Source organism: Diabrotica virgifera, chromosome 10, assembly GCF_917563875.1.
Source record: "Diabrotica virgifera virgifera chromosome 10, PGI_DIABVI_V3a".
In the NCBI taxonomy this organism is placed as follows: domain Eukaryota; kingdom Metazoa; phylum Arthropoda; class Insecta; order Coleoptera; family Chrysomelidae; genus Diabrotica; species Diabrotica virgifera.
The window spans coordinates 61,017,802-61,161,980 of NC_065452.1; the positions used below are offsets into that span (position 1 = coordinate 61,017,802).

At 33.7% G+C, this 144,179-nt stretch overlaps 1 protein-coding gene across 1 annotated transcript; it reads right to left on the reverse strand.

The window, feature by feature from the left end:
- Nucleotides 1-33,342: 33,342 nt before the first annotated feature.
- On the reverse strand, nt 33,343-114,351 carry LOC114343814 (uncharacterized). Its single transcript, XM_050641252.1, has 9 exons — nt 114,231-114,351; nt 110,055-110,123; nt 109,374-109,442; nt 99,126-99,170; nt 96,067-96,108; nt 88,797-88,871; nt 42,197-42,238; nt 41,433-41,480; nt 33,343-34,377 (listed from the first exon to the last, which is right to left on the reverse strand). The coding sequence occupies exons 1-9, from the start codon at nt 114,262-114,264 to the stop codon at nt 34,223-34,225; spliced, it is 579 nt and encodes a 192-aa protein (XP_050497209.1). The 5' UTR covers nt 114,265-114,351; the 3' UTR covers nt 33,343-34,222.
- Between the last annotated feature and the right edge of the window lie 29,828 nt (nt 114,352-144,179).

Sequence of the window (144,179 nt, forward strand, 5' to 3'; positions counted from 1 at the left end):
ATGGAGTCTAGACAAGAGGGTATGAATGATCAAAATGCACATAAAGTTTTTTGTAACAGGTATGTACATACATATCAGTATTTGGAACTGTTCTACAGCCAAAGATATTTACGGAAGTCACCAGCCCCATCAAAAAGCAGACTAGTTTAATTTTTGAATCTTGTGTTGCAAATGATGGATCTTTTTGTAGCTATATGATAGGTACATAGTACATAGTAAAGGTTTAAAATGTGTCTGAAGTAATAATGTATTTTAAATGGGATTTACTTTTCGCACTGTTTTTTAGCACACTTTCATATAATCAAATAGCATTATCTTTCGCCTTGTCATGGTGATGACATGTGAGCAATAAATTATAAAAAAGTTTTGACAGTTTTGTGGTTTGACAGAAGTTTGAATTTTTAAATGTCAAAGTTCTAAAAAATTGTAAAATAGGAATGCATTCCAGTGACGAAGAATTGCAGTTTTTTTATTTGTTTTTTGGTAGATAAAATATTGTATGAAACTGTGCGTGAAGTACTTTTTGCGCACTTAGGCGATGTATAGCACTCGGCCCGCTCGTGCTCTAAACATCGCGTGCGTGCGCAAAAAGCATACTTCACGAACTGTTTTATAAATAACTAAGTATTTCAATCCGGACAATTTTTTAGATTATTTTGGTCATTCGGAGCAAAAAAGGTATATTGTTATTTTTCTCTAAAATTGATAGTTTTCGAGTTATACGCGATTTAAAATTTGAAAAATGCGAAATGACCATTTTTAAGGCTTAATAACTTGATTAAAAACTATTATTATGAAAGTCAGAAAGTCGCTTTATCAAAGTTTAAAGCCCCCCCCTACAAGCTCCTGAAGAAATTTTTGTCATTATTTTATTACTAAGCTGTTATTTTTAATTATCAACAATGAGCGCTAAAAGCGTATTGAGGCGGCCGTCAATGTGAGTGCGAGTAAGATCCTCCATTCCGACCGTCCAATGGTACATCTAAGTCGCACTCACATTGACAGCCGCCTCAATACGCTCCTAGCGCTCATTGTTAATAATTAAAAATAACAGCTTAGTAATACAATAATGACAAATATTTCTTCAGTACCTTGTAGGGGGGTCGTTAAAATTTGATTTCATGACTTTCTGACTTTCATAATAATAATTTTTAACTGAGTTATTAAGCCTTGAAAATGGTCATTTTCGCATTTTTCAAATTTTAAATCGAGAATAACTCGAGAACAATAAATTTTACAGAAAAATCACAAAATAACTCTTTTGCTCCGAATGACCCAAATAATGTAAAAAATGTCCGAACTGAATTTTTTTTTGTGAATTTGTTTAAAAATATTGTTTAAACAATTTTTCGATTACGGTACCACCTGTCACCCTGTGGATTCGTTATAAGGACCTCTTTTTGAGTAAGTTTGTACAAAATAATCGAACTGGAATAATTTACCTAACGGGGGCGACGATACAGCCTGGACTATAAATATCACGATTTGAGCATAATATACAGTAACATTTAATTTCTAGAATCGGTTGTTTGTGTGAATCAACTTTTACTAAATGGCATTGGGAAGAGTATACTTTAACTAGTTGGAGTCTACTTTTACTAGTAAATGTTAAATAAAAATTTTCATTTTATATTTATAATCAACTTTAACTAAAACCAGCCGTTTGACTCGACTCGAACTAGGAAATGTCAACTCCAACTGGATAATCAACTTGAACTGTAACATACAGGGTGTTTCATTAATAATTGTCCATATAGTAACTGGAGCAACCGTAGCACAAAATACGAAGATTTAACCTAAAACACTTAAATAAAATGTGGTTCCTTACTGAGTTACAGGGTATTTTATCTAAAAATTTAAAAATTATTTTTGCTCAGCATTTTAAAACTATTCGACGTATCCTTTTCGTACTTGGCAGGAAGTATAGGTATTATACAGACTACTAAATTATGTTAAACAAACGTTTCTGTCTATTACCAGAGGCGTACGACGTGGGAATGTGAATGGTTGACCCTTTCCAAATTCTACGCCACTGGCGGAATTCCTATTTTACTTCAATTTTTGGATTCTCCAATACTTTCTATTAAAATAATATACTCTTTATTCGTAGCGATAAAGTCATTAGTTTTGGAGATCTTTGAAGTTAAAAATGAAACGACACGGTTATTTTGATTAATGTATTTTGTCGCTTCATTTTTAATTTCAAATATCTCGAAAACTCATTTTATCGTTAAGAATAAAGAGTATATTATTTACATAACAAGTATTTAAAAATAAAAAAATTATACTGAAATAGCCATTTCGTCAGTGGCGTAAAAATTGGGAAGGGTCAACCAGCCACTACCCCCTGTCGTACGCCTCTGGTAGTAGCTAGAAACGTTTATTTATCTTAATTTAGTAGGGTGTACAGTACCTAAACTTTCTGCCAAGTATGATAAGGATACGCCAAATAGTTTTAAAGTACTGGGTACAAATAAATTTTAAATTTTAATCATATGAATCATATCATAAATTAATCAAAATAACTCTGCCGTTTCATATTTAACTTCAAATATCTTGAAAACTAATGACTTTATCGTTACCAATGAAGAGTATATTATTTACGTAGAAAGTATTGGAAAATCTAGAAATGGTACTAAAATAGTAATTCCTCCAGTGGCGTAGAATTTGAGAAGGGTCAACCATTCACTATCCCCTGTCGTACGCCTCTGGTAGTATAGAAACGTTTGTTTATCATAATTTAGTAGGGTGTATAGTAGTCGCACTTTCTGCCAAATAGTTTTAAAATGCTGAGCAAAAATAGTTTTTAAATTTTTAGATAAAACACCCTGTAACTCAGTAAGGAACCACATTTTATTTAAGTGTTTTAGGTTAAATCTTCGTATTTTGTGCTACGGTTGCTCCAGTTACTATATGGACAATTATTAATGAAACACCCTGTATATAATTATTAACAAGCTTGTTGACACAGCGGTGACATAGTGATTCCTACCTCCTGCAGTTAAATAAGATCCAGCCATGAGATCCAGCTAGAAAAATCGAATTAATTTAATACATGGCGAATACCCTTTCATACATTACTATACGAGGGTAGGAGTGGCAAACTTTTTTGCATCTTTTTTGGGGTTCCAAACTTGACATTCTCATCAAAATTCAGCTTGTTCGTATGATTTTCCAAGGGTAGGGTGGCATTTTCATCCCTACTAACTGGAGTATAACAGTAAAATGAAAATATTTTGCCAGTTTACTTTTTGACGTTCGTTAAAAATGAAAAATATTTTAGAGTAATTATTTTAATACCGTTTCATAAAGCTTTTAAAAATTAAACACCCAAGATTTTCGTTAAGAGAGCTATACGTCTATTTAACGGTAGAGTTGCTCCATTCCTTTGAGAAGGGTTAAGGAAAGCAGAGACGAAAATCATTAGTTTTCTGGCACAATCTGGACTTCATTAAATATTAGAAGCTGTTTACATACCGAGCGAGCCACTCACGCCCACTAATCCCTTTTCTAAATAACATACCCTTAATCTCTAGTAAACGGTTATGTGACTTTCTTTCATATTTACACCACTTGTGGTAACTAGCTGGTTAATACAATGTTATATGAGTAGTAAGCCAGAAACGTTTTCGGCAAAACTGTGAGTGTTTAGGATTACCGTATCTAACCAAGTTAGTATAATTTGATGCACAAATTAATACAACAAACTTCTGGCGTCAAAACACAACAGACTTAAGTTTAAGACTAGACATTTATACTGAGAAATAATAAATTAATAAACGTACTAGATGACCTACAACCAGAGATTAGCAAATCAGAAATAAAGAAAGCCCTTAGAGAAATGAAAAATAATAAATCACCAGGAAGAGACGGCATTACAGTGGAGATGATTAAAATTGGCGGCAAAATTACAAGAAAAGTCTTATATATGTATATTATTGAACAAAATACTAGGCGTATGTTCGTGGAATAGGGTATATACGAAACATACCCAGTAATTGGAATGAAGCAATCACCCTGTTATTGTTTAAAAAAGGAGACAAAAAAGATCATAAAAATTATAGACCGATTACTTTCCTTAATGTTATGTATAAATTGTTAACTAAAATATTAACCAACAGACTAACTCTTAAATTCGACAATTATCAGACCAAAGAACAGGCAGGATTCAGAAAAGGCTACAGTACATGTGATCACCTACTGACAATAAAGTTACTTATTGAGAAAATAAATCAATACCAAATACCCATATCTATGGCATTTATAGATTTTAAAAAGGCATTCGACTCCATAGAACACTGGGGAGTAAAACAATCACTACACAACAGCAGAGTAGATGACAGATATACAGAACTAATCTCTAATATATACAGTAAGGCCACAACTTCGATCCAACCTGAACAAAATACTGGTGGCGCCCAAAATTCCGACAGCCAAAATCTCGACAGCCAAAATCCCGACGGCCAAAACACCGACACGCCAGAATCCCGACACGCCAGAATCCCAACAGGCCAAATTCCCGACATGCAACAATCCTCTCATGAGCAAAAATCCCGACCACTACCTACATTTTGAATATTTATTGTTTCTTTTTCAAATGCAATACCAAATCATATTATACAGTATTGAAATTGAAAAATTAATTACTTACTAATAAGTACGGGTACTAATTATTATGTATTTTAAAAGAATAAATCATTAAACACCTCATTTTATAATATAAAAGCTATACTTACTGAAATGGAAGGTTGTAAGTGACATGATAATATATATTATATGAAAGTAAACTTGAATTCAGGATTTGATTATACATATATTATTGGACTATATATTGGCAAATGATGAGGAAGACATGGATTATATGATTCGAAAGTTAACCGAAGAATACGAAAATTGGGGACTCACAATCAATATAAACAAAACAGAATACCTTAGAATTAAAGACGAAGAAAGAGACCCAGAACTCTCGATTAGAGATATAAAACAATGCGAAGAATTTAAATACTTAGGGACAGTCATAGCGAAGGAAGGAACATCGAAACGGGACATCCAGCAGAAAATACAACAGGGTCGAAATGTGGTACAAACACTAAACTCATTACTTTGGTCTCCTAAAATTAGTTTACAAACCAAAATGACAATCTACAAGTCGGTTGTAGAACCAATTTTGACGTACGGATCTGAGTGTTGGCAAATGACAATGAATGAAAAGAAAAAACTGGAAGTAGTAGAAATGGACTATCTGAGAAGAGCGTACAAAAAATAAAAAACAGACGGCCATAAACAAAAAACCAGAAATAATGTAATTATATGTTCCTGTCTTGTATCAAACCTGTCGGGATTCTGGCATGTCGGGATTTTGGCCTGTCGGGATTTTGGGGTAAACCCACAAAATACACACCCCATACCTATCAAAAGAGGCGTTAGACAGGGAGATACAATTTCTCCGAAACTCTTCAACCAAGCACTAAAAGACATTTTCAAGAGATTACAATGGGAAGAATATGGAATCATTATTAACGGCCAATACTTAAATCACCTAAAATACGCTGACGAAAACAAAAGTGATAGTGATAACAAATCAAGAAGATGAGTTAAGAATCGTAGTTAAACAAAACCAAATAGAAGAAGTGAATTAATACATATACTTGGGACAAATAATAAAATTGAATAGAGACAAACAAACAGCAGAAATAACGAGACGAACGAAGTTAGCGTGGGCCTCGTTTGGTAAGCTCAGCTTCACATTGAAGAATAAAAAATACCCTCAATATCTGAAAACGAAACTCTACGACCAATGTATTCTTCCGGTCTTTACATATGGATGTCAGACATGGACGTCCACAAAAGCGAATTTGGACAGAATTGCAAAAACACAAAGAGCAATGGAAAGACAAATGATCAACATAAGACTGTCAGATAGAAAAAGGAATTCCTGGGTAAGAAATGTCACAAAAGTTAAGATGCTACTCGTTAAACAGCTAAACTAAAATGGAAATTCGCCGGCCATACGACTAGACAAAAAGACGACAGATGGAATAAAATTATTACAGAGTGGAGACCATGGACATATAAACGAAAGAGAGGGAGACCACATATGAGATGGGTAGATGACCTAAAACACCAAGCCGGCTCAAAATGGATGCACATGGCTCAGAATAGAGAAAGATGGAGGAGCGAAGCGGAGGCCTATGTACAATATTGGATGTCGCAAGGCTGATAGATAGAAACGTACTAGATATAAAAACATAAAAACCCCTAAACAGATAAACATTTTTTTTATTAAGTCCCACTCTTTGGCAATCAAAACACAAGTAACGTTCTATAAGTTAATTTGCTGACTGCGGAGCAAATTGCTCCTATTGGCCAGGTGAGGTCTTGCTCAGTGACAAGACTAGTTTATAACCGTTTTTCAGGTCAGCTGGCCAGATCCTTTTGAATCTCCCATTGTCATGATGATGTTATATTAGAGGTTGAAGTAGGCGTTACCGTTTGATTCCAGTTCTTTATGGTACTTCGTGCAATATTTAGTGATTACATAAAAGAGTGATACAGCGAAAAATATAAGATTATTTTTTGCATATGAAAAAATGAACACACGTTTATGCTCCGACTGATGATGAACGTTTAGTCAAGAAATAAACTATGCTGGTTTTATGTTACTTATGTGTTTACGTTATTCTTTTTTACACAACAGACAGCAAGTACACAGCAGGAGACAGTAACAGCAATGGTCACCAAAATAACTAACGAGGAAGTGGCTCAAGCGCTTCAAAAAATAAAGAAAAGAAAAGCAGTCGGTCCAGATGATATTCCTGTGGAAGTATGGAGAGCATTGGGAGAGACAGGAACAAGTTGGTTAGCAGGTATATTTAATAGAATTATGGAAGTGGACATATGACAGACGAATGGAGAAGCAGTATATTAGTACCTGTCTACAAAAACAAGGGAGATATACAACAATGTACAAACTACAGGGCTTTAAAACTACTTAGTCACACAATGAAAATATGGGAGAGAGTAATTGATAGACGGATACGTGAAGAAACCGAAATATCCGACAATTAATTGAGGCGCTCAGAGCAACAGTGGCCTAACCCACAAATTAAGCATTTTTAGATTAATATATCAATAAAAGCAGCAACATTAAGTCTTCCTATTAACAAGGGTCTACACAACCTACCTGCATATTTGGCTAAATGGCGATACATAATCTGTAGAATATGTAAAGATTGTGGGAGACTTGTATGAGGGAGTAACAACTAGTGTTAGGACAGGTGTGGGAGAGACTGATAAATGTCATGTGAAAGTAGGATTGCACCAGAGCTCGGTGCTTAGTCCTTATTAATTCTCATTAGTTTTGGACCAGATAACAGCGAAACTACAGGGTAACATTCCATGGTGTTTAATGTATGCTGATGTCGTGTTATTAGGAAATAGTGAGAGAGACTTAGAAAAAAAAACTGGAACAGTGGAGACAAGCTCTGGAGAAAAAAGTTTTAAAACTTAGTAGGATAAAAAGAGAGTATTTGGAATGCTCATTTAAAGATGAAGTTACTACAAATAAAATGGTATCTTTGGATGGTGAAATAGTTGTGAATGCAATAGTTTTAAGTACTTGGGATCGGTATTACAGAGTAATGGAGAAGTAGATGGAGATGCTTGCGGTAGAATTAGGGCTGGTGAAAGGAAGCGAGTGGTGTATTATGTGACAGAAAGGTTCCAATGAAATTTAAAGGAAAATTCTATAAAACATCCATAAGACCGGCTATGATGTACGGAACTGAACGTTAAGCAGTGAAAAAGAAAGAGGAACAACGAATGCATGTGGCGGAGATGAGAATGCTTATATAGATGAGTGAAGTGACAAGAAAGGATAAAATTAAAAATGAGTATATTAGGGGAAGTCTAGGTGTGGCACCAATTGGTGCCAATGTGTGGCACCAATTGATGCCAAAATGAGAGAGCATAGGTTGAGATGGTTTGGTCATGTTCAACGTCGAAGCGTTAATCACCCAATACAAAGAGTTGCTGAAGTGCACGTTCCTGGAAGGAGTAGGAGAGGAAGACCAAAAAGACCTGGGGGGAGACGATTAGGCAGGACATGTTTGTAAAAGTGGTTAATATTGATATGACCCAAGATAGAATTGTGTAGAGAAATGCAATTAAGGAAGCCGACCCTGCATAGGGATAAGGCAAAGAGAATGATGACTAATCGCATAATAATAGAAATAAAGGTACTTTAGAAAGTACATACAGTCAGGAGGAGTAGTAGTTGTGGAAAAATATTTGTGCGCGGGCTAACATTCTGCGCGCATCAGCTGAAAGATATCGATTTCTCAGAAACTAAAAATTTTCCACAAAAAAAAGTTATATTCCGAGTCATACTAGACTGCATTAAGGCCAATTTGTATTCTCTTTTGTTTCAGGGGCTGTAGACTATAATTTAGTAAATTGTAATTGAAGATCTCCAAACTAACTAATAATTTCTGCTAAATACTCTTAAAAACACTTTTTTATCAAGATCGGTTGCGCTATGATTAACTCATTAAATAAAGATACGTATATAATTGTGTTATACTGATACAGACGTCCCAGGAGATATGCTTTCCAGTTTGTTTCGTTTCCTGTGGGGTGGTAGAAAATGGCATGAGAATTTAGAATTATGCGTAGGGAGAAGCACATATCAAATATCCAGTGATTTAGAGCGAGTATTAAAAAAAGATAAAGGGGAAACTAAATTATTATGAGTCAAAATTAATAGACGGGATATACAAGAAAACTGGAGCTTTCATTTATATTATGCGGTTTTCATAAAGATATTTTTGTTATCAACGAGGACAGAAAAACAAAGGGTGTTAGTATATTTTTATGACACTTCTAAAAAATTGTTTTCTCCAGATGACATTTTTACAAATAGCACACTGTATTTTGCTTCACATCTTTCGTTGGAGACATGATTCAGATTCATATGTCAGGATTGTTAGGGTTAGTGTCTTATAGAGGGTATCCGTAAATTCTTCACAAAAGAAAACTACAAAATTTGGAACTAATTTTAGGTCGATTTGACGTAAATAACTTTATCAAAAAAGTTTCCTATGTGATCTACAGCTCTTTAAAGATGGCGCCTCAACATTGGTTTAATTCAACTTTCCTCGAAATGGTTGGCTTTTAAGTGATAGTAGTGTATTTATTTTTAGTGGACTATACCCAATCGGTTGATCTTCAAATGCTGAGGATCTAGAAATGGCAAGGGAGATAGTACAGGAACTGGTTGTGGCTACAGAAAGTAAATATCTCGAAGACAAAAATAATGACAAATTTGGTACCCAACCAGAACATCAGTATTGGTGGGAAAGAAATAGAACTCGCAGAAAGATATAAAAACCTGGGATATGGAATTATGATTAGCAGGGATAATCAGATCCATGAACTGAAAAGAAGAATCAGTCTTAGGTGAGCAGCAGATCGAAAACTAAGAGAAACTTTTAAAAGTCCCATGCCTAAGCCCACATGCTTAAAGAGAAATGTATTTGATCAGTGCATCTTTCCAGTCATAACATACGGAGCAGAAGCACTTACCTTAATAAAAGCGTTGGCTAGACTCACACAGAGAAGAATAGAGCGGTCCATGTTAGGAATAACTCTGCGAGACAAAGTAAAAAAAGAAGAGATCAGGAGAAGGACCAAGATGACTGATGTTATCGAAAGGGTCTTCTTCTTCATTTTCTCTACGTGCCGTGTCTGTATTCAGACTTTGTCCGTCATCATGTTTACAATTTCCTGAAACCTTTCTCTATTGGCTGCTGTGCGAAATAATTCTTCTACTGTAGAGCCGCACCATTGTGTAATATTGCGCAGCCATGAGAGTTTCTTTCGAACAACCCATCTCTTTCCCTCCACTTTTCCTTATATTTTAAGACGAATCAGATTGTATTTGGGTCCTCGAATTATATGGCCGAAGTATTCTGTTTTTCTCCTCTTTATGATGCTTAAAACAGGATCGGAGAGATACGAAAGGATAGCTTGACTGAAATGGAGATGGGTAGGATACACAGACAGAATGACAGATGGGCGATGGACAAAGAGTTTATTCAAATGGAGACCAAGGGAAGACAATAGAAACGTCGATCGGCCAGCTACAAGAAGTGTTAAATGATAATAGCAATTTGCCGAAACGTTTGAACAACAGTTCTTCTTTCTTCTTCTTCCTGCTTCCTTAATAGGATCGTGCCTGTTCCATCTTCGGATGCGTCCTTATCAGATATTCAGGTTGTCACTCCATCTCTTCCTTGGCCTTCCTATACTCCTTCGGCCGTTTGGTGAGCTATCTCGTGCTAGTCTTCCTTCTCCCATCCTGCTTATATGGCTATACCATTCTTTTTTTCTTTTCGGTGTCAAGTCATTTATATTCTCTATATTACAGCTTTGTCTGAGGTCTGTGCTACGTTGTCTATCCCATAATGATTTTCCTGTGATATCTCGGACTATTTTCATTTCACACGTTGCCATCAGTCTTTTTGTCCTTGTGGTGTTTCTTGTGGTGTTTCCTTGTGGTCTTGTTTCCGCAGTGTAAGTCATAATTGGCCTAACTACTGTCCTATAGATCTTGGCCTTTGTTTCTGTCCATAGATGTGTGTTGCGCCAGATGTGTTTAAGACATCCTGCTATTCTGTTGGCTCTGTTTATTTGTTGGGCAACTTCCGCTTCTGTGTTCACTTCCAGCTTGCAACTTATTGGATTTTTAAACAACAGTAAAGTGCTATAATTTATTAATTTCAGATAAATAAATCAAGGAAGTTATTAAAAATATATTATGAGCCTCTTCATTATTTAACAATTAAAAATACAAGTACAAAATACAAATACACATTTCTCGCACTAGGTTTTTATTCAAATGATACATTCATTTAGATTTAGCCCAGCTAAACTAAAACAACACTAAAAGGATAAACACGCACGACCGAATCCAAAGTTCAAGTTGTTTTTCACGAACTAGATACTTGCTGTTATACACACAATTTACTTTCCTCTGACTGCTTCCCTTAAAATTTTAAGTGTTTCTTTATTGGCTTTGGACGATTTCAAAATACAATTCAACGCTTTACTTTTGATCGTCAACAAACAAGCTCAAAGTGATATAAATAGAATAGTCAAAGAGTAGCAATCGATATATAAAATACTATTACGTTTTTTATGGATTCAGAGATTAACTTTAACTTAGAAACTCACTTAATTAAAAATATTGTAATTACTAATTATATCAACAATTATCACTTAAAAGAATACGCCCTGATGCGCAGAATTGCACACACTAGCTTCAGAGCCTGCCCCTGCTAGCTTATATCTTCTTTAAGTGCCATCTCCGCGACGAAGGCTGTAAATCATCATGGCTATTTTGACCTTCGAGGCAGCTGCTCTGAACAGTTGCCTTGAGCTACAACCAAACAATTCTCTCAGGCTATTCCACCAGGAAACGCGTCTCCTTCCTACGCTTCTCCTACGCTCTATTTGTCATTAAATCATGAGTTTCAAGATGTTATATTTTTCGCCTCTCGTCACATGTCCGAGATATTTCAATTTCCTTTCTTTTATTGTGTTTACAATTTGCCTCTCTCTGCCTATTCTCCTTAACACTTCCATACTCGTGACTCTATCTACCCATGCAATCCTGAACACTCTTTTAAATTTCCACATTTCAAAGACGTGAAGTCGATTTATTCCATTTGGGTTTAATATCCAAGCTGCAACTTGAGATTCAGACCTCTGCTTCTCGTATTTTGGTAGAGCCAGAAGACTGCAAATCTTCCTTGAAGCTAACTGGAGTTGATTTCTGAGCAAACCTAACCTTCATCGGGTCACTTGTGATTTGCAACTTTTTCCTGGCTAAATCGTGGACCTTAATCAATCGACTATTTAGGCTGCTGACACACTTGTCAAGTATCTCTTGATCCGCCTCTCTGTCTGGTAGGTTGCCACGTAGGAAGCTTCATTTTTTGACCAGTCAATAGCATTGGTGTTACCAGTTGCTTCATGTTGGCAGCTTGGGTAGTCTAGCAGAATCAGAGGCACCAATTTGTCCAGCCATTCTGATTTTCATGTACATACAGGGACAGGTAGCTGTTGATGGTCCGGTTATGTCTTTCGACCATGACGTCGGATTGAGGATGAAGAGGTGTCGTTCTGTTCTTTTTAATTTCAAGCAAATCCATCATGGTCTTAAAAACCTCCAATTGAAAGTTGAGCCACTGGTTGAAATAGAGTAAAAGTGGAACCTCATATCGACAAACGAGTAGACTCTTCTCAAGCAGAGTCTCACCAACTATGATTGCTTCTTCGTTGGGTAGTGCAACTACTTGAAATATTAGAACGGACGCCAGCTGGCAAAAGAAGACGTGAAAAACCAAGATCTACATGGGTACAAGAAGTAAGATGTGCTTAATGTTGGTGAGATTGATCTCTAATATCGTACGTTGCCAACAAGAACATATGGATTGAAAGTGTCCTGGAAGAAAATCTGCAAAGCAACTGATTATAATTTTTCTGTGCAAATATGGAAGGTAAAAGTAAGTAACTAAAAATTATAGGCAAAAGCTAAAGCCTCAAAAAACAGTTACCTCTTGACGACAGTCGATATTATGACGACCTGGTTCCACAAATTTGACACCAAAATGAAAAAGCAAGATAGAACATTGCTTTTTTCCAGATTTTGCTACATTTTATTTCAAGATCACACTGGATAATGTTAAACTTATTTTTATTTCATCCAATGCTACCTCACATTGCCAAACCTTAGACCAAAGCGCTATCCAGAATCTTAACCTTCGGATGACCAAGCGGGGGAGATTGTGACCCCAGCGTATGTTTTTCTTTAATAAATTCAAAAGTATTTTCAATTTTTAACTCATTATTTTTTTTATTTGACTTTAATATCATTCTAGATATCCTCATATTTTGAAATAAAAAAATTCCCTATATTTTACGAATAAAGAATATATTCTCAAGTTGATGTTTAGTAAAATACCGTCTATTATGTGTAATTCCGAGTAGTTTTAAGCTAATGACGTCGACTTTGCAAATTAACAAGACACTTACTCAACATACACACTACACATGACACTAATATTCATGTTGTGACTGGCTGAATGACATAAAGTCCATACCATAAAAAAACATTAAAAAAAAATAATAAAAAAAAACTTAATTTTTTTGTTAATTGTCATTTTTGACATTTTTGACCTGGGGTCATTTTTTCGCCCCCTTGGTCATCCGTGTAACAAAAAAAGGTTGGTCATTGGAAGGTTAAATGATCTGCAGATGCTACTTCATCCAAAGGGTTTTAACTGGTACAGATAGTGATTGTCCTTGATAAGTTACAGTAGCTTGGAGTACTTTGTCGACGATAATGATAAAAATGCTTTATAAAGCCGAATTTATGTATAATCTAGAGGCAAATGGTTCGGAAGGAAAGGATAAAAGTCCACTTTCACAACTATTCCCTGACCCCACCTTAGGAAGAAAGATCTAAAGTTTTTCCAGTATCGAATATATCAAGCATATCTTAAATCTGTGTAAGCCTTAAAGAAAAAGGCAAAGAAATTATTCTGTAACAGTTTAAGTGGTGACATAGAATCCGACTTATTAAAGCAAGAGATTATCGAGGCAATAAAATTGACGAACCAAAATATGGTCCAGCCCAAATACTGAGCCAGTTAATCAAAAATTGCTTTGACAAGTTCAAAATTAATATAGCAGGCAGGGAAGACTGGAAGGAAGGTGTACCCATACAAGCTGCTGCTACCTGGTACACTGATCGCTCAAAAACATCGGAAAGTGTGGGAGCTGGCATAGTAGGGACAAATCAAGGGGTACACTTCCTGGTAAGTCTAAGGATGTGACACAGGCAGAAATAACAGCAATCCATCACTGCGTAGAAGTAATAGAAAGGCAAGAAAGAACGCTCCGTTTATTTATTTATTTTTATTTATTTATTTTTTTATTTATTTATTTATTTATTTATTTATTTAACGGGACGAACCCTTTTTCCTTACAAAAAATTACAATATATACATATAATTAACAAGTAAACTGTAGTCATACATTACATATTTCAAAAGTAGGTATCTATTATTAACATCAATGTCTCAATTTCTTTAAAGTATTATTGAATGAGGATAAAGATGGATTAAACAAATCAACACTATCTTGCAAATGATTGGCAGTTTTCATCATCCTTGTAATTGTCTCATTTTTACCATAATTAGTGTGATGAAACTTTATTCTAAATAGGTCAGAAGAACGTGTTCTTCTAGAATTTACATTAAAAACAATTAATTCTAGCAGTTCCGGACAATCAACAAAACCATTAAGAATTTTATGCAAAAAACGCAATTCACACTCAGATTCTCTATTTACCAAAGTTTTCATATTAAGTTGACAAAGAATATAATTATAATCACAGTTAGTTCTATTAAAACCCATTTTATACCTGCAAATTCTTAGGAATTTATTCTGAACTCGTTCTAACTGATCAATGTACATATTATAATGAGGATACCAAATAATATTACAATATTCCAAAATGGACCGAACTAGAGAACAATACAAAATTTTAAAAGTAAATATTGAAAATTCCTGCGAGTTCCTCGGAATAAAGCCGAGCATCCTATAAGCCCGCGACGTAATATCATTAATATGCCTATCAAACATTAGTCTCTGATCAAATGTAATTCCGAGGTCTCTAATTTGATTAACTTCCGTAACTGATACGCCCTTAAGTATGTATGTTCTTTCTAACTGATGTTTAGTATTTCTAGAAAATGTAATTTTATAGCACTTTTTAAGATTCAAATACAAGGCATTGATGTCACACCAACGAGAAAAATTATTTATGTCAGACTGAAGAGCATTCATATCCGAGGTATTTTTAATCGCTTTAAAGATTTTTATGTCACCAGCAAACAACAGAAATTCACTATTATTAATTACTGATGATATATCATTCACAAAAAGATTAAATAGAAGTGGGCCTAAGTGAGAACCTTGAGGAACACCCGAGGTAACACTAATGGCTTCAGAAACAAAATCACCATATTTCACTATTTGTGAACGATCTGTTAAATAACTCCTGATCCAACCCAATAAATCATCTCCAATTCCATATCCACGAAGTGTAGCAATTAATATTTCATGATTCACCCTGTCAAATGCTTTGGCAAAATCAGCATATATGGAGTCAACTTGGTTACCCGATTCCAAAGAATCAACGATGAAGTTTGAATACGAAATAAGATTTGTACAAGTAGACTTTTTCTGACTGAAACCATGTTGTTGACCGACAATCAAATTTTTACAGTCGTAGGTTAACATCTGATTAACAAAAAAATCAAGCAACTTTGGTAGTTCAGACTGCAAACAAACCGCCCTGTAATTTTCAACATTATTATTTTTACCAGATTTAAAAATGGGCCTTAAAAAACTTACTTTCCAAAAATCAGGAAATGTAGAAGAAGTTAATGACATATTGAATAATAACTGAATAGGTTTTGCAAGAGTGAATAAACATTTTTTAATAAAATACATTGGTATGCCATCCGGACCCGCTGTCTGTTTCCACGGATTATTCTGTATCTTATCAATAATATCCTTAACACTACTTAAATAAGTATTAACATCAACATTATTTTCGTACTTAAAATCAGGAACCTGATTTATTTTTTCTTTGTTATAGACAGTCGAAAAGAACCCAGCAAATAAATTAACAATATCTAAACCATTTTCACTAGTTTCATTACCATAGCACATACTCGATGGTAGAACATGAGAATTGCGTTTATTATTGATGTATTTCCAGAAAGAACAAGAATTTTGAAAAATGTTAGCTTCAATTCCTATTACATAACGCCTTTGTAAATACTTGCTAAGCTCTTTACACTGTTCCCTGAGACCGGAAAAAAGAAGATAGCTCTCATCATCGCCAGTCAGCTTAAATTTTTTATGTGCTTTTTTCTTCTCATATATTAAATGTTTTAACTCTGATGTAAACCATTTGGGATAAGTGGATGTTTTAAATTTTTTTTGTGGTATAAACAACTCGATTAAATAAAATAAAATATCATAAAAATCTTTAACCATGTCATTAATGCTTCTGTTAAGAAATAATAAATTCCAGTCACCTTCTGCTATATAATAATTTAAAGCAACATAATCCCCATTTTTAAAGTCAAAAAAGTATTCTTCATAATTAAGAACAGATTCATTTAAATCAACAATTACGTCAAAATTGACAGGTGTATGATGAAATCCCTCCTCAAACAACGGATCCAGAGGTACAGAAACAAATATATCAGGAATGCTAGAAAAAATTAAATCAAGAAAAACATTTCGCCGGTTAGATATCGTATTAACCTGGTATAAGTCACAAAGATTAATGGTATTACATAAGTCGTTAGCTGGGGAGTTTTGATTAGCCTGTACCGTGGTACCATAAAGACTGTTACCCCAAATTACATCAGGAAAATTATAATCCCCACAAATTATTAATTTACAACCCGGAATTTTATTATATATATATATATATATTCAATGCTGTCACAGTGATCCATATATACATTCCTGCCAGATGCAGGAGGTAAATAAACACCACCAAATACGACAATTTGGCCCTGGCACTTAAGTGAAACAAACTTTTGCTCAACACTATTTTGAGGAACAAACACTTCACACACTTCCTAATGTTTAGCAATTGCTAGTAATACTCCCCCACCACGTTGTTTAACACTAGTATTGTCATTTCTATCACTTCTAAAAATATTGAAGTCATCTAACCCCAATTCAGCATCATGGAATTCAAAATTTAACCAAGTTTCGACTAAAATAATCACAGTGTAATCGGAGCATGACACAGCCTGGCTTAAATCCTTAAGCTTTGTTCTTAAACCACCCACATTTTGAAAATACACATTTAGTATAGTTCTACCACCATTCCGACCACTTACACTACTTTTTGATTGCTATTTTTGATAATTTATCTTTTCTTTGCTCTTATTAATTTGTCGGAGATAGCTAGGACAGTTTGTATCAAATACATGATGACCTGGATCAACACCATCTATTTTCATTACATCCTTCGCATAATTACAGTTAGAACAAGAATAATTAGTACTGTTGCACTGATTTTTTTTATGTTTACCTGCACATAAAGGACATGTATCCTGTTTAGCTTGACATTTATCCAGAAAATGTCCAAATTTCCAGCACCGGAAACATCTCATAACACTTACAAATTCGAAAAATTTGTAGCTGTTCCAACCAATATGAACTCGATCTTTGTTCGAAATTAAGTAGTGAAATTCAGTAGAGGACAATTCAACAATTACATTCATACAATCATTGGTATTTTTGTAGATTTAAATTTATGAATTATTTTAGCTTCAGAACTAATAAAATCTTTAGGTAAATTCTGAGATGTAAATTTATTAATAAAAACGTTAAAGTCAACTAGATCGTCGGAGGATACATTAATTATTTTAATTTTAGGATTAGCTAATTTTCCAATTTTAATGTCATAATCATCACCAAGTTGTTGTTCCACCGTATTCTTTAGATTTACCAAGGATTGTTTATCTTGACAGTGAATCATCAATTTGCCTTGGGTGCCTTGTTTTATCTACTTCAGTTAATGCGACATTAATGTTATTAGGATCCACTTTTTGCGAAAGAACACTTTTTGTAACAGAACTGTTTTGATTAAGGTTTTTAGGTTTAATTATCAATGGTTCAGTTTTATTCTTTTTAACTACATCAGACCATGAAGCATAACTAGGTTTATTGGATGGTAATGAATCCGAAGATTCTAATAAATTAATTAACTTACTAGTTCTTTCGATCAACTCTTCATGTTTGCTATTAGATAAATCACCTCTGCCACTAGTAAAATCCCGAACTTTGGGCAAACAATTATTGCAGAACCACATAAAATTATCAGCATCCTCTTTTAACTTAAGAAACTGATCCTTGACTTTGGCACAGTTCGTGTGATAACATTCACAAAAGAAATCACATTTAACAAGCTTGGTATTAACTATAAAATTATCCGAGCATACGGCACACGACCGGCCGCCACCAGACATGACTACTGACTGCCATCTTCACTGTAGAGGTCAATTCTAAGTTAGTATGGGATTATGTGGCTGCCCTAAATAAACTAGGAGACGGTAGCCTAGCTACCGTGGCATGAGGGTTATAAAAGCAATGTAAAAACAGATGAAAGGGCCAAACAAAGCTCATCAATTTCATTCGTTGGACCGGAATCTTTCTGCGGCGTGGCAAAGACATTAACAAGAATGGCTACAAGAAGTCCGGTCCTGAACATGGTAACACAAACTGTGTTTACATTTCAGTCCCAAAAAATCATCTTTTTTCAAGTAGTTTATATCCAAATAAACTTGAAAATAAGCAAAAAGTAATAGTATATAGTGCAGTTACCTTACGGAATAAACCAGTGAGTTTTTATTATTTATTTATTCAAAACATTACAAAGCATACCGTTTGTAAGGTTAAGTGACGGCCGAAAGGCCAGTTCTCGGAACTAGTTCTGGTTCTGAAACTGGTTCATAATTACTAATGAGTATACCAAATGATACCAGATCCGACCTAACTAATTTGTCAACAATCATGACTGAAGATCATCAACAACCTCAAAACAAAACCTCATATTCAACTGTGCTTAACAATGCTTCTTCAATTCAATTTCCTTCAAAGCTGCAAGAAATTTTATTTAATTCGCTACCTGATACTAAAATAGAAGAGTACTTAATAGCACTTGGTGAAGTTGTTCATCCACGGAATATTTTATTTTCATCAAGGCTATCAAATAACAGAATATGTATTTATCTCTCCAGCGAATCCCTGGTCGAAAAATTTATGTCCGGTCCAGCAGAAATAACAATTAAAGGCGAAAATCTAAAAGCACGAAAATTGATAACTCCAAACGAAAGACTGTTACTATCGGGTGTTTGCCCTTCTATTCCACATATTCTAATAGAGAATGAGTTAACCAAATTCGGTCTTAAATTAATGTCACCTTTAACCTTCCTTAGAATCGGTAGTCAACTTCCAGAATTTCAACACGTCCTCAGTTTTAGAAGACAAACTTATATTCAACCACTTGCAGATATAGATCTTCCCTCTTCTTTCTTAATGACATATGATCAAACTTCGTATCGCATATATTTAAGTTTAGATAAACCTTCATGTTTTATCTGTAAGAACACAGGTCACATTGCAGCAAATTGTTCAAATCATAATCAACAAAACGATTCCTCTCATATCCAACACCAACCGCAACAACCAATACAACAACAACCAATACAACAACAACCAATGCAACAACAACCAATACAACAACAACCAATACAACAACAACAACCAATACAACAACAACCAATACAACAACAACCAATACAACAACAACCACAAGAATCCCCCAAGTCTGTTCCATCAACCCTAGAAATGGAACCAAATCATCCAGTCAGTAATTCTAATGCCGAACCTTCACTTAACCAACAAACAGATACTAATTTAATGCCCCCCGTATTAATTAAGGAAACTAATTGTATATCTAAGGATCAGTCAACGACCAATAAGAGAACAATTTCGGAAATTAATACTACTCCATCTCCCACTGAAGAATTAAATAAAGAATTTAAAGTACCAACACAAACCAAAAAGAAACAAAAAAAGCAAAATGAATCTTCCAGATCAATTCAGGAAATAATGATGCCAACAAAAACAGTATTTCACGATACGTCAAATAATTTTAACTTAACATATGAACAAACACTTGACTTTTTTGAAAATTATACTAGCTCGACTGATCCCATTAGTTTATTACAAACATACACAACGGATATACCCAACTTTATTTACATGTTAACAACAATTAAGCCATATTTTACAGAAAAAAGCATGAAAACCAAATGCACTAAATTAATAAACAAAATCGAAAAAATGCTAGACGATCCCGCTTATCAAGATAGTGATTGTTCGACAAATTCAGCTCCAGAAATAAACTAAAATCTTCGAACCGATACTACAATGGAATGTTAACGGGTTTTATCCCCGTTTAGAAATGCTTAAACATTTATGTTCAATAATCTCACCATCAATAATATGTTTACAAGAAACAAACTTTAAAGGATATCATAGTTATGACATGAAGAATTATTCTTGTTTCCATAAAAACCGAGACAACGCAAATATCGCTAGTGGAGGAGTTGTTACGTATGTTAACAAAAAATATGAATCAGAAGCATTAGTAATCAATAGTAATTTAGAAGTAGTAGGAGTATCAGTGTCCTTTCCACAAAAAATGAATATCTGTAATATTTATATTCCACCTGACTTACCTATCACAGAAGCAGATATTTCAGATGTATTAGATCAGATTCCCACTCCCAGAATAATCGTTGGTGATTTTAACAGCCATAATCCAATATGGGGATCTCTTGGAATAAATTCCAAGGGCAAAATTTTAGAAAACATAATTACCTCAAAAAACCTAAACGTACTGAATGATGGACAATCAACAAGATATAATATTCATACAGGTACTTCATCAGCTATCGACCTGTCATTATGTGATCCTCTACTGTCAGCAAAATTTTCATGGGATGTAATTCCGTTTTTATTTGGAAGTGATCATTATCCTATTAAAGTCTCTTTTAACAGTAATTATGAAGATACTAATACAACCCCAATTCCAAAATGGAATCTAAAGAATGCCGATTGGTATTTATTCAAAAAGTATATTGAACAGAACTGCCATAGCTTAAAAGAAGTCACCGAAAATCATCATATAGATGAACTTTTGAATTCGTTTATATCATTAATCCATCTTGTCGGTGAAAATCATATAGGTAAAACACAAACTCTACATAAAAGAAATTCATTACCATGGTGGAACGCAGAGTGCACTGATATAATAAAGAAATATAAAAAATCCTTTAACAAATTGAAACGTCACAAAACACTTGAAAATACTATAGAATATAAGAAGTTACGGGCTCAAGCTAGATATATAACTAAAAAGAACAGAAAAAAATCTTGGCAAGAATTTATGTCCTCTATTAATTCCACTATGCCTATAAGCACCGTAGGGGAAAAAGTTAGAAAAATATCTGGAAGTAATACCTATAAAAAGATTCCATTTCTATGCAATAACAAACAGATAGTAACATCTAATAACGAAATAGCAGATTTATTAGCAAAACAATTTGAAATGAACTCCAGCAATAACAACTTTTCTAAAGAATTTATCAATACCAAGATGATTTCGGAAAATAAATTAATAGATTTTAATTGCATTGAAGATAATCCTCTTAATATAGCATTTACCATGGAAGAGCTTAATCACTCTTTAAGTACCAGCAAAAAATCGGCGCCAGGACCAGACGATATTCCTGTTAGTTTCTTACAAAATCTACCAGATAATGGAAAACAATATCTTCTTAACCTATACAACAGAATTTGGACTAATAATGAGTTTCCCACAAAATGGACGCAGGCGATAATAGTTCCATTACTAAAACCAAATAAACCACGAACTGATCCCGAATCCTATAGGCTAATTTCGCTTACCAACACAATGTGTAAAGTCTTGGAAAAAATGGTGAATAATAGACTAAGGTGGTTTTTGGAAAATAATAAATTAATAATCAATGAACAAAGCGGCTTTCGCAGGAACAGATCCACTATAGATAATTTAATTGACCTAGAATCCGAGATAAATGAATCGTTTGCAATTGGACAGGAATGTCTTGCGGTTTTTTTCGATATAACAAAAGCGTTTGACATGGCTTGGAGATACGACATTCTTAACACACTAAGTCAGTGGGGCGTCAAAGGTAACATGCTATATTTCATTCAAAATTTTCTTAGTAAGAGACAATTTAAGGTTAAGATAAATGGTACACTATCCAGCACTAAAGACCAAACAAATGGAACACCTCAAGGATCTGTTATTAGTTCAACACTATTCTTAGTAGCAATAAACAAAATCTTAGAAAACTTTCCACAACTTGTTAAAGCGAGATTATACGCTGACGATTTAGTCATATATTCAAGAGGAAAAAATATTCTTTCTACACAGAAAAATTTACAATGTGCATTAAATCACCTTGAAAACTGGTCGAAAGCTGTAGGATTGCAATTCTCTACAACCAAAACTAAATGTATTTTATTTTCAAAAAAACGGCAGTCTACAACTCCAGATCTTCAGTTATATGGAAACAACTTAACTTATGTGGAACACTTAAAATTTCTAGGAATGATCTTTGATAAAAAACTATCTTGGAAGTACCACATTATGCACATTAAACAATCTTGTCAATCTGGTCTCAATTTAATGCGTACACTGTGCAATCGTAATTGGGGTTCAGATTGTAAAAGTTTGATTCTTATTTACAAATCTCTAGTACGATCCAAACTCGATTATGGATCAATTGTATACTCATCTGCAAAGAAGACACTTCTTGCTCAACTAGAAGTCATACAAAATACAGCATTAAGAATAGCTACAGGAGCATTCTGTACTAGCCCCATTAATAGTTTACAATGTTTAACCGGAGAACCACCTTTAAATTTCCGAAGAATGTACTTGTCATTAGTCTACGCATCATCCATATATGCAATAGAATCGCATCCCACTTTCCACCACACTATTGCAGAACGTTTCAAAGAAACTTATGTAAATAAAAAAAGAACTAACCCTCCCTTTTACGAGAGAATCAGAAAATATCTCTCTCTCAATAATATTCAATTCCCAAAATTTTTTAATCAGACAAATACAGTTACTCCTCCGCCCTGGACCTTTCCTCCTGCAATATGTGATCTAACTCTCTCTAAATACAATAAGCTTGATACCCCCCATGCAACAATTAATCAATCTTTTCTCAACATACTTGCTTCTTTCCCAGATCATTGTTATATTTATACAGATTCATCTAAGACTGCTGATGGTGTGGGATCGGCAGTTGTAGATTCAAACACTATATTACAATTTAAATTATCTTCCACTTGCAGTATTTACTCTGGAGAACTATATTCAATTCTGCAAGCCCTCATTCACATTCGTACTCAAAAAATTCCAAAATCTGTCATAATTACCGACTCTCTCAGTGCATTACATACGATAGAACAGTTATATACAAGTAATCCTATAAGTATTTTAATAAAAGAACAATTACATTTACTGAAGAACACGATGCAGCAAGTAAGCTTTATATGGGTTCCATCACACATTGGACTTCAAGGAAACGAAAAAGCAGATTTCCATGCCAGAGAAGCAATACACAGTGCGTCTTCAGTGTTAGTGAACTTAGTGCCTGTTTCCGATTACAAACCATTCCTTAAAGAAAAAGTGTTAAACAAATGGGAAAACGAATGGAATCTTTCACAATCATCTCTACACACAATAAAGCCCTCAATTGAACCTTGGTGTGAGATAGACCTAAATCGCCAGCTGTTTGTGAAGCTAAATCGTTTACGCATAGGGCATAGCAGACTTACTCACAGCTACCTAATCTCCAAGTCAAATCGCCCTATTTGTGACCTGTGTAATTGCGACATCAATGTAACACATATATTAATAGAGTGTCCTAAATATCTTAATGAAAGACAAAAACAATCCATACCTCTCAATATAAAAGCAGCCTTAGGATCACACTGTAAGCTTACGCATTTGTTTAATTATTTGAAAGAAATTAATGTTTTAAACAAACTATAACCACTGTTAACATTTTATAAACCCCATTCTTAATTTGTAAATTATGATATTGTTACCTAAATGTGAACTTATGTAATACCTAATCAAAATGCTATTAGATTTAAGTAACCATGTATCAATGACAGTACAGCTAATAACCCAAAGTGGTTGATGCTGATAACAATAAAAAAAAAAAAAAAAAAAATGGCTACAAGAAAGTGGGTAGCTCACAAATTTTTGGAAGGTGGAGGAATTAAGCAGTCGAAAGACAGGCGAAGAAATTCATTACAGAACATTCGCCAAAATTTACGGTAGACCTAAAAAGCAAAGACAGGAAAACAATCAAAGCCATAGTAGGTCTGCTAACAGGGTACTGTAAGCTGAATAACCACTTGAAGCTGATGGCAATGTCAGATGATGTTCCGTGCAGATTCTGTTACCTGGAAGAAGAAACAGCAGAGCACATTCTATGTCAGTGTGACAGTCTGGCAAATGTGCGGTTCTTTGCATTAGGAGAAGAAAATAAAAGGGCAAATATCTACATGGAAGGATTAGTCTCAAAGCTATTAGACCTTTTAAAAAGGGTTATGCTAGAGAATGTAATCTAGGACTAAAGGACCACAATAGATCTAAAAAAGTTACAGTGGAATAGGTCAAAAGGCCATCTCTCTAAATCTATCTATCTAATCAAAACCTCCATAACGGAATGGCATCTAAAGAAGAAGAAAAAGTAGTATATTTTTAATAGAGAATTTTTCTGTGTATATGCTCCTCATCTAGTACAATTTGTCTATACATAAAGTTTTAAGAATAAAAATATGAATCACGGTTCTGAAACTGTTATCTTATGTGAAAACACTTTCTGTATAAAAATTATGAATGAATGGATATTTCTGCCACCGGTAAATTTTGGAACGTTTTAGTACTTTTAAATGCAACATTGTTTTCCAATGCAACCGAGTTACATTTTCTGAAATTAAATTTTGAACTTAATGTACTAAAATCAAAATTACGACTTTAACTAGATTTTACGAGGGTATAAAAATCAGTGAAGGAAGTTTACCTCACCGATTAACATAACTGAGATTGTTAAATAGTTTCTCAAATCTGTTAAAACTTTCTCAAATAAACTATTTAAAAAGTATTTACGGAGAATAATAAAACTGTCAACTAGAATGTTTTCTTAATAATTCTAAATGTCAGATGTTCACTTTAGGAAAAATAACTTGGTACAGAAAGGGATGCTGAGATAAAAAATATTGTGTTTTGTGCCGAACTATACAGCGTCACGAAATTCTGGGGATTTGGGGCACGAAATTCGTTTAAGTAGAGACAACCAGACCAATGAATTAATACGTAGAATAGGGTTGACTTGGGCGGCTCTTGGTCTAAATCAACTCTTCCCATCTGCTTAAAGAGAAAATTCTTTGATCAATACCTATGTGCTGCCGGTTCTAATCTATGGTGTGGAAACACTAACGCCCACTAAGACGTCCGCAAACAAAATTCAAATTACACAGAGGGCAATGGAACGGTCCATGTTAGGATTAACCCTGAGAGACGGAATAACCAACACAGAATTCCACCGTAGATCGGGAGTGACCTACGCAATTAAAAGAATATCGACCTTGAAATGGAACTGGGCAGGGCATATCGCGCGAACGAAGGACGACAGATGGACTAAACGTATTCTCGAGTGGAGACCCATAGGCCCTTTTCATACTTTACGACTTCGGTCGTCACGACAAACGGTCGTAACGACAGTATGTCGTACATTCCATTAGTCCAATACAGCAATATACGGAGCCATTCACACAGGACGACCACGACTAACTGTCGTGCCGTTGCTCTTCGGCTGTCGTCCAATGTCACTGAGATGGACGAGCTATCAGCGTGTCGTGCCGTGCTATCAGCTTAACCACGGGCATAAATCAGTGCTTCCATACTTAACGACAGTTAGTTGTGTAGTACAAGTGAATCCAGTGAATGCCAGACAATATAGATGGGGAATTTTTACCTGCATAGATACAATACATAGGTAAGCATCTGGTTGGAATTATTTTATTGTGAGGACAAACATTTTTAAGATTCAACAATGTTTATGACTTTGACAAACTGCCGAGGAATAGACCCTATTATAAAATGCATTATTATCAATGTACCCTATTATAAAAATTAAATCATAAATGCTTAATCGGGAATATCTAAGATTTCTTGTTAATAATTTAAAGATTCTTTTATAGCAGAGTTTAGTGTACATTGACATAAACGTAGGTATATATTCGTGTTTTTTTAAAGATTATTTAAATATGTATAGATATTGGTATGTATTAAATATGTATAAATATATATAATCGGTATATATTGTATATTTTCGTTATTAAGGCACCAAGGGTTTTATAAGGATAATAACGCTTGAGGTCAATGGTGTATATACCAAGGGCCTTTGGTCCGAGGGATATACGTTGAGCGAAAGCGATATTATCTATAATACCCGTGGTGCATTCAACGTTTAATGTCCGACTAAGTTATTCTTTATATGCAAAAAATTTGAATGAATTTTGAATTCATTAGTTTTCAAATAAGTACATTTACCAGCAATATTCGTAATGTAATAATTGTGGTAACCATAGTTTTACTTAAGTTGTTATTTGTCAACTTGACAGTATTTAACTAGTTAATTAAGTTTAATACCCTAGGGCGTTATTTTTCAAAATAAGGCCCTAGGGCATTATATCATATCTAAATAATATAATAATCTAAAATCAGTTTTTTAGATGGATCTTTTAAATATTTATAGATGAAAATTGAGCCCTATAACAATAATGATTCTTCACTAATTAAATTGTATTTATTAACAAAATAGGTATATATTTTTTTGTACAACATATTCGTACTGAATTGGGATAACAAAAATGGGACAACAACGCTTAAAGCAAGTATTTAATTTAATAAGCTGGGATAACCAAAAATGATCAGGGCGAACAAGAACAAAATTTATGTAATTTAATGTTTTGTATTTTGATAACTTGTATGAAGAAAAATTTGGAATTACACCACAAGAAAGGCTAAGAGAAACAAATGACATGGGGGAACATTTAAGAGAGATTTCAAGAGAAGAACTGGTAGAAGTGATACGAAAATTAAAGATAGGTAAAGCTCCAGGGGAGAATGAAATTGCACCAGAAATGATCAAATACGTAGGAGAGAAAGGGAAAGACTGGCTGTGGAAAAGATGCATGGAAGGAGAAAAGGATCCCAAAAGATCGGGAAAATAATTTAATACTACCAATATATAAGAAGGGTGAGGAAACTCTTTGTCACTGACATGCGGAAACAATTAAAAAATTTATTTTGGTCATTTCTTAAATCTCCAAAAAGTGTATGATATAAACCTACTTCTTCTCTTCTTCCAGGGATTGGATGCACCCAATGTAGGCGATTACGTCTCTGTCTTTTTTTACTGCGATAAATTAACCATAAGGCCTAAATTTTTGCCCAATTCATTCTACGCCTTGTGCTCTACGACAATAAGATGAATACTGTCGTAAAGTGTGAAAGTCCGACGAGCACGACAAACGGTCGTACGACCGTTTGTCGTGACGATCAAAGTCGTAAAGTATGAAATAGGCCATATACACCTTTCGAACCAGAGGACGACCATCAACAAGATGGATAGATGACCTGAAGCGAATATGCCAAAATTGGATGCAAGCGCCTCAGGACTGACAGGAATTTGTGGGGTGAACTACAAGAGGCCTACGTTCAGCAGTGGACAAGTATAGGCTGAATGATGATGCTTGTCACGTGAGATATTAGATAGTCAGGATTAAATTAATCTATATATTGCGAAACATTTCATGAATGTAGAAAAATACAAATCAAAAACCTACCACATGCTGACCACACGGATATATTGGCATCTTCAGCAGAAGAATTGAAACAAATTATGATTAAACTCCGCACGGGAGTACCTACGGAATATGTTTTGAAAGTAAATATACAAAAAACCAATGTAATGATCATCGATGGAAACAGAAACAACCAATCAGAGATAAGAAACATAACAGGAACGAAGTGATAAGACCATTTAGTTACTTTTACTTACTGTTTATTTTACTTTACTTAATTTTAGTTACTGTTTATTAACAGTGGAGGGTGCGAAGACAAGATCTATCAATGCATCACAATGGCCAGATTTGCAATAGTCAGACTTCAAATATATGGAAGAACACTGGCAGTACAAAAAACATAAAATTAGGCCTTGTTCAAGCAGTAAGATTTCGTATCACTATCTACCCTTCAGAAACATGGATCAACAAAAGAAAATTAGTTCGAAGCGTCTAATCTTCTTCTAGTGCATGACCATTATGGATTGTTGGATATCATGTTGAGTAACGATGTAGTCAATTTTCCATACCATGGCCACAGATTTTTGAGCCATGATGTTCTTCTTCTACTAGGACACGTTTACCTTGGATCTTTCCATCCATTTGGATGATGAAGCCGATTTATCTAGGATTGGGGTACAACAATGAAAAAGCACATCGAGTTGTAAAGCTGGTCAAAAAGAAAAATGCGTATATAGGTTTTGCGAGCCCTGCAAATGAAAGTTATAAAACGAACGAACGAAGAATAAGCAGGGATTTTTCTGTTATTTTTGCGTTCGAATTTGTCACGTATTTATTTATAACTTTTCTGGAGATCATCATCTTCAATGGCGTTACAACTCTTCGAAAGCCTTTGCTACGTTTACTATTGCGTTCCATGTTTGTCGGTCCTGTGCCACTAATTCCGATTATCTCACTCCCATTTTCTCCAGATCTTCTTTGACTGCATCTTTCCACCTTTTTCTAGGCCGCCCTACAGACCTTCTTCCATCTGGCCTTTCCCAGAACACATTGTTTATAAGGCGGTTGTCGTTACTGCGTATCACAAGCCCTGCCTATCTGAGTCTATTGGCCTTTATATATCTGACTAGCACTTCCTTTCCGAATAGAGACTCTACCTCGTTATTGTATTTGCGCCTCAATTTTTTTGTCATGCTGTGTTTGCAAGGACCATATATCACACGAAGTGTTTTACGTTCCCACACCAGCAATTTATTTACTTCTCTTTTTGTTAGCGTCCATGTTTCGCTTCCATACGCGACTGCTGGTCGTATTATGGTCTGATATATCTGGATTTTTGCACTTCCTGCAAGAAGTTTTGACTTCGTTAGATGTTGCATTGCAAAAAAATCTATTTCCTGCCATTATTCGCGTTTCAACTTTTTTTGTCATTTGTGATTATTGCTCCTAGATATTTAAATTCTTTAACCACTTCGAAGTTATGATCGTTCATAATTATGTTTTGCCTTATTCGCTCTCGTTCTTGTTTTGAGACGACCGTGTATTTTGTTTTGCCTTCATTTATTTTTAGACCGATGTTTAAAAAATATCCCTAACTTATAATGTTGATTGTGCCACTGCATCTACGTCATCGGCAAAGGCGAGTATGCTTTTTGCTCCCCAAGCAGTTATGTCTGGTTGATGGATACATGAAATGCATCTCGATAATATAGTTCCCTGATTCTGCTTGATAGGTACATTCCAGTAGAATTCCATATGTTTTGTAAAAATATACAAACCCTCTACTAGTTTTATGGATCTCGACTCGACTAGTAGTGGAATCAAAAATATTCATCGTTAATCAGCTATTTCAGATTGAAAATAAATAGGAGTTAGATCTTCACAATATTCGATAAAAATATCGATATTGTATTGATATAGTATCGAAAATCAATACGATACCGATACAATACATATCTTAGCAATATTAATGTCGATACGATACAATACAATACTCTTGTATTTTCGATACGATTACCTCGATATTATTGAGAATATCGATATCGAGATTAAAAAATAAAACGCCACGTGAGTGCTGCATAAGGCCTATTATACAGTTAAAATATTATAAGAGCTATAAGACAACAAGCACGTATGCTCTCCATTAGTGCGAGAGAGAAGGACGATGAACCCAATAAGTCAATCAATTCCGATATTTTATTTTTAAAATCATCAGATAATATCGCTGTTTTTGAAAAGAAAATTGAAAACTACTTGTAATCTCTAAGACAGACCAGAGACAAATATTTTGTTATGGTGGAAATCATATATGGAGTAGTGTTTTTCCCGTTTTGTCTCGGTTGGCTAGGAATATTTTGTGTGTCCAAGCGACGTTCGTACCAGTCGAGCGGCTTTTTTCTGAAGCAGCACTGGTAGTAATGAATAAAAGATGCTCTTTAAAAGATAGAAGTCTCAAAGACCTCATTTGTGTGAACAGATGGATGAAGAGCTCTTTACAGGATAAAATTTGTGAGGTTACCTTGTAATTTATCCTATTTCTTTTATATTAAGAGATTTTTTAATAAAGATATAAATGAATAAAGAATTGTGTTTTTTTATTAATTCAATCCTTTTTATGTCGATATTTTTGATCGAGTATTGTATCGATATCGTATCGAAATCAATATCAATAAGATATTTTTTATAAGAAAGTAATGCCGATATCGATACACGATACGATACATCATTGACATAACCAATACAATACTCAATACTTAAAAAGTATCGATATTGTGTCGTATCGTGAAGCTCTAATAGGAGATGAAATTCCACACCGTCTCCAGCTGAAAATAAACAAACTCATTACCCAAATCGTTAACAGCCAGACAAAATGTCGGAAAAGGTGAAAATCCGCTTTATGAATGAACATAAAAGCCACAGCCTACGATACGGCCACGGCGGGTTACAGGAGCAAAAATCATAATTTATTAACGTCAGGTACGCTAGGACACGGTTATCTCTTGAATGATAGCACTGGTTAAAAATCCCGGACCCGGCTCTATTAGCTACAGCGTCACGACGCTACGGCGTCGGGATACGGTTAAAGGCTCTGCGGAAAGTGCCCTTCCACCAGGAAAACTATTCAGATGTTTTGCCTGTTTGCCTGTTTTCTCACTGATATGCATTTAATAAAACAAAACTTTTTGTGATAGATTGTGGATGAAGCGGAAGAAAAATATAAAGCATTTGGACAACGTTTTCACTTTTTCTTTTATTACGTATTTCATTTTAAATATCTAAACTGAACACTACTTTTCATCTTTTATCAAGACCTCAAAATATTAACATTTAACCCAAATCACTTAAATAAAATGTGGCTCCTTACTGAATCACAGGGTGTTTTATTTAAAAATTCTTGAAAAACTCTTGAACTGTTCTAGTGTCTCTGGGACCCTTTCTAGCCTCAAAAACCATGTATAACTAACTCATAGTCAATTTCTAAAGTATTTTTACCATTCTTCTGAACCCTTAGGGTAAAATTACGTTTTCACTGCCCCTTTCAGTTGTACTATGATATTATCCTGTTTCATCATCATTATGTTCCGTTATACTTATACAATCTTCACCATTTTGTTCCTCATTAATTTGTATCTGTGCCTTGTTTTTCTTGCAACAAGAATCGTTTTCATTAAAAACAATACCTTTAGCAATTACTACTTTTTGTTCATTTACAGTATTTGTTGGTAAACTTAAACACTCATATCAACAAGTATGGTCTAAAACTGAACGTCAAAAAGACTAAATTTATGATTGTATCAAAGAAGCTATACACCAATTTGAATTTAACCATAAATAATAAGTAAGTTGAAAGAGTTACGTCCTACAAATATGTAAGGGTTTGGTTCACTGATACTAATGACCTGACAACAGAAATTAAAAGGGGAATAGAAATAGCAAGACAATAATTTATCAAAATGAAAAAGTTCCTATGCTGCAGGGACATAAATCTAAACTTAAGAACGAGAATGTTAAAGTGCTATGTTTTCTCCGTTCTGCTGTACGGCATGGAAGCTTGGACACTGAAAATGATAAACATAAAAAAATTGAAGCATTCGAGATGTGGTGCTACAGGAGAATGTGGAAAATACCACGGACACAGAGAATAATAAATCAATAACTTTTGCTGAAAATAGGGAAGAAATGCGAAGTCATAAAAACCATACAAACGAGAGAACTGGAATATCTAGGCCACGTAATGAGCGGGGAAAAGTACTCCTTACTAAGACTCATGATCCAAGGAAATATCTCGGGAAAGAGAAATGTGGGACGTAGAAAATCCGAGGATTTTCTGGTTGCGAAACTTAAGGGAGTAGTACGGGTGCAGTTCAATACAATTGTTCAGAGCTGCAGCCAACAAAGTTAAGATTGCTGTGATGGTAGCCAAACTCCGATAGGAGACGGTACTGCCAGAAGAAGAAGTTCATTTACATTCCACAATTAATACCCTGTATTTGTATATGATATCATTTTCTTTTGATTTAGAATAAAACTTTTCTCTGAATTGTTTAGATACATGTACATTTAGGAGAAAGACATCGATAGGAGAAGAACAGCTGGGTTTATGCCAGGAAGATGAATGAATCTATGGAGATGTATTAGAAAGAAATGGGTTCCTCAGTCAGAAGTACGTACGACTCGTGAAGGATATGTATTAGGAACCAGTGCATCAAATATGTGCACCAAATAGGGATATGTATTAGCGTGCACCAAAGTAAGGACTTGTGTAGGATTGAGCGAAAGTTTTCCAGTGATGGTTGGTTTGTATCCAGACTCTTCACTGTGTCCGTACCTGTTTAATCTTGTTATGGATATATTGACAGATACGGTCAAGGAGGAGGCTCATTGGTAAATGCTCTTTGCTGATGCTATCCTGTTAGTAGAGGAGAGCAATGAACTGTAGGAGAAGTAATAGGGTTGAAGAAGGGATATTGAAGAGGTAGGAGAATTTAAATATCTTGGCTCCTACAGAACGAAGATGGGACACTAGATCCAGAAATTGCTCACAGGGTATAGGCTGGTTTGTTTAACTGGACGAGAATGAGCGGGATACTCCGTGATTAAAAATTAGTGATAGGGTAGACAGGAAAGATATATTATATAAGTTTGTGATGAGACCTTCGTTGGTGCATGGCCAATAAAAAAGATTTAGGATTAGAAAATAGAGGCAGCTAAAATGAAAATGTTACGGTGATTGCTGGGTAATTCTAGAAGGGACCGGACCAGGAAAGACTTGATTAAAGATAGAGCCATTGTAATTACAATCTCCAAAAGATTCAAGAACAAATACTGGAATGGCTTGATCGATTTAGACATAGGAATAAGAAATATATAGAACGAATAATAGAGCTATAGGAGTTGATGAAAGGAGAGGCAGGGGAAAACCGAGGAGAAGATGGAAGAGGTAAGTGTATGGCAGGGTACTGGAGAGAGAAATGTTAAGATAAAGAAGAGATATTGGGCAGACATGAGTGGCGAGGAAGAGTTAAGGTTATGAACAGCGACACCTGGAAAGGGAAAATCTGAGGAAGAAAGAGAAAAAAAAATACTCTACTATATTCAGTTTTGGTTATAGTCTTTTTGGGAGCGACGGTAGTTATGTTAGCTTCATGTTTAAGAAAGGACCACAAAAGCATATTGAATAATTGATAAGTATAAAAGAATATTAGGGAAAAAACTCAGATCTATCTATCAAAACTTTTTATTACAAAAATACAAAAGTATAAAAATATAAAAGTATATCGTCGGTCCGGAAGGAGAATGACGTAACTGCAAAAATTCATATTTCTCAGAAGAGCAAAAAACAATTTTTAAATATTTAAAATAGATATTAAATGAGGACTAATCGTCCAGGAGAATCGGTATGGCGTTTATTCTTACAATGATGGCTTTTACTTTTATCACTATTGGTTCCAATTTATTTATCTTAATTTAATCCCCCCATTTTCAACCATATCTACAGTTGCGTCATTGTTCAGTTAAAATTTTTTAAATAATTAAAATTGTGATTAAATAAAGAGTAACCGTCCAGAAGCATCGGTATGGCGTTTATTCTTATAACGATGGCTTCTAGTTTCTTCCTTATTGGTTTGAATTTCATTACCTTAATTTAATCCCCCCATTTTCAACCCTATCTACAGTTGAGTCATTCTTGATCTTAAAATTTTTCTGTACAAAAAAAACTATTTTTAAATATTTAGTATGCCGTTTATTCTTACAGCGATGGCTATTTACAGTTGCGTCATTATCCATCTGAAACAAGGTCTAAAATGGTGCGTATTTCAATAACGACGCAACTACCCTGTAGTGGCTCAGCACATAGTTACAGTTCTGTCGCTTTTGTATCATCTGTACACAGTATTTTAGAAGTTTATTACGCAATAAATAGGAATTGACAAAATTTGCAGTTACTTCATTGTTCTTCCGGACCGGCGATATATAGTTACAAAAATAGAATAATTAAAAAAAACATTACATTTTATCTAACATATCAGTTTCACAAAAAATAGGAAACAGTATAAAAAATATAAAATAGATAGGGAGAATTGGTAACTATACTCGACCAATACTCTCAATAATGTCTAAACATATCCTCTAACCAAGCTTCGTAGACAGCATAGACTGTAAGAATAACCGTCACGATGAAAACGGTAAGTTCAGAAACCAAATAGATAACGGCGAAAGTAAGTACCACATACCACGATATGACGTAGACTCGAATTTGGTCTGAAAATATTATACAGTAATTATTAATTTATTTATACCTTGGACCCACAGTTAAAAAATACACACACCCAAACTTATGGAATCACCATGTATTTTAAAGTAATATTTATTTCTTTTGAAAAAACTGTTATTGTTGCGAAGAATAAAGGTTTTTATTGAAAATAAATAAAAATATAAGACAATCGGATAGTACAGCTCGGTACGGTATAGGTTATTTGGTTGGGTTGCAAATTGAATTAAAATAAATAAACTAACTTTTGCGTCCAAAAACGAAAATGTGCCTGATGTGGGGTTATAGAACTTACAACGAGGAAATATTATTGGTCTTGTGGAGATAGTAATGCTCTCAGAGGGACATAGCTGTAGAGCTAGGCGTAATACAGGACGTTTTGTCCAAAACCTATGCTTGGTAACAGGAACTAGGAAAGCTCAAAAATAAAGCAAGGGAAAGTCGCCAAAAGTAATAACGGCTCTCCAAGATCGTTTAGTTGTCCAATCAGCTGGAAGGCACCCAACCATTTCTCACCTGCAGCTCCAAAGGCAGCTTTTGGAAGCTACAGGTGTAACTGTTTCAGTTGAAACGATAAAAAGAAGAGTTCGTACAAAGAAGTATACAGCAGGAGACAGTTATGGGTTCCCGAGTTATCCAGGCAATACAAGATTGATCGCCTAAATTGGTGTCTTCACCACCAAAACTGGAACATTGGGAATTGACAAAATGTGCTATTTTCAAAAAAGTCAGGATTTGTGTAAAATCAGATGACCCATAAAATCGTGTACTTAGAGGTCAAGGAAGACAAGCAAGAACGAAAACTGTCAGATCTGTTCACAAATATACCAGGGGAAGTGTAATGTTCTGGAGAGGAATTGTGATCCGTAAAAAGACCCCTTTAATTTTCATCCAATGAACTTTAACTGCTCACAGCTCTGGAGAGGTACAAAAGGAGAAAATTTAATTTTATTGCATGATAATGGACCTCTATATACCATTAGAGTGACTACAGACATAATTGAAGCAGAAGGTATCCCTTGTTTGGAGTGGCCTGCTTGCTCACCCGAGCTTAATCCTATAGAGTATTTGTGGGATATGCTTAAAAGAAAAATTAGAGCTCGCCGGGATAATCCACAAAACACCGCACGGCTAGTACAAGATGCTCTTAAAGGATGGAGCAAACTACCAAAACAAAATGTTGACAATTTTATTAGGAGCGTGCCCACGCAAACTGAAGCTTGCATAAGGACTAGATGTGATAACACTGACTACCACAAAATACAAAATAAATAAATAAAAACAATTTAAACATTATTCGTTTTATATTGAAATTTTGTTTGCTATTGACTTTAAAACAACTACTTTCAATTTGTTTGTTAAATACTTTATTGTTTTATTTAATTGTTATGTATTTGTTATTGAATTGCGTTAAAATAAATAATGTTTGACTTCGTGTGTTCGTTTGCACGAAATAGTAAGAAATATCAGAAGATTCCATATAAGTTTGGGTGTGTATATATTACCTCCATCACGAGCCTTTTTTATGCAGTTATTCATGTCGAGTCGGACAACTTTTCTAATAGTTAATTTTCGCGAGGGGGCGTTTCGTAAATATAGAGGTTTCTAAACTTTGGTACGTCCGATAACTGGAGTACCCTTAAAATTTGTCGGACAATATCGACAAGACGGATCTTAACAAATTTTTTGCAATCGATTCGTGAATGCGCCAGGAAACTCATGAGATAATATTGAAAAACTGCATTTGTGCATATAAAAAATGCATTCTTGAAGTGTATCTTAAACAGACAATAAAAAAAATTCAGAACTCGTCAATTATCGGCTGAAATGAGTTCAATTATGTTACTCGGGGGTTTTTGGGGTCTCTGAAAACGAATATGATGTCGTAAGTGATCGCCGGAGTATCTGGTGCCCAAAGTACGCTGTTTACTTCGCCTTATGGAGTTTTCGGCAAATCCATTAAAAAATTAGTCAAAAATCATTACTCGTGGGTTTTTGGGGTCGCTGAAGAGCAATATGACATCGGAAGTGATCTCTGGAATACCTGGAGCCCAGGGTATATACGCCAGTAACTTCCTTCTTCTTCTTTAGGTGCCGTGTCTGTATTCACACGTTGGCCGTCATCATGTTTACAATTTCCTGAAATCTCTCTCTATCGGCTGCTACGCGAAATAATTCTTCTACTATGCAGCCACACCATTGTCTAATATTACGCAGCCATGAAAGTTTCTTTCGACCAATCCATCTCTTTCCCTCCACTTTTCCTTGTATTATAAGGTGAAGCAGATGGTATTTAGGTCCTCTAATTATATGGCCGAAGTATTCTGTTTTTCTCCTCTTTATGATGCTTATGAGCAGACGTTCCGAATTCATCATTTGAAGAACATCTTCATTGGAAGTGTGCGAAACCCACGATATCTTTAGGATTCGTCGATAGCACCACAATTCGAATGCTTCTATTTTGTTTAGCATTGTGGTTTTTAACGTCCATGTCTCACAACCATACAATATGATAGACCACAGATAACATTTCAGCACCTTCTTTCGAATATTCATCGACAGGTTTCTATTACATAAAACTGGTTTTCAGGTCATAAAAGCCTTCCGTGATATTTCGATCCTAGTTATTATCTCTTCATCAGAGTCACAATTTACATTTAACCAGCTGCCAAGGTACTTGAAATGATTTACCCGCTTTAACTCCTCTCCATCAAGAGAAAGCTGACCTTGATCTATATTAATCTTTCCAACTGCCATCCACTTTGTTTTTGAAATGTTGATTTTAAGGCCTCTCCGATAGCTTACTTCACTGACTAGATTTAGTAGTGTCTGAAGATCTTGTAAATTTTCAGCAAGAATGGCTGTATCGGCAGCGTATCTAATATTGTTGATTACTTCTCCGCCTAGCCTTACTCCCTCTTGTCTGTCATCCAAAGCCTCCCTAAAGATTTCTTCAGAGTAAAGATTAAAAGGGTGGGTGATAAAACACAACCTTGTCGTACTCCACGTTTTATCAGCAGTTTTTCAGTACGACTGTCTCCAATTTGGATAGAGGCTACTTGATTGTAATATAAGTATTTCAGCAGTCTTATATCGTAGTGGTCAAGTCCTGCTGCCTGCAGGCAATCGAAAAGTGTATCATGTTGTACTCGGTCGAATGCCTTCTCGAAGTCGATGAAACAAACATAAACGTTCTTTCGGAATTCACAACTTTTTTGTAACAGAACGCGCATACAAAATAGTGCTTCTCTAGTTCCTAGACCATTTCTAAATCCAAATTGCTTATTACCCATTCTAGTTTCGCACAGAAGGAATACTCGGTTTTGTATAATACGTAAAAGTATCTTAAGTGTGTGACTCATCAAACTGATTAGTCTAAAATCGCTGCATTTGGTGGGCCTGCTTTTCTTTGGTAATGTTATAAACAGTGACTCCAACCAATCATCTGGTATTTTTCCTTCGTTGTAAATTTTGTTAAAGAAAGTAGTCAAGTAGGTAATGTTTTCCTCATCCAAAAGTCTAAGTAACTCAACAGGGATTTGATCTGGTCCAGGTACTTTATTGTTTTTGGCTTGTTTTATTGCTTTTATGACTTCTGACTTCAGTATACTGGGACCTCTGTCTAATTGGTTGTCACAGGTAGTATTTGGAGCGTTTTCTCGAGAAGCATCGTCAAAAAGGTCACTGATGTGTCTCTCCCATTCTTTGCACTGTTGTTCGTGATCACAAATTTTTCCGTCTGCGGTTTTAAGTACGTGAGCATTTTTCTGTTTTCTAATTCCGGAGGTATATTTAAGTTTCTTGTGAAGGTTGAAATTGTCATGCTTTTTTTGGAGGTCTTCTATTTCTTTACATGAATTCTCGAGCCAGGATTCTTTGGCCTGTTTAATTTTTCTTTTTATGAGTTTGTTAATTTCACGGTATTTGATAATATTTCTATTTTTGTATTTTCATCGAACTTCCATCAAGTCTAGAATTTCTTGGTTCATCCATTAATTTTTTGCCAACATTGTAGGTGTTTTTAAAGATTCCCTTACGTCCTCTAAAATCGAGTTTTGAATATCGTACCAACATTCGTTAATAGTTCTGTTTTCGTTTGGTATATTTGATATTTTGTGCATTTTACTATTTATCTGCTGTGCTATGTGTTCGCGCGTTTGGGTGTTTTTAAGGGGGTCGAGATATATCTTACTAGACTTAGTTGGCTTTGTTAGTTTCTTTAATTTAATTTGTATCTTGGAGCAGAGTAAATTATGATTTGAGTTTATGTCGGCGCCGGGGTAAGTTCTTACATCTTTAATATTGTTCCGAAGTCGATGGTTTATTAGGATTTAGTCTATTTGATTCCGTACTATTTTACCTTGATGTCCATCTTGAGGGGATTTCCACGTGTAGAGACGCCTTTCTGGAAGTTATTGGAAGTAACTTCCAATAACTTCCAAGTTTAGAGATTTGACTGATTGTATAACGAAAATTTCAGAAGTTGATGTAAAAAGAAGGTATTCTAGGCACCTGGCACTCTGGAGATAATTTTAAATGTCGTCTTCTTTTTCCAGCGACCCCAAAAACCCCCCGAGTAATCATTTTTGACTAATTTTTTAAAGAATTTTCCGAAAACTCCAAAAGACGAGGTAAACAGTAGGTATCTATGGCACCAAGTACTCCGGAGATCACTTTCAATGTCATATTTGTTTTCAGACTCCAAAAACCCCCGAGTAACAAAATGAAACTCATTTCCGCCGATAATTGACGAGTTCTGATTTTTTTTATTGTCTGTTTGAGATGCACTTTAAGAATACATTTTTGTATGCACTTTTTCCATATTCCCTCATGGCTCCGGTTCACAAAGTTTTCTGGCGCATTCACGAATCGAATGCAAAAGGATTATGAAGATTCGTCTTGTCGTTATTTTTTGGAGGTTTTATTGCTTTATTGCTTCGACTAGTAGTATTTTCCGACAAATTTTTAAAGGTACTCCAGTTGTCGGACGCACCAAAGTTTAGGAAAGTGTCTATATTTACGAAACGCCACCCTCCCGAAAATTTTCCGAAATAGAAAAGTTGTACAACTCGATATGAATAACTGATTAAAAAAGTCCCATGAGGGAGGTAATAATTTTTTTAAGTGTGGGCGCAAGACCTTTTAAAATAAGTCTATGTCTCATGGACGCAACGCTTTTGCCAGTATTTGACGTCATCAATTTTGACGACCTAAGAAGATAACACTTCATTAACTATCGCGATTTTTGACACAGTGGTCTATAGGATTATGATATGTGAATCTCTGATAATAAGCAACAACCTTTTAATCGCAATAATGCTTTTTTCACTGACAAAACCGTTGTGATCCTAAGACATAGTCTGCCTTATACTTTATTCCATATTCTATACATATTCTTTCATATTATAAAAGAAGAATGCTCAGACATAGAGCACTACTAGAAAAGTGGTGATGGTTTGACGAAAGAAACACATACAAAAAGTAGAAGGGTTAACTCACAACAATAGAAAAAGAAAATAAAACTCATAACAACAGAAAAGTGTCCAGTCAACAGTGTAGAATATTGGGGCTCAGTATAGCTCAGATAGTAAAGAAGATTTTTGAAGAAGCAATACTATCTGACAGTGAAGGAATAATACTTAACGTACGAACTATTAACTACATAAGATATATCGCACCTACGCTCAAATAGTGTCACAACTCAAAAAAAAATTTAAAAACGTTTTTATTGCACCAACAGTTTAATAAAACTAGAAAATCTTATCTCAAAAAGTGTTACGTTTATAGTTCATCTATTTGTCATTAGATCACACTAGTCATTATTTGACTAACCAAAATTAACGGTGCACCGAACATAAACAGTGTCACATATCGACTTGTGCCAGGTATTTGTCCATCTAAGATGTGTATAAAGCGTCATTTGTCGAGTTAAGACAGTATATGTGATTATTTTATTCAAAAGAATCTGCGTACGTGCTCAAGAAAAGTGACACATTTATCACTTATTTATCTTTCTTTTTGCAGTATTTTTAGATTAATGTTGTTACTTGTATTTAAAGTTCATCATTTAAAACTATAATTCTGTTAACCAGATAATAATAATGATATTATATTCTGCACTGCAAGAGCCACTTTTGATAAATAATAATTCGTATCTTTTTCGTAATTTTATCTGTATAGTGTCACAACTCAAAAAAATATATTTTTTAAAATATTTTTAGCACAATTAATACAATACCTTGTAGAGCTTCAAAAACCTTTGTAACTGACCAGATATGTATTTATACTAATTTTAAAAGTTTTTTAATTAAACTCGAAAAAGTTCTAGCACAAATTTTAAACGTTGTTTTCTCGATACTTTGCTTTTTTGACTTATGACAGTGTTTGAGCGAGGTGCGATATGCAGATGACACCGTGATTATGCAAAGCTATGCTGAAGAGCTCCAACTACTATTAAACAAAACAATAAGTTTCTGTGAAAAATAAGGTCTAAAAATTAGTATAAAATAGAGTAAAATGTATGATAACACATCAAATAATAAATCAAATCTACAAACATACATTTGGGAGATGTGCCGATAGAATGTGTTTGAAATGTGGTGTTATAGAAGAATGCTCAGAATAGCATCGATACAGAAGCAAACGATCACAGAAATATTGCAGGAAATGGGCAAAGAATACAAAGTGATAAACACAATAAAAATACAAAAGTTATAATATCTGAGACATGTAATGAGTGGAGAGCGACATGAAATGCTAAGATTGATAATATAGGAAAAGATAAGAGAAGGAAGGAGTGTGGGATGAATGAGAGCGTTTAATAATCTCGTTTTAGTAAAATTTTAAAGTATATACAAGATATCTTTAAAATTTTAAGCACTTTTTCTTTAGTAGAGAGTCCACTTGAGAGACCGGTAGCCCTGAGAAATACAGCAGAAAAGATGTCGAAAGCAGAAAATTGATGCGGTTCAACCCGGAAACCTGATGAGTTTAATATTCATTTATGTGATCTAACTTAAAATAGCTTTTATATAAAATATCATACCGTAATGCTGTTTCATGGCAGCCTTAAATATCTTTTCTTCTTCATATCCTAAAGAAGAAAATTAAAAGATTATTTAATATATGCAACTAATTGAAATAAAAACTTGAGTATTATATGAAATAATAGGTCCTACATTAGTTTCGGAGTTTATAGGCCGTGTTGTCGAATTATTTCTCACTGACTTTTCGTGAATTGTTCGTTCAGACTTTTCTGATCTCAGTCTACTAGTCTTGTCTTTAACGTTCTTCGCTTCATTTTTCTTAATTTGTTTTATTCGTTTGACCTTGCTATGTAATGTTTTATTTTTGTCTTTTTGTCTTGTATTTTACTGTTCTCTTTTTTATTTTTACATTTCCAATAGTCTTGAAGTTGTCTGATTTTGAACTATTTACTGTTGGGTTTTTTGTTTTATTCCTATTTATTTTACAAATTTCTAGGTTAGTTGTAAAGATGAATCCAGAAGAGTAAAAGTAGAAACAAAATTAATAAAATCAGTACTTCAAAAGCAGTGAAAAAAGTGAAACACTAAAAACAAGTCAAAATACCCCAGAATCTGTATCTGTAGGGAGGGTGAGTCAAGTTTCACAGCACTTAGGCCACAATTGCCTCCTTGTGCATCCTACCAGGGAGCTGTCGTCCTTGGCTCATTGTCCAATAGCACAAGTTTAGGCTTGTGGTGAAATGTAAACAAAAAGCATCTAGTTGATTATGATGTAGATATATAGATATAGAACTATTTCAAAGAACAATCTAAGTTTACTTACTTCTGAGTTTTTCTTTCATGGTTGAATTCAGGACGTCACTTACTAAAAAAAAAATAAATATATCAAGTAACTTCAAGTAATAACTTGAAAAGTAAAACATATTTATTAAATGCACTTCTGACACCAGTGTAATATTTTTTTTAATTTACATGAAATCTTCTAACAATTACTACACTAAATACAATCAATTTATTCGTCATAAAGCAATGTACTGATAAATCACTAGAGTATAATAGACCAGCATTTCTATGTCAGATTGACATGAAGAGAGCATTTGATAGAGTAAGATTCAAAGATTTAGTCCATATTTTGTATAGTAGAGAAGTTCCCCTAATATCATCAAAACTGTAGAAGATATCTACCAAACCAACAAAATGGAAGACAGAATAGATGAACAACTTACAGAACTTATACGCAGCAGAAAAAGATAGGGAGACTCATTGAGCCCAATGTTCTTCAATTTAATCATGGATGAAATTATCAAAAACGTCAACAAAGGAAGAGGATATAGAATGGAAAACAAAGAAGTAAAAATACTCTGTTACGCAGACGACTCAATATTGAAAGCCCAAGATAAAGATAGTCTACAAGATTTAAAATAAGATAAGAATAAGTCAATATGACAATTTCATCTCAGAAAACTAAAACAATAGTAATCAGTAAAGAACCAATCAGATGTAAAATAAAAATTTATAGTATCAGTATTGAACAAATAATGGAAGTAAAATACCTTGGAATTACATCGTCAAGCTACAGGGACCTGGAAAAAGAAGTGAAAAATCAACTATAAAAAGCAAATATACTGGCAGGACGCCTTAGTAACACTGTATAGCGAAACAGACATATTAACACTGAGATGAAGTCAAGAATTTATATAGCCAGTCTAAGACTATTAATGATATATGCATCAGAAACAAGACCCGATACAGCCCCAACACAAAGACTACTGGAAACAACAGAGATGAGAGTACTGAGAAGAATTACAGGAAATACGCTGATAGGTCAAAAGATGAGTGAAGACAGCAGAAAATAATAAGAAGCCTATCAATTTTATTACATTTATTTACATATCCGCATAAATTTTTATCTTTAACTAGCTTATTTATATTCGAATTTCTATTGAGAAGGGGCATAGCAAGGAAAATTTTTAAATATATTTGTTTTTAAATAAGCTGCCACAATATTTAAATTTTTTGTTGTCTGTTTATAAATCAAGTCTTCGAATAAGAAAGAGATACAGATCTCTTGCGGGTAAGAGAAACTGATCTGGGGTTTATCAATTTAACAGAAAGAAAAACAACTCTTTGACAAAAATACAATAATTAAATATCTCTACATTAAAAAACTTCATGATGAAAATATTACCGGCAAATAGGCAACATAAAGTTATTACTTTCTACTATTCATTACAAAGTAAAATCAAATTAAAACTGTTTTCAAGCTACTACAAAAATGAAAATGCACAGCACGGTAAGCACATTCGGAGTAGATTTGATTTGGAAAAGTAATAGACCGATCAAATAAAATTACATTACATGTAAATCAAAATGTAATTCCGTACAGGTTGGAATAAATTTTTTATCAAAGCTTAGGTCAAATCAAAAGGTATTTTCAAGAAAGTATATGATTCATATGAGGGGATCATTGTTTAAATTTTAAATAATAAAAAAATGGGTAATTTTTGGTCAAAATTTACTTTTTTAACTGCTGCGGTAATTCATGTTTTTATTAAGGTTTTTGCAATTTTTTTTGGAAAGGTGAAGAAACGAGTTTTTAAATAAGACTTACTAAATTAAATTTGACCCTTAATTTATTTAAATAATTGTAAATCAAAATTGAAAAACAAATTTTCAAAAAAATATTAATTGCATTATAAATGAGCAATATGAAACATTTTGTTTTGCAGAAAAAGTTGCGCTATAGTACCAGCATAAATCGTAAAAAAATTGGTTGATAAATATTCAGCAATTTGTGAGATATTTAATTTGTTTATAAAAAAGTACCATTTTTTCAATTGCAAAAACGTGGTTGTTGTCGATCGAGTATAGAAATTTTTATAATGTCATTTTTTTATGTATAATTTCGATAAATGTAATTTTATGTATAATTTCGATAAATGTATTGACAAATCAAAATTTCAATGAAACACTCCTCCAAAATGGCGTTTTAAAATTGGTGTAATTTGTTTAAAAGTTTTTTTTTATAATAACGTCGCCGAGATTAAAAATTTTGAAACTATTTTCCAATATTCGCATTCCTAGTAGTTTTTGATACATTCACAAAAGAAAAAAAATCTAAAACCATTTTTTGCCAAGATAGATTTTCCAAGTTTAAAAATTCATAATTTGTTTATTTATCAATATTAACAGTTAAAATTTCGTGAGTAGATCTATTAACCCTACTACTTAACAATGCCGTTTATCCACATAATAAAAATTGTAGAATATTTTGAAAAATAATGATTTTCATATCACCTTAAATCAAAACTTTTTGACTGAAAATTGGCGGAGGAGTAGTTTGCAATATCTCCGTTAATATTGGACCAGTTTCAATGCTTTTTTTAAATTTGCGGTAGCATATAAAAATAATAACATCTATATGACCCCTTTTGCAATAAATATTCAATAATTTGCTATAAACGATATTTTTTTCAAAAATTTTTTTTTCTTATATTGTGATAAATAAAAGTTGGCACCTAAGATAACCAAAAAACAGTATTAAAACAAATTTTTATTTTAAAATTTTAACAAAATAGTAAAATTTTGTTAAAGAAACATAAAAACTTTTCCTTGTAGAAATCATTGGCAAAATCTCGCAAAGTTAATGTGAATACAAAAGAAAATATATATAAAAAAAATGGACCAACCTCTACCGGGTGGTGAATTGGAACACGGGCCATAGGAAACTCAATGTAAAATTCTAAACTGTTGAATTCCTGCTTCCCTAATTATTTTACATCAAAAGTCATAAGAAACTATTTGTAGAGAATTGAAATCTGTATTGAAAACAACTGTTAATATTGTTCTACGAACAATAATTATTTAAAATTTTGTAAAAATATAATACAATTTTCAGAGAAATACGCCAAAGTTACGCCACACACAGTGCAATAATGTGTATAAGATTGCATTCGGTGACAATGAGTTTATTATATTAACAATTTGAACTGTCAATTTCTTTATTTATTTTATCATTTATTGTTTAAAACACAATAAAGTTGATCAGATACCCTCAGTTAAGGAGAAAGTATTAATAATAAAGATATTTTCCTTAGTCAATAGTATGCTCACTGTCAGTTAAATAGTAACGTGTGGCCTAACATGCCCACACATACCTACTGCGGTAAATACATTATATTTTTCCAAAATTTTGGAATGTGTTTAAATCGTAGGACAATTGTAACTTCTGTTTTTAGTATAGATTTCAATCCTCTACAAATAACTTCTCATGACTTTTGATGTAACATAATTAGGGAAGCAGGAATTTAACAGTTTAAAATTTTACATTGAGTTTCCTATGGCCCGTTTTCCGATTCACCACCCTGTATACAAATATAATGTACTTATAAAAGTTAATAAAATTTAACAAATATACACACTTTTTAGTGTACTACCTGTTATAAAGCTTTTAAAAATAACATACATACAGTGCGTTCATAAAGCAACGCATAAATGAGTTACTTCGTAAACCAACGACTTTCAGGAAAAATCCCGAAACAGGTCGATTTTTATTTTTTAATTACGATTTTTTTGGCGTATATATCATACTAGTAACATCATCCATCTCGGCGTGATGACGTAATCGATGATTTCTTAAATGAGAATAGGTGTCATTTGAAAGGGTATTTAATTCTCTTGTCACTAATATAAGTATTAATATAATTATTTATACAAGTTGTCCAAAACTTTTTTTTAATTAAATTAGTTGACACAAAAAGGTGAAAGTATGTAATTTGTTTAATTCTAAATACATTTTACTGCTGTCAGAAAACATCAAAATATTTTATTTAAAAAATAAACATTGATTTTCGCTTCAACGACATGTTCAAATTGTCAAGAGGCGGCTGGATGGCAGCTTAAACATTGAATTTAAGCGAAAAGCGATATTTATTCGTCAAATTAACATGTTTTTTTATATTACCACAGTATTGACAGTAAAACGTATTTTGAATTAAATAAATTCCATACATTCTTCTGTGTGTCTCAATTAATTTAACACCCTGTATAAACAATTACGTTAATGTCTATATTAGTAAATAGAAAATTGAATACCCTGTCAAATGGGCTATCACAGGACCCCTATTCTCATTAAAAAATCATTGATTACGTCATCAAGCCCAGATGGATATGATATATATGCCAAAAACTTGTAATTAAAAAAAATTTATAAAAAGTCTTTTGTGTCAATATTTATTGCAAAAATTGTCATTTAGATGTTCATATTTTTATATGCTACCCTAAAATTAAAAAAAAACCGTGAAATTATTCCATTACTAACGAAGATATTGCAAAGTACCTACTACTGCACCACTCTTCATGCAAAAAGTTTTCATTTAAGGTCGCTACGAAAATCATTATTTTTTAAGATATTCTAAAATTTTAACTGTGCAATATGTATAAATGACATTGTTGACTAGTAGGGTTGATATATAGATGCACTTATGCATTTTAAATTGTTATTATTGATAAATAAACAAATTATGAATTTTTACACTTGGAAAGACTATCTAGGCAAAAAATGGATCTAGAATTTTTTTTCTTTTTTAACCTTTAACTACCCGCGCATCAAGTTATGACATAACTACACGCGCGGCGTACTTTATACGCCACAAGGAAATACACAATAACAGCGGATTTGTTTATTTTTTTTTTGAAAAAATACACTTAGTTGTTTGTTATCAACCTTATTTGGCATCAGTGAATACTTGGAGTTCCTTCTCAGTAAGCCAATTGGGATTTATAACTGGAATTACGGAATAACTGGATTCCATGATAAATAAAATTGCTAATAAAAAATTTTTTGAAATGTGATTTTTTACGGGAGAAAAAGTATTGTTTATAAAGAAAAATATATTTTGTGCCATAATGACTAAAAAACAATTGAAATATGTACTTATATTACTACTTATATTATTATAATCGTGGCGCATATTGTGCACCACCGGAAACAACAAATAATAAACTGTAAATTACGATCTTCCCAGAACGCCGATTATAACGAAACTAAAACCAAATTGTAAAGCACATTCCACTGATAGGTTAGAGACATAAACAAGGTCAAAAATTAAATTTTTAAATATATTTGCAGTAAAATTCTTATATCTGGCGTACAAAATACGCCAGCGCGTGTAGTTAAAGGTTAAGTATATCAAAAACTACCAGGAACACGAATATTGAAAAATAATTCAAAAAATTTTCATTCCGGAGATGTTATTAAAAAATAAAATTTTAAACAAATTACACCCATTTTCAAACACCATTTTGGAGGGGCGTTTAACTGAAATTTTGATTTATCAATACATTTGTCTAAAATATATATAAAAGTAAAAACAATGAGATCTTAAAAACTTGTATACTCTATCGGAAACAACCGCGTTTTTGCAATTGAACAAATGGTAATTTTTTATAAACAAATTAAATATCTCATAAACTGCTTAATATTTTTCAACTAATTTTTTTTCGATTTATACTGGTACCATAGCGCAACTTTTTCTGCAAAACAAAATGTTTCATATTGCTCATTTATAATGCAAATAATATTTTTTGGAAATTTGTTTTTCAATTTTGATTTACAAATATTTAAATAAATTAGAGGTCAAATTTAATTTAGTAAATCCTATATAAAAGACTGTTTCTTCACCTTGGTAGAAAAAAATTGCAAAAACCTTAATGAAAACATGAATTACCGCAGCAGTTAAAAAAGTAAATTTTGTGCAAAAAGTGAGATCTTTGAAACAGTTGAACAAATGGTAATTTTTTATAAACAAATTAAATATCTCATAAACTGCTTAATATTTTTCAACTAATTTTTTTTCGATTTATACTGGTACCATAGCGCAACTTTTTCTGCAAAACAAAATGTTTCATATTGCTCATTTATAATGCAAATAATATTTTTTGGAAATTTGTTTTTCAATTTTGATTTACAAATATTTAAATAAATTAGAGGTCAAATTTAATTTAGTAAATCCTATATAAAAGACTGTTTCTTCACCTTGGTAGAAAAAAATTGCAAAAACCTTAATGAAAACATGGATTACCGCAGCAGTTAAAAAAGTAAATTTTGTGCAAAAAGTGAGATCTTTGAAACAGTGGTCCAAATTATGTCATAAATTAGCGAAACTTGAGGCTAGAAGAGTTTTCTTGTTAGAATGCCGGCGGAGGAAACAAACCCCTACCTTTATTCAAAACCAAATAGATAGAGTAGTTGACACCACCTTCAGAGCAACCAGGGGTGCTGTTAGACGCAGAGTAGACAATTTTGAAACTCACATGAGGGTTCGACTTCTTAATATTTCAATTCACTCAGTTCATCATGACATTAAAACCATCACCCAACAGATTCATTCTCTTACTTCACATCTCAGGAACTCACTTCCCTCTTATATTATCAATAACTTTGATCATAGATTTCATAATCAATTTAATTTTACTTTTAACAAGTCACTTAAGGAACTTCAAAAAAAGAATTCTAATCTAGGTGTCACTCCTTTCTCTAAAATTAAATTTTAACAGAAATGGTTAAAAAACCTTACTGATATTGATCTTCCTCCCAATGATTCGAAATTGTTAGCTCTTGGTCCAAAATTTGGATTATCTCCAACCCTCAAGTATTACTCAATTTGCAACCTATTATCAGATGTCGAAAATATTGTGTCAAATTCTAATCCCACAGATCTCACTCAATTAAGATCATCAGCTAATAATTATATATCATACTAAACTATTCTAATGCACCAAAAAAATCACAGTCAGAAAGAGATCGGGCTTACTTTGAAACTAAAACTTTTTTAAAAGACCATCCTGAATTATTAGTTCTTTTGAGTGACAAGGGTAATACCACAGTACTTATGTACAAAGATCAGTACATGGAGTTAAGCCAATCACTCCTAAATGATGATCAATATTATCGATCATTACCAAGAAACCCTACCACCACTTTTACCTCTAAAATCAACAAACATATTTCTGACTTGAAAAGATCTAATATTATTACAGAAGTTGTAGCCAAAGCCCTCAACAATTATAATGGTATGGATCCTAGATTTTACTGTTTGCCAAAAAGCCACAAACCCCAACTTTGCATGCGCCCCATGGTGTCATCAATTAATTCTCCCAGTTGTAATATTGAAAAATTTTTGGCCAACATACTTTCAACAGCATATAATCATAATAATGAATTCAACATCTCAGACTCATTTAAATTCAGTGAATTTATCAATAACTTCCAACTACCTATAGGGTTTCAAGTATTAAGTTTTGACGTCGTGTCCCTTTTCACCAACCTACCCTTACCTGCAGTTCTTTCTTCCTTGCATAATCATTGGGATCAAATCCAAAGCCATTGTGCTTTTGGATGGAAAACTTTTGTGGAGCTTCTTAAATTGGTTTTTGATACGAACTACTTTGTCTACAATGGCAAGTTCTACCTACAAATCTTTGGTACCCCAATGGGATCTTCTATTTCTCCCCTATTGGTTGGTTTTGTCTTGGATGACTTGATCGCAGATTGACTCAATCATTTAAATTGTAACATTCCTTTTGGTAAGAGATATGTGGACGACTTGATCCTGGCTGTACCCACTGATCAAATTATGAACATTCTTTCCACTTTAATGAATATAATCCCCACTTACAATTTACATGTGAGATGGAGGAAAATAACACCATCCCTTTCCTTGACATGTTAGTTGTACGAGGTGTTGACAACATCCTAAGAACCAAATGGTTCAGAAAGAGCGTTGCTAGCAATCGCTTCCTAAATTATTTTTCCTTTCATCCTAAAAGATTCACGTATTCACAAACACAACCTCGTACAGGGATTAGCCATAAGGACACATAGGTTGTCACATCCTCTTTACAGAAGTGAATCTAGTCAATCACTTAAGACCATTTTAAGTGATAATTCTTATCCAAATTCCCTTATTAATAGATATTTATTTTCAACTTCTCGAGTACTACTTGACCAGAACCATTCCAATTTGGGAGGAATTCAGGATTCCTCACAAATAAATAATGAAGTTCAAAGAGAAGAGGTTTCCACATCTGGGTCCCCTCAGAGATACTGTTCCTTACCTTATTTCCCACATTTAACTGATAAACTTATGAAATTTTTCAAACCGTTATCCGCCAAAATAGGCATCAAGAATTGTAAAACAGTCAGAAATTTTTTCTCGTACTAAAACACCAATAGATATTTGGGAGAAATCTAATGTAGTTTATACCATTCCATGCAAAGACTGTCATTCGAAATATGTTGGACAAACAAAAAGAACCCTTAAAGGAAGGGTAGTTTCCCACAGAAGCGATATCAGATGCAACAAGAATTCTTGTGCCCTCAGCACACATTCCATCACACTTAATCATCAAATTGATTTTGATAACATCAAAACCTTAGTCACAGAACCTAATTTCTACAAAAGATCTTTCCAAGAAATGGCCCAAATCCTAAGGGAACAAAACTCTATGAACAAACGTACTGATGTAGACAATCTTAGCATCATATATCACTCCTTGCTTTTAAACAATCCTTAAATTCATTCAGTTGTCAAATTTCAAATTTATTTTCCACACAAATCCGATCAACACATGGCCTAATTTCATTTGTTTTTACCTTCATCCAAAAAATTTCCAACCTACAAACCACCAATGCTTGGTAGCAACATGAAAGTTTTAAAATCACTTTTCCATCCAGCTCCTGTCTTATAACATGGCTTAATACTCCAGGTTTAGTGGCTTTTTTCCAACAATCATGATGCAAGTAAATCAGTCTTTTGTAATTAATATTTAACTAATCCACGCCTATTTCTAGGTCCCTGGATTTCAGTCATATTATTAACAACCATTAAATCTATGGCACTTTTTCGATTAAATAAAATTTGATATAATTCAGGGTGCATCGTCAACCTGTAAACCGGGTTTTCATTTGAAAGCTTTTTGGTGACATTATACTTTGCTGCCGTTTTCACGGCGATCGTATATTTTTATTTCTGTTTATCCTTTTGTGTGTCACAGGGAGGTTTTTGGATGAAAATCTAGGTTTGCAGTAATTTACATTAATTTGGTTCAGATTTTCACATCCCTTTTTTAAATCCATTTAATGACAGACACCTAACAGTTGTTTTTGCTTGGATTTTTTTTCGCTTTTTTGGTTAGAATAAGAAATGGATTTAAAAGAATTCTTTTGACTCTAACAAAATATTTCTTCTCCTGGTCTCATGTTTTAAAATAAATTATATGTAACTATTTAATAACCTTAGGATTTTTACCACTAAGGACCTTTGTGACATTTTTTGCGTTTTTGTATTTTTAGCTTAAGAAATTTTATGTATTTTTTAGCTATTAAGTTTTTCACAACACAACCCATTGTGATGACATTGTTGTGTACATCTTATATGTAACTTCACAATCAGTAGAACCGATGAAGTGCAGAAAGACTGCACAAAACGTCTTCTATTAAAAGATTGAAATAGTTTTTTCATTTTTTATTTCTCCTTGACTGATTACCTCAATTACAGTGAGATTTTATTCTCACTCACTTGATATATCGTATATATTATTATGTATCACTTTATCAATCAAAGATAGAGTAAAAATTTTAATTTTTTAATTATAACGCGGGCACATGAATTTGATACACCCTGTATATTGATTTGTAACTATTTAGTAGAAGGTAGCTTTTACGCAATGGGTTTATCCTTAATGAGTTTTTCCCTGAAGACTTAAAGACATTTGTAAATAAAGTGAAGTGAAAATACAATTTATTTAGGATTATAATTTAAAAAGATTGTTTGTTACGTGAAAGGTAAAATCCACAGGTAGCTGTAATTATTAGTTTTTAGAAAAATAAAAGTAGAGAGATTTGGAATTTTAAGTCTGTTTGTTTAAGCACAAGAATATTTGTATAATTTCCGAAAAGTTATTAGTTTGAGTAGAAGTATTATTTGAAAGAATGCCTGGGTTTTTCGAATGAAAAAGAGGAATGTGGAAAGAGAAATGTTTCTGATTGGCTTGGTAATTTGGAAGGGGGAAAGAGAAGTTTGAATGTTGAGACAGTTTGGAAAAGAAAGAGCATTGTGTGGCCGGCATCCGAGAAGGGCAGTCGAAAGTTTTCGCGTATAGTTCAGACGCAAGTACTAGTGGTTGATTGATAGTGGAGAGTAGCTGAAAAGTGGAACGAGAGACAAATCAAATTGAGAAGAAAAACCTCTCTGATTCTGTAAAATTCAAGAGAGTATGTTACAAGAACTATAGTTATTAAAATTATTTGTGACACCAAGTAAAAAAGATACTTGGGTCTCCGGAGATTATTATTGAAAGAAAGAGAGGAGAGAGTTTTGGAGTTTATTGAACGAGTACAGGTCAAAAGAGGCCTGGCTTGTGTTTTGGAGAAATAGTTACTGGTATTCTGCTGGATTGATGCTGAGAACGGAGAGGGCTTTAATTGGTAGCCTAACATAATCAACAAGGAAGAGCTGTTTGGGTCAAGACGAGACATTATTGTGTGTGAATCAAAAAGGTCAGTCAATAACTTATGTGATAAATGTACTTTATAATCAGAAGTTAAAAATTTTGCGTAAAAGCATATGAATTAAGATTCATTCCAACATTTCAAAAATTCAATAGGAAGTATAAATATTTTTGCAAATACCTAAATTTGTTTGTTTAGCTTATTTTATTAATGGTATCAGGAACAAAGCGATAAATATTTGTTTGAATTAGATTAATTATATGGTAAAAGTTTCATTTGGACAATTATGCCCACAGGATTTAATTGATAGATTTTCAGAGCATTGCTTTTGATAATAAAGGTAGTTGTATGTGCTTATTTATGATTTTTCTATTAATTTCCTTTTCCTATTTTATCCCCATAAGGTTCAACTAAGAGATACAGAAGCCACGAGAAAGGATAAGTATAACCTAAGATAATTTAGTTAATTTTTTATGACAAAAAGGCACCCTGAGGTTTCTTCTTAAATTTTCTTAGTATAATTTGCGTCAATTCAATGATTAATTAAATAAATACTAATTAATATAAAAGTAAGAGAAAGCAGATTATATATCGAAAATCTTCAATTCCTTATAGATCGAGTCACTAGAGAATGCTCCAATAACGGACTTAACATAAATGCAACAAAGACAAAGTTACTTGCGTTTAGTAAACAAGACGTCGGCCCTATGCAACTAATTGTCAATGATGAATCAATAACAAAAGTTAACCATTTTAAATACCTAGGATGTTGGATAAACGAGACACTAAATCCGGATGAAGAAATTAAAACTCGTACAGAAATTGCAAGAGGAGCATTTACGAAACTTAGATCTATTCTGAGCAACTCTCAGCTGAACTTACAACTAAGAATCAAGTTCCTAAAATGTTATGTGTATCCTGTATTACTATATGGATGTGAAACATGGATCATGAAGGTTAACATGATGAACAAATTAGAAGCCTTTGAGATGTGGTCGTATCGTAGAATGTTCAGAATATCTTGGGTTCAACGCATTTCAAACAGAGAAGTCTTAAACAGAGTAGGTCAAGGCGAAGGTGATTTAATGAAGATGATAAAAAAGAGAAAACTTGAATATCTGGGGCATATAATGAGAGGTAGCAGATACAGGATGCTGCAGTTAATACTCAATGGAAAGATCGACGGGAAAAGAGGAATTAGTCGAAAGAAATATTCATGGCTCCGAAACCTTCGTCAATGGACTGGCTTATCAGCAGATCAATTATTACATGCCGCACAAGATCGAGAACGATATCGGCAAATTGTTATGGAAGCTACCCAGGCCTAAAAATTTGGGCAGGGTACTTAAAGAAGAAGAAGAGAAAGCAGATCATAACAACATGGCGAACCAACGTGAGGCATGAAAGTATCTCTGGTTGTGAATTTGAAAGGATAGGAAACGGAAAAACAGGTGATGAAAAATTTATTTGCCCGTCGGAAAAAGTTGATATATTTAAAGTTTATGAAATATTTTGTTTGAGTTATTTTTTTATCTAGGTACAATTTTACATATTTATTTTATTTTTGAATGATTTGAATTTTGACAAATTTAAAAATTTGTGTGATAAATTGATTATATTTGGGGAGAGAAAAATTTTCGTCTCTACAGCATACAAGGTATTTTCGAATTTCGTATCAGGCGGGGATAAAATTTTAACTACATGCCGACCACCAGAAGCAAAAGCAAAGAAAACAAAAAACATGAGGAACATTTGGAATAAGAAGAACATTTGGAACAAGAAGAAAATATAGAACAAGAAGACATTTTCGAAACAACCATCATGGCAACAGAAAAACAGGAATTATCAGGAATAGACAAATTATTAAAACTGACACAAATCCAGTCACAAAAAATGGATGAATCACAACAAAAAATGGAAGAAAATCAAAGGGAAATATCAAAGAAACTAGATAAAACACAACAAAAAATGGATGCAATGCAAGAAAATCAGGAGGAAACAAAACAAGCCATAGATGAAAACAACCAGAAAATGGAGGAACGTATGGGAAAATATGAAAAGAAAATAAAAGGATCTGACAATAAAACACTGAAAAGGTTTGTTTTCTATACTTCCACAAAATTTATTACAACTAAGTGACTACAGCTGTTTCGGCAGAGTGCCTTTCTCAAGTGATTTAGTTTACAATGGTTTGCCTATTTAAAGTCTTTAACTGAGGGTGGGGAGCTGTTTGTCTCGAGTTGGTCGTTCAGAATTATATCTGTATTTTTCAATTTATTAATTTCCATAGATTCTAATAAAGATAGCTTAAGGCCTTTATTTTGAATATTTAGATCATAATCATTCTTTTAATGAACAGTTTCAAATTCTGCATATTCAAAATAAAGGCCTTAAGCTATCTTTATTAGAATCTATGGAAATTAATAAATTGAAAAATACAGATATAATTCTGAATGACCAACTCGAGACAAACAGCTCCCCACTCCTCAACCTCTTCAGTTAAAAACTTTAAATAGGCAAACCATTGTAAACTAAATCACTTGAGAAAGGCACTCTGCCGAAACAGCTGTAGTCACTTAGTTGTAATAAATTTTGTGGAAGTATAGAAAACAACGTTTTCAGTGTTTTATTGTTAGATAAAATGAACTTCCATCAAGTAACGGTCGAATCCATCAATTAAATAAAAGGATATTTGACAACACTGAAAAACGAGATAAAACAAACAGAAAAGAGAATTAAAGATCACATGAAAGAACAAGAAATGGAAATTCACAATAAAATGGAGGAGCTAACAAATTGTCAGAAGAAGGAACTAGAAAATTTGGAAAATAAGTTGGAAAATGCTATTCAAGTAGACAGAGAAGGAGTGGAAAAAGAATCACAGAAATAGAAAAACAAGTCACCGAAAACAAGACGCAACAGAATTTCGGAGAAAGAAGGGAAACGGTTATCCAAGTACAGAGGATGTGAAAATAAGATTTGGCGGGGGTGTAAAAAAATTACACCCAGTAATTTCCATAAATAATTTAAAAAAGAAAGTACGATACTTCGAAACAGCTAAAGAAATGATAAGGAACCATCTTGAAGATGAGACGAGTTTATGGTTTGATAGCAAAGAAGAAGAATTGGACAATTGGCATAAATTCGACCAAAAGTTCCTAAGTTATTTCTGGGGAAAAATACAACAGATGGAAATAAACAAGGAGTTGCAAAATGAGATACCATGATAGAATGGGTATTTCAGAAAAAACATACGCACTACAATTATACAACAATGTAAAACACCTACAGTACAATTATTCGCCCGAACAGTTAGTAGAACTGTAGCCAGACATTTTGAAGATACCTTAGAAGATCACATAACTTTACAAAACTACAAAGATATCGACAGTTTGTGCCAATCCTTACAAATAAGAGAAACAAAAATGAGAGAAAGAGAAATAAGAAGATCGCAAGAAAATTTTAGACAACGCGAAAATCAAGACTATAGACATAGAAGACAAAAGTTTAAGAGAGATTATACAAGAAGAGAATTTATTCCGAGGAGGGAAAACGAAAATAGAGACAACGAAAGAGGAAACTATGAACAAAGAAATCGGCAATGGAACGAAGACAGATATCGAGAAAACCAGAATAGAAATAACACCCGCACATATTAAGAAGACACAAATTATAATAGAAGGAATGAACAGGAAAATCGTGAAAACCGATACGGGTCCGACAGACCAAGAGAAAATAGAAGAGCGGTAAACAATACGCAAATAGGTGAATATGAGGATGAGAGACAAACCGACGAAAGAAGAAGCGAATAAGAACAGCAGGCGTTTTTTCACGAAGGCGCTCACTAGACACAAAAAAACAAACAGGAATTTTTTGTCACCCGAAGGAATTTATTAAATTAGCAGGAAATAATGATAAAAGAAGTGGAGTAAATTTAAAATTTGTAGATGGATTTATCAATGAGAAACCGATTAAAATTATGATTGATACTGGTTCGGAAATTACATTTATTAACAGGAAATTAATAGAAGACATTGAATTAACGAATTTAATTTACAAAATTCCCAGGGTAAATTTAGTTGGCGCAAATAAACGGACTTTGGCAACAGTAAATGAAGGAATACGAGTAAGGGTTCGATTTGGGAAGAAATTTTATGCACTACAATGTGTTATAATGCCGAACATGATGCATGATATGATCGTAGGAGTTGATGAATTGTCAGAAAAACATGTGGTGATAGATTTAAAAAATAACACGATGAAAATCACAGAGGAAAAAAGAAGAACAGGACATTCTGTAAAGGGACAAGGAACATGAGAAACGGAAAAAGGAAAATTTAGACAAAAAACAAACGGTGGAAATGAATTTGGCAATGAAGCAAGGACAGAAAAGAAAGAGGAGAAAGCAACAGAAGATAATTAAAGAAGATGAAGCCTGGGATTCCTCGAAAGAAGAGATGAGCCCAGAAGAAGAAAAAGAAGAAAAAAGATTGACAAAAGAGAATGAAGCTTGGGATTCCTCAAAAGAAAAGATGAGCTCAGAAGAAGAAAAAGAAGAAAAGAGATGGACAAAGCAAAATGAAGCTTGGGATTCCTCAAAAGAAGAGATGAGCCCAGAAGAAGAAAAAGAAGAAAAGATATTGACAAAGGAAAATGAAGCTTGGGATTCATCAAAAGAAGAGATGAGCCCAGAAGAAAAAGAGATCAGAATAGAAAAGGAAGGCGAAAGAGATACAATTGAAACTGTAGTATTTGAAGAAGAAATATGCGAAATGGAGGAGGCAGAATACACAATAAATATGTGTAAAAAATCGGAGGAAAAAGAAAGAAAATTGATATGTGGAGAAGAAAAGGAGAAGGAACTGCGTGTAATATTGAGGGAGTATGAAAATTTAATAAATGAAGAAAACAAAGTTGCCAAAAACTATGAACATTCCTTTGAGGTTAAAAACGTAGAAAATTTTCGATCGAAAACTTACTCAATCCCATATAAGTAGAGACACTGAGACAAAGGAAGCAATTGTTTTTCAGGGCGGGACTAAATATTTTGACATAAGAGAAAAGTTTTGTTGTCGAGAGAAAATCATTCTTTTCGTTGCACTTATTAAAAACGATTTTATCTCAAAACAAGGAGGGGATGTTATAATGTATCACTTTATCAATCAAAGATAGAGTAAAAATTTTAATTTTTTAATTATAACGCGGGCACATGAATTTGATACACCCTGTATATTGATTTGTAACTATTTAGTAGAAGGTAGCTTTTACGCAATGGGTTTATCCTTAATGAGTTTTTCCCTGAAGACTTAAAGACATTTGTAAATAAAGTGAAGTGAAAATACAATTTATTTAGGATTAAAATTTAAAAAGATTGTTTGTTACGTGAAAGGTAAAATCCACAGGTAGCTGTAATTATTAGTTTTTAGAAAAATAAAGGTAGAGAGATTTGGAATTTTAAGTCTGTTTGTTTAAGCACAAGAATATTTGTATAATTTCCGAAAAGTTATTAGTTTGAGTAGAAGTATTGTTTGAAAGAATGCCTGGGATTTTCGACTGAAAAAGAGGAATGTGGAAAGAGATATGTTTCTGACTGGCTTGGCAATTTGGAAGGGGGAAAGGGAAGTTTGAATGTTGAGACAGTTTGGAAAAGAAAGCGCATTGTGTGGCCGGCATCCGAGAAAAGCAGTCGAAAGTTTTCGCGTATAGTTCAGAAGCAAGTATTAGTGGTTGTTTGATAGTGGAGAGTAGCTGAAAAGTGGAACGAGAGACAAATCAAATTGAGAAGAAAACCTCTTTGATTCTGTAAAGTCCAAGAGAATAAGTTACAAGAACTATAGTTATTAAAATTATTTGTGACACCAAGTAAAAAAAGATACTTGGGTCTCCGGAGATTATTATTGAGAGAAAGAGAGGAGAGAGTTTTGGAGTTTATTGAACGAGTACAGGTCAAAAGAGGCCTGGCTTGTGTTTTGGAGAAATAGTTGCTGGTATTCCGCTGGATTGATGCTGAGAACGGAGAGGGCTTTGATTGGTAGCCTAACATAATCAACAAGGAAGAGCTGTTTGGGTCAAGAGGAGACATTATTGTGTGTTAATCAAAAAGGTCAGTCAATAACTTATGTGATAAATGTACTTTATAATCAGAAGTTAAATATTTTGCGTAAAAGCATATGAATTAAAATTCCAACATTTCTAAAATTTAATAGGAAGTATAAATATTTTTGCAAATACATAAATTTGTTTGTTTAGCTTATTTTATTAATGGTATCAGAAACAAAGCGATAAATATTTATTTGAATTAGATTAATTATATGGTAAAATTTCATTTGGACAATTATGTCCACAGGATTTAATTGATAGATTTTCAGAGCATTGCTTTTGATAATCAAGGTATTTGTATGTGCTTATTTATGATTTTTCTATTTATTTCCTTCTCCTATTTTATCCCGATAAGGATCAACTAAGAGATACTGAAGCCACGAGAAAGGATAAGTATAACCTAAGATAATTTAATTAATTTTTTATGACAAAAAGGCACCCTGAGATTTCTTCTTAAATTTTTCTTGTATGATTTGCGTCAATTCAATAATTAATTAAATAAATACTAATTAATATAAAAGTAAGAGAAAGCAGATCATAACAATATATATATATATATATATATATATATATATATATAATATATATATATATATAGTATATATATATAAAAAGAATAATTTTATAAAAAATAATAAATAATTTTAGTTTTCATCTAAATTTAAACATTTGTATTTTTAGATTGTCTTGATAAAGGAAATAAATTGTCCGAAAGCTCGACAAAAGTTCAAAGTGTTTCACTTCTAATCAGCCCAAAACACATTGACTGCATTCCCCAAAATTATTCTTTTTGTATTATTAACAGTCACTACATATTAATAATCATATATATATATATATATATATATATATATATATATATATATAATATATATATATATATATATATAATAGGTATATAATCTTTGCTGAACAGTTAGGAAACAAGGTTGAAATATTGGGGTAGCAGCAATCTCAAAGAAAACTCTTTATAATAATTCCAAGCTTTCGATAATGTTTATTATCATCTTCAGGAAAATTATTTGAGGATGTAGAGCCTAGTTGTTAAATACTGACATAACAATGAAATTTTGTCTTGGTAAATAGTAAATAATATAAATTAAAGTAAAACTATATAAAAACTTATAAAAATCTGAGTATAAAGCGATAAAAGCTAAAATATTTTTTAAAAAATTATGTATTTATATATAATTTTTTTATAAATATACATAATTTTTTAAAAAATATTTTAGCTTTTATCGCTTATACTCAGATTTTTACAAGTTTTTATATAGTTTTTACTTTAATTTATATTATTTACTATTTACCAAGACAAAATTTCATTGTTATGTCAGTATTTTAACAACTAGGCTCTACATCCTCAATAATTTTCCTGAAGATGATAATAAACATTATCGAAAGCTTGGAATTATTATAAAGAGTTTTCTTTGAGATTGCTGCTACCCCAATATTTCAACCTTGTTTTATATATATATATATATAATATATATATATATATATATATATATATATATATATATATATATATATATATATATAAAATATATATATATATATATATATATATATATATATATATATATATATATATATGATATATGTATATTTACTTCAAGCAGCAGCGAGAAGTGGAACTACCTGACTTGACAGTGGCAAGTGAGATCTTGCCGAAACGTCGTCAAAATAATGGTTTTTCTCAAAACCAAAATTATTCAACGCGGAGTCAAACCCGGAAAACAACAGAAAGCATATATATATATATATATATATATATAATATATATATATATATAAATATATATATATATATATATATACGATTATGGTATTCTTGACTGTATATTCAAATATCAAGCAGTGATTCTTGAGGATGCAGTCTATTTTGGCCCACAACACAAGACAAAGAAAACTCTTTGACTTAGTGTCAAGCTTTCGAATTTATTTTAATTCTTTTTCAAGACATCTGTTGACAAAAATATACAAATATAAAAATTATGTAGGTACTTACAATTTTCTTAATTACTTACTAGTCATGAGATTACATTGAAAAAATTTAATATATATTTAATATATATTTTAAAAAATCATACATTTAATTTTTCACAAGCGTCAATCCTACAGAGGGTAAAAAATGAACAAAAAAGGTTATTTATAGAAATGACACATATACAGAAAAATGAAAAATGTATAAATAGAAAATCAGATATAGACAAATTAAGTAACATTTATTGTTACATATTAGCATATCAACAAAAAAATTAGTACATCATAATCTGATTTTCTATCATATAATCCAACATTAAAATTTATATACATGCTTTAAAAAATGACTGGATTTATTGGGTTTGATGTTATTAATTTTTTTTTTTTTCATAGATCAATCTAATAAAATCTAATAAAAAATAAAAAATATGTTGTTACTAGTTTTACTTTCCTCCTATATAAAGTGTATACACTTTACATATTTCATGACATATTTCAAACATGACAACATAACTGAAGTTTTTAAAAATAATTTTTCATACCTATGTGCATAATTGTCCTTTTGGTAAAGCTTCAAAATTTTTTCAATGTAATCTCATGACTAGTAAGTAATTAAGAAAATTGTAAGTACCTACATAATTTTTATATTTGTATATTTTTGTCAACAGATGTCTTGAAAAAGAATTAAAATAAATTCGAAAGCTTGACAGTAAGTCAAAGAGTTTTCTTTGTCTTGTGGGCCAAAATAGACTGCATCCTCAAGAATCACTGCTTGATATATATATATATATATATATATATATATATATATATATATATATATATATATATATATATATACATCCCGCTATCATTATGTCATCTTTTCATGTTGCAGTCATTTGGCATCACCAAGAAATACTATCATTTTCGAATTTTAATTCGTGTATGTTTGTTGAGCGCATTTTTTAACGCCCTGTATCGTTCTCAGTTTTCTAAAATTTTAATTTTAAAAATTTAAATTATATACAAAAATTTTTACACTTCATAACCATTTTGACTTCCACCACATAAAAATGTGTATTTCCCATCATTTTGCCGCTTTTCGACGTTGCCACGAGTTAAAAATACCGATCTTTTGAGGACAGGTAGAAAAGGTCTATTGTAAACTTAGAGGATGGAATATTTTGGTAAAATATTCCATCCTCTCAGATTATAAACTACATAAAAGGTAGGTTCTTTACCTGTTCAGCTGGATTACCAAGCAAGGGTCTAAATATTTTACGAGTTGAATTGTGTTTATTTGATTTCATCTGTTAAATTAAAATTTCTCATACCGACTTAAAATATTTGTTTGAAAAATTCATTTTATATTTTCGTTTAATTTACTTAGGGTTTTTGGTCAGAATTTTGAAGAAACGCTTGGTTTGACATAAAATTTGGGACACGTACCTATAGCTAATATGTTAAAGAAAAAAAAGTGATATTGTGCCGATATGTGCTTTTGATCTGGAGGTGAGTTTCGTCGGTTATAGGGTATGAAAACAAATACGTTCAAATAAGTCCGGAATTGGATAAACTGACTAATTCTAAGCAACTTCTATTTTATAGCGTTTTTCACTAAGTCAATACTTTTAGAGATATTTGCGAGTGAATATGTTCATTTTTCAACAAAAAAAAAAAACGTTTTTATACGGTTTTTCGCAAATAACTCAAAAAGTAGGTACTTTATTGAAAAAAAAATTAGCAAATAGTAAATATAGCTTATAAAAAAGTGAAAAATGGTATATGTGTCAGGTCTGTAGACCCAGTAGAAGCAGAGTTATTGCTAAGCTTTGTTTTAAAACCAAGAGGAGTAGGTAAACTAAATGGCAGATTCACACCCAAGAAAGTCACTAGAAATATCATCAGATAAATCTTCTTTTTTGGTTGATCATATCGGCCTTTGACGGTAATCTTGACTAAAAATCTAAAAATAAAAGGAAGAACGCAGAAAATACAAAAATTGCTGATAAAATAAATAAACTAACCTATGAAATGCCAATAGTGTCAAAATTTGATATGAGTAAAATTGCCTGAGGTTGTACCAATTACAAACAAGGTGTACGGCGCGGGAAATTTGAATGACTCCTCTTGTTTAAAAACAGACTATAGTGAAAAATAAGCTCTTATATCTCAAATTCCAAATCGAATATTTTAACGTGAAATAAAAAAAATGAAACACTTTTCTGGGAAAACTTATTACAACTTTCTTAAAGTGTTTAAGAAAACGTTTATTTTTATTTTTTTTTTAAGTTTCCAGCAGCAAGAGTAAGCAGGTTACGCTCAAAATACAGTTGTTCCTTTTTTTTTGGTTAAAAATATTCTAAAAACTCCCTCTAATTAACAGCCCAAATGGAATTAATCGTTACCACTTCACAAGTAACTTTATGTATTGTTTGTGTTTGTAAGTTTCATCAGTTCAAAGTGCTTATTTGTGGAAAAATTTGGTTTTAAAGTAAATTTTTTTAAATCTTTAATTTTGAAAAAAAGACTTTTGTCAAAATAACTTAAAAATTATTAGTGATACCAAATATCTTAAAGAGTAAAAAATGTAGGTGCTGCTTTTTTAAATATTTGGAATTTATTGATTTTCTGGAAGACAAAAATTGGTTAAGATATGGCTGTTCAAAATTTGCATATACATACTCGTGACTAGTGATTCGTTCGATGCCTTTCAACAAAACCCCTTTCAAAAGTAAGCATTTTGAACCAATGCAACTTACAGATCATATACAGGGTTTCCCCGAAAATAGTGCGTTCCTTAAAGGTATAGATAGAAAGCACAATGTAGAGCAAAAAAGTCTTATAACATTTTATTCTAAATTCAGCCGTTTGACCAAAAAACGAAAATACATTTTGATATGCAAATTGATACTCAATTAGTAAATAAACAAGGGGTCCCATTAGATTAAATTTCACAGTCACAGGTTCTTCTACGCCATGTTGCCAGGTCATATAAATTTATGAAAATAAAAATTTACTCTTATGGAGAACAACGTAATTTTTGTTGAAACGGTTAACTTTAGGAAAAAATGTTACAACACCTTTTTGTTCTAAATTGTGTATTATATCCACACCTTAAAGGAACGCACTATTTTCGGAGACACCCTGTATAAACAATACATTTATCTAAAGTAACGTGTGAAGCGGTAACAATTAATTTTCATGACTTTCTTTTGCCAAAAAAAAGGGAACGATTTTATTTTCAGCGTAACTTGCTTACTTTTCACGCTAGAAACTGTTTTAAAAACACCAAAAAAAATTTTTTTTAAACACTTTAAAAGGGTTATGATGAGTGTTTCCCGAAAAGTGCTTTATTTTTTTGGTTATTTTACGTTGAAATATTCGATTTGGTATTTGACGAATAAGAACCTATTTTTCATTAGCTGCAACCCTGCTTCTACTGGGTCTACAGACCTTATACTGACACCTCTTTTTCATAAGCTATATTATTGCTAGGAATATTTTCTTCGATAAAATATGTACATACTTACTTTTTGAGTTATTTGCGAAAATCCGTCCAAAACGTGTTTTTCTATGAAAAATAAACATATTCACTCGCACATACCTCGAAAAGTATTGACCTAAAACTTTTATAGAACAAAATTTGCTTAGAATTAGAATTAGTCAGTTTATCCACTTCCGGACTTATTTTGCACGTATGTTTTTTCACCTCCAAGAAGGGGTGAAAGTCACATCCAGGACAAGAGAACATATCGGCATAATCTCACTTTTTTCTTTGGCATTTTAGCTACGTGTGTGCCAAATTTTATGTCAATCCAAGCGGTTCTTTAAAATCTGGAGGTTTTGCGATATTTTATCGTGAGTGAATGGAATAATAATTATTACAACGGCAATTATTGCCGTTGTCACTTTTAGATAAGAAGTCATTATCACAATGATATAGTCAGGTTAACTGAATTGTATAATTATTGTTTTTATCATTAAATGTGAAAACCTAGAATTATCCATGTCTGTCCGTCAATAAACACAACTCGTCTATTAGTAGGACAGAAAGAATGACAAATAAGGTGTCAAATGAAAGCCTATAACCAAAATATGATATTACATGTGAGAAGTTTGACCTCGGACTGCCTGTTCCAGAGTTGCAACCGAAAGTACTGTTTTAAATTCGTCGAAATAGTACAAACTATTGGTCAACACGACTAAGAAAGACCAGAACAAATACATACTTCCGGTTTCATGCCTGTCTGTTCGTCCATATCTGTAGGTGAACAAAATTCATCCGTCATATCAGCTGACAAAAAGTTACACGAAGGGTTCAAATATCGACTGCCGGTTCAACTTCCGGTCACTTTTTGTGAAAAATTAGAACTTACGATGTCCAATTGCTTGTTACAATTTTTTTTATAAGTGTTCTACTCTATCTATTCTGACTTTTCATTAACTTACTTAGATCACATATAATTTAATACAGTTTTGATGTCAGGGTCTTCAAAATTTATGTGGTGAGTTCCGGTATGTGATGAATGAAAAACGACTCCATAAGCAGAAGAAAAAAGTGTTCTCAAGACCTAAGACAATACATCGACTCACAAGAGCGTTGTGGCAGTAGCAAAAATTCGAGTTGGGGTTCTAATTACTTTCTCATGCGGCTTACTCTCCTGACTTGGCCCCCTCCGATTATTAAGTGTTCCCAAATCTGAAGAAATGATGGGCGAGTCACAAAGTTTCACAAAAAAGCGAATATTTCGCGAAATGAACGTCAGATCGAAAAACTAAAAAATGCGTGTTCAATATTTTTCAAAAGTCTATCGAATGATACCAAAAACGAACCCCCACGGAAAGGGGTGAGGAGTAAATTAAAAATTTTAAATACGAACCCTGCGATATTTCGCGAAATGAACATCAGAGTGCCAGTGTGTGCTTTTTTTCTGGGGATGAGTACCACCCCCTTCTCGAGTGTGAAAAAATATAGGTCCAAATAAGTCCGTAAGTGAATAAACTAATTAAATTCCTTGTAACTTTTGTTTTTAGATGGTTTCTCGCAAATAAATCAAAAAGTAAGTATTTGATCGAAAAACTATTCCTAGCAAATATAAAGCTTATAAAACAGTAAAAAAAATGATGTATGTATGAAGTCTGGACACACAATAAAAACAGAGTTGGAGCTAATCAAAAGTTGGTTCTTATTCGTCAAATTCCAAATCGACTAGTTCAACGTAAAATGTCCAAAAAATAACGCACTTTTCGGGGAAAACCCGCCACAAATTTTTTAAAGAGTTTAAAAAAAGTTTTATTTTTGTTATATAAAAAGTATCTATTCTATCACCATCAGCATCAAAAGTAGACCGGGCAGTATCGTCGCCCCCGCTAGCGAAATTATTCCGATTCGATTTTTTTGCACAAACTTACTCAAAAAGAGGTCCTTATAACATATCCAAAGGGTGCCGGGCGGTGCATTGGTCGAAAAATTGTTTAAAAAATTTTTTTGAAACAAATTCACAAAAACAATTTTTTCATTTCGAACAATTTTTTTTAGATAACTTGTGTCATTCTGGGCAAAAAAGGTGTCTTGCCATTTTTGTTTAAAATTGATTGTTGTCGAGTTATATGCGATTAAAAATTTGAAAAATGCGAAAATGGCCATTTTTAAGTCTTAATAACTCGATTAAAAGTTATTATTATGAAATTAAAAAGTGAGCAGATCAAGTTTCAAACCCTTGCTTCAAGGTCCTTAAGAGATTTTTGTCATTATTTTATTACAAAGCTGTTATTTTTAATTATTAATAATTAGCGCTATAGTCCCGGATTTATCGTCGCCCCTGTTAGTGAAATTATTCCGATTCGATTTTTTTGCACAAACTTACTCAAAAAGAGGTCCTTATAACATATTCACAAGGTGCCGTGGTCGGAAAATTGTTTAAACAATTTTTTAAACAAATCCACAAAAATAATTTTTTCACTTTGAACAATTTTTTTTTAGATAATTTTGGACATTCTGAACAAAAAAGGTCTCTTGTCAATTTTCTCTAAAATTGATTGTTGTCGAGTTATACGCGATTTAAAACCTGAAAAATGCGAAAATGGCCATATAACTCGACAAAAATCAATTTTAGAGAAAAATCTCAAGATACCTTTTTTGCTCAGAATAACCCAACTTATCTAAAAAATCGTTCGTAATGAAAAAATTATTTTTGTGAATTTGTTTAAAAAATTGTTTAAGGTGATACAGTAGCGATCAACAGGTAGCCAAAACGCGTTCCAAGATTGCGGCTGTAATTTTGAATATTTTTTCAAGATATTTGGCACACGTATCCGTAATATAATAAAGAATGGCGGTACAGAGCCCAATTTGAAAAATATATTAGGTAATATTTGAAAATTATTCTGTAATTAAATACAATATTAAAAAAACGAGCCTGTACCGCCATTAAGAAGAACAAAAAAATACACTTTCTTCAAATAAACTTTTTTATCCGATGCCTAGATTTTGTGTCATTTTGGAACTACTAAAATGTTTTATTTCATTAGTCCAAAACAAAATTTAAATTTTTTAATTCGACAAAATATTTCCACGCACAGGCTGTGGTCTGTATTAATTCGAGAACCAAGAGAGACAGCTCATTAACCGCCTTTCATTTTTTCTTAGAAAATAAACGATCTCTACACAAAGTACTTATAGGATAATACGCCGCCGTTATGAAATGATTGTAGGATGTTAACATGACCAGTGGTGGATTTAGGGGGGGGGCTAGAGGTGCTGTAGCACCGGGCCCCCAGGTTGAAGGGGCCCCCAAAAGACCTACACATAGTGATGTGAGTCGAGAATATTTCCAAGCGAATATTCGCGAACATTGGAAAGTTTCCGAGAATATTCGCCTATAAAAAATGGAAATATTCCCCTGACCGCGAATATTCCCGGAAACTTTCAATAGAAAATTCTCGAGAATATTTCCGAGAACTTTTGAGAATATTTCCAAGAGCCTTTTGGACATAAGAGTCAGTGACGTAATTTGAATTTACATGGAAGTAGCGCTATTTAATTTACACGGCCGGCGAACTTATACCACTGCCAAGTACAAAAGGAACATTGTTTTGAACATTACCTTCATTATTTTTACACTAAATGCCTAAAGCTATACTAAAATTATAATAAAGATGCACTAGAAATAAACAAACCAATACACGTTGAATATTACGAGGAGTAGTCCCGAACCATGATTTAAAATGTGTAAACTTTGCAAATCATGATTTGGGATTTATAATTTATATACATTGTAAATCATGATTTGGGAGTCCTCCTCGAACATTCAATGTTTCTTGGTTTGTTTATTTCTAGTGCATCTTTATTATGATTGTATATAGGTATAATGCATGGGAATACTTCAAAAGAGAAATAATAAAAAAAGAAAAAATCGAAAAGTGAGTTCATTTACCTACTTAATTTATATTAGCGCAACTTTTAGCCTAATCAAATAAAAAAACATAATTTAATTCCGAACAGTTTTTGTCCTTTTTTTAAAACAAAGTTTGGGCAAAATAAAAAGATATATTTGAAAAAGGATACGCTTCAGATGACGGCACAATTATTTCAACAAGGAAAAGCAAGTAAATTTTTCTTATAAATTGGTTTTTTAAACTTTAGCCTAAATTAATGATTACATAGAGGTTTTTACAATTTTTCTTTAAAAACCTAATGGGACAACCTTTAATTTGAGACTTTGTAAGTTCGTTTTCATGCGTAATTTATTTAAATAATTAAAAATAAACACTGAATAATTGGTTTTTAAAAATAGGGTAATAGTCGGTAATACACACAGAAAAAAGCTTGTATTTTAGATATAAAAAGAAAGATTATATTTTTTCAAAATTTTATTTTATCTCTTCTTAATTACGAGAATTCTGTAGTGACACCTAAAGACATGTTGGATATTATTATCGAAAAAGACCTTGTTTCAGTGTTTTCAAATACCTATATTGTTTTAAGAATATATTTAACTATACCTATCACGAAGTGCGAATCCGAAACATCATTTTCAAAATTAAGCTTTATTAAAAATAAATTAAGGTCATCAATGGGCGAGAACAGATTAGTTTCGTTATCGATCTGCTCTATTGAGAATGACGTATTGGGGGAAATTCATTTTGAAAGTGTCATAAAAGCATTTGTTGAAAATAAACAAAGAAAACAGCGTTACCTTGTCTTAGCCTTGTATCTTCTGCATAATTTTAAATGTACTGAAGTTTCAATTGTTTCAATTTTTAAAGTGCCTTGTCAAAAAAGAGTTGGGTAGGGCCCTCTACAAGAATTAGCACCGGGCCCACTAATGAATAAATCCGCCCCTGAAAATGACGAAGGATGTTTTACCCGGAAATCCGAATTTTATATACTTTTGTTATATTTAATACCCTAATAGCACACGACGTCCTTTGGACGTCCAAAATAGGTCAATTTTTGGTCCTAACGTCCATGGACCATAAACGGACGTCCTTTGGACGTCCGACGCTGGACGTACTTCGGGAGTACTAAATATGTACGTCCTTTGGACGTCCGGCGTTGGACGTCCGGCGTTGGACGTCCTTCAGGTGGACTAAATATGTATGTCCTTTGGACGTCCGGCGTTGGACGTCCTTCGGGTGGACTAAATATGTACGTCCTTCGGACGTCCGGTGTTGGACGTCCTTCGGGTGGAATAAATATGAACGTCCTTTGGACGTCCGTACTCGGACGAAATACGGACCTTTTCCAATCGTCCATATTGGACATATTCTACCAATAAGGGGATTAAACAGCAAAATTATTTAATAAAATATTAACTTAATTATGTTAATAAAATAGTTTAAATGGAAAAGATTATAAATCATATTTAATTCAAAACTGTATATGTAGTTTAATATCTAATACATGTTTTTGTTTTTATGTAAAGTGTGAAAATCTGATCGGTAAATTATTCGTTATGTCCACTCTACATCAACAATAAATTGAACAAGAAATTGACTAAGTTATTCAAGGCCAAATTTGACGAGTACAAAATGTATGATTTGTAAAAGAAAATGAAGGAATTTGATGAAATAGAACAATTGGATATATTTTATTTTGTCAAATTTCTTTATTTTCTGTTTATTCACGGCAAAATTGGAAGTAGAATTGTGTTTTGTATAAGCCAAATTTGACCTTGAATAACTTGTCGTCAATTTCTTGTTCAATTATTGTTGATGTAAAGTGGACTTTATAATGTTTTATTATTCCCGTTACCAAGATGATAGAAGTTTGGTGGTTAATTCTAATAAGCAAAAATATAATTTTTATCAATGTATCCTTACTACAGATGAATATTGAGAGCATCTTTTTGAAGTTGAGCGTACGTGTGCCCAAAATAGGTCCAGTTTTAGTCCTAATGCGGATGGACTATAAATGAACGTCCTTCGGACGTCCGACGTTGGACGTACTTACGTGTTGAATAAATATGAACGTCCTTTGGACGTCCATTGGACGTCCGTGCTCGGACGTCCGTTGGACATTGACATCGATCCGTGAGCGTCATCTGCAAAGAAGAAAATCACAAGCCAGGACAACCAATCCAAATAGTGAGTGTTTCAAACTTTTGTGTTGTGTTGTCAAAAGTTTATTTAATTATTTATGTTTTTCCTTACATACTTACATATTTTTTCAAGCTTTTTGGTATATTTTTCATATTTTTTACTATATTTCGATAAAAAAATTCTTCGCAGTTTTATCCTAATCAACATCATCATCATTCTATCCAAAAAGGCAAATCGCCAAAATCGCAATTTTATCATAATATGATATGTATATTTGCATTTTACCACATTTTTTCGATGTTTTGAAACATTTTTGTATATCTTTTGTGTATCTATCTATATTTTGTATATCACCCCTCCTCGGGGTGAAACTCACCCCCCAAATTCACATACTAATTTGTAAGTACACATACTTTGTAAGTATGGAATAAAGGTTGCTTAATATTAATCAGTTTATCGAAGTCCGGACTTATTTTGAACGTTTTTCACCCCAGAGAAAGAGTGAAACTCACCCCAGGGCAATAGCACACATTGGCACAATATCACTTTTTTTCTTTGGCATGTTAGCTATGCGTATGCCAAATTTCATGTCAATCCTTTAAAATTTACAGCAAAAACCATCAAAGAATGTAGTAATACTTGTTTTCATGAAGTCGGTGATAGAGTTTGACAAATCTTTATGGTTGTTAAATATCTTTTAATTTGTGTATTCGATTTTTAAAGGTAGGTACTATATACGTCCATTTGGCACAATAAAAAATAACCTTCGACCGGTACATATTGCTTGTATCGATGCTCGGTGCATTGTTCAGTCATAAATTTTACCTGTCCCTATAGCGTCGGCCGTCGGGTCCTATTGTAAATTATTATAATAATAGTCCGTCTCGGTATTTTATTATTTCTGTCATAAGTATCTCTGTGGAAATGCAAATGCTGCTTGTAACATCCCAAAAACCAGCTCTACTATTAATAAATTGTACTCGTATAAATAAGTGTATAATATGTACCTACCTACTTATTTATTGTATTCATTTATAGACCTGGATCCCGCGTAATAAAAAAAGTTGATTAACAGCAAGCTGAAAATTTGTTAATAGCTTCACGGTGTCTAGTCGGACAAACTTTGATGTACGGGAATACTGGAACCGGGGAAGTTTTAATTGTGGAACAGGTTAAAAACTTGGAACATCAGACTACCGAAAACGTTCCATGTATTTTGTCGGACAGAACTTCCAATTGATTTGTTACCATTTCATTAAACTCTTATGCAAAAATCAGACTGCGTACCAGTCTACTTTTATTCTCTTAATATTTTTACTTAAAAAAAGTGTACTACAATCATCTCGCTAAACTTAATATAACTGTTTTCGAGATAAACCCATTTTAAATCTGCGATATAACATAATTTTTTGCATAATATTGTAGTTAAATCCGAAAAATCAACTTAAAACCATAATAATAATTGTGCCAATTCTCATTTATGTCATTTATATTTTTGGAGATTTTTATGGTTTATAAGTTATTTTTCGAGTTTAGCGAGACGAATGTAGTATATATTTTTTAAGTAATAATATTAAGAGAATAAAAGTTTTGATTCGAAAAGTATATGTAATGTAGAGTTCCCTCAGCGATGTGATATAATATTATTACAGTATAGCTCCCCGTGCATGACAAGCTTATGGAGGTAGCCCATATAGCCTAGGCTATAATATTATTAAAAAAATCACTTAGATGGGACAATGGCTTTAGGAAATTCGAGACATCAAAAATGGCCCATTTTTAAGGTGGTGCGTTAATTTCTTGGAGAAATGTAATTATAATTTAATGTAAATAATCTAATATCCAATAATTGTAAATTAATATAAGATGTAATATAAGTTCCTTAAAAAATATATTTTTTATTTCCCACAATACATTCTCCACAGGTATAAATATCGTCTCTAGACGTCCACCGAACGTCCTCCCAGGACGTTAGATGGATGATCGGCAGCAATACATTGGACCAAACTGGGACGTCCTATGAAGGCCCAATTGACGTCCACCGAACGTCCCTTCGGACGTTAGGTGGACCTCCATTGGGCGTTTGGCAACGTGGAATTTGGACCAAAATTGGACGTCCTGTTAAGGTCCAATTCACGTCCCCTAAGACGTCCGATTAAGATCCAATTTACTCCGATTAAGGTCCAATTTACGTCCAATTAAGGTCCCATTTACGTCCGATTAAGGTCCAATTTACGTCCGATTAAAGTCCAATTTACGTCCGATTAAGGTTCAATTTACGTCCGATTAAGGTCCAATTTACGTCCGATTAAGGTTCAATTTACGTCCGATTAAGGTCCAATTTACGTCCGATTAGGGTCCAATTTACGTCCCCTAGGACGTCCGATTATGGTCCAATTTACGTCCGATTAAGATCCAATATATGTCCCCTCGGATATTAGATGGACGTCCAATGGACGTTCGGTAGCGCGACATTTGGACCAAAATAGGACGTATAAAGGACGTTCCTCGGACGAAAACGGACGTCCAATGGACGTCCCTAAAGTCCGTGAAGGACGTTCATTGGACGTCCTTGTGCTATTAGGGTAGGTACCTACCTATAATTCTGGTGATTTTTTAAATCCTCTATTGTTAAGAGAATTTACACCTTTAGCCAAAGTTTTACGATTTTCTAACGGAAATTAACAAGTTATTTTAAATACGCACCAATTATCGATGTTGAAAGGAGTTTTTCAAGTTATAAAAATATTTTGTCTGATCAAAGAATATGTTTCCTCGTAAAGAATTTGGAAAAACACATTGTAGTGAATTATAATCGAAGATATATTTATAGTGATATTGTTGTTTTATTTTAAATAGGTAACTATTGGTAGCAGTTTTTGTAAAAACTGTGAATAAATTGCATATATAAAAAATGATTTTATTTGAAAAATAATAAATAAGATTACTAAATAAGACAGAAAATTTGTGGTTTCCCGAAATGCGCATTTTTTGAATTTTTGTGCATATCTTGCGCATATTTCGTAATTTTTACCGCATATATATGCGAATATTTCATCAAAATTGATCGCATATAAATCCGCTCCCTAGTCATTGTATTCTGTTGGCTGATTCCAATGATTTGAGCCGCCGTACGACACGTTGGGACCAATGGGAGTGAAGATACGTAACTAATACCTATCAAGAGGTTTACTCAAATTTCTTTTCTGTACTTATACCTACCACTCGGTATAAGTACAAAAAAGAAGTTTGTGTAAACCTTTGCACAACTGTGTAAATACTAAAGAAAAATCTAAAATATTAAAAAAAAATGGTGGAATCCGTTAATCTGTTCTCGAAAAAATTAGCTATGAAAATGAGCATAATTTTCTATATCCCTAACTTTTGACGAGCAGTTTAGCTTAAATGGGGAAAAGCGGTAAGCTTAGACCAAACACCAGTAGGAGGCATTCAATTAATTCAGGAAAAAAATTAAATGGATAACAATATTCATTTCAGTTATAGAAAAGGCATTGCCCCGCTAGAATGGTTGAAATCACAAGTAACAATTAATAGTCCTACAAAAAAGACAGGCGCTTGAAAGTGATAAGACCATTGAACAATAAGCCTGCGAACTGCCTTTTAAACACATTCTTAAAAATAATCCATAACACAATTAAAAAAAGGTTTGTTAAGAAATTCTTTTATAGACTTCAGAAATTCAACAACTTCTCCTGATTATATTTAAAAAACGTACGGAATGCACTAAATGAAAAAAAGAAGAAAAAGATTTATCATACCGTTATACTCTAATATATTCTTACGTTGAATATTTGATGCTTCCCTGTAGAGTATAAAACGGACAGTTGTGTTTTTCCCGTGAGCTGCCTTGTTTAGTCTTCTTTGTCGTTCTATTCGTTAAATCCTATCCTCTCAAGTCACAGCGTCAGAAAGCAGTGGGTATATGCAGTGAACGGGAGGCCTATGTCGAGCAGTGAACGTTGGGGCCCTTTCGCGTTTATCATATGTAGAGAAGTCGCTTGTCAAAAACTGGACGTATGTAATCGTATTCTATTAAATACTCTCACCTAATATGTCATACCATGTGTGTTAATCCATTTTATTTCTACAATTTTAAAGTGTTATTACATGCCGTCATTTTCATTTGTCTACACCATCTTATTCTGCCAGTTAAATCCCATCATTTCAGACGCTGTACGTCACGATTGAACCAATAGAACCGTAGATACAAGACTAAGGCCCTTTTGACATGATGCTGTAATTGATTTTCATACGTCATTGTATTATATTAGTCAAATCCAGTTATTTTAGGTGCTGTACGCCACGATTGGACCAATAGGAGCGAAGATACGTAAATAAGGCCCTTTTGACATATTGCTGTATTTGATTTTTCTGTGTCATTGTATTCTGTTCATTAAGCCCTACCATTTGAGCTGCTGTACGTCACAATTGGACCAATAGGACTAGATATACATAACTAGGGCCCTTTTGACTTGTTGCTGTATTTGATTTTTCTGTGTCATTGTATTTTATTTGTCAAGTCCTATTATTTGAGATGCCGTACGTCACGATTGGTCTTATAGGACCGAAGATACGCGACTAAGGCCCTTTTGACATGAGGTTGTATTTGATTTTTCTCTCATTGTATTCTGTTTGTCAAATCCTATCATTTGAGGTGCTATACATCACGATTGGAGCAACAGGACCGAAGATACATAACTAAGGCCCTTTTGACATATTGCTTGTTTGATTTTTCTGTGTCATTGTCTTCTATGATGTCTAAGGCATATCTCTGATATGCCCTATTTTTAAATTGGACTTCGTAAGTCCTAGGTTTTCACCCACAAGCTTTTATTTGACACCTCATTTGTCATTCTACCCGGTATAATGGCGGAGGAGTTATATTGGCGGTCGTACGGACCGACAGAAAGAGTACCCAGCTCAAATATCTCACCTTTAGTACCATCCTTGGATTATAAGCTTTCATTTGACACCTCATTTATTATTATAGCTGGTATAATGATAGAGGAGTTACATTCGCGGTCGGACGGACCCACCGACAGACCGCCTAGGTCAAATATCTCACCTTTAGTACCATCCTTGTATTACCAGCTTACATTTGACACCTTATTTGTCATTCTACCTGGTATAATGACGGAGAAGTTATATTCGCGGTCGTACGGACCGACAGAAAGATTGTCTAGGCCAAATATCTCACTTTTAGTACCATCCTTGGATTATAAGCTTTCATTTGACACCTTATTTATCATTCTACTTGGTATAAAGACGCAGAAGTTATAGTCGCGGTCGTACGGACCGGCGGAAAGACAGCTTAGGTCAAATCGCTCACCTGTAGTACCATCATTGGATTATCAGCTTTCATTTGACACCTCATTTGTCATTCTACTTGGTATAAAGACGCAGAAGTTATAGTCGCGGTCGTACGGACCGGCGGAAAGACAGCCTAGGTCAAATCGCTCACCTGTAGTACTATCATTGGATTATCAGCTTTCGTTTGACACCTCATTTGTCATTCTACCTGGTATAACGACGGAGGGGTTATATGCGCGGTCGTACGGACCGACGGAAAGACAGCCTGGGTCAAATATCTCACCTTTAGTACCATCCTTGGAATATAAGCTTTCATTTGACACCTCATTTGTCATTCTACCTGGTATAATGACGGAGAAGTTATATTCGCGGTCGTACGGACCGACAGAAAGATTGCCTAGGCCAAATATCTCACCTTTAGTACCATCCTTGGATTATAAGCTTTCATTTGACACCTCATTTATCATTCTACCTGGTATAATGATTGAGGAGTTATACTCGCGGTCGGACGGACCGACGGACAGACCATGTAGGTAAAATATCTCACCTTTAGTACCATCCTTGGAATATCAGCCTTCATTTGACACCTCATTTCTCATTCTACATGGTATAATGACGGAGGAGTTATATTCCCGGTCGTACGGACCGTCGGAAAGACAGCCTAGGTCAAATATCTCACCTTTATTACCATCCTTGGAATATAAGCTTTCATTTGACACCTCATTTGTCATTCTACCTGGTATAATGATGGAGGAGTTATATTGGCGGTCGGAGGGACCGGCGCACAGATCGCCTAAGTTAAATATCTCACCTTTAGTACCATCCTTGTATTATAAGCTTTCTTTTGACACCTCATTTGTCATTCTACCTGGTATAATGACGGAGGAGTTATATTCGCGGTCGGAGGGACCGACGGAAAGACAGCCTAGGTCAAATATCTCACCTTTAGTACCATCCTAGGATTATCAGCTTTCATTTGACACCTCATTTGTCATTCTACCTGGTATAATGACGGATAAGTTATATTCGCGGTCGAAGGGACCGAGTCACAGACCGCCTAAGTCAAATATCTCACCTTTAGTACCATCCTTGTATTATAAGCTTTCTTTTGACACCTCATTTGTCATTCTACCTGGTATAATGACTGAGGAGTTATATTTGCGGTCGGAGGGACCGACGGAAAGACAGCCTAGGTCAAATATCTCACCGTTAGTACCATCCTTGGATTATATGCTTTCATTTGACACCTCATTTGTCATTCTACCTGGTATAATGATGGAGGAGTTATATTCGCGGTCGTAAAGACCGACGGACAGACCGCCAAGGTCAAATATCTCACCTTTAGTACCATCCTTGGATTATCAGCTTTCATTTGATACCTCATTTGTCATTCTAGCTGGTATATTGACGGAGGAGTTGTGGTTACAGACAGACGGACAGACGGACGTGGATAATACAAAGTTTTCACATTTTTTCAAAATTGGGTGAAAACAATAAAACATGATGCCAGACTGATTTCTTTATGAAAATAATATATACATTCTCAAATTGTCTATTTTTCGTTGTGAATAATATTGTATTCAACAGTGATGCCAAATTTCTGATGCCAAAATGATTGATAATGAAAGTGGGATATACGTTTTCATGTATATAACGGCAGCGACAAAACGGTAAAACACTGAACTAAATGTATATAATATTTTCACTGTACGATCATTTTGGACTCAAACATTTTATGGAATAAACTTATATAACTTAGTAAGAGGTAAACAAGGAAAGCTGATATATTAAAGTAACATCAAGGAATCAAATCTCTAACTACCGAGCTGATTAGACTTCTGGTAGCAAGTACAGGAATAAAGTTATTAAGGTAGTGTAAAGTGGCATCGATATACAGATGCCACTTTGCAAGACGATGCCAAATCGATGGTAAATGCATAATGTATCGATGCCAAATTGATAGTAGGATGTATATATATATATATATATATATATATATATATATATATATATATATATATATATATATATATATATAACAGGTATATAATATTTGCTGAACAGTTAGGAAACAAGGCTGAAATATTGGGGTAGCAGCAATCTCAAAGAAAACTCTTTATAATAGTTCCAAGCTTTCGAAAATGTTTATTTTCATCATCAGGGAAAATTATTTGAGGATGTTGAGCCTAGTTGTTAAACACTGACATATAAAACGAAATTTTGTCCTGGTACAAATCGTATATAAAAATTAAAATTAAAAATATATATAGTTTTTAATTTTAATTTTTATATACGATTTGTACCAGGACAAAATTTCGTTTTATATGTCAGTGTTTAACAACTAGGCTCAACATCCTCAAATAATTTTCCCTGATGATGAAAATAAACATTTTCGAAAGCTTGGAACTATTATAAAGAGTTTTCTTTGAGATTGCTGCTACCCCAATATTTCAGCCTTGTTTTGTATATATATATATATATATATATATATATATATATATATATATATTATTGTGTTTTCAATTTATCAATCAAAAGCAAAATGAAAATTAAATTAAATTTTTTTTTAAATAACGCGGGCACATAAATTTGATACACCCTGTATATTGAGCTGTAAATATTTATTAGAATTTAGTTTGGATGTAAGTGGATTTCTCTTTTAATGAGCTTTCCGATGAACCATTAAAGCCTTTTGTGAATAATTAAAGTTAAAAAGACGATGTATTTAGTTTTAAAATGGAAATAGATTGTTTTATTACGGGAACTATAGAATCCACAGGTAGAAGGTAATTATCATTTTCTAAAGAAATGGTTTTAAAAGAAAGTTTGGAATTGTAATATTTGTTTCAACCCGAGTAAATGTGGTAGAATTTCCCCGAAAGTAATTAGGATGGTCGGAATAATTTTGAAAATGACTGTTTGTCGAATGGAAATATTGTTTCTGATTCTTGGCAAGTCGGAAGGGGAAAGTGGTTTGAATGATTGAGAGAGTTTGAAAAAGAAGTCATTATGTTTTTGGCATCGCTGAGGAGCAGTTCGACGTTTTCGTGGATAGATAGTTAGCAAGTACCAGTGGCTGTTTGATAGTGGAGAATAGTGTTGAAAAGTGGAATGAGAGACAGATCAAATTGAGACGAAATACCTCTTTGATTCTGTATTATTGTGAGAAGGAGAGCAGAGAATTTTTGGAGTTTTGTTTGAATCGAGTACGTGTCAAAAGAGGCCCGGCTTGTTGGAGAATTGGTGCTGGTATGCTGATAGTTTTGAAGCTGGAGAACGGAGAGGGCTTTGATGAGTAGCCTTTAACATAGTCAACGAGGGAGAGCTGTTTTGGGTCACGAGAAGACATCAGAGTGAGTGAAGCAAAAGGTCAGTCAATTTATGTGAAAGAGATTTTTATGTTCGGAAACTAAATTTTTGAGTAAAAAGCATATGAATTAAAATTCCAATATTTCAAAAAGTAAATAGTAAATATAGGTAATCTTGCGAATACATAAATTTGTTTTGGTTTAGTTTGTTTTGCCAAAGTCATCGGGAACAAACCGATAAATTGTTTTTTTTAACTATAATAAATTTAAGTGGTAAAAATTTCATTCGGACATCTGTGTCCACAGGTTCTAGATTTGAGAGATTTTAGAGTATTGATTTTGAAAAATAAAGGACAATTCTGTATGTTTATTTTAATATTTTGCTTTATTTCTTTTCCCTATTTTATCCCGATTAGGATCAACTAAGAGATACTGAACCCACGAGAGAAGATAAGTATAACGTGAGATAATTTAGATTTTTTTTAATAGTATAAAAAGGCACCCTGAGATTTTTTTATTAATTTTATGTATGATTTGCGATAATTAACTAATTAATCAAATAAATAATAATTAATATAAAATTAATAAGAAGCAGATCATAACAATATATATATATATATATATATATATATATATATATATATATATATATATATATATATATATATATATATATATATAAATAAAAGGAGCACTCGTAAGTGTAGGGTTTTTTTCCGGTCAAGTGGGTGGAAAAAAAAAGAGACAAAGAATTCGGCTACTTCATCTATTTATTGAAGACGTGTCGTCTACTGCTCAGTAGACATCATCAGTTCATCTACAAAAAGAGTGTTATAAGAAACAACATCCAAAGGAGATGTAAAAGAACTCTAGTGTTACCTTAAAAAGACATGTAGCAAGAGATAAGATGTACATAGTAAAAAATTCTTATCCATGAACCAATGTAATGTAAAAGTATATAACATTTAAGTGTATATTTAATATTTAAAAACTTTAATACAGCTAAAGACAAAACCATGTGGTAACAGTGAACTATAAAAAAACAAGTGAAAAAAGCCGGCTTGCTTTTTTTTAACGTCAGGAATGAACCAAGAAAAAAACCAGATTCACACTTCAAGAATTAGTAATATTTAAGCATACTTCATTTTAACTTTAGGCAACATCATTAAGAACTTGAATGCTAATAGGCAATTTGAAAATTTAAAGTTTAATAGTTACCAACAGGTTGATCTTAGCCCAACAAACGCACACAAGAAAATGGAGTTTAAATTATCAGGTCTAACTGACATCTCGCCAAGAGGTAAGCAACCTTGAAAATTTTTACAAAGAGTGACTGACAGGTGCAGTACAGCGCGGTAAAATTCAAAATGATGTAATAAAACAGTTGTAAAAGTGTTTAAAAAGTGAAAATAATATCAAGACGTAAACAAGGGATGTACCCTATAACCTCGTGGACAAGGATCACAGTTTTTTTTAAACACGTGAAGGCAATTCACATAATTATATGAAAAAAGTGCCTGCGTTAGTATTGGTTATCCAGTTAACTAACAAATAGATAAAGTAATACAAAATTATAACTTCCATATATCGCAGCTCAATGTGCAAAAAAAAAATATGCAATTATTTAAGAAAATCTATAAATCAATTTAATTAACCCAGATATGCCCAACGTCCTACATATAGAACGCCTGAAGCAAGTCCGATCCTGTCTCATTCTTGCCCAGTAACTAAATGCCGACAACAGGTAATCGATCTCTAGGAACCAACCGATGTAATAAAATATAAAACGACTATTTAGTTACACCATAATATTTGTGTAATTAACATCAAAAACTGTGTAAATTTGAAAATGTCGGAGTATAGTGTTTCGTTCGCAGGGTAAGCAAAATTTGTATTTTTAAAACTATATAAATAATATTTTAATATGTGCATTTTAACGTAAAAAGAAGTATATTTAGCAATATAGGATCAACAGTAATGTACAAATATGTTATAATATATTTTTGAACCTCTTTTCCACAGCGTCCTACATGTAGGACGTTGGGCACATAACAGTACTACATACATAACTTTATTTTTGCTTAAATTACATGCTTTTATACAAAATATATCAGTATTTCAGCATATGTCATGTATATTTACACTTCCAGGGGTTTTTCTTTAAATGATGCACTGGCTATGCTGGAGGAGGAGGAAGATATGATAGAGCACGTTGAATCATTGACTATTTCTCCGCCAGAAAATGCTACGGATTCTCAAACTGATGAAGATTCTGGTGACGAAGACACGCTTACCATAAATGATCTACCTGCTAAACAGCTTAGAGCGCCTGCTGAAATAAATTTTCATAAATATAATACAAGGCAAAACATTTCCTCTAATTCCGAAGATGACAAAAATGCCCCATCAGTGGAAGAATATGAAACGCCATCAAAGAGAACAAAAATAATAAAGAGAAAAAAGATTTATAAATGGGAAACCGAAGATTTTGTGTATGATGGTGAAGAATTTAGTAACGATGAAGAAGAAATGCCTCTGCAAACCCCTTTAGATATGTTTTCTTTATTTTTTGATGACAAAATATTGGAACTAATAGTTGTCGAATCAAATCGATATGCAGGGCAACAAAACCATTGCCTGAAAATAGAAAAACGTGAGATAAAAGCATTCATTGAAGTGTTATTACTCAGTGGATATGTGCCAGTACCGAGGCGGAGAATGTTCTGGGAAAACGAAAGAGACAGTCACAATGTACTGGTTTCTGAAGCTTTGTCAAGAAATAAATTTGAATATATTTTATCTCACTTTCACTTAACTGACAACGTCACTATAAATACATCCGACAAATTTGCCAAAGTTAGGCCATTGTTCGATCACCTCAATGCTGCATTTTTGAAATTTGGTAAATGTGAGGAAATGCACTGTGTTGACGAAGCCATGGTACCATATTACGACCGCTATGGCTGCAAAAAATTTATTCACAATAAGCCAATTCGCTATGGCTACGAACTTTGGGTAGGAGCAAGTAGATTAGGCTACGTAAATTGGATGGAACCTTACCAAGGTGCTACCACAAATATTAGCGAAAAATATATTGATTATGGAGTAGGGCCATCTGTTGTTTTGGAGTATGCTGACGTTTTAAGAACTAGGTGGCCTAATAAACGGATGCACCTATTTTTTGATAATTCCTTTTCCACGTTGTCTTTGTTAGAATTGCTATGAGAGAAAACTTTCAACGCTACCGGAACAATACGTGAAAATCGCATACCTAATGGGCCACTGACAAACTCAAAAGAAATAAAAAAGGAAGCTCGAGGCGTTTTCGATTTCAAAAAACAGAAAACCAGAACATTATTATCGTGAAGTGGCATGACAACAGCATTGTCACCCTGTGCTCAAATGCAGTAGGCGTAAACCCCCTGCATAGGGTGAAAAGATTTTCACGAAAAGAACGGACAAATATTCAGGTAAGTTATAGTTTTTTAGATTATTATTACAAACGCATTTATTTTTTATTTTCAACAACATGCTTAGTTTCATGACATTTTATAATATTTTAGGTGTCGCAGCCACATCTGATAAACTTGTACAATGCAAACATGGGCGGAGTAGACAGATGTGACCAAAATTTGAGCCTTTATAGAATTTCACTGAGGAGCAAGAAATGGTATTTCCCGCTAGTGGCACACTGTATTGATGTAGCTCTGCAAAATTCTTGGCAGTTGCATTGCATAGACAAAGAGGTGGGGACCTTGATCAGTTAAGGTTCCGAAGACGAGTAGCCACTACGCTATTATTACAAAATAAAAAAAAAGAAACACATTCGAAAGGTCATAAGTTATCTACCGAAGGTTTAGACATTAGGTTTGATCGTATGGATCATTTGGTAATTCCTCAAAATAAGCAAACACACTGTGCACATTGCCATGAAAAAACAACCACCAGATGTTCAAAATGCGACAAAGGACTCCACGTCAAATGTATTTTGGTATACCGTACAAAAAGTGTATAGTTAATGTAGGTACCCTTAAGTGCCCATCGTCCTACATATAGGACGCCCAAAATTTTGTATATTTATCAAAAAAATTAATTTTATTTTCGTCTAATATATTTTAGTTTACCCTAAATTAAACAATTATAAGAAAAAAAATAATTAAAATCATAAGTAGACATAATGGGCATATCTGGGTTAAATGTAATTTATAATTTTCAACAGTAATGCAAAATTTAATCTTATAGGAAATTTTAAATTGTTTAATCTATTAAGTATACTGTTATATATAAAAAAAGTGGGAAAAGCCTGAAAAAACCACCAAAAAACTTTTTTACAATATAATAATTTGAGTGTAATAATACCAACTAATTCTGCAAAATCAATGCATGGTATATTTGACTCAAGTTACTGATGTCAGTTCTCTTGTTAAGTGCATTAGGAGTCTTTAATATGAAACACATCTCTAAGAACTGTCTTTTCGAGAGGTTGCGTTCATTGCAAAGGATCTTGGCTTCATCAAAGTCCACCTTATGTTTAGTATTTATTGCATGCTGGGCTAAGGCACAAGTTGGTTTTTTCAAAGTGATATCACTACGGTGTGAAATTAAACGTGATTTTAAAGCTCGCTTTGTCTGCCCTACATAACATGCGTCACATCCAGCACAAGGTATGTGGTAAATAACATTCACTTGTTCAAAAGGGGACAAGGGTGTTTTAGTCTTAGAGAACAAATTTCGGACTGTTCTTTCATTCCTAATTGCAATCTTAACAGGAATATTATTATTTTTATATAGTTTAATAAGTTTATCAGTAACCTGAGGAAAATAAGGAAGTGAAGAAAAATGGGAAACAGGAGTCCCAAGATTAGTAGTAGGCAGAAATTGTGATGTTAATAGTATTATTCGATATTGATTTAAGTTGGTCACCATTGGGTATATCATTCAGAGACGAACCGTAACTTTGGAAAAAAAGAAATTTGTTGATAAGAGAGGAAGGGTAGGAGTTATCAACCAATATACTTCTGAGTAACAGAAGGGATTCCCTTCGATTAACCGGATGTGTCAACCTATGTAGCCTACAGCTTAAAGCTTTAATAAGGTTTATTTTATATTTCAAAGGATGACAAGAATGGTAGTTGAGAAACCTATTAGAGGCCATTGGTTTCCTATACCAACTTGTACTGAGTGTGTTATATCCATTTCTAGTGACACGCATGTCTAAGAAGGGGATACTGTGGTTGGTGGGGTCCTCGAGTTCACATGTGAACTGCAAATGAGGATCAAACAGGTAGTTCCGCTTCTCGCTGTTGCTTGAAGTAGACTAAATTTTTATTCACGATACCGTAACTTATATAGTTGATCCTGATGTATTTGCTTGACCTGCGCGTCTCTTGGATCTTGTGACTGGTCCAGTAAATGTTGGGGGGTCTGGAAGGGTGACACGCGTAGATGTCACTGCTTGATTTATTTTGGTCTTTTTTCAGTACGGTTTTCCATGTTGTAGGAAGCCGTTGCCCATCATCTCTTTGGTTTAGACCGTTGGGATTTCTTTCGATTTCTATCGATTCTCTGATTTCACGGTTTCTTTTTATTTCTATGTTAGCTAACATCGTTGTTTGGTTCAGGTTTATTGTATGTCCTGTATTTGCGACATGTTGTGCAAGGGATGACGTGGTTTCTCCCCTTTCGATGGCATTTCGGTGTTCTTCTCGTCTTACATGGATTCTTCGGTTGGTCTGTCCAATGTACGACTTTCCACAATCCCCACACGGAATCTCGTATACTCCTTGACTTTCTAACGATATTTTGGTTTTTGGTGTTGGTAGAATAGTTGAGATCTTTCTGTTGGTGTTAAATATCGTTTCTATGTTATCTTTCCTCAGCACTCTCCCTATTTTCTCGGTTGTACCCTTCACATATGGCAGAATGGTTTTGCCGATCGGTTTTTCGTCTTCTGTTGGGTCCTTCATTCTTCTTCGAGCATTTTGAGATTTTTCGATGGTGTATGTTGAGAAGCCGTTTTCTCTTAACGCTGTTTTCACATTGTGCATTTCTTCATTTTGATGTTCTTGGTCTGTCAGTCTTTCAGATCTTGTAATCAAGGTCTTGATGACTGAATGTAATTGTACAGGATGGTAGTGTGAAGCAGCATTTAAATATCTATCGGTATGTGTCGGTTTCCGATACACTGTATGGCCTATATGTCCGTCTTGTTTCTTTATTATTAACACATCTAAGAATGGTATTTGATCGTTTTCTGCCAGTTCCATAGTAAACTGAATTTTATGGTGGATATTGTGGATATGTTCTAAAAATACCTTTAGTTTTTCTTCTCCGTGGGTCCAGGTGATAAAAGTGTCATCCGCGTATCTAAGCCAAAGTTTAGTTTTGTATTCACCTGTTTCTATTGCCCGCTGTTCTATTTCCTTCATAAACAAGTTCGCTATTACAGGTGACAGTGGGGAACCCATCGGTGCTCCCTCAACTTGTTTATATCTTTGCTCCTTATAGATGAAATATGTGTTATTTAAACAGTGTTTGGTTAGGTTTAGAGTATCCGGTGATATTGGATACTTTTTGCTTATGATGTCCAGTGATTCATCTATAGGAACATTTGTGAAAAGTGAGACTACATCGAAGCTGACCAGTAAATGTCCCGGCTCAAGTGTCACTTTTATACGCTCGATGAAGTGGCTCGCGTTCTTGACGTAAGAATCCGCTTTCTCCGCGTATGGTTGCAGCTGTTGAGACAGAAATTTTGCCAGCGGTTGTAAGGGAGATCCGATGGAGCTCACAATTGTTCGCAGTGGTAATCCTGCCTTTTGTACCTTGGGTAGGCCGTAAAATTTTGGGCATCTTGATGACTTTTCTCTAAGTATGAGATGGACTTGTTGTTCTTTCTTGATATTTGAGTCTTTGATCTTGGCTTTTGTTATTTTCTCTAGATATGTTGTCGGGTCTGACGAGATGCTTTGATGTGTTGTATCATTTAAGATGTCGTTTATTTTTGTTTCGTAGTCTTGAATATTCATTACTACCATAGCATTGTCTTTGTCAGCTGGGAGCACGATGATTTCTTTGTTGTTCTTCAAATTATGTAAGGCTTCTTTCTCTTCCCGTGTTAAATTTCTTTTTGGTGGTTTAGCTGTTCTTAATATTTTTGATACGTCTTGGCGTATGACCTCGGCTTTTTCTGTTCATGATGAACACTATTCGTGACTTCATCCAGTGTCAGGTTTGAAAAAATATATACTAATTTTTTTGTTTCTATTTGTGATTTTTCTTTCTTTTTTGGCCGCTGTTGTAGCAACAAATTTTCAAACTTTTTAATTTGTTTGGTCTTAGTGAGATCAGCATCTCTTTTGGTCACTAAGACCAAACAAATTAAAAAGTTTGAAAATTTTTTACTACAACAGCGGCCAAAAAAGAAAGAAAAATCACAAATCGAAACAGAAAAATTAGTATATAACTTTTCAAACCTGACACTGGGTGAAGCCACGAATAGTGTTCTTGCAAAAGGTTTCAATTTTGCTGTTGCACCTACACACATTCCCGTAGAAAATATCATTACTGAGGTAAAGACTACAATTACTAGTCTCCCAACAGAAACAGCCGATATTAAGAACAGCTAAACTACCAAAAAGAAATTTAACACGGGAAGAGAAGGAAGCCTTACATAATTTGAAGAACAACAAAGAAATCATCGTGCTTCCAGCTGACAAAGGCAACGCTACGTTAGTAATGAATATTCAAGACTACGAAACAAAAATAAACGACATCTTAAATGATACAACATATCAAAGCATCTCGTCAGACCCGACAACATATCTAGAGAAAATAACAAAAGCCAAGATCAAAGCCTCAAATATCAAGAAAGAACAACAGGTCTATCTCATACCTAGAGAGAAGTCATCAAGATGCCCAAAAGTTTACGGCCTACCCAAGGTACACAAGCCAGGATTACCACTGCGACCAATTGTGAGCTCCATCGGATCTCCCTTACAACCGCTGGCAAAATTTCTGGCTCAACAGCTGCAACCATACGCGGAGGAAGCGGATTCTTACGTCAACAACGCGAGCCACTTCATCGAGAGTATAAAAGGTGTGACTCTTGACCCGGGACATTTACTAGTCAGTTTCGATGTAGTCTCAATTTTCACGAATGTTCCTATAGATGAATCACTGGACATCATAAGCAAAAAGTATCCAATATCAGCGGATACTCTAAACCTAACCAAACACTGTTAAATAACACATATTTCATCTATAAGGAGCAAAGATATAAACAAGTTGAGGGAGCACCGATGGGTTCCCCACTGTCACCAGTAATAGCGAACTTGTTTATGAAGGGAATAGAACAGCGGGAAATAGAAACAGCTGAATACAAACATAAACTTTGCTTAGATACGTGGATGGCACTTTTATCATCTGGACCCACGGAGAAGAAAAACTAAAGGCATTTTTATAACACATCAACAATATCCACCATAAAATTCAGTTTACTATGGAACTGGAAGAAAACGATCAAATACCATTCTTAGATGTGTTAATAATAAAGAAACAAGACGGACACATAGGCCATACAGTGTATCGGAAACTGACACATACCGATAGATATCTAAATGCTGCTTCACACCACCATCCTGCACAATTACATTCAGTCATCAAGACCTTGATTACAAGATCTGAAATACTGACAGACGAAGAACATCAAAATGAAGAAATGCACAATGTGAAAACAGCGTTAAGAGAAAACGGCTTCTCAACATACACCATCGAAAAAGCTCAAAATGCTCGAAGAAGAATGAAGGACCCAACAGAAGACGAAAAACCGATCGGCAAAACCATTCTGCCATATGTGAAGGGTACAACAGAGAAAATAGGGAGAGTGCTGAGAAAACATAACATAGAAACGATTTTTAACCATGACAGAAAGATCTCAACTATTCTACCAACACCAAAAACCAAAATATCGTTAGAAAGTCAAGGAGTATACGAGATTCCTTGTGGGGATTGTGGAAAGTCGTACATTGGACAGACCAACCGAAGAATCCATGTTAGATGAGAAGAACACTGAAATGCCATCGAAAGGGGAGAAACCACGTCATCTCTTGCACAACATGTCGCAAATACAGGACATACAATAAACATAGAAATAAAAATAAAACGTGAAATCAGAGAATCGATAGAAATCTAAACCAAAGAGATGATGCGCAACGGCTTCCTACAACATGGAAAACGGTACTGAAGAAAAAGACCAAAATAAATCAAGCAGCGACATCTACGCGTGTTACCCTTCCAGACCCCCCAACATATACTGGACCAATCACAAGATCCAAGAGACGCACAGGTCAAGCAAATACATCAGGATCAACTATATAAGTTACGGTATCGTGAATAAAAATTTAGTCTACTTCAAGCAACAGCGAGAAGCGGAACTACCTAACTTGACAATGGCAAGTGAGATCTTGCCGAAACGTCGTCAAAATAATAGTTTTTCTCAAAACCAAAATTATTCAACCCGGAGTCAAACCCGGAAAACAACAGAAAGCATATATTATATATATATATATATATATATATATATATATATATATATATATATATATATATATATTTCTGTGACTATTAAAAACAGTGAGTTCTAAAAACAAGGAATTTACATACCCTCAATATCATCATCATCATCATCATCGATTTTGTCTGCAGAGGTATTATTAGAGGTATTATTGGAATACGGTTCTAAAAAATAAATAAATTTAAAACGGCTAAATATTATCGATCGGCTTAATTAACTCAATTAATTACGTAAGTTCTTCTCCAACTATTTTCTGAACTTTAAAATTGATTACCCTTTGGCAACTGGATTGAAGCACCTATTCACATATTTTAAACGGTTGTAGTAACCTAAAGTCTAAAGTCTACAGCAATAGAAATATATGGAATCAAGACACAATAACAAACACCATAAAAGGACGAGGTAGTGCTTTAAGTTAAGACAGCAGTGAAGAAGAAGAAAATAGCATTGAAAAATACCTACATCAAAACTAATGTATTAGCGAAAAACACTAAGACAACCAAAATCAAAAGCGTGGGAAGAGTTTGAAGAAGAAATACAGGAAAACAAATACAGTAAGGTAGCAGTAGTATAGAAATGTATCAAATAATAGAAGCTATTGGACTACAATCAGACATAATATGAAGAAAGGAAAACATAAAGGAATAACAGCAGTAAAGAATACAACAATCCAAATCCAAACAAATGCACAACAGATAGCTAAAGTATCGAAAGACTACTACGAAAACAAATTTAGAAATGAAAAGTGGACATTAGAAATGAAACATCAATATAACGAGAACAAAGAAATAGAGCAAATAAGTATAGAAGAAGTAATACAAGTAGTCCAGGAAGTATCAAACATAAAAACAGGCCAAGTTGAAGGGGATAATAATATAGATCCGGAAATGGTAAAATGCATGAGTGAAGAAGGGATAAACTGGATATGGAAAATATACAAAGAGGCATGGAAAAAGCAACAAATCTCAAAAGACTGGCAAAGAAACCTTATAGTGCCAATATACAAAAAGGGAGAACAAGTCAACTGCAAAAATTATAGAGCAGTAAGTTTGTCATCTGTATGTTTTAAAATTTACCTGAAAATAGTAAAGGTAAGACAAGAGATTTACCTAAGACAAGAGGCAGAAAAATAACTGGGAGAAGAACAAGCCGGATTTAGACCAGAAAGACAAACAAACAGTAACACTTTTATATAATTCATAGATCTAAGAGCAGCGTTTGACTCTATAGAAAGAAAAATTATATATGGCGATGCTTGTAGAAAATGAAAGTCCAAATTACACTGATAAAAATAATTGAAAATATTTAAATAATAGTAAAAGGACGTGTACAGGTAGTAGGAGAAAAATCTGAAAAATTCCATTGGGAAAGAGGTATCAAACAAGGAAACAGCCTTAGCCCGCTACTATTCATAATAATCATGAACGAATTGAATAGAAATACTGAAGAAAGAACCAAATACGGACAAAATAGGATACCAAACATTACAGCCAGTAAAAATAGAAGCCTTATTTTATGCGGATGGCATACTCTTTATAGCAGATTCCGTGACCAATATGCAAAAAATTATGGACAGAGAAAATAGAGAAATAGAGATATTTAAATCTATATTTTATCTGACAGTGAAAAAGTTAACGCAATTTATAATAAGTACATTATGCGGCAAAATAAAAAATACTGAAACGAATATTGATATATTTTTATGATTATTTATACATCTAGTATACATGATATAGCCTTGCAAACATTATTCACGACGACGCACGTTCCCGATAAAACAGATGTTAAAAATGGCCTGTGACCAGTGGCGGATCTATGGGGAGGAAAATTGAGGAAATTACCCCTCCCTAACAAGGTCCAAAATTAAAGAAAAAAAAATTTCAGACATAAAAATATATTAGCTGACATGAAACCGAAACCACAGAAAAACAAATTCAACCCAATAAATACGCTAGTTAGGAAAATTAAGGGAAGTTAATGTATATAAGTTATTATTTATGTCTTTTATGTAATCTAAGCTTATGTTTTTTATGTCTTTTTGTTGATTTCTCGTCGGAAGTTCCCCTCCCAGGACGCGTGTGAGCTGGTCCCCCCCACTTGCAAAAATTAAAAAACAAATAGCCCTGATTTATGAGCTATTTATGAGCTCTCATATTCCGCACATTAAAAATTTTGAGCTCGTTCCACGGAGCAGGAATTTAATATTTTATTGGGGGGTTGAGTCAACCCCCCCACTATTTAAAAAATAGGAATATTGAATCAATTTTTGCGGCAGAATTACGAGCTATTTATGAGCTCTTGAAATGATATAGTTTCGATTTTTGAGCTCATCCCCTTCACTCCCAAACAACACTTTAATTGATTTATCTTAAGAGTATACTGCTGAGAAAACTTAAAATATATCGTATTGCGGATATAATTCCTATAGCTTATATATTCTAAGAATATACTATTAAATCACGTGCAAGACTGCCCCATCTTCACGGCTTAGCAGAGAGTTGTACTTAAAATGCATTAAATTAATTATTTGGCGACAACATACCATTTAATAATTTATGAGCTCCCAAATTACGCGCATTTAGATCAGTAAGCTGCAATTTATTTTGTACAGTGCAGTCACTGAAGGTAAAAATCAACGATTACCTTCAATTTCGGTGAACCTTCATCGATTTTCACGAAAATTGGCCAGTGGTTAGAGGATACCTCAAGAAACAAAGGTGACATGGTGCCACCTTGCGCATTTACCCTGAGGGTGGATACCTCCCCTTCTCGAGGGTGAAAATTATTTTATAAAAAATAACTGCACAAATCAATAAAAGGACAAATTATAAGCAGAATTTGTTATATAAAGTTATTAAAATAAGTCAATACTTTTTAAGTTATTAAAGATCAAAGATTTTAATTATTCGTGAAAAACAATGCATGTTTTGAAGCGGTTTTTCGTAAATCATTGAAAAACTGAAAGTTTTTACAAAAGAGTTAATAGTAGTATAATTCGTATAGCTTATATTCTAAGAATAAACTCTTAAATCACGCCCATTTCGACTATTGAGCTACAACCCCTTCGCAAGAAAACCATCACATCGCACCCTCAGTGCAAGATTGCAGTAACTCAAAAATTTTACGAACATGAAGTAATCATGGAATTCGATTGTAAACATGCATATCTATCCCCTGTAAAACTTTAGTAACTTTCAAATGCTTAACCGGCTAAATATCAAAACTATCTCACCGACATTAACACAGCGATATACGCACGAAAATAAACAAAATCGTCTTTATCTCGAAACTTACTTATTTTGACTTACTGCAGTCTTGCACTGAGGGTGCGACATATTCCCGGCTTAAGAGAGAGTTGTACTTAAAATAATTAAAATTAATTATTTGGCGACTACATATCGTTTAATAATTTATGAGCTTGCAAAATATACGCATCTCAATTATTGAATTGCAATTTTCTTTCTATAGTGCAGTCACTGAAGGTAAAAATCAACTATGACCTTCGATTTCGGTAAATCTCCATTCATTCTTCACGAAAATTGGTGAGCGGATAGAGGATACATCAAGAAACAAAATTAACAATAACAACTTGCGGTTTTAGCCTGGGGTATATGTCACCCTTTCTCGGGGGGTTAAAATTACTTTATTAAAAATAACCCCACAAATCGAGAGAGGGACAAATTCTAAGCAAAATTTGTTATATAATGTTATTAAAATAAATCAATATTTTTCAGTTATTAAAGATCAAATATTTTAATTTTTGTGAAAAAAAATGAGCGACTTTAAAACGATTTTTCATACATAACTCAAAAACTGTAAGTTATTACAAAAAAGATTTCATCGCTAAAATTGAAGCTAATAAAAAATATAATAAATTGCTTACTTAAAAATAATGTTAATTTAAAGTAAGTTATAGGTAATTAAATGTATATTTTTTCTGCGACTATTCAAATCTAAGGACTCAAGCTTAAATGACAGGAAAGAGATGCATTTTGTGTAACACTTACTAAATACTTGTCAAAGAACTTAGAAATACCTATCAAATGAGCTCCAGAAAATGTTGATAGCATCAAAATTTATACTCCAAAAAATTTTCCAAAAAATGAATTTTTTTTTAATAACTCTGTTAATTTTTATGATATTTGTCACTTCCAACTATTTGAAAGGTAATTTCAAGAGCTATAAAACTGTATTACATTTAATCTTTCAAATACTTTATTTTTTTAGGATAATAGTAAAGGGCTTCTGTTACATTGTTCTCGTAGTAAAATTTAGGCTTAAACGTTTCTATCTTCGTTATTTTGATTCATACAGAAATCAAAAGACAAGTAAAATCTTTGCCAATAAAAAAAACTCAAATTTCGTTATCTATCATTTTTTACGTGTATCGAGGATTGTTGGAGTTATTATTTTAAATATGATTTAAAAAAATCAAAATTTTTCAAATTTTCGTAAATTATTTGCTTTTGATATAACTCCAACAATACTAGATACACGTAAAAAATGATAGATAACGAAATTTGAGTTTTTTTTTATAAGCAAAGATTTTACTTGTCTTTTGATTTCGGTATAAATCAAAATAACGAAGATAGAAAAGTTTAAGCCTAAATTTTGCTACGAGAACAATGTAACAGGAGCCCTTTACTATTATCCTAAAAAAATAAAGTATTTTAAAGATTAAATGTAGGTAATACAGTTTTATAGCTCTTGCAATTACCTTTCAAATAGTTGGATGTGCCTGATATCATAAAAATTAACAGAGTTATTAAAAAAAAATTCATTTTTTTGGAAAAATTTTTGGAGTATAAATTTTGATGCTATTAAATTTTTCTGGAGCTCATTTGATAGGTATTTCTAAGTACTTTAACAAGTATTTAGTAAGTATTACATAAAATGCATCTCTTTCCTGTTATTTAAGCTTGAATCCTTAGATTTGAATAGTCGCAGAAAAAATATACATTTAATTACCTATAACTTACTTTAAATTAACATTATTTTTTACTAAGCAATTTACTATATTTTTTATTAGCTTCAATTTTAGTGATGAAAACTTTTTTGTAAAAACTTACAGTGTTTGATTTATTTATGAAAAATCGCTTTAAAGCACGCATTTTCTTTCAGAAAAATTAACATATTTGATCTTTAATAACTCAGAAAGTATTGATTTATTTTAATAACATTATATAACAAATTTTGCTTAGAATTTGTCCCTCTCTCTATTTGTGGGGTTATTTTTAATAAAGTAATTTTAACCCCAGAGAAGGGGTGACATATACCCCAGGCTAAAACCGCAACTTGTTATTGTTAATTTTGTTTCTTGGGGTATCCTCTATCCGCTCACCAATTTTGGTGAAAATGAATGGAGATTTACCGAAATCGAAGGTCATAGTTGATTTTTACCTTCAGTGACTGCACTATAGAAAGAAAATTGCAATTCAATAATTGAGATGCGTATATTTTGCTTGCTCATAAATTATTAAACGATATGAAGTCGCCAAATAATTAATTTAAATTATTTTAACTACAACTCTCTCTTAAGCCGGGAATATGGGATGGTTTTCTTGCGAAGGGGTTGTAGCTCAATAGTCGAAATGAGCGTGATTTAAGAGTTTATTCTTAGAATCTAAGCTATACGAATTAAACTACTATTAACTTTTTTGTAAAAACTTACAGTTTTTCAGTGATTTACGAAAAACCGCTTCAAAACATGCATTTTTTTCACGAATAATTAAAATCTTTGATCTTTAATAACTCGTGGATCAGATTAGCCAAGCGGACTGAGTCGCACGATTGACAAATCTAGTGGATCTGCGGTCGAGGCGATCGAGGTTCGAGCCCCAGCCCGGTGAATAGAAAAATAAAAAGGCTGACGTCGTAGTCTAAAATTCTAAAAAGGAATCTACGACTTGGTCTGGAATAAGCTGGTGTCTGATCGGCCTATGGAGGAGCGGTACGGCAAGGGATAAGGGCTTGCGGCTCGGTGACACTCCTCAATAGATCCCTACCTGAAGGGCGTTGACGATTAAAAACGGTGTATATATAATAATCTTTAATAACTTAAAAAGCATTGACTTATTTTAATAACTTTATATAACAAATGTTGCTTATAATTTGTCCTTTTATTGATTTATGCAGTTATTTTTTATAAAATAATTTTCACCCCCGAGAAGGGGCGGTATCCACCCTCAGGGTAAAGGCGCAAGGTGTCACGATGCCACCTTTGTTTCTTGAGGTATTCTCTAACCACTGACCAATTTTCGTGAAAATCGATGAAGGTTCACCGAAATTGAAGGTAATCGTTGATTTTACCTTCAGTGACTGCACTATACAAAATAAATTGCAACTTACTGATCTAAATGCGCGTAATTTGGGAGCTCATAAATTATTAAATGATATGTTGTCGCCAAATAATTAATTGAATGCATTTTAAGTACAACTCTCTGTTAAGCCGTGAAGATGGGGTAGGTTTGCACGTGATTTAATAGTATATTCTTAGAATATATAAGCTATAGGAATTATATCCGCAATACGATATATTTTAAGTTTTCTCAGCATTTTTCTCGTTAAATCAATTAAAGGGTTGTTTGGGGGTGAAGGGGATGAGCTCAAAAATCGAAACTATATCATTTGAAGAGCTCATAAATAGCTCGTAATTCTGCCGCAAAAATCGATTTAATATTCCTATTTTTAAGTAGTGGGGGGGGCTAAGTCAGCCCCCCACTAAAATATTAAATTCCTGCTCAGTGGAACGAGCTCAAAATTTTTAATTTGCGGAATATGAGAGCTCATATATAGCTTATAAATCAGGGCTATTTGTTTTTTAATTTTTGGAAGTGGGGGGGGGGGAAGCTCAACACGGGTGCTCCCAAGGCAAATTTATAGGGCCGCCACTACCTCTGACACGAAAAAATCTTTAATTCTAGTCCGCAAATCCGAAATTGGAGACGATGGATCTGTCTGACTCCTTCAGCATTCCCCATATGTACACATCTGGTAGCGTTAGTTCTGGTGAGTGGCAACCCAAAATGATCACGCAGTATTCGAAGAGACACCCTGGTAGTGTGACAGGTTGTTCCGTCCTGCTAAAACCATTGTTGATTTTAAGCTTGGACCGTTTTCGTGACCTTTTCCGTATGACCGAAAATAGTACTCGACCATAAAAATTTTTTCTGCAAAACTGAGAACCATTCTGAAGCATAACATTATCCCCACAAATCACATAGGTTATAACGATGTTCTGAAACCACTCAGTACGTTTCGGCGCCTGACACATACAAATTTGAGGCATACGAATTTCAGTACTGTTTATTTTGCCGCATACCGTAATACCAACAGTTAGAATGATTTACATTTACTTACTTGTGTCCTTTTTTTCTGCTTCTTTTTTATTCTCGTTACACACTAAAAATAAAATAAAATAATATACTAGACTAGACAATCCATAACAATTCTAGAAAGTGAATACGACAAAATAGTTATTTTTTACGTTCATGTAAAATGTAGAACTTTATTCAACTATCTTTTGTGAAACAATTGGGTCTTTATTGCAGGAGTATATAAAATTTTATTGCATTCATCTGTCATTCTATGTACTACAGCGTTTTGAGATCATAATAAACATAAACATACAAACCTAAACCGACATCATATTTAGTCCATTTTGGGTTAGACTCTATTATGTTTTAAACGTATGTAATATATTTATTACATTGTTCTGAAGCTATTTTCATGAGGCATCTTGATACAATTTACTATTTTTACTGGGAATAAGCGACAATTTTACTTTGAAATAAGTTTATTTCACGTTTCGACTAAAATGAACAATTCTTCTCCTTCTTCATGTGCCTTGTCCGTTGCGGACGTTGGCTATCATCATAGCAATTTTAATTTTGTTTGCGGAGTTTCTGAATGACTCGATCGATGTCAGTCCAAACCATTGGCGCAAGTTTTGAAGCCATGATTGTCTTCTTCTTCCGGGTCCACGTTTGCTTTTTATTTTACCCTGTATTATCAGTTGGAGTATAAGGCGTTTATCATGTCTCATAATATGCCCGAGGTATTCAAGTTTTCGTTTCTTAATCGTGAAAGAGATTTCTTTCTGTTTTCCCATTCGGCGCAATACCTCTACGTTGGAGGTGTTAGTCGTCCAGGATATTTTGAGGATACATCGGTACATCCGACATGACACCCGATGGAGACACTTCGAATGCTTCCAGCTTCCTCATTAATATTTCCGTTATTGTCCAGGCCTCTGCGCCATACAACAAGACCGGAAATACATAGCATTTTAGCAGCGGTATTTTTAGTGGGAGAGATATATCTCTCCCACTCTCATATATGGGTTAATATATTTCTTATATTGTTAAATGTGGCCTTTTCAATTCTAGATCGTATTTCGTTTGTTTGATCCCATTTCGAGTTGACGACTGTTCCAAGGTATATATACGAGTCAACGTGTTGAATTAACTGGTTTTTTATTTTCAGTTGTCTGGCAGGTTTTTAAGTTTTGCTGACCAGCATCCATTTTGTTTTGTTTATGTTGAGGCCAAGTCCTCGCTTTTTTGTAGCATGTCAATAAGATGCTGAAGTTCATCGATACTACTGGCAAGTACGACTGTGTTGTCCGCATATCGGATATTATTTGTCAATTCTCCATTGATTTTTATGCCTTCGTTTGCTTCATCCAGTGCTTTTTTAAAAAATTGTTCGGAGCAAATATTAAAAAGGAGAGGGGAGAGAACACGCCCCTGTCGCACATCTTTTCTGATCTCAATGCTCTCTGTGGACAAATTGCCAACTTTCACCCTGGCTCTCTGATTCCAGTAGACTTGTCACAATTCGGATGTCCTTATCATCAATTCCTATGCTTTGTAGAATTTCAATAAGTTGGTCATGTCTTACATTTTCAAAGGCCTTGGAGTAATCTACAAAGCACATGCAGACATCCTTGTTCATATCTCTACATCTCTGTACTAATACTTGAAGGCAAAACGAAATAACATTGAAAGAATGAAAGAAATTGTGACTCTTTGTGTCTGGCTTTTTAGGCATGGCCACGAAGGCTGATTGTAACCAGAGGAATTCTGCCGTTGTCGTATATATTATTGAAAAGAGTGGTTAAGGTTTCTAGGAATCAATTGTCCGTTTCGCATAAGAGTTTTAGCAAATAATTTTAGTTTTATGAACAATATATATATGTTTAAATTGTCAATAAGAATGAGCCACGTAAAATTAAACTACTTTTTAACCGAATAGGGAAATGTGTCCAAAACGAAATATATTTTTCATTTTGAGTATCACGACTTTTTGTTAGTTGTTCACAGCCCTTCCATAACTTCCGTCAACCATCTTTGATAACAAAGAGAAAGAATAAATAAACTATTTAACTGAGCTTAATCATAATCCATTTCTTCCATATTTATGCTTTGGACAAAATGACATATTACTAGTGAACAACATGCCATACATATAATAACTCTATAGTCTACTAATGGCTCTAGGGTCAACTATTTCTCTTCAGCCATGAAGGTTGGGTGAAATGCCTACGACATGAACGAAGTTTTAATGTGTTTGTAATGTTTGCGTTGAAACAGTTTTTTCATGATTTTTCTCTTTGGGGCTTGCACGGAAGACAACGGAAGCATACGGGATTATACCTATATATTGTAATGCAGTTAGAGAGCTAATATTAAGATGCTCATGCATACGACCCTAAGTAGTCGTCTATCTATCTATCTAATCAGCACTAAGCATACATCCTTGGATATAGGCTTCTTCTTCCTTCTTCCATGCCTCTCTATCTTGGGCAATTTGCATCCATTTTGACCCAGTGTGTTTCTACAGGTCATCTGACCATCGCATCTGTGGCCTTCCTTTTTTTTTTGTTTGTGGTTCCACGGTCTCCAATGTATAATCGTCTTAGTCCATCTTTCATCTTTCTGTCGTAGGGTGTGTCCGGAGAACTTCCATTTAAGCTTTGCTACTTGGGTTGAGACATCTTTCACTTTGGTTTTGTTATGGATCCATTCGTTTCTTTTCCTGTCTGATAAGTAGTGTCTGTCTAGGACGTCTAGGTAGTGGTAGATACTTATTTTTATAATGACCATTAGCTCCGATGGTGACAATTTTGTCGAAAAGGCTTAGCTAAAGAAATTAAATTTTTTTTACACATTTTGATAGACCAAGCTAGATGACACTTTGATAGATGAAATAAACCAAGTAAACATAGCAGATTTGTGTGGATGAGAATGATAGAAAAATCTGCGTGGCAAACTCTGCAAAGAATAGGACCAAATAGAGAAATAGGCTTGGGAATATTGAGGCACAACTATAGCGTCTAAGTAATAATGATGATGATGCTGATTGTCATTGCTATTATTATTTATTTCCAATATATAAATTTTATTATGTATACATACGTGTAATCACATATCCGTCGTCGTCTACATAGTTGTAGCAAAATCCTGAAAAAAACAAAAACAAAAAAGATTTTTACATGTTACAACAAATAAAATTAAAGTTTATAAATTTAAAAATCATACTATGTTAGTATATTTACATAGAATATCTAGTTAACGCTTTTAGCTATTCGGCAAAATCTACAGCCATAGAAACATTAGTTTCAAAAGAAAAAAACAAAAACGTTTCAAGGGAAAAGAAAAAACTCAAAGAAGGCCAAAAGTCACCAAGTGGCATCTACCTCGCTGAAGAAATGGCTTCTAATAGTGTCCGATGAATTAAAATCAAAAATTAAGAAAGTCAATGAAAGTCACTTTAGTATTATATGAGGTTTAAAAATAAAATACTGAAAACTTGTTTTTAACACTGTCACAAAATTTATTACAAGTTAATATCTCTACAGCTCTTTCGACAGAGTGCATTTCTCAATACGTATTTTAATATGTGTCTCTAATGCTCTATGCACTTTAAAGTCTCTAGCTAAATAGGTTGAGGAGTGGGGAGCTGTTTGTCTCAAGTTGGTTATGGTCATTCGTAATTATATTTAGAACTTGAGACAGCTCCCCAATTCCCACCTATTTATTTAGAGAATTAAAAGTGCAGCTATACATAGTAAAATACATCACTTGAGAAAGGCTGAATAAGCTGTAGTGACATTCTACCGTAATCTAACTGCCCCACGAACTACTTGGGCCCATTAATCCCAAGTACCTGCTGCCCCATCGCCGAGAAAGTTGGGGATTAAGTCTTAATGACCGGGAATTCCAAATTTGATTTTATAGTTGAAAGTAAGAATATAAATATTTTCAGTTATTCACTTCAGTTGCAAGTATTACGGTATAGTGTCCGGTTTTGTCCGTTAGTGTTTAACTTTTAAATGGCGAATCCAACGACTATGTTTATTTCCACCTTAAATGTGGGATTCAAATTCATCATCTCTTATATTTACTACAAACGCATGTGAATAATTTCACTCGAAATTTAACGAATGTTTTTATAAATCACATCCTGACATATTTAAATTTACAGATATTTTGTTAAATGTTCAAGCAGAAGTATATGTGAAAATTAGAACTGCACATAGATTCGAAAAAAACTTGATAAAACGGCAAAAAGAAAAGTTGATTTTATTGAAAATAGGCTAAATGAATATTATGTTAATCAAAACATTACTAAATTAGACTTCATTAAGTCAGTTTGCAATTATTATGCAGCTAACTTTTAAAATCTAAAATATAGTGTTCACTCTTACTTATTTTAATTACTAGTCAGACATTAGAATTAAGCATTGTTATTGTTTAACTGTAGTTTTTGTTATTGTATATAAGTTAATGTAGATTTATAAATAAACTTTATTCGATTATATTGTTATAGTTTCATTATTTAATCATTTAAAATTTTCGCTCATGCTTTGGGAATTGGGTTCCTTTTTGAATACAATAAAGTAAAATAAAAACTATATATGTTCACAAAAATATCATCTAAGTACCTAGGTAGCGTGGGGGAGTTCGTAGTCGCCTATGACATTAACTTGTAATACATTTTGTGGAAGTATTGAAAACAAAAGTTTTCAGTGTTTGATTGTTAAATAAAATGAATTTCGACGAAGTAACGGTCGAATCCATTGAATATTATATGAAGGTTTGAAAACTTAATTCTGAACCTAGTCAAACATTCAGGAAAGCATTATATACAGATTCCTCCTGTAGCCCAGTCTGTGGGAAAAAAATTCGTAATATTTAGTGAATTTTTGAAACCTACCGTGTTATTTGTGGTTATTATTTATTTATGAGAGTTTGAAGTGGTAAAATATGAAAAATCCACAAGGAAAAAGTTTTCCTGTAGTTGGCTGTATACCATGTGATACAAAAAACAGTAAAATCCTGTATAAAAGATTATATATACCTTTTATATAGGACTTTACTGTTTTTTTTTTGGTAAAATATGCTCTTTTGATTCAGGTTGTTGCGAAACCTGAATGGTTGTTACGAATCTTGTACATGACTTTATAAAATATAACTATAAAATTATAAGAGTACATTAGATAAGCTTTAATCTAAGCTTTTACAAGTTTAATCTCAATTAATTTTTAATGTATAACCAGGGTTTAAATTTGAAAAACGGTACTTTATAAAAATGGCCTAATAGTGGACTGAACTAGATAATGTTTAATGTATTAGATTGAATAGCTATCAAAACTAAATAAAAATAAATTTTACTTAACAACATCGATCCCTTTGTTGCTAAGATTTGTTGCTTAATTCAAGACTCATCCTCTTTTATAAAGACTTTTTTATTACTATAATGATACACTCTAGAAAATACTTTTGGTGGTTATGTATTAAATAAAAAATGTGGTTAATTTTTTTTATAAGAATTTAGAACTGGAGCACCCTCTAAACATCGTAGTAGCTTACAACTCACAGAAATAATTGCTGGAATCAATTAAATTAAAGTTTCTATGACCAATAGGAACCGAGATAGCCATTTTTTTAAGAACATTGAGTTCGTTACTTCAAACCAATCGAGCTCGGAAAATTTTGTAACATCTCTCAACATAATTTATTTTTGACTATTACAATTATTTGACAGACTTTTTTACCCACTTATAAATTTTACATGTTATTTTACAAAAATTTACAAGTTTTAATAATTATGCCATTTTTTTAATTGAAAAATAAAAAGTTCGAGATTGGTTCGTTTTTCACCGGGATATTACCAATTTGTGATTGCTCCGCCCATTAGATCTACCGAACTCAATAATTCAATTGCGCCCCGCGTTGGCCACAGAGTGATTTTCCCCACATACATACATGACTACTCCGTCAATTGGCAGGCCAACTTTAATATTTATTTTTAATGAAAAGGCCTGTGTTTTTAAACTAGTTTTTTAATATAGGTACTGAAAGCAAAGAACACTTTGTATTCGGTTTTTTTTCGCAATAAAAAAAGATAAGGACATTTATTTATGTATTTAACTTTAGTTTATTTGTAATTTTTAGTCATTTTTGATGGTTTTTGATTTATCCAAAGAATATTTAAACTTAGGCAGTAGTAGGAAAAACAAAAAGGTACCATTAAATCGAAAGAAAAGGGCTTTCAACAGTTGTATTCTACCAGTTATAACTTATGGAATGGAGACCGTGACATTTACAGAGCTGTCAATCAAGAGAATAAGAACAACACTGAGGCACTGAGGGCAGTCGAACGAGCTATGTTGGGAGTATATCTGAGAGAACATATACTAAACGAGGACGTGCGAAGCAGTACGAAGGTGGAAGATATAATTGGAAGAATTGCGCAAATGAAGTGGAACTGGGTGTGGGTAGAATACGTGGCACGGCAAAACTATGACAGGTGGACGAGAAACATGAAACATTGTACATTGAGAACACGCGAACACAGTCGTAGTAGAGGAAGACCACAAAAACGATGACTAGACGACATTAAAGCCGAAGTAGGGAGAAACTGGCGCCAAACTGCACAAAACAGAGACGACTGCAGTGCTCATGGAGAGGCCTTTGTCCAGGAGTGGATGCAAACAGGCTGAAGAAGAAAGAATATAAAATACCAAGAGTTCGCGGTCGATGGCAATTTCGTCATTTAAGCGACTTAGAAAAGGGATGCATTGTAAGCATGAATAAAGCTGGTTTTGAATGATGAGAATTATTGGCCTCGTGATGGGCCTGGACGTCCTAGAATATTGCAAGACCGTGATTTGCGCCATCTTAGACTTCTTGCTCTCAGAAATAGACGGGCCAGTAGACATTCAGTAATGCACTTACAGGAAGGGTAGTGTCAAGAAGAACAATTAATCAAAGATTATTTGAAATGGGATTAAGACTTTACCGTCCACTTTTGGAGTTACCATTGACACCACAGCATAGGGCTCGATGCTTAGAATGGTGCAGAGCTCGGCAAAACTGGAATGGCCAATGAAATTTTGTCAGCTTCAATGATGAATCTAGCTTTTGTTTGCGTGGCTCTGATGGGCGCATAAGAGTAAGAAGTTTTTGAGATGAGAGACGAAATATAGACTTGGCTGTTGAACGTCATCCAGCAAGATAACCAAGCATTACGGTATGGGGTGCGATATGTTTGGGAAGCAGATCACTTCCAATTCTTATTAACTAGTTTTTGATTCCTACGTACAAACCATTCCAAATGCGATCTTTCAACAGGATTGCAAGACTGCAAGATTGCAAGACCTCATATTGCCCGTAAAACCATGGAGTTCATAGAATCTGGTATAGGGAATTTGGAGTGGCCACCAAGATCAGCTGATTTGTCACCGATCGAACATGTGTGGGATATGGTAGATCGAAACCTAAATCGATTGCCACGTCCTCCAGCAATCTTAGACCGTGACGGAGGAGCCATTCATTATAAATTTTTGACGAAAATGGCATTGCAAATTTTTTAAATATAATGTTATCAAATTATAAGAATATTATAATGTATATGTCTATAAATAAATATTAAAAAAATATTGGTCCTTCTAAGTGTTGCATTTTTTTTTGGTAATCAGTATATTATAAAGACGCATGCAGAATATAGTGGCAGCGCAACCTGAGAGAATGGTACAACAGATTTGATGTACATCAAATGAACTTTTTAGAGCAGCCGTCTCCAAAATCCAAATAGCTATGATGATTGCCGACCTCCGCCGAGGAGATGGCACTTAAAAAGAATATATTATAAATATTATATAGAATATATGTGATTGAGTATCGAATTTTGCCGAATATAAATATGCCTAAGCAGCCTCTCTATAATTGGCACATATTTTTTATAATACTATTTTCAATAACAATTGCAATTTATATAGAGGTACATCTGCGTATGGATGAAATCCACACATGAAATTCGTTATTTTAACAGTAAGAAAGAAAACAATAGTACAAACGAATCTTTTTCAAAGCATTGGTTATATTTGCACGAGTTATAATGATGTCTCAATTCTCAAAAAGTTAAGTTTATCTCATTTTATTTCAATTATTGAGCTTACTATTAAATTACGGTGCTATTTTGTACAGTTCAGAAGTTTACATAGGTTTATACACTCAACCAAACTTATATGGAATCACTATGTATTTGAAACCTGCAGCTTTTGGAAGCTGTAGGTGTAAATATTTTAGTTGAAACTATAAGAAGAAGAGTTGCCGTGCCCAAGTACTGTATAGCAGGAGGAAGTTACGGGATGCAGAGTTAACCAGGCAGCACAAGATTGATCACGTAAATTGGTGTCTTCAACACCAAAACTGGAACATTGGGAATTGGAAAAGTGCGCTATTTTCAAACGACAATAGGATGTGTAAAATCATATGATTAACGAATTTGTGTACTCATAGGGTGAGGAAGACAAGTAAGAACAAAAAATGCCAGATTTGTTCATAAATATAAAAGAGGAAGGGTCATGTTTTGGGGAGGAATTATGATCGGTAAAAAAAGTCTTTTGATTTTCATTCAACCAACTTTAAAAGCTTGCAGGTATGTTGATTTGGTTCTATAGCCTCTAGTTAGGCTCTTGAGAGACGTGATGGACGAACATTTAACTTAGCATTAATTCCCTTAAAATAATGAAAAATATCAGATGATTCCATATAAGTTTGATTGATTGTATGCTTAATAATAGCGATAGTGATTACTAATATCGCTGGTGATTCACTGACAGTGAATGTACATTTCTAATAATAATTGTGTTGATTTTATTTTGACAAGTAATAAATAATAAATATCGAGCCCATAATCATACCAATAGATAAAATGAATAGGTGCAAATATTCACAGGGTCAACACAAATGATAATAATAGAATTTAGTATGACACATCTTTTAATATTTGTTGCAAATAATAATTGTTGGATTATATTCGTTTAAGTTTCTTTATAAAACATCGTTTCTTAAGATTGAAGAAATATTTTCTAAAAGCCTTTATATTTTCGTACGTTTTTTAGGACAATATGAGACATAAATCCTCAAGACATCTTGCAGAAAGAAACTTCTTCTTCTTAAAGTGCCCTCTCCTCAATAGAGGTTGGCTACTACAATTGCAAACTCTTCTCTGTCTTTATTCAAAATTTAGCCCTGTTGACTGTCGGATGTTTCTTAGCCACGATAGTCTTTTCTTTCCTAGTCCTCTCTTTCCTAGTAAAACTCTCGCTGCCATAATTTGTCGGGTTACGAACTGTCACATTACGAGATGTCTTGTCTTCTTCTTCTTGTATATAGGCAGCACTACCTGTTTTTCTTCAACGGTGCTTTTCATTCTGTCCTTAAATTGTCATTCCATCTTTTCCTTGGGCGTCCTTTACTTCTTCTACCTAACGGTGACTTATCCCTGACTATTCTTACGATCCTTAATTCAGACATCCTGATGCTTATGTGTTGATTCCGCTCTTCTTGTCTGTTCTTTACCCAGGGATTTATATTGTGTACCCCACATATGCGTCTGATTTCCTCACTTCTTACCCTATCCTGTAGTCCTTTTCCAGCGATCTTTCTTAAGATCTTAATTTCGTTGATCTCCAGGTGTCTTTGTGTTTTGCTTGTGTCTGGTTTTGTTTCGGCCGTCTAAGTCATAATTATTGGCCTAATAACTGACTTATATATTTGGGCCTTTGTTTCCAATCTTAGATGTTTGTTTTTTCAAATTGTGTCATTTAGGCATGTGGCCGTTCTACTGGCTTTAATTACTTGGTCTTTTACCTCTTCTTCGATATTGTTGTCGGCTGATAGATTAATTCCCAGGTACTTGAAAGCCATTACTTGTTGTATAATTTGATTGTCTAACTCCAATTTGCATCTTATTGGTTGTTTGGCTATTACTAACCTTTTTGTTTTTGGGCTGATATTTTCATATTCATTTCTATTGCGGTAATGCTGAATTCGTGCAGTAATCTAACCTTAAACCAAGGTGCGTAGGTGCTATAGTGAAGAGTTTTCCCACATAAAATTGCCGAAATTTGGGGGTGGGCCAAACGATGAAATTTTCTAACGATCTACAAAATTTTCCCACGGTTTAGTGTCCTCACCCCTACTCATGTTCTCCATCTTTTGCGCTATTTTGCCGGTTATTAGCGCGCTTATCACTGTATAAGTGCTTAGTTTGACCTTTCTGTCATGATTATAATCCGGACTTTAATAATCAGACTATAGTATGAAACTTTGATGTTTCTTGCATGTTAATAATTTAGATCAAAGATTCCATAACTTGTTTGCTCATAGACTAGTGGTTGATCCATTTTCCCCCAACCTTGCTAACTGAACCAAAAAGTACGTAAACTCAATGACTAAGGAAAAAATAGATAGGTACTTTAAAACTTGTCCAGCGTACAAGATCACTAATCCAATGAATTTATTCAGAGAGCCAATAAATAATTAATTGGTATTATGAAAAAGGCATTGACACCATGAATAAATATTTCATTCGATCAATGTACTTGTACTTTGGATGAACGTAATTCTTTTCGTTATACAAATTAACCAATAAAAAAATAATATAACAAATCAGAACTTACGTCAAAGTGACAACCAACATTTCCATCGGTTGAATACAATTACTCAATTTTGTATTTTGCCGTTGAAGAACATCCTTCAATTTCTCATGTAATTCATCGAAGAAAGTCACTGACATGCGGAAATAATTAAAAAATTTATTTTGGTCATTTCTTAAATCTCCAAAAAGTGTATGATATAAACCTACTTCTTCTCTTCTTCCATTGATTGGATGCACCCAATGTAGGCGATTACGTCTCTGTCTTTTTTTACGGCGATAAATTAACCATAAAGCCAAAATTTTTGCCCGGTTCATTCTACGCCCTGTGCTCTCTACGACAATAAGATGAATACTGTCGTAAAGTGTGAAAGTCCGATGAGCACGACAAATGGTCGTACGACCCTCTGTCGTGACGACCAAAGTCGTAAAGTATGAAAGAGGCTTGTAGCCTCTTTCACGGTGTCATCAGCGTAACAGAGTAAGTATTTTTATCTCTCTATCACTCATTTTATACCCTCTTTTTTCTTCACTTGTTTTATTATTGCATCCAACATTAGTTTTGACAGTAGAGAGCTAAGTTAATCTCCTTGCCGAATCCTGTGTTTGCTTCTATTAGTCCAGGGCGCATCTGTTTTGAGATGGACGTTGAGAGGTGACTCAAATTTTTTTGCAGAAATTGCTTGAAAATAAATCAAATAATAATATTTGAGTTATCCTCCCTCTCAAAAAGGTCCGGAACATTATTTAAATAATCAAAATTTCAAAAATTGAAGGAAAAATTCGATTGTTTTCTTCGTTTTTTGATGATAACTTTAAAATCATTCATTTTCGAGAAAAGTTGTACTGACGTAAAAGTTGCGTAATTAAATTTCCTACAACAGAGAATTGGTTAAAAATTTAAAAAATAGTCACCCTAGTTGCAAAATAGCAATAATTGCGAAAAAACCATACAAAAACAAGTATTCGCATTTTACGTTTTTCAACCATTTATGCTAAACTTAGGACCTTCATATTTCACACAGAAAAACTTCATGATACAGTAAAACAATACTGTAAATTTCATTAAGATCAGTTCAATAAATTTTGCAAAATAAATTTCGCAATCCAGCTTTCGCAAAAAAAATTCACTTTTTCAAAATGTTACAGGACTGAAAATAAAGCAGATAGCAAGTTGAATTTTTTTTTGCTTATAGAAGTGTACTGTACCTTTCATTTGCAATTTTCAAAATTAAAATCGATTAATTACCACGGCGTCAGAAATTTTTTGAAATAAACAATAATTTTTGATACTACGCGCAGGACAGCGGTGTTCGATTCACACAAGGTGATTTCCACCAAAATTTCTTCCAATCATTATCTAATATATTATTATCTCACTCTATATTTTGTTGTATTTTAATATTTTAATTCCACAAAAATCAAACTAATTTTATTATTGTTTGTGAAATATTGTTTAAACAATTGCATATGTTTAAAAATAATAAACTTTTATTATTCAAGTTAAAATATATGAACAAAGAAAGTTTTTGCTAATAAAAGTGTTATTTCAAAGGATAGAGTATGTGTTTTTATTTTGCAATAAACAAATTTATTTATTTATATCGGAATGTAATAAAAATTAAAATGTGTCAATCATTGTCAAAGGTCATTGGAATGCCCAATCAGAGCAAACTCTCCGGTGTCCTGCGCGTAGCACCAATAATTAATGTTTATTTAAAAAAATTCCTGACGCCGTGATGTTAATCGATTTTAATTTTGCAAAACTGCAAATGAAAGGTACAGTACACTTCTATATGCAAAAAAATTTTCAACTTGCTATCTGCTTTATTTTCATTCCTGTAACATTTTGAAAAAATGAATTTTTTTTACGAAAGCTGGATTTCAAAATTTATTTTGCAAAATCTATTGAACCGACCTTAATGAAATTTAAAGTATTGTTTTACTGTATCATAAAGTTTCTCAGGGTGAAATATGAACGTCTTAAGTGTAGCATAAATGGTTGAAAAACGTAAAATGCGAATACTTGTTTTTCTATGTTTTTTTCACAATTATTGCTATTTTGCAACAAGGGTGACTATTTTTTAAATTTTTAACCAATTCTATATTGTAGGAAATTTAATTACGCAACTTTTATGTTAGTACAACTTTTCTCGAAAATGAATACTTTTAAAGTTATAATTAAAAAACCAAGAAAAAAATCGAATTTTTCCTTAAATTTTTGACATTTTGATTATTTAAATAATGTTCCGGACCTTTTTGAGAGGGAGGATAACTCAAATATTATTATTTGATTTATTTTCAAGCAATTTCTGCAAAAAAATTTGAGTCACCTCTCAACGTCCAAATGTACTAATATTTTTACAGATGCGCCCTGGTCTATATGTGTTCTGTTATTATTCCATTGATTTTCATTTCTATTTTATTTCTTACATATATGTTTTCCATGAGTTTTATGATTAACAGTGGTAAATTTTTTCATATAGTAGGTGTATTACACTTTTTAATTGTATTCTGTCAAACGCTTTCCCTAGGCCTATGAAACAGAAAAAGGCTGGCTTGTTATATTCTAATGAATGAGTCACGGTTTGAAAATAACAAAAGACAACTTTGTAGCCAGCTTGTAGAGAATATTGGTCGCTAATGAAAAATGATGAATAATCGTAAGATATCATACCTATGTCAATTGATTTTATAAAATTATAAAAACTTACTGGGTGTTGGTTTTGCAGTTGCAGTACTCCTTAGAAATTCTTCGATAGTACCCTCGCGACCACAATCGTCTGAAAAATAATAAACACTAATTAATTACATATTTACATCCTACATACAGTGATGACTGCGCTAATAACCGGCAAAATAACGCAAAAGAGGGAAAACATAATACACTATGAGGTAAAATGAGATGAAACTAGTAGAGGTGAAAATTATCGATATAAACGTATAAATTAACATTAAATTATATAGTTTCCCACCTTTAGACATATCGGAGGAGTATTACAACTGTCACTGTGACAGGAGAATTTGATAAAATACTCATGTTACAGACGTGTAAAGGTGGGAAACTATGTAATGTGATGTTAATTTACACGTTTATATCAATTTCCACCTCTACTAGTTTCATGTCTTTTTACTTCACAATGTATTATGTTTTCCAACTTTTGCGTTATTTTGCTTGTTATTAGCGCGCTCATCACTGTATATACAATTATTTAAGTCAATTAAAAAAGTTGCCACAACCCCAAAATCTTTAATGGAAAGGAGGTTGAATGACACCTCATTTTAAAGGTCGTTCAACTACCTTTTCAAAAATACCACATACACTATATTTTTTTTAGTACTTTTGCCAAAATCAAATTAAGTGTTATGAAAGATTATTTTAAGTTTTTATTTACCTATGTCGTCAGTTCCTAAATCAATCGACATATACTTCATTAAGTAGGTGGATCCCCATGCTAAGATCACTGAAAAATTATTGATAAATGTAAGTATGCACGTTATGTTTAGATCAGCTTCTAATTTAACTATTCAATATTGAATGTTAAACAATTAATGATTAATGTTGTTCTGAAGCTATTTCCTTGCGGCATTTTTATAAATAACTATTTAGATGGTTAATAAGCCACAATTGAATTGAAAAAAATAATTTTATTAACGTTTCGACGCCCCAATAGAGTGTCGTTGTCAAAATACAAAATACTACTAAATTAAACAAAAATGTTGTTGCTTAGCCAAAAATTCTTCTAATAATTTATTTAATCTGACTCATTTATATCGGAAATTCAGACAAATATTATACATTTTAAAATAGAAGACTTTAAAATGACATTTCCAATATATATGAGTTGCGTTCCTGGGACGACTTTACTGAAAGATAGTTCATTGAAAGCTTATTTTTCATCTAAATAGTTAATTATAATTAATGATTAATAGAAAAAGATACATTTCATAAATATCTAAACGACAAAACTCCAGGAAGACGAAACGAATAGGACAATATAGCCTCATACAATACGTGAAGCCAAGAATAAGGCTCGAGAAGAACGGAAATGGGAGAAAAAAATGTGCAGAGATATCGACAAGATAGAGTATGACAGTTAATGAAAAACATAAAGGAAGCCAAAAAATTTGAACTTAAATAAATCAAGACAAGACAAAGTATATAATAATAAATCAGACCCAAAAGGAAAAAGAAAATATAATATTACAAATAGATGGAGAAACAACCATACTCGTTTAAAAAAGTCAAAGAAACTAATTACCTAAAAGTCAAAATGTCAGAAGGTAAAGGCAATAATAGCTACAGGAAATAAAAAGTATGGAGCATTACGAACATTTATGAAATCAAAATTCGTTTCTAGAAAAACAAGAATTAGAATTTACTAGAAGGTTATCAGACCTATAGTAACATATGCATACGAAACATGGGTGTTTAAAAAATCAGAATTATAAAAATGGGAGAGGTAAATGTAAAGAGCAATATAGGGAGGTTTGAAAATAAAAGGCCAGTGGAGAAGAAGGACCAATAAAAAATTGGAAGGACTGTATAAAAGGAAACACGATAAAGATGACGATTAAAGCACATAGAATACGATATTTGGGGCACATCGAAAGAATGGGAAATGAAAGAATGCCAAAAATGGTGGTGTCACGAAGACGAATATAACACAGAAGGAAAGGCAGGCCAAGAAAAGTGATGGAAGTACAAGGTGTGCGAAGACCTGACGAACAGTAACATTGATAGAAGGAAAGGAATAGCATTGGACTAAAGAAGATGGAGGGAAGTGGCAAAGGAATGTACATATTAAAATACTGAGAATTAAATAAAATTTATAAGATTAAAAATTTATAAGATTGAAATAAACCTAACATGAGTATATATGGGCACAGACTAACAATCATAGGACTATATGCGATAAACGATGATTATCCAGTACACATTAAATACCAGTTCTTCATAGATCTAAATCATGCTAGAGAGCAGAAAGGAAATACAAGAGAAATAATTATACTAGGGAACCTAAACAGACGAGTGTGAAATAGACAAAATAATAAAGTAGTTGGAAGATATGGTGAAGATACGACAAACGATAACGGAATAAGAATTATAGACCTATGCGAACAAATGGAATTAAAAATACTAAATGGTTGGTACCAACACAAAGACGTACACAAGTTCACCTGGACACAAAACACACGGGGACTAAGGGTGAACACACTAAACACACGCGATAATGAAACAAAAATCTCACATAATAGTTTCAAATGTCAGGGCATATAGGATTAACTTGTGGTAGCGATAACCATTTCCTTGGTATAAAACTTATCTTTCCATACAAATTTGAAACACAGGCAGAAGAATTGAAGCAATATGAAGAGGAAATTACACAAATAAGATACAACCTAAATAGTTTAGAACAAGAAAGTGTGAAAATTTTGTACAAAAGAAGACTCGACCAAAAATTAAAATATCTACAGCACACATCTATAGAAGAACAATATACCTACTTGAAAGGATGTATACACTCGGCCGCAGAGGAAGCCTTAGGACGGACAGAAAAGAACACAAAAAACAAACCATATTGGTGGGACGAAGGAGTCGAATCAGAAATAGAAGAAAAGCGAAGAAAATATCAGAGATACATGAGTACAGAGATGTAGTAGATCAACTAGCTTATAAGGAAGCACAAGCAAACGTACGCAGATTGATTAGGCAGAGCAAGAACAAAGAATGGGAAAAGTAGTGTACACGAATCAATATATATATATCGGAGGTAGGAAATCCACTGAGAGCTAGAGAATTCTTACAAATCTACGCAAAGGGATAGGAAAAGAACTTATAACTGCAATATCACCGAATGAGTGGAAGGAGTATTTCAGCGACCTACTGACAGAAAAAAGAAAGGAATTCGAAACATCAGAACCATCCCAGGATGCAGTAGGAGTAACAGGGTCTCCAATAAGGCTATCCACCAGTGAAATAAAGAAAGTATGTACCGAAATAAAAAACGGTAAAGCACCAGAACCTGGAGGGATTCCAGCCGAGTTGATAAAAAAACGGAACTCCAAGACTTTATGAGCACATAAGGAAACTACTACAAAGATACATTGACAACAAAGAAGTCACACAAGAATGGAAACTATCGTATATCTCAGCAATATACAAAAAAGGAGATCGAAAACAACGTGATAACTACAGGGAAATTTCCGTGACACCAACAATCAGCGAAATATACGGAACGATCTTAAAAAGCCGAATAGAAGACGAATACAAGGAAATGGAGGCAAAAGAACAAGCAGGATATAGAGCCGGAAGATCTACAATTGATCACCTTTTTGCAACCACACAAGTCATGGAAAAGAAAACAGCGGTTTACCAAGAGATTCATTTCGTATGTATTGATCTGAAAAAGGCATACGACAGTGTACATTTGGTAAAGTTATGGGAGGCAAAGGAGAATACAAATAAACACATAAAAATCATAAAAATAATTAAAATTTTTTATAACAACACACCCGCGAGAATTAAATAAGGAAACAAATTCACCGAAGGATTTCTCCAACACTCTTTAAAATATATTTAGAACAAGCTCTTAAAAATTGAAAACGGAAATGCAAGAACATGGGACTCCCACTAAATGATCATACACTATATATTCTTTGTTTCGCAGACGACCAAATACTAATAGCACAAGACTACGATGATATCTGTTACATGACAAGAAAGCTAATAGAGGAATACAGGAAATGGGGACTATAAATCAAAGTAGGAAAAACCAAATATATGAATATCGGTGGAACGCAGCAGGACTTAATACTAGAAGGAGGAGAAATAATCAGTAAATGTAACGAATATAAATACCTGGGTGTGAAAATCACGAATGTTGGAACACTAGACGGAGACATTAAAAAACGAAATACTCAGGGCAGGAAAGCAATTCCGCTCCTTAACTCAGTACTCTGGGACAAGCAGATAAACAACCAAAACAAGAAAAAGATCTATAACGCCGTAGTAAAAAGCATTGTAACATACAGCTGCAAAGTATGGCCTATGAAGGAAAAATCAAAACTCTGGATCTCTGGAGAAGAGCTGAAGGAAGATCAAGAAGAGCTGCACCAATGAACGGGTACGAGAAATAATGAAGGTCACACATACAATCAATGACGAAATCAACGAAATACAATTACGATGGTTTGGTCACGTACAAAGAATGCACGAAGACAGAATCCCAAAACTAGTACAAAACTGGAAACCGCAAGGTAGAAGAAGAAGAGGTAGACCGAGAAAAAATTGGCAGGCAGGAATAAACAAATCCATTGATGCAAGAGGTCCGCAAGTAGATCAATGTGCGGACAGAGAGGAATGGCGAACGGGTATCGGAAGACGGAGAACGTTGTAAACCGATAATATATATAATATAAGATTAAAATAAAATGAAACCAGAAATGTAAACGTTTGAGCCTTAGGCCTACAAGACCAGCTAGGCTTAACAAATAAATAAATGCTAATAATGCAGAAAAAATATTAAATAAACTACATATTCTAATAATATATAAGAATATATACCTACCAATAAATAGTATAATGTAAAATCTTAACTCCATTGCTTAAGATCACACCCAATTTTTATTTCACACTCAATATATAGAGACACACTTAATGTATACCTTGAATATCCACCTCAATGTCACAGTCTATTAAAATATTGTGCCCCCTCCCATTTCAATGATAACCGAATGCGAAGAGTGGAAGCTTTAAAGTCATGCAATTGGTGCAATTAAAAAAATTGATTTTTAGCGATTAATGATACACATAATTTCAAAAGTTATGCATTACCTAAAATTATGCTCATTTTCATAGTTGATTTTTTCGTGAGCGGATTCCGGTAATTCTTTTCTATTACTTTAGATTTTTCTTCGGTATTTACACAGTTGGGAAACGTTTTACTCAAACTTCTTTTTTGTACATCCGGTGAAAGAAAAGAAATGCTTTTCGTATATTCAGTTTGAGACACGCTATACGGAAAAAAAGGTACAAAGGTTATACATCGAAATAATTATGTTGTAGTCTCATATTTTGGGAACATTTTATTTTTTTAATTTCTCTGATATCTTTAAAAACAAAGAAGATAGACGGTTTTACTCTTTAACATTTAGAATATAGACGTTTTAACTGAAAAATACCAAACTTATTTATTTAGCGTATGGCCTACATCACAGAATAGGCAATTAATTAGATGTATGTATTATACAATGCATCACAAACAGATGTCCAGTTTTTTTATATATTCGATTGACCCTGTTATATTCTTTAAACAATGCATGTTCGCAACGTAGGTTGGGTGGTGCTATATTACTAAGGGTAGGTAGCCATATTGTACGGTTCAGTTGAGTGTCAACCAGGTAAGTATGCTTGCTATTTAGCCACAATAGTGTACAGTATTCTGCCACCGGATATATCAGGCCAAGAGCAGAGTATCTCAAAGTTGATGCTGTGGACTCCCATGAAGAGCCGCCGAGTTTCTGTATTATATTGTTGCGTGTTTTCAATTTTGCTGATGTTTTCGTCAGGTGTTCTTTGAATGTGAGTGTTCTGTCTAGAGTAACCCCTAGGTATTTCGGGTATTTATTGTGTTTCAACAGTTTGTTATTAAAATGCACTCGCAATTCTCTGTTTGCCAGCCTGTTGTTGAGATGAAAAGCTGATACTTGAGTTTTTGTGGTACTAGGTTGTAATCTCCATTTTTAAGGTATTCGCTGAGGATGGATAGGTCATTCGTGAGAGTGATCTCTGTAGTTTCTAAAGATTGGTGGCTTGTTGCAAAGGTCCAGTCGTCAACATATCCAAACTTTCGAGATTCGGTTTCAGGCATGTCAGCAATATAGAGGCTGAAAAGTAAAGGGTCAAGGACAGAATCCTGTGGAAGACCATTGTTAAGTTTCATCTGTCCACTCATCTCCTTTCCCATTATTACCTGGAAGGTTGTGTTTGTCAGCATGTTGTCAATGAGGTTAATTATCTTTCTGCAGGGGATAATACGGCCCAGTTTATATATTAATCCCTGTCTCAAAACAGTATCATATTATGCTGCTGTTAGATCTATGAATACTGTTGCTGTCTTTTGTTTTTTTTTTGAAAACTAGCTTCTATAAAAGTTGTTAATGACAGCACTTGCTCCGTGCAGCTTCGATGAGGGTGAAAGTCAGCTTGTTCAGTGGGGACGTTTTCTAGTATCCTGTGACTAATCCTGTTGCGGAGAAGCTTTTCTAATAGTTTATATACTGTGCTGAGTAGAGCCATAGGGCGGTAGTTTTCTGGCTTATCGTTTGATTTGCCCAGTTTAGGAATTGCAATTATCTTTGTTCGCTCAAGTGAGAAAGGAATGTTGCCTGAATGAACTATATCATTAAAGAAAATTACAAGCCACTGTTTCGTATATGCACCACTGTGTATCAAGAACTCAGGATGGATACCACCAAACCCAGGTGCTTTACCTGATTTCATTTCCTTCAGCTCATGTGTGATTTCACAAATAAGAATTCTTGCTGAATATTCAGAGTCCGTTCTATTCGTTTGTTTTAATGCCCTTAAGTCTCTTTTTACGTTGGTAGTATGTGTTCAATCTCGTGGAGCTCTGGATAGAGATACTATATGGGAGGTAACCTTGTTAGGAGACATTTTAGACGCTCTGGATTCCAGCTGGTTAGCTCCTCCAATTTTCCGCAACAGGGACCATGCCTGCCGGCTTGATTTTTTGAAGTCAAGGTTTTCGAGAGTCTTTATCCATTTTTTTCAGTCCATCCGGACACATGTTCATTGCGATACCCCCTAGGGATGGTTTCCTTGGCAGCGCTTATTACTGCACCTACAAATCTCTCGTAATGTTTGCTGGTTGGAGGGACTCAGCTCAAAGCCCGGTCCAGTTGTTCAGAGAACTTCTTCCAGTTTGCTTTTCTAAGATTCCACCTAGGTCGAGGATATGATCTAATTATTGGGATTGATATTCCGATGGTGATAAGTACAGGACGATGTTGAGTATGTGTGAAGTCTGCAAGGACACTTCTCGCAGTTGTTAGTGGTCTGTCATTGGTATTTTTTGAGACAAAACATAGGTCTGCGTTATATTCTTTTCTCCATGCAGCTGAATTAAGTATTTCTCTGTCTTTAGCATCAAAAACTAGATATGTGTTTTGCTCTTCGGACCATTCTACTAGTGCCTCCCCATTTTCATCATTCGTGGTGTACTTCCACATTTCGTGGTGGCTGTTGAAGTCACCGATGTATATAGTAGGATGTCAATGAGTCTTTGGCACTTCTGGGTTCGATGTGGTGGCGGCTGGAGGTAGCCAGGTATCTTTCCCCTTAAATAAAGCGGGTCTTTTTCTTCAGTATGGGTCTCTTGTATGGCAACCAGGTCAATGTCGTTACCGTGTAGGATTTTTTGCAAAACTTGGCATTTTGCTTTGGTTATGCCCTCCAGTTGGTCCTGAGATGAACCTTTATTTGTTCCCATCGTATGTTTACGTATAGATAAGATTTCTGTTTGTGATCTGTGATCTTGGCAGGATTTTTTTGTTCGTTCGTCTGCCGCCAAATTTTGCTACTTCATTTAGCGTTACCCAGGGTGCATCACGTGGAGGCGAACTAGCATTACACCCCAAACCTAGGCCACCTAGGCTATTTGATTTTGGTCAATGGAGTATCAGGTAGCAGTAATTGTAATTTCTATATCTTGCAGAGAAACACCAAGGAACTGACGAAGTTTTCATTGTATACCGATAATATCCCATAAATGATCGATAGGAGTCATGTCGAGACTGTGAGGGGACTAATTCAATATCTCAATATTTACTTCACTTAAATATGGAGTAACGACATATGATATGTGAGGAGGCCATGTCTTATCATACACTAAGATGAAAGTATTTCCTATATATAGTGCGAAAGAAACAAAGTTTTCAAATAAAGAAAATCAGTGTAATATACCTCTCGTTATTTAAAGAGCCTCCACGTAGACACCAAATCCGTACTTATTCTCAAGTAAATTTCACCACAAAGCATCACAGAGCCTCTATTGAACAATCGCGTCCCTCTTATGCGCTGTGCATACCGCCCACCTGGTCGACAAAATGTATTAGTTATTTAATAACTCTTAGCCCGACCGCACATCAAAGAAACATGAAACGTAAATTACGTTTCATGGAAATAAACCACTGCTAAACAAATATACGTCCGGCCATTTATGAAACTCTCCGAAAATAAAAATATGTCATGAGCATGAATCACACTAGTTTCATTGGTAGGCGGACTTTGAGATTTGTTTAGCAGTGTTTTAGTTTCATGAAACATGTTTTTGGGTTCATGTTTCATGTTTTTCGTTTCATGTTTCTTTGGTGTGCGGCTTGGCTTATTTTTATCGACCAGAACTGTTAACGTTATGTGCCTTTCTGTTTTTAAAACTTTGTTGACTGTTATATTTTATTATTAGTTTATTTTTGTTTCAATTAAAATACATGTTATAGAATAAAAGCGCCTACTTTTTTGTTTCTAAAGATATCAGGGACATTCGAAAAACAATATGTTCGCAAAACATAAGAATACCGTATTAATTCAATGTTTAGCCATACTTGTACCTTGTACTCCCTACAGGGTGTCTCAAACTTAAGAAACATAAGAAAACGTTTCTTTTCTTCCACCCGGTATATGTTTGAAAAAGAAATTTGAGTAAACCCTTGCCCAACTGTCCCAAATTATTATTATTACCAGAGAAAAAAACTAAAATAATAAAAACAATTTGGGGAATCCGTTAATCTGTTCATAAGTTGAAAAAATCAACTATGAAAATGAGTATAATTTTAGGCGATGCATAACTTTTGGAACTATGTGTATTTACAGGTTGCACAAATAAACATTTTATAACTTAAATTCAATTTAAATGAGGTATCTGATCTTGCTTTAAAAAATTGAGAAAACCATATTCAAGACAATAAATCTAAGAAACAGTGAGTTGGAAAAATATAAGCGAAATAAAATCAGATTACATACTTACATAATTTTGAAAATGTTATCTAGTAATACCAAATACATTATATAGGGTATCACTATCAACTGCCCTACCAAAATTTTTGATTGGATTTTTTTTTTCAATTTGGCCGGATAGCTGAGTCTGAGGTATTCTGTCTAAATCCCGAGCCGAGGATTAACGGCGTGTAATTTGGGTTGCCTATATAAACTTGAATCAACGAAATGGGCCTTGAGTGTTATTTAAAACGCTGAAAAGACCGTTTAGTGATAATAAAAAGGGTGGGTTGTGATTGCGCGCAGCGGTCAAATACCTCCTGCCCTGCGGTTCTCTCACTCTAATACCCGTAAGTTAGGTTTGGACCGAAGGGTTAGGTCTTCCTCCTTTCAGGCAAAAACCGATATTTACTGCGGTTGCATGATATTTAATATTAAAATAGTATTGGATGTGGTAGAATGTAGACTCTTTGTATAATTATCAATTGAACAGTGAAGCTGTTAGATCAATTTTCCGATTCAATCATTTCTACTGTTCACAGTTCTGTGTTTGTGTTTGCTTTTGAGTAGGTATTTCATTTTCTTGACAACGAAAATGTTCGGTGTGGAAATAATTAATAAGTGCTTGGAATGCGGAAACGTGTATAAACGTAAACATGATTTAAAAAGACATGTAAAAAGTTGGCATCCCGACAAATTGGATGCAATTGCCCCTTTAAAAGTGCTTAAAGGCAACGTCTATAAATTTAGACATAAGCCAAGTTTAAACTTTCATGCCAAAAAAATGCACACAAATGTCATTGATTTGTACAGTTGTAATTTTTTGAATAATAAACATTCGCGATTCAAGTTTATATAGGCAACACAAATTACACGCCGCTAATCCTCGGCTCGGGATCTAGACTCGAGTAGTCTGAGGCAGTAGGGTATCTGACTTCCACTCACAAGGCCAGGGATCGAATCCCTGCGCCGCGCCGGCGTAAAGATCTAGATATTTTGAAAAATCTCTACAGGCGCCAGGTCGACTCAGCCTGAATAAAATGAGTACCTTGGCTAAAAACAGGGGTAATAATAGGCAGTTGAAGCGAAGGAATGGGCCTGAAGGAACTACCTTCCTTGTATACCATCTTCTTCTTCTTCTTCTTAGCCTTCTATCGTCCACGTTTGGACATATGCCTCTCCCAACTCCTTCCATCGGTCTCTATCCTGAGCAACATATTTCCAATTTGTTCCCGCTACTCTTTTAATATCATCAATCCAACTCATCTGTGGTCCTTTTGGTAGTCTCCCTTCGTAAGATCTCTAATATTGTATTGTTGCATTCCAACCTTGGTCTTTTTGTCTAGCAGTGTAGCCTGCGAAGCTCCATTTAAGTTTGGCAACTTTTGTTGTTATGTCCTCGACTTTTATTTTTGAACTTACCCAGTTTTGAACATTGCTCTTTCTGTTGTGGCTAGTTTATTCATATTTGCCTTGGTTAGGGTCCAGGTTTGACATCCATATGTCATGATAGGAAGGATACACTGGTTGAACAATTTGCTCGTCAAGTATTGGGGTATTTTGTGGTTCTTAAGTATCCAACTAAGTTTTCCAAATCCTGCCATGCTAGTCTTGCTCTCCTAGTAATTTCCGCACTTTGGTTCTCTTTGTCAAGTTTCAGGATTTGGTCTAGGTAGATATATTCCTGGACATTTTCTATCTCACTGCCATTTATAGTTATACATCTGGGGTCATCCGTGTCTGTCATTATTTTTGTTTGTTTTCATGTTCATTTTCAGGCAGACGTATTGGGAGCTGCCTGCGAGTTCCTCTATCATAATTTGCAGTTCCTCGAATGAGCTCGCTATAATCACAATGTCGTCAGCGAATCTGAGGTGGTTTAGCTTCTTGCCATTAACGTTAATGCCATAGGTTGACCAATTTGTCGTTTTGAAGACGTTTTTTAGGGCTAGGTTGAAAAGCTTTGGCGATATTACATTTCCTTGTCTCACGCCTCTCTTAATGGGGATGGGATTTGTATTTTCGTCTTTTTGTACTATTATAGTTGCATTTTCATATATATTATGTATTAGCTGTCTATATCTCGAATCTATTCTACAATTATTAATAGCTTGTTCTATGGCCCACATCTCTATACTATCAAACGCCTTTTCATAGTCTACGAAAGCAAGAAATACGGGTAGTTGGTATTCATTTGCCTTCTCTATCAATGTTCTCATTGTCGCCAGATGGTCTGATGTACTAAGTATATCCTTTGCGGAAGCCAACCTGTTCCACTGGTTGGTAGCTGTCCATTTTGTAGGTCAACCGGTTGTTAATAATTCTCATAAATAGTTTGTATACTTGACTGAGCAACGATATAGGACTATAATTCTGTAGGTCACATTTGTCCTCTTTTTTGTGTAAAAGTATTACTAGACTTTCGTTCCAGTCCATAGGCCTTATAGACCAGGACATTTAGCACTAAAAACACCTGAATAAATAAATTTTTAAATACAGCACCTAGAGAGTTTTGTGCATTATGTTCACGATGACGTCAGTAAAAAAGTCTACTATCCAAAAATGGGTGGAAATGCATACTTGCACTGTAAAGTGCATAAAATGCATCCAAAATTGCATAAATATAAAATTAAAGTCAAAATCAGTATACTAAGGAACAAAATTTATTATTTGGGGGGTTTTGGGGTCACTGAATACGATTACGCCATCAGAACTGATCCCCAAATTACCTGGTGCCCAAGGTCACGGCAAGAGACGTCATCTCCTGGAGTTTCGATGGTTTTCGGTATTAAATCGACGCAAACGGATTACTCATGGGTTCTAGGGGTCGCTAAATACGAATATGATATCAGAATTGACCTCCGGAGTACCTGGTGCCCAGGGTTGCTACTAAGGCACGTCGTCTTCTGGAGTTTCAAAAGATTTCGGCACTAAATTGATGTAACTGGACTACTCGGGGAGTTTTTGAGGTGGTTAAACACAAAGATGCCATCAGGATATACCTTAGAACCACCTGGTGCCCAAGGCCACTGTAAGGGACGTCATCTTCTGGAGTTTCGAGGGCTTTCGGTATCAAATTGATGCAAACTGATTACTTACGGGTTTTTGAGGTCGCTAAACACGAATATGCCATCAAGAACGACTCCCTGTGCACCTGGAGCCCAAGCTCAATGCAAGGGGCATCCTCTTCTGGAGTTTGAGAGATTTCGGCATTAAACTGATAAAAATTGATTACTTGGGGATTTTAAGTCGTTAAACACGAATATGCCATCAGAACAGACCTCTCGATCACCTGGTGCCCAAGGTCACTGCAAGGGACGTCATCTTCTGGAGTTTCGAGGGCTTTCGGTATTAAATTGATGCAAACGGATTACTTACGTGTTTTGGGGGTTACTAAACATAAATATGATCTCAGAATTGAACTCCGGAGTATCTGGTGACCAGGATTGATACTAGGGCACGTCATCTTCTGGAGTTTCGAAGGTTTTCGGCATAAAATGGATCAAATAGATTACTCGGGGAGTTTTTGAGGTCGCTAAACACGAATATGCCATTAGAACAGACCCACGGAGCACCTGCTGCCCAGGGTCACTGCCAGGGACGTCATCTTCTGGAGTTTCGAGAAATTTCGGCATTAAATTGATGCAAATGGATTACTGAGGGGTTCTTGAGGTCGCTAAATACGAATATGCCATCAAAACCGAATTCCGGAGAACCTGGTGCCCAAGGTCACTGCTAGGGGCGTCATCTTCTGGAGCTTCGAGAGTTTTCGGTACTAAATTGATGCAAACGGTTTACTCATAGCTTTTTGGGGTTGCTGAAAGCGAATACGCCATCAGATCTCACCCTCAGAACACCTGGTGCATAATGCAGGTCATCTTCTGTAGTTCCGAGGGTTTTAGGCATTCAATTGATGCAAACGGATTACTTACTAATCGGATTTTGTTGAATACGATTGCGTCATCAGAACAGACACCAGAGCACTTGGTACCTAGGACACGTCATCTTCTTAAGTTTCGAGGGTCCTCGGTACTTAATTGATGCAAATGGATTACTTATGAGCAGGGCCGCCGAGAGGGCGGTACAGCCGGTACATTTTACCGGGGCCCGGCGTCGACCAGACCAAAGACGTAATTTTTCCCGTTTTTCTTTGCTCTTCACTTAGTGTCCACAATACGTTTAATTAATCCTTGGCTATATTTAACATGACCTTTAGTTGACTTGCTGTCAAATTTTAACAGCAATAAGTCATAGAAGTCAAATGCTGCAGTGCAGTCAGATATCTATGGATATAGAGATTAAAAATATATCAGGACTTCTAAAAGATTTACAAAAAATCAGAAATTGATTGAAGAATATAAAGGGTCAGAATCTAAAGGGATCAGGTCTTCCATTGTTGAAGAATCTAAATTAGTTACCAGCAATTATGGAATAAATCCAGAATTTACATAAAATAAAGAAAAACGGCACAAGAAGCCAGTGAGATTTTTTGATGATTTCCTGCGCCTAGTAGTGATGCGACTGATAATTTTCAGCCCGACGCAATATTTCCCTGTGAACTATTTAATATTGTCAAATAATAAACAATTTAACCAGAATATTTAATGCGGCAAATGCAATTCATTAGCTATTTAACATTTTGTGTCCATTCCGAGATGACGATGACGAGAATATTAAGAAAAAAATTGATATATTGCGCGAGTTTTATAAAGAAGACATCAGTGAAGAATTGATAAGATGAAATTTTTCATTTGAGAGCGATATACAAGGATAGTATTGGTAAATCTCAATTTTCTCCAATCTTCTTCTTTACGTACCATCTCCGCGACGAAGGTTGGCAATCATCATTGCTATTCTAGCTTTTGACACTACAGCCCGAAAGAGTTCAGTTGAGCTGGATCCAAACCATTCTCTGAGATTTCTCTGCCAGGACATTTTTCTTCTACCTATGCTGGCCTTCCTTGAATCTTTCCCTGCAACTTTTCCAATAGATTTACTTAATAAAATTAAACATCTCAAATTAGATTCATTATTTCCTAACTTCGTTATTGCGTTAAGAATATTTTGCACATTGTCGGTGACAGTCGCAGAAGCGAAAAGATCCTTTAGATTTCTTTACCGCATAAAGAATGCTGTGATATCTACAATAAAACAGGATTGGTTAACTCGCCTATCAACTTTGTGCATTGGTAATGATTTGGTAAAATCATACGATTTTTCGAAAGTTATAGATATATTTTCCAATCAGAAAACTCAAAAAGCAGCAGTATTATAAATATTTTTACTATTAAAAATATAATCAAAATTTAATAAAATTTATATTTAAAATGTTTCTTATTATATATTTTTCTATTGCTAAAAGTTGAACAATTTTTTTCGCTCTTCACTTTTTGTCGGGGGTCCATTCGCCACTTCTTGCTGGGGCCCGCTCATTCTTCTCGGCGGCCCTGCTTATCGGTTTTTTGGGTTTCTGAACATAAAAACGCCATCAGAGCAGACACCAGAGCACCTGGTGCCTAAGGCACGTTATCTTCTGTAGTTTTGATAGTTTTCGGTACTAAATTAGTGCAAACGGATTATTCTTCAGTTTTTGGGGTTCCTGAATATAAATATGCCATCAGACCCAACCCATGCAGCGTCTGGTTTTTAAAGCAGGTCATCTTCTGGAGTTTTGAGTGTTTGCGGTACTAAATTGATGAAAACTGATTACTTATGGGTTTCTCAGGTACCTGAACACGAAAACGCCATCAGAACAGACACCGAAGCGCCTGGTGCCTAAAGCATGTTATATTTTGGAGTTTCGAGAGTTTTCGGTACTAAATTGATGAAAAATGGATTACTTTTTGGTTTTGGGGTTGTTGAACACAAATATGGCTTACATGAGGAATTTTGAAGTATTTAGTGATTACGGTGATCACTAATAATGCCAACGCATAATAAAATTCATGTAAAAAATTGAATAGATCAACATAGTAGAGTTCGTATTCCGTAAACCCAAAAACCCATGAGCAATTCATTTACATCAATTCGGTACCAACATTTTTCTTAACTCCATAAGATGATATACCTTAGGCACCAGGTGCTCCGGTGTTTGTTCTTACGGCGTATTTGTCTTCAGCAACCCCAAAACTCATGAGTAATCCGTATGAATCTATTTAATGCCGAAAACCCTCGAAACTTCAGAGGATAACGTGCCTTAGGCCAAGATGCTCCGGTGTCTCTTCTGATGGGATATTTGTGTTTAACAATCCCAAAAACCCGTGAGAAATCTGTTTGCAACAATTGAGTACCTTAAACTTTCGAAACTCCAGAAGATGACGTGCCTTAGTGACCAAGTCCTCCAGTATCTGTTCTGATGGGGTAAAACCCCCCGAATAATTTATTTTCATCAATTTAATGCTGAAATTCCTTAAAACTTCAGAAGATGACGTCCCGTGTAGTCACCTTGGGCATCAGGTGCACAGGGGTTGTTTGTGATGGCATATTCTTATTTAGCGACCTCAAAGACCCTCCAGTAATCTATTTGCATAAATTAAATGCCCAAAGCCCTCGAAACCCCAGAAGATTACGTACCCTGCAGTGATCTTGGGCACCAGGTAATCCAGTGATCTATTATAATGGCATATTCGTGTTTGACGACCTCAAAAACCCCCCGAGTAATCCGTTTGCATCGATTTAATGCCGAAAACCATCGAAACTCCAGAATATGACGTCGCCAGCACTGAACTTGTTCACCAGGTGATCCGGTGGTGGTCTGTTCTGATGGCATACTCGTGTCTAAGACTACAAAACCCCCGAGTAACCCATTTTTATTAATTTAACGCCAAAATCCCTCAAAACTTCCGAAGAGGGCGTCCCTTGCAGTTACCTTGGGCTCCAGGTGCACAGGGGGTCAGTTTTGATGGCATATTCGTGTTTATTGACCTCAAAAACCCTCCAGTAACCCATTTGCATCAATTACATGCTGAAAATCCTCGAAACCCCAGAAGATGGCGTACCTTATTGTAGCGACCCGGGGCACCAGGTACTCCGGAGTTCAGTTCTAATATAATATTCGTATTTACCGACCCCAAAAACCCGTGAGTAATCCGTTTACATCAGTTTAATACCGAAAACACTCAAAATTCCAGAAGATCCTGGGCACAAGTTACTCCGGAATTCAATTCTGATGGCATATTCGTGTTTAGCGACCCCAGAAACCCGTAAGTGATCCGTTTGCATCAATTTAATACCGAAAGCACTCGAAACTCCAGAAGGTGACGTCCCTTGCTGTGACCTTGGGCACCAGGTAATCCGGTGGTCTATTCTGATGGCATATTCGTGTTTGGTGACCTCAAAAACCCCAGAGTAATCCGTTTGCACCAATTTAATACAGAAAGCCCTCGAAAGTCCAGAAGATGATGTCCCTTGCAGTGACCTTGGGCGCTAGGTGATCCAGAGGTCTATTCTGATGGCATATTCGTGTTTAACCACCTCAAAAACCAGTCCAGTTGCATCAATTTAGTGCCGAAATCCCCAGAAACTCCAGAAAATGACGTACGCTAGTAGCGACCCTTGGCACCAGGTAATCCGTAGGTCAATTCTGATGGCATATTAGTACTTACTGACACCTTAAACCCCCGTAAGTAATCAGTTTTCATCGATTTAATGCCCAAAACCATCGAAACTCCAGAAGATGACGTCTCTTGCACTGACGTTGAGTACCAGGTGATCCGGGGGTCAGTTCTGATTGCGTAATCGTATTTAGTTACCCCAAAAACCCCCCAAATAATAAATTTTGTTAGTATACTGATTTTGACTTTTTTTATATTTATGCAATTTTGGATGAATTTTATGCACTTTACAGTGCAATTATGCATTTCCACCTATTTTTGAATAGTAGACTTTTTCCTGACATCATTCTGAACATATTGCAAAAAACTTCAAGTCTCTATGTGCTGTATTTAAAATTTTATTATTTATTTTGTGCTAAATGCCCTCGTCTACTAGATATAGCAGACTACTCTGCTATGATCCCAAAGCCGCGTTAGCGGTATAAAAGGAAGGCTATTATTATATTAAAAATTATTATAAATAAATATTTTCCCATGGTAAAGTTTACATGTGTAAGCTTTTCATTTGTCCTGGATGACTTAAAAATTGTAATTCATGGTCTATATTTGCAATTTCCTGATGGCTAGTCAAATATTCATGATATGATTCGGTTGTCATATTATTTCACTAGAAAATCAGTATACTGGTGATAAGGTAGTAATGTAATAGGTACAAATAAGTTTCTCATTAATTTTTTTACCTGTTCTCAGTCATATGTTATTGTGTATTAGTGCAAAATATGAATAACGGGTCAACATGTATTATTATTCGTTAAATCACCACCTATGCGGTATGCAATTACTAATATTTTGGATACGTGATAGGTGTAGAGAAACAAGTTGTCATTAAAAGATATTCCAATACAACCTATAATAAAAACATAAGATAGAAAAATTGCTCTAAAAAGGCTAAAGAATTACTGCATAAACATAAAATAAATATATAAATAAATATATAAATAATATAAATTTAATTCTAGAATTATATTTAGTAAACTCAGCAGGCCTTGTATTTTATTTTACTCTTATAAATTCTATTTCATTTCACTTTAGTCTTTTTAACAATCTTTCAAAACTTCCCTCCATCTCCTTCTGTCACATGCTAGTTTATTCCATCTCTCAATGTTACTTTTCTTCAGGTCTTCCTACACACTGTCCTTCCATATTTTTCTTGGCCTGCCTTCTCTTCTCTTTTGTACTGGTGCTGTGGAGTAACATTTTTTTGCATTCTTTCATTTCCCATTTTTTGGATGTACTCCAAATATCGTATTCTCTGTGCTTTGATTGTTGTCGATATCGTTGGCTTTTTATACAGTTCTTCCAATTCATTATTGGTCCTTCTTTTCCACTGACCTTCTATTTTCATACCTCTATATATTGCTCTTTGCATTTTTCTCTCCCATCTTTTTAAAAAGTCTGTTCCTGACTTTTTCAGCACCCATGTTTCGATATCTATCTTGTAAATTCTGATTTTTGTTTTTCTGGAGACGTATTTTGATCTCATTAATATTTTTGTAATGCTCCATACGTTTTATTTCCTTTAGTTATTCTTGTCTTTATCTCCTGCTCCTCATGACCATTTTCATCTATGTTGACTCCAAAGACTCTTTTGAACGACTATGAATTTATCCATCTATTTGTAATATAATGTTATTTTCTTCTTTTTTTTTTCTTTTTGGGTCTGTGCCATTTACTTTGTCTTCTCTTCATTTATAATATCGTTACTTGCATGTTTATTCCGCTTTTCCTGATTTGCTCTTTCCAATGTTAGATTACAGAATGCAGTTGTTGATAGTGGGTCTTCTTGTCGTAATCCTTTCTTAGTTTCAAACTTTTTGGATGTATGCCCTTTCCATGCTATTTTGTTTGTTGTGTTTTCCATCTTCATCTTTACCATCTTGACAATTTTATTTGATATTCCTAATTCTTTCATCAGTTCGTACGTCTGCTGTCTGTTTATTGTGTCGTAGGCCTGCTTAACGTCGATGAACAAAACATAATATTTTATGCTACTGTCTTATGTTCGTAACAGGTAGATCTGTTATTTCTAAAACCTGCCTGGTATTGTCCAAATATCTTTTCCGAAAATTGATTTAGGATTTTTCTTATACTGTGTGCTAAAATTTTGTACTTCTATGGTTTTTGCTTAGCATCTTATCACCTTTTTATGTATATGCCATATCCTTGCTTTTGTCCAATCTTCTGGCATTGTTTTTACTTCCCATATTCTTTTTATCAGGTCATATATCTCTTTTTGCGGTCTTTTTCCTCCTCTTTTTGTTATTTCGGCCGATATTTCCGTTATTTCTTGACTATTGTTATTATTCAGGTCCTTTATTTCGTTCTCTATTTATTGCTCTGTAGGTATTTCTATTAATTAGTAGTTTATTCCGGATTTTTATCATCTCTCACGTATGGGTTGTTTTGTATCAAGAATATACGATCTTTCAATTTTATTTTTGCTTCCTGGTACAAAGATCTTATTTCTGTTACTTGGATTTTTTCTTCTATTTCTTTAAGTTTGTTCTCATTGTATTTTCTTTTTTGCTTCTACATTTTCTTTTAAAAACCCTACAATATATGATACAGAAAACATACTTGTCAGAGGTTTTGGACTTCGAAACATACTGACAAAGATCGAATTCTTGACCATCTTAATTTTTCAAGTCGTTCCTCCTGATAATCTCCCTAAATATAAGTTGCGGCTTCAGCCCAATGAATATACAACTAAAAAATTAGGGGGCCAGTTGGAAACAACTTCTTAATTGTCGACAATTGATTAGAGGTTAATAATACAAAAACTACATGTAGGCTTTCCAAAAGTTAACTTCTACTATTAACTACCCAATGGCTAATTAGGAAGTGTTTGTTGACTCCCAAAAAGGTACATCCAAGCCCTCAAACAAAGACCCTCGAGATTACAACCACCAAATCACCCGAAAAATATGTGATTACTTGCAAAAGTTAATTCTATATTAGGGAAAAGTAGATAGTATTTTCCCAGATAAAAAAGAGATCCAGTGCTTTATTAGTACTTAACTGAAAGCAGAAAGGTTTATGCTACAAAGTAAATAATAAATATACATGTTGAGAAATGCCATGTAAGCATTTCTTTTAAGTTGAATCAATACTTGTAAATTTCATTGTATATACAGGGTATAGGGTATCATTAGGTGTATAAATATACAGGGTATTTCATTAATAATTGTCCATATAGTAACTGGAGAAACCTTAACACAAAATACGAAGATTTTATCTAAAACACTTAAATAAAATGTTGTTCCTTACTGAGTTACAGGGTGTTTTATCTAAAAATTTAAAAACTATTTTTGCTCAGAATCTTAGAACTATTCGACGTATCCTTTTCATACTTGGCAGAAAGTGCGACTACTAGACACCCTACTAAATTGTGATACTACCAGAGGCGTACGACAGGGGATGGTGAATGGTTGACCCTTCTCAAATTCTACGCCACTGGAGAAATTACTATTTTAGTGCCATTTTTAGATTCTACAATACTTTCTACGTAAATAATATACTCTTCATTGGTAACGATAAAGCCATTAGTTTTCGAGATATTTGAAGTTAAATATGAAACGGTACAGTTATTTTGATTAATTTATGATACGATTCATATGATTAAAATTTAAAAATTATTTGTACCCAGTACTTTAAAGCTATTTGGCGTATCCTTATAATACTTGGCAGACAGTGTAGGTACTTTACACCCTACTAAATTAAAATAAATAAACGTTTCTAGCTACTACCAGAGGCGTACGACAGGGGATAGTGACTGGTTGACCCCTCCCAAATTCTACGCCACTGACAAAATTGCTATTTTAGTGTAATTTTTTGATTTTTTAATACTTTTTATTTAAATAATATACTCTTCATTCGTAACGATAAAATGATTAGTTTTCGAGATATTTGAAATTAAATATGAAGCGACACAATACACTGATCAAAATAACCGTGTCGTTTCATTTTTAACTTCAAATATCTCGAAAACTATTAACTTTATCGTTACGAATGAAGAGTATATTATTTTCATAGAAAGTATTGGAGAATAAAAAAATTGAACTAAAATAGCAATTTCGCTAGTGGCGTAGAATTTGGAAAGGATCAACCATTCACTTTCCCCCGTCGTACGCCTCTGGTAATAGCCATAAACGTTTGTTTAACATAATTTAGTAGGTTGTATAGTACCTATACTTCCTGCCAAGTATGAAAAAGATATGTCGAATAATTTTAAAATGCTGAGCAAAAATAGTTTTTAAATTTTTAGATAAAACACCCTGTAACTCAGTAAGGAACCACATTTTATTTAAGTGTTTTAGGTTAAATCTTCGTATTTTGTGCTAAGGTTTCTCCAGTTGCTATACGGACAATTATTAATGAAACACCCTGTATACTATTTTATAAACAATGAGGAAATTGGAATCTGAGATGTAAAAACAGTGTTATAATCTAATAGACCACCAGATTTCAATATAAATTCAGTCACGATTTTAACGAGAGTAAACCATGTAATCCCTTATAGAGGTGCAACCTCTAAAATTAGCTGGGTGAGCCCCACCCATAGAGGTATATATTAACATAGAGTGAGCCGTCACTCCGCGCTTCCTGACGACCAGGGCCGCCGAGAAGAATGAGCGGGCCCCAGCAAGAAGTGGCGAACGGGCCCCCGACAAAAAGTGAAGAGCGAAAAAAATTGTTCAACTTTTAGCAATAGTAAAAATATATAATAAGAAACATTTTAAATATAAATTTTATTAAATTTTGATTATATCTTTAATAGTAAAAATATTTATAATACTGATGCTTTTTGAGTTTTCTCATTGGAAAATACATCTATAACTTTCGAAAAATCGTATGATTTTACCAAATCATTACCAATGTACAAAGTTGATAGGCGAGTTAACCAATCCTGTTTTATTGTAGATATCACAGCATTCTTTATGCGGTAAAGAAATCTAAAGGATCTTTTCGCTTCTGCGACTGTCACCGACAATGTGCAAAATATTCTTAACGCAATAACGAAGTTAGGAAATAATGAATCTAATTTGAGATGTTTAATTTTATTTAGTAAATCTATTGGAAAAATTGCAGGGAAAGATTCAAGGAAGGCCAGCATAGGTAGAAGAAAAATGTCCTGGCAGAGAAATCTCAGAGAATGGTTTGGATCCAGCTCAACTGAACTCTTTCGGGCTGTAGTGTCAAAAGCTAGAATAGCAATGATGATTGCCAACCTTCGTCGCGGAGATGGTACGTAAAGAAGAAGATTGGAGAAAGTTGAGATTTACCAATACTATCCTTGTATATCGATCTCAAATGAAAAATTTCATCTTATCAATTCTTCACTGATGTCTTCTTTATAAAACTCGCGCAATATATCAATTTTTTTCTTAATATTCTCGTCATCGTCATCTCGGAATGGACACAAAATGTTAAATACCTAATGAATTGCATTTGCCGCATTAAATATTCTGGTTAAATTGTTTATTATTTGACAATATTAAATAGTTCACAGAGAAATATTGCGTCGGGCTGAAAATTATCAGTCGCATCACTACTAGGCGCAGGAAATCATCAAAAAATCTCACTGGCTTCTTGTGCCGTTTTTCTTTATTTTATGGAAATTCTGGATTTATTCCATAATTGCTGGTAACTAATTAAGATTCTTCAACAATGGAAGACCTGATCCCTTTAGATTCTGACCCTTTATATTCTTCAATCATTTTCTGATTTTTTGTAAATCTTCTAGAAGTCCTGATATATTTTTAATCTCTATATCCATAGATATCTGACTGCACTGCAGCATTTGACTTCTATGACTTATTGCTGTTAAAATTTTACAGCAAATCAACTAAAGGTCATGTTAAATATAGCCGAGGATTAATTAAACGTATTATGGGCACTAAGTGAAGAGCAAAAAAAAAACGGGAAAAATTACGTCTTTGGTCTGGTCGACGCCGGGCTCCTTACATCGCCGGGCCCCGGTAAAATGTACCGGTTGTACCGCCCTCTCGGCGGCCCTGCTGACGACAAGATATCTTCGACTGGTTTGCGCTATCTCTTTCTAGCACATTGTATCGAGAATCTATGATGACGTTCAGTGTGAGTATAGGCACGGAAGGGGAGGACTACTGTCGCAGCTTTACTATGCGTAAGAGTGAGACAGTACTAATCCAAAGAAAAAAGATGGTGTAATCACTTCACTCTGAATGACACTCTCTCTATGTTAATATATACCTCTATGGCCCCACGACAGTGTACACATTTAAGGCGGGTTGACATTACTAGTGAATAACGAACGTGGCTCACGCTTACGAATTTTGCCCGTGCTATTGCTAGATATTTTATTATCTATTTTCAAACTCGAGCAGTACATTTGTATTTGTATGCAATGGATAAATACAAATGTACTGGTCGAGTTTGAAAATAGATAATTAAATATCTAACAATAGCACAGGCAAAATACGTAAGCGTGAGCAACGTTCGTTATTCACTAGTAATGTCAACCCGCCTTAATAGTGCAAGAATAAAGTCTACCAATACAGCAAAATGCCAAGTTATGACTCTCACTACCAAGCTACCAAGAAAAATCATAATAAAGAGAACTATAATAAACTCAACACCAAGTTCAAAATAATGTATTGGTTATTTTGTTGCAATTCTGAGATATCCATCCATAAAAATTTCTGGACTCAAAAACTGGAAGCTAGCTTAGACTTCTTTCTCTTCTAGTGCCGACTCCACTAATGAAGGTTGGCTATAACCATTGAAAATTGGTCTCTATCTTCCGTTTTCTTAAAAGCGCCTGTGTGTTTAAATCGGTCCAATCGCGAATGTTTTTCAGCCAGAATATTTTTGTCGTCTACCAGGATCCCTTCTTCGTTCGATTTTACCCTTCATTATCAGTTGTAACAACTCGTACTTATTATTTCTAAATATTTGTTTCAAACATGCTGTTTTTCTCCTTTTATTGGTGGTCAAAAGTACTCTGTCTTTTCCCATTCTGTAAACACCATTTCGTTCGTAATATGTTGGGTCAATGGTATTTTCAAAATTCTCCAAAAAGTTACATTTCAAAAGCTTCCAGCTTTCTCATTAAGTCAACATTAACAGTTCCAGCTTCGGCACCATAAAGAAAAGTAGAGTGGATACATCCACAGTGAAAGGTAGAGTGTTACCATCCGATACCGGAATTGCAGATAGAGTCTTTGGTTACTGAGAAATTTCCCCATCTTCAAAAAGCCTGCTCTTGATTGCTCTTTTGAAATTTAGGTCTTTTGTAATCCAGACTGCTAAGTATTTCATTTTGTCCACTTGTTCAATACCAATATGTTCATTTTTTTATCTCGACTCCCTTTTACTGATCACCATGTACACGCCCTGTCGCACTCCTCTACTCATCTGTTGCAGCATGTTGGTTCCAATAGAGATTTCCCACTATATTAATATAATTTTTGTCGAGTCATTTTCACTTTAGACATTCCATGAGAATGATATGTTTAACTTTGCCGCTTAAACTACAAAACATAGAATATCATAACAATAAAATATTAAATTTGCAGATTTTTTAAACATGCTACTACTAACTGGCCATTTTAAATTCAAGCTTTTAGGAACTACTTTAACTTTAGTTCCAGTTTTATCCATCCCTTTTTGTTTTTTGTGCTGTAAAATACAAGTTGTTAATCTGATGTATAAATTAGTAAACCGAGTTTAAAAAGCGTGCTAAATTAATGTCTATTTTGGTAATTCAAATTCTAAAACCACATCCAGATAATAAAAGTCATTGCCAGCTTTTATTTCACTTTTATATTCTAGTTTAAATAAAGTACTTACATAATGCCAAAAGTTATATGAATTGTATAATGTAACAGGGAATGTTATGCGCTTGGTTTAGAATAGTAGTTATATAGTAGAAGAATAATTAGGAAATTTTTGTTAAAAATACTCAGCAAGGAAGTGGTTTTTATACAATTTTGAACATAATACTGTTTTGTCCTAATATTTTATATATCTAGAGAAAGAGAGGAGAAAAATTGAACAAGATCTAATAGGATACATCTAGAATCTAGAGTTTATACGAAAAAACGAAAAGCTATGTAAGGAGAAGAAATGAAAAATCAAAAATATTCAACAGCAAGATTGGACTAAAACAGGGTTGTGTCCTGACCCCACTACTCTCTAACCTTGTACTAGATGACGTAATAAAAACATGCAAACACAAATGGAGAAAATATGTATAATGTAGGATATTGGAAATTGAGAATAACACAAATGACAGAACTATGCTACGCAGACGACCTGGTGATCATTGGGGAGTCAGGAAAACAATTACAAGAAAATATAAAGATGTTGTATGAAGAGTTAAAAATCAGAAACATGAAAATAAACAAAGATAAATCAAAAACAATAATAATTGGACGACAAAAAATAATAATAGAAAAACATAAAATAGAAGTAGATGGCAAGCAACTTGAACAGGTAGACATATATAAGTAGTTGGGGGTGGATGCTGGGATGGAAAATTAGAAGATGTGATAAATGAAAGAATGGCAAAGTTTTACAATAATATCAAGAGTAACTTTTTAAATAAGAAAGAAATACCTAAGGATATAAAAAGGGAAATAGTAAAAATATTGTGAAACCCACTCTAACCTATACCTGTGAATCTTGGGTATTAACAAATAGACAAAAAATAGATTAATAAGCACAGAAATTTTGAGAACAATCTAGGGAAAAACAAGGAAAGATAAAATTAGAAATCAAACTTTTAGAGAAAATCTGAAAATACACCCAGCTACAACAACAATCGAACAAGGACAATTAGATGACTCAGACATCTACTGAGAAGAGGAGAAGAAAAAATAGTAAGACAGTTATATGAAGCGAAACATATCGGAAGAAAAAAGAGAGGAAGACCAAGAGAGACGTGTACAGAAGAAGGGAGGGAAGCGGCCGACAAAAGAGGAATAAAATGGGAGAAAACAAAAGGATTCGGCATGGATAGAAGGAAATGGAAGGAAACGTGGAAGAAAACGACGGAAAATCCAACTCCGCAATAACCAAAAGGCAGAAGAGTTCTGAATTAAGTAAGCAAGTATTTTATCTTCTTCTTCTTCTTCTTCTTCTTTTTCCTGCTTTATAAATAGGCTCAATGTTTGTTTTACTTCGGTTTTTAGCCCCAATATTTTCCTCGGTCGTCCCAATGATCTTCTTCCATTTGGCGATTTGTCTCTTGCTATTCGTACTATTCTATTTTCTGTCATTTTATCTATGTGTTGATTCCATTCTATTTTTCTTGTTTTGGTCCACATCTTTATTTCTTCTATACGACATCTCGCTCGTATTTCCTCACTTCTTACTCTGTCGCTTAGAGTTTGGTTTGTTATTCTTCGTAAGACTTTCATTTCTGCTGTTTACAGCAGTCTTTGTGTTTTCGCCGTATCTGCTCTTGTTTCCGCTGTATACGTCATTATCGGTCTTATTGTTGATTTATATATCCTGGTTTTCGTTTCCATTGTGAGGTATTTGTTTCTCCAGATTGTGTTTTTGAGACATCCTGCTGCTCTATTCGCCATGTTCACTTGTTTTTGTACTTCTTCTTCCACTTTTCCGTAGCTTGACAGTTTTATTCCCAAGTATTCTGTTTCCATCACTTGTTCTATAATTTTGTTATTTATGACCAATTTACATCGTCTTGGTTCCGCTGATGCCATTATCGATTTAGTTTTCTCTGTTGAGATCACCATGTTGTATATGAAAGCCGTGTCTTCGAATTATTTAAATAATCTTTGTAGGTCATCTTCATTTTGGGCTTATTACGACGTCGTCGGCGTAGCAGATTATCTTTATTTCCTTTTCTCCCATTCTATATACTCTTCTTTTTTTTTAACTTTCTTTATGATTTTATCCATTATCAGATTAAATATTAATAGGCTCAGCGAATCTCAATCTCTAATGCCAGTTTCATACTTAATAGGTTGCGATAGTTCGTGCGAAACTATCGCAACCTAAGTATTTTATATATCTATAATTTACTACTAATCAAAAACATTCAAACAAAATTATTGTAATGTTACAAACGTCAGTTAAGGTCTTTATTGCAGACCATTGTTCATTTTTTACAAACGCTTTTCTTGCTATTTCTATTCTGGTCTCTTTTCTTGTTTTTTTTTCTTTATGTGCGATCTTCTCTCAGAAGGTTGCCAACCATCATGGCAATTCGCACTTTCGATACCGCTGCTCTAAATAGATCAATAGAAATGCAGTTAAACCAAGCTCTCAAATTGTTTAACCAGAGATGCGTCTTCTTCCACGACTCCTTCCACATTGTATTAATTATTGCAATAGGCTATAACGCTCGCCCCTCATGACATGTCCCAGATATTGCAGTTTTCTAACTTTAGTTGTATTTAAATAATGTAGAGGGCCGGCGTAGCCGAGTGGTAGTGTGCTAGGCTAGCGTGCCGGTGGTCTGGAGTTCAAATCCTACCGCCGGCAAGAACAACTAGACATTTTTAAAATGTTTATAGGCCCCAGGTCGACTCAACCTGAATAAAATGAGTACCTTGGGTAAAACCAGGGGTAATAATAGGCGGTTGAAGCGTAGCACTGGCCCTGTTATCTTCCTTGTATACCGTAGGCCCTAGATATAGCAGACTGCCCTGCTATACTCCCAAAGCCACGTGAGCGGTATAAAACGGGAGACTATTATTATATAGTTGTATTTAAAACCTCTTTATCTTTTCTTATTAATCTCATCACCTCGACATTCGTGACTCTAACCACCCAATATATTCTTAATATCCTTCTGTAGGCCCATAACTCGAAAGCTTCTAATCTGTCCAAAACATCTTCCTTTTATGTCCAAGCCTCCAACCCATAAAATAACACGGTGAACATGTAGCATCTCAGAAGTTTTATCTTTAAAAAAATTGTAATGTTCCGGTTACAGAATACTTTGTTCAGTTTGTTGAAAGCATCTCTTGCTTGTCTAATTATTGCTGTAGTATCTTCTGTGTAAGTAGTTGTTTTGGTTATTTGATCATTCTTTTTTGAAATCTATCTTCCTCGGTATTAGTATTTTTCAAGAAATGCAAGAAATTGCCTACGTGGAGAGCGTATATCGTTCTGATAAACATACAAGGAACAATTAGGTTGAATGGTACAACGATTATACTAAAAAGGACGAAAAACTGAATTTTTGTTATTAAAAAATGTTTCCAGAATTTTTAGAATAATCTATTTTGAGGATTGTGGCTCAATTCCATATAAACATAAGAGACCTTGAACCCACACTTAAAAAAATATTAACTCCTTTAGATGTTTTTTATTCAGATTTTCATGTCGAGTCGGACAACTTTTCTATTTTGGAAAATTTTCTATTTCGTAAATATAGAGGTCTCTAAACTTTGGTGAGTCCGACAACTGGAGTCAGCTTAAAAAATTTTATCAAACAATCCTGCGAAAAGAACAGCATTTATGACTTCATAGTGCGCCTCCAATATGGGGGCGCACGCGTCATAAAGCGTCATAAAATTTATACCCTCACAGTTGATTTTTGCAGGACTGTTTGATAAAAATATTTACAATTTACTGGTAGTATTGTCCAACAAATTTTTAAGGATACTCCAGTTGTTGTCGGATGCATCAAAGTTTAGAGACCTCAATATTTACGAAACGCCCTTCTCCCGAAAATTTTTCAAAATAGAAAAGTTGTTTGACTCGACATGAATAACTGAATAAAAAAAGTCTCATGAGGGAGATAATTGTTTATTTTTAGGTGCGAGCCCAAGACCTATAATACTTAAATTACATGTTTACAGATCCATATATTTATGCATACCTACATCAAGGTGGATGCACATAGTTAAAACCACCTTTTCATTTTCTAATAATTTTTCTGCAAAAGCTTAAATCACAAAATTCGTGTAATTCTGAATAAATATGATTATTTTGTTATCGGGTTCGGAATTATCTTAAAGTGAGTAGGTATTCGAATTTCCAATAATATTTCATATTTATTTCCATTACCGTGGATTAAAAAACTCGTATGCCGGTAAAAATTCGATTGATGTCATGAAATTTTTTGTTAAAAAGCACTTTTAATATGCATTTAAAAAAGTGAACCGTTACCTTTTGCTCAACTCGGGAGCATTTGTCGATATCTGTTTAATAAGTACATTTCATTTACTCTCAAAACGTACTTCAGTCCTAAAGGAATAATATTTCGCTAGATCTTTTGAATCAGTTCAGTAAGTAATTAAAAGCTCTATTTGTTACTAACTGCATTGAAAAGACGGAAGAGAAAATATGGATGTAATATATAAGAAATATTAGTAATTTTCAATAACAGTTGTTCGTTTGAGCTTTCAAAGGAAAATTGTAATCATCAATTTTAAGTGAAAATATTTCTGTTATACCGAGATGTATTGAAAATGTAATTCGTAAAACTTATAAGTACAGAACACTTATTTTGCTAAAGGCGCTTATCTTCTAATGATGTTGGCAATCACGTTGGCTCAATTTATTATATTCATTGCAGTTTATAAAATGTCATTAAAAACAGCAAAAATGGCAAAGCAGTAGATGCACACCAAATCCCAGTAGCAAAGTTAAAATGCATAAATGATGAATCCTTCAGACATTAATATGGACCAAGAGATCTAGCTGTTGTTCTGAAGCTATTTTCTTGTGGCATTTTTACAATTTTAACTATTTATAATGGGAAATAAGCCACAATATTATTAAAAAATGATTTTTATTAACGTTTCGACGCCCAAATCTGGTGCCGTTGTCAAAATACAAAATACTACTGTAGTATTTTGTATATTGACAACGGCACCCGATTTGGGCGTCGAAACGTTAATAAAAATCATTTTTTAATAATATTGTGGCTTATTTCCCATTATAAATAGTTAAAAGAGATCTAGCAACGTCGAAAAAAAAATCATTTTAAGACGGCTGATTCTTTCATATATTGTTCCCTATGCTTCCTCGAACACCGTACCGGCCATCTGGCAACTGATACAGGTTGCGTTCATTACTGCGCAGCACACTTGTACAGTTAAACATATCGAATTTAAAATTATTGTAAGACGAAAAATTTTTTTGTCATTAATTTTTAAACATTATTAGAAATATGAACTGTAATTGCCAGACATTTCTGTGGTTTAAAAAGTAATGACAAAAAAATGTTTTGTCCTAAAATAATTTAAATTCCAATACAGGGTGATTGATGAGTGTGATAAAGCTCAGTAGATCCGCTATAGTAATAGATAGCAATAAAAGTTAATAAAAATGGTGGGCAACTTTCAGCTTCACATTACGAAATTAGTTAGATTGTTACAGGGTGTTCGATAATATAGTGGCAGACCAAACTTATGTTTTTTTTTTAAATGGAACACCCTATATTTTATTTTATATTCGAAATCATCTTAACTTCCCCATCATAAAAATATAAAAGTTTATTATGTTATATAGGGCTTTTACAAAGTTATAACCAATTTTTTATGAAAATCGTAACAAGTTCAGCTCCCTGTATAAATAAAAAAAAGCAGAACAGCGACGGTTTATTGGTGCCATATTTTTTTGTTGATTGTGAAAATTTTTAAGAATTGTTGATATTGCTAATTTTCTTTATATAGAATACAGGGTGAGTCAAAACGCAAGTACATTCTTTTCTCAGAAATTTTAAATAGAACACCCTGTATTTTATATTACTATCGAAATATATCATTACCGCAATTTAGTTTTTGTATAATATTCCCTATGTCTAAATTTGTTAGTTTTAGAGATATTTTCATTTTTCATAGCAAGTTATTAATTAGGGTGTTCTATTTAAAATTACTGTGAAAATAATGTACTTGCGTTTTGACTCATCCTGTAATTGATATAAAGAAAATAATTAGCAATATCAACCATTTTTATAAATTTTGACAATCAACAAAAAAATATGGTACCAATAAACCATTGCTGTTGTGCTTATTTTTATTTATACAGGGAGCTGAACTTATTACGATGTTCATAGAACATTGGTTATAACTTTGTAAATACCTTGTATAACATAACAAAACTTTATATTTTTGTGATGGGAAAGTTAAGAAGATTTCGAATATAAAATAAAATATGGGGTGTTCCATGTAAAAAAACAAAAGTTTGGTCTGCCACTATGTAATCGATCACCCTGTAACATTATAACTAATTTTGTAATGTGAAGCGCAAAGTTAGTTAGAATTTTTGTTATTAACTTTTATAGCTATCTATTACTATAGCGGATCTACTAAGCTTTTTCCTGATCACTCACCCTGATTTTGTGTTTACCTGTACAGGTGTGCTGCGCAGTAATGAACGCAACCTGTATCAGCAGCCAGATGGCCGGTACGGTGTTCGAGGAAGCATAGGGAACAACATATGAAAGAATCAGCCGTCTTAAAATGATTTCTCGAAAACTTTGCAAGCTCTTACACAATAGTAGACTTATTTAACACAGTGTACAAATCAAGACACATACCTAAACAATGTATACTCACCACCTTTTTTGCTATCCCTAAAAATACAAACGTTAAAGACTGCAGTTATTTCAGAACAGTGCCATTAATAAGTCATGCTTTCAAATTATTTTTGAAAATAATCTTCTTCTTCTTTAAGTACCATCTCCGCGACGGAGGTCGGCAATCATCATAGCTGTTCGAATTTTAGGAACGGTTGCTCTGAAAAGTTTATTTAATGTACATCCGTACCATTCTCTCAGGTTGGGCAGCCAAGATATTCTGTGTCTCCCTATGCTTCTCTTTCCTTGAATCTTTTCCTGCATAAACAATTGGAGCAAGCTGTATCTCTATCCACGTGTAATATGTCTGAGATATTCCAATTTTCTTGTTTTTATGGTATTTAATATTTCCATTTCTTTATTCATCTTCCTCAGAACCTGTTTGTTTGTGACGTGTTGTGTCTACGATATTTTCAAAATTCTTCTGTACACCCACAGCTCGAATTATTTTAGTTTTTTCATTGATGCAGCATTTCAGGTCCAAGCTTCCATTCCATAAAACAAAGTCGAGAAAACGCAGCACCTTTCCAACCTAACTCTTAGCTTCAACTTCAAATCTCTTGTGTAGAGCATTTTTCTCATTTTGTTAAAATTTGCTCTAGAATTTGAAAACAATACATAGTAGTATACATAAAAAAACTGGAAGAAGATAGAATAGATAATGGTCAAGTTGGGTTCAGAAACGGATTAGGAACCAAAGAGGAGTTATTCGCTTTTAATGTGATAGCTCAAACATGTATTGATATTAAAGTGGATATGCATGTTTGTTACGTTGATATTAAAAAAGAATTTGAAAAAGTAAGGCATGAAAAATTAATTCACATTCTAAAGACCAAACCTAATAAGAAACCTTTACTGTAAAAATGTATCTAATGAATCAATTTTTGAAAAATCATTGCTATCTGGAAGTGTAGGAATAATAATTCACGAAGGAACTATTCACAATATAAGACATGTAGATGACACTGCGATTATGGGAAACTCTGCAGAACAATAACTCCAACTAATAGTAAACACGACAAGCAGTTATGTGCAAAATGTGTACTAAAAAATAATAAAAAAAAGACTAAATATATAATAATAAAAAAGGAAACAAGTATACAGACAAACATACATTTGGGAGGTGTACAGATAAAAAGAGTTGATAAATATAAATACATACCTGGGAACCTGGATTTCAGAATATAATGATCAAATAACAGAAATAAGGGCCAGTTAATAAATAGCAAGAAATGCGTTGGTAGAAATGAACATTTTTTGAAATAAAGACCTTAGATTAGACCTGAAAGTAAGAGGTCTGAGATTTTACATGTTTTGATACTACAAAGTAACAAAAGGCCTTAAACAAGGGTGCTGCTTATCTCCCATTCTTTTCAATATATATACCGACGGTGCTCTCAGACTTTGGAAACAGAAATGCAGTGGTATGGGTATACCAATCGGAGACATAACATTATACACTTTGAACTACGCAGACGACCAGGTGGTAGTTGCCCAAGATAAGGAAGACTTAGAATATATGACCAGAAAATTGATGGAAGAATACAGGAAATGGGGTTTAGAGGTAAACATAAGGAAAACACAATATCTACACATCGGTAACCAAATACAACAGGAGGACCTAGATCTTGACGGAAGTGACAACATCAGGGGTTGTACATAGTATATATATCTAGGGATTAAATTAACAAATAGTGGAAGAACGGAACCCAGTATAGATGATAGAGTGACGAATGCTAGAAAGGTTACTAGAGCCCTAAACCCTGTCTTATGGCAACATAACATAAATTTAAATACAAAAATGAGGATGTACGACGCTATTCTGAAACCAATTTTAACGTATGGCTCCGAAGTGTGGCAAATGACAAAAAAATCCGAAAATAAGCTGCTTACCACTGAAATGGATTTTTTTAGAAGATCTGCCATAATATCGAGATGGGACCATGTTCGAAATGAACAGATCAGAGAAAAAGTAGGTAAGCAGAAAACAATAGTGGACGAGGTACAACGAAACCAACTTACCTGGTATGGACACGTCCAACGAATGGGAGATGAAAGATTACCAAAAATTACAATGAGATGGATACCGCCAGAAAAACGGAAAAGAGGAAGGCCACCGACCTCCTGGAAACAAGGAATTACAAAAGCCATGTCAGAAAGAAATCTTCAAGAAAATGACTGGCTAGATCGACAGGCTTGGCGATTGGGTACCGGAAGGCGTAGAACGCTATAGAACCGGTTTATATATATATATATATATATATATATATATATAAAACAGATGAAATAGAGAATGTGGAAAAATCCCCTTACGAACAATTCACACATCCACCATTTCGGGTTGGGAAAAATTTTTTGAATAGAATCAAAGATCCAAACACCAGTTCTTAGAAATGTGTTTCGCCCTCTTCAATGAATTGTTCGTAAGGGGATTTTTCCACATTCTCTATTTCATCTGTTTGATTTCGTACGAGTGGTCGTCAAACCATTAACCTTGGATCTTTTGATCACTGAGTGTGTTTCAAGGATCTACATCTCATGTTTTTAAATATATATATATATATATATATATATATATATATATATATATATATATATATATATGATACTAAAATATGGACTTGAATGCTGGACACTGAAGCAGGAGCACATAGATAATCTACAGTCATTTGAAATAGGGCATTACATAATACATACGTTTTTTGTTTCTTCTCCATGGATATTTTTAACGGTATTTATGTGCATTTTTCCCAGTTTTATTTGCACACCAACAAGGAATAACACTATTAGAAACTGTATAAAAAATATGCTATCCAGGCTGCAATATCCAGGGTACAAGGGATCATATTTACGATCAAAAACTCGTTTAAAAAAGCCAGAAGCACTTTTACAAGGAAGTTTTTTAAATCAAACACCTTACAGGCAATATCTAACTCATTATACTTGGTTTCAATCAGAACTATGTCGTCCTCAAATCGTAGATGGCAGAGATTATTAACAATTAAAAAAAAACAATTTTTTAAAAATACAATAAGCCCAAAATAGTCTAGGGAGCTGGAACCGAGAAGGTTTAAACTCGATGAGTTTTAAAATAATATTTTTTTATCGCCAACCGTCACTAAAGTCATTCATTATTGTACTCATTTGACGCCATTTGCGGCAGTAAAGTAACACTTTATTGTACTGAAAGAAGAATTTTACTTTACCTGCTATTTACCCCTAGTACGTGGCTGAATAATTGGTTGCCTACTATTACTAAATTCTTATTTATTGTAAAAATACAACTAGAAATAGTCAATATAAGTTCTATTCGTTTCCGAAAAATTATAAGCTTAAATTTGTA

Bases quoted from the DNA above. Each gene is read 5' to 3' on its own strand.
- LOC114343814 (XM_050641252.1), bottom strand. From the start codon at position 114,264: ATGGAGTTAAGATTTTACATTATACTATTTATTG. The intron at 110,124-114,230 runs GTAGGTATATAT...ATAATTTTTCAG, and splicing joins TTACATTATACTATTTATTG to TGATCTTAGCATGGGGATCC. The intron at 34,378-41,432 runs GTATGATATTTT...TAATATTTTCAG, and splicing joins TGCCATGAAACAGCATTACG to ACCAAATTCGAGTCTACGTC.